The sequence below is a fragment of the Lethenteron reissneri genome, chromosome 20 (assembly GCF_015708825.2).
Source record: "Lethenteron reissneri isolate LAM-NWPU_2019-01 chromosome 20, ASM1570882v1, whole genome shotgun sequence".
Taxonomy (NCBI): domain Eukaryota; kingdom Metazoa; phylum Chordata; class Hyperoartia; order Petromyzontiformes; family Petromyzontidae; genus Lethenteron; species Lethenteron reissneri.
In genome coordinates, this window is record NC_083798.1 from 15895708 (window position 1) to 16039886 (window position 144179).

General features: G+C 45.4%; 3 protein-coding genes across 11 annotated transcripts; 2 read left to right on the forward strand and 1 right to left on the reverse strand.

Moving 5' to 3' along the window:
• Window positions 1–7888: 7888 nt before the first annotated feature.
• On the forward strand, window positions 7889–69734 carry LOC133344865 (R3H domain-containing protein 1-like). 6 transcript variants are annotated; one of them, XM_061555127.1, is made up of 28 exons: window positions 7889–8660; window positions 9675–9749; window positions 25750–25857; window positions 32513–33518; window positions 34214–34255; window positions 36717–36809; window positions 37382–37502; window positions 40515–40593; window positions 40869–40928; window positions 41665–41805; window positions 42789–42900; window positions 44288–44383; window positions 45247–45284; window positions 45440–45496; window positions 46724–46965; window positions 48044–48268; window positions 48973–49178; window positions 49572–49685; window positions 50186–50443; window positions 52206–52308; window positions 54495–54655; window positions 55437–55585; window positions 57431–57537; window positions 61829–62001; window positions 63197–63335; window positions 63461–63561; window positions 63816–63888; window positions 64048–69734. In XM_061555127.1, exons 4-28 carry the CDS (start codon window positions 32772–32774, stop codon window positions 64773–64775), a joined length of 4365 nt encoding a protein of 1454 aa, XP_061411111.1. In that variant the 5' UTR covers window positions 7889–8660; window positions 9675–9749; window positions 25750–25857; window positions 32513–32771; the 3' UTR covers window positions 64776–69734. The 6 variants fall into 6 exon arrangements, with proteins under 6 accessions (XP_061411111.1, XP_061411115.1, XP_061411116.1 ...); XM_061555131.1 differs by having other exon boundaries at window positions 64054–69734; XM_061555132.1 differs by lacking the exon at window positions 45440–45496.
• Window positions 69735–77548: 7814 nt separating this feature from the next.
• Window positions 77549–102738, forward strand: LOC133344866 (SH3 and cysteine-rich domain-containing protein-like). Of its 3 annotated transcripts, none has more exons than XM_061555133.1 (11): window positions 77549–78442; window positions 85238–85595; window positions 86365–86477; window positions 89642–89723; window positions 92194–92315; window positions 94071–94149; window positions 94552–94616; window positions 94795–95000; window positions 96043–96094; window positions 97123–97260; window positions 98464–102738. In XM_061555133.1, exons 1-11 carry the CDS (start codon window positions 78350–78352, stop codon window positions 98650–98652), a joined length of 1497 nt encoding a protein of 498 aa, XP_061411117.1. In that variant the 5' UTR covers window positions 77549–78349; the 3' UTR covers window positions 98653–102738. The 3 variants fall into 3 exon arrangements, with proteins under 3 accessions (XP_061411117.1, XP_061411119.1, XP_061411118.1); XM_061555135.1 differs by having other exon boundaries at window positions 100933–102738; XM_061555134.1 differs by having other exon boundaries at window positions 94798–95000.
• Window positions 102739–116684: 13946 nt separating this feature from the next.
• On the reverse strand, window positions 116685–132763 carry PDCD6IP (programmed cell death 6 interacting protein). Of its 2 annotated transcripts, none has more exons than XM_061555138.1 (18): window positions 132451–132763; window positions 128151–128205; window positions 127969–128038; window positions 127584–127711; window positions 126831–126984; window positions 125614–125714; window positions 124941–125057; window positions 124430–124652; window positions 123962–124085; window positions 123631–123808; window positions 123267–123378; window positions 122981–123150; window positions 121301–121549; window positions 119975–120109; window positions 119685–119779; window positions 119459–119567; window positions 118892–119049; window positions 116685–118527 (listed from the first exon to the last, which is right to left on the reverse strand). In XM_061555138.1, exons 1-18 carry the CDS (start codon window positions 132645–132647, stop codon window positions 118275–118277), a joined length of 2628 nt encoding a protein of 875 aa, XP_061411122.1. In that variant the 5' UTR covers window positions 132648–132763; the 3' UTR covers window positions 116685–118274. The 2 variants fall into 2 exon arrangements, with proteins under 2 accessions (XP_061411122.1, XP_061411121.1); XM_061555137.1 differs by having other exon boundaries at window positions 124941–125072.
• Between the last annotated feature and the right edge of the window lie 11416 nt (window positions 132764–144179).

Consider the following 144179-nt stretch of genomic DNA (forward strand, 5'->3'; position numbering starts at 1 on the left):
TTTAATTATTGCGCTCCCAAAATAGTGCCCCACCCCTCCATCCACACCCTCGCCAAAGCGCGCACACGCGAGGGTGTGGATGAGCACACACAGAGAATGCGCCGAAGCTGTCGTCTTTTGCGCACTGTTGTGTGCTGGCGAGAAAGTTCAGCGAAGCGAGTTCCGAGTGTGTGGAGGAGCTGCGGTGCGAATTAAACACCACCCATGCGAAGCCCTTGGCAGGGTCCGCACAGCGGCCACGAACACCCGCCTCTATAAACAAGTACGACGTGCAATTTAGCTGTGAATTCCAAACAGCGTTATACAAATTATAAATACGCTACGCGGTTACGGTATAATAATAACATTACTCGCGAGATAGATTGAAGCTGTTGCATAATGCGCTGGGCATTATCATAGTTAGCCTTTCACCCAGTATGAAACAAATGATATGATGATGATGATGATGGAAAGCTGCTTGACTATCAATCATCATCGTTAATAATACTGATAAAGAGCCCTTTGCCAATCTACTTCTGAACGCTCTGGGCATGCAGTTGGTGTTGTCATGGCTGGGAATCAACTCGGGTAGCCGGATGCACAGCGCGAGCGAGCTCATTAACCCCGGAATCAATGCCTTTGATGAATTTGTATCCCTCGTGGCCCCGTGATCCCTCTTGACACCGTGCGCAGAATGTAAGCAAAGAATTCACTTAAATTCTGTATCCGTGCTTGGATAAGCGACCACCGCACGTTGCAGGTGGTGTAGGTTGCGGAGTTGAGTTATTAGCAGCAGAGGGCAGTGCAGCACAAATCTCTTTGTTTTGCTGCAATTACACTCACTCTGCCTTCCAAATTCAACTTTCAAGTTTACTATGTTTAACACGATTGAAACGCAAGAGACCAGGATTAGTCGCATTTGCAAGAGTAACCTGTGGCATTAGTCTGCCGGTAATGGGAGATGTCCACAATGTATAGTCTCAATTTAGTCATACGAAGGGAATTTCGAATTTGGCAAATGTGGACACTAACGCTGGCTGACAATGGCCTACTCTTGCAAATGGCGTCACGTTATCTTTAACGTCCTTCAACTGTGGATCAGAGGGCGAATATTATCATGGTAATTACACCCGCAGTAATAACCAGGGCGGCCGCTGGAATCGAGCCGTGCACCTCTGCAACAACAGAGGCCTTCGGCCAGCAGTGTATACATACTGTAGACAGCTTATAAGTATGCCCATTATTGCAATTGACAACAGCCAGATGATGTCAAACTGAGAAACACAAACTTGGGCTTTTTGTAGGTTATGTTGTGAGACAGGAACCACCTGCCCATCAGACCCCGAAGCCACCCACATCAAAACCCTCCCACCCTCTCAGCCACACACAAAAACATATGAAAGTGGAGCTCATAATAGAATGACTCATCCGCAGGAAATGGGTGCTCGATTTGCAGCGAGCATGACTGCAGTCAATGCATTGAGCAATTAGTAGAGCTATTGCCGATATTCCAATTCGCTTCTTTGGATGAATAGCTGCAGTTTTTTTCAGTAAATAAAATCAACATTGGTTGGAAAATATATGTACGTGTATTTTGTGCCAAGTCACCGCTGGATGAGGGCCTCCCTACACCGAGCACGTCGTTGGGGTTATAGTATTTGGTTTAGTGAAGGTGGGTAGCATAGACGTTGAAGGCATGATACAGTACAACATTGCATTTTGTTGTGCTGCCCTCTCCTGACAACGTCGCCTCGCAGCAGCCCTCGAATATACGTGTCATATTCTTTGGGTCTTTCGGTAAAGTCACGTAGATAGGTTCAAAGAAAATAACAAAAAATGACGAAAAAAACTACGACGTTTCGACCACAACACAAGCGATCGTCATCAGGAAGAAAAAAGAGGGGGAAAGCTGCTGAGGCAGACTGTTTTAAATGTTTAAAATGGGTTTAACCCACGGGTCATAAACGAAGTGGGCGGTGCTAGTGATGGTAATGTGAGAAATTAGCATGTTAATGTAAGTTCGGAGGGCGACCTCCACAACGAGGGCGCGGAGGTGGCTATGTTAATGTGAGAGATTAGCATGTTAGTGGGGGATCGCAGAGCAGCAAAGTCGAGCTCGGCGAGCGAGGTGGCTGTGTGTGTGGGAAATGTAACCTGTTAATGTAAAATCAGAGAGCCGAAAATAACAACTAAGATTGGAATGTGGTAGGATGTGAACATCACAGCCAGTTATCACTTAAACTGGTTGATAACGTCCTTCCAATGATTGCTCAGTTTATACCCATCTTCTCGATTGAAGTTGTGTCTGTATATATGGATGGCTTCATGAACGAATCTTTGTTGATAGCCAGTGGGTTTGCAAAGTACCTTCGTCTTCGAAAAATCAATTTCGCGGGAGCCCACCGCATTAAAACAATGATCAGCCACGGCCGAGGTATTGGTCCTACCGTGTTTTAGATCTGCCTTATGCTAACGAACACGGTCCGAGACATGTCGCTTAGTTTCCCCAATGTAACTACTGCCGCAGACACAGCTTAGTTTGTAGATGCCGGGGTATTGCATGTCAGGGATCACATCTTTCACAGATGGGATCAGATCACGAATTTTATGTACTGAGTTGAATAGAACCTGGATCTTGTGTTTGCACATGATTTTGTAAATCTTTTTGGTGACCCCTGCTATGTATGGCAAGGTGATGGTTTTGATTAGGTCATCAGATAGTTTTTTCCCAACAGTTGGGCTGATAGCTTTACGGATTGTGTAGTCTGAATATCCATTCATCTTGAGAGCTTGGTGTACGTGTTTCAGTTCACTGCCTAGGTGATGATGGTCGGAAATACATCGTGCTCTATGGTGTAGAGTTTTGATGAAGGAATTCTTCTGGGAAGGATGGTAGTGGGTAAAAAGATGTTTAATCGGTGATATTGTTGTTTTTTGTAACGAGGCTGTTGGTGGGATCTCTTTAAATTTTTGTACAGCTACCATCATTAAGTAGGTTCTGAATTTTGTTATTATATGTGGTTTTGGCCATGATGACTGTGGCATTGCCCTTGTCGGCTGAGAGGATGACGATGTCATCTCTCTTTTTTAAATCCTTTATATTAAGTTCGATTGCTTGCTTAGGACCGTGCAAATCTTTCGGTCGTTTTTTGACCCACTTCCCGTGATCCAATCGAGCTGACATTTTGCACACAGACTCGTTGTGCGTGACAATGCATTTTCGTGAAAAAAAAATTTGTACCTTGTTTAGGGGAAAATTTTTTAATATTTAATTACCAATTGTTTAATGCTGCCAGACAATCATCTGACCCATAGGTGGCAGCCATCTCAAGCCAGAGGACGAGAATACTCTAGCCGCCCGATGCCATGCATATAAAGGATTTATAGTGAAAAACTTTGTTTTTACGGGTTTACTTGTTAATTGGGAAAGCTCAATGTGCTCATCGTTACTGATGTTTCTAATACGTGCAGTGATTTCCGATCTTGCCACGTCTGCAGTGATGTATCCCAAACCCTTAAGGGCTACGTCAACCTGGGCAATGATATCTTCAACTGGGATGTGTTTAGGGGTGACTGCAAAATTCAGCCCTTTAGCTAGAACCGATTTTAGGCTGTCAGAAATTAGACTGTTACTCTGATTGATAACAATCTTGTCAACGTCGAACTTTTTAACGTGCGGATCTGGCTTCTTCTTGGAAAGGAGGTTGAACTTGTAAATCAGGTTATCTTTGCATGTAGCTGACATTGTGTCATGTATGGTGGTTCTGCCACCTTCCACTTGCATGGTGAACTGGATGGATGGGTTTTTTGCGAATAGCGATGATTTAGAAATTCGTAAAGTGTATTTTTGCCCTGTGGCTGGATCACAAATGTGTTATCCACAAATCTAAACCACGCAGAGGGTTTTAGTGTGCTTGAAGCTATTGCTTTTGTTTCAAAATCTTCCATGTACGAATTCACTATCACAGGAGACAAAGGAGAGCCCATTGCTGCTCCATCTCTTTGTTTATTGAAGTCACCTTCACACACGAATTAGGTGTTCTTTGACAGTGTTCAGCTAGTCATGGGACATCTTTGGCTAAACCTGTGTTTGTTCACAGAGTATCGAGTAGTTTAATTGACTCGTTGACCGGAACCCTCCAACATACCAGTGTGCTGTATTAGTAACCAATTGACATGTTCTGTTTATGTGACAAACCTTACTTATTGGCTGTGTCGGGTGGTAGCGGATTTAACGACACATCTATATATTTACTCGATCTAACCCAAAAAAACCTGTATTATGGATGATAATGGTCGTGAAAGCCTACATGCTAAAATGTCAAGTATACTCTGATCAACGTGTAATGGGGGGGGGGGGCAGCTCTTTCCCACCCACTCCGCTGCAGAGTCTAATGATTGTTGCATGACAGTCAAAACCGATATTTTACATTTCAGAGCAGGAATTTAACAACATTAGATCGGACTTGATGTGGGGTTTTCATACCTGTCAACCCATATGGGTTACCCGTATCCTTGTGTAGTGACCTTAAGGGTGTCACTATGGTGTTAGCGCCAGGCACTGTCATAAGAGTGCTACTGTGCGTCTAGGACAGTGGTCGGGAACCTATGGCTCGCGAGCCATATATGGCTCTTCCAGTGACGGCATATGGCTCCCAGACAATTTTGAGTTGAAAAAAAAAATCAGTTTGGAACTGATTTTAAAATACTTGTGATATTGTTTAATACTATGGTGTCATTTTAAAGTAAACAGAAATTAGTTTTGAAGATAAATTTCACGGGTCAAGCCTGCATGAAGCTCAACCTCACCACGTATGAACCAGACTACAAGGCCATCAGCAAAACCATATAGCACCAGAAGTCGCATTAAAAGTAAGACATTTAATTTATTATACGTTAAAAATACTATATGGCTCTCAATGAAATATATTTAGAAATATTTGGCTTTTATGGCTCTCCCAGTCAAAAAGGTTCCCGACCCCTGGTCTAGGATCTCTCTCTCTGGGGCCAGAGTGAGTACGGCATGCGAACGGGACCTCGGGAGCATAGTCCTGGTGACGGCCTGAGAGAGGGCAAGTCAGGACATGGTAGTCTGGGTGAACCCGAGAGGGCACGTGACCGGGACAGGGTAGTAAAGTAGGCCCGAGGGGGGCTTGAGGGACACGTGATGCTTGGTCGAGATCCTTCGGGAAAGGTCTCGAAGGAGGCGTGGCCGAAGGCAGAACGAGGCCACGCCCAGGAGCATAAAGGGGCAGTCCCCAGAGCGTTCTTGGCTGCTCTCTGGAATCAACCCTCGGTGCTACGTCTCTTCAATCTTCGGTCTTCGCTCGGCATCATGGGTCAGTCAGAATGTTACTGACTGACCCGGTTATGTAGTTACCCTGTTAAAGTAACCTTGTTACCCTGTTGGGGTCTATTTAGCATTTGTACGTTTATGTAGTTAGCCCTGTTGGAGCTGTGTAATAAACGTGTTGCCTCCAAGCCAAGTGTGTGCCTCCATGTTCAACACTACACTTGTGTAATGGTGTTATTGGACGAACGTACACCATCTCCGGCTAGCACCCACTGCTTACCTGTAGGGGGCAATCACGATATCCCTAGCCCGGGGCGGGTGGGGGCTGTCCTGGGATCCCCCGGGGCCCCTCCCGGGGGGAGGGGGCTGTGGGGTGTTTGGATCCCCCGCGCCCCTCCCAACGGGTGGGGGCTGCGGGGTGTCCTGGGATCCCACAGAACCCCGCCCCTCGGTGGGGAGATGTATAAAAGGCAGGAGCCCGAGAGGGTCTGGGCAGTGCTGCCAGCGAAGACTGAAGAACCAGTGAAGACACAAGGCCGGCCAGCCTAGGACCCTGGACTCGTCTGACCCGCAGTCCTTGTCAGGGCTGGGCAGACTGAGCCAGTGGCATGACCCTGGAGCCTCGTAGCCCGCAGTCCTTGTCAGGGCCGGGTCCGTGTAACCAGTGGTCGAGACCTGCACCTTGGCGCGGTCAGGTCAGACTAGTCCAAGACCCTAGCTTAGGAAGAGGGCGAGTTCCGTGGGGAATTGTGTCCCCTTAGCTTGTGGGTGGAAGGGCCGTTAACCTTTCTGTTAGAAGGTGTTGTGTTAACAAGTCGGTTTTATAATAAATAAGTGTTGCCTCAACTATCCGTCTACGGCGTCTGAAGAACCCACTCCACTTGTACAGGGAAATTGAGTTTTCAGGTCCATACGGCGTACAGCCGTTTCAATACGGGCAACATATTTTTTATACTCTTTGGTTTTTTCGGTAAAGTCACGTAGGTAAAAGTTTTTATTAAATAAATGAAAACAACTAAATTAAATCACGACGTTTCGGGCGCAACACAAGCGTCCTTCTTCAGGTGGGGACAACGTAGCGAAAGCACAACCGCTTAAGTGTGTCTAGGAGATGGCTGTGACGAGGAATTATATATTTTTTGTCCGTTTGTTTGTGTTTCTCCCTTGTGATGGGGCTTTGTAGGATGAACGTTGAGATTTATAAGGCCACGGGGTGACCCATAATGTCTGAATTGGTCTCGTAAGGTAGGCGCTGATAAGGGGTTGGCAGGTGTGGGTTTTATGCAGCCATCGATGACGGCCGCGCTGGGACTATCGACTACACGGCGATTGTGAACCCATTTTGTGTGTCTGATACCCAGAATTTCAGCGACGCCGGATCACGCGAAAGCCAAGAGTAACCCAAATCCCAGTGAGCACGCCAAGGTTGGGCAAACGTTGGGCCAATTAAATGGTTTTCCAACCACATGATAACGTTGGTGCCAACGTTGACCCACACCTTGGCGTGTTTACTGGAATGCGCTTCTTCAGGAACTGCCGAGGGCATTTGACACCATTGGAACCTCATTTGCCAGTAAAAAATATGATAATTGTTTTTTTACCCTTCTATCATATTTTTTACTGGCAAATGAGGTTTCAATGGTGTAAAGGCTTACCCCGAGCTCTCATACTCTGATGGTGCATTGTCTTTGAGTTGTGCACCTTTTGGCGTCATCTGGTCCAACCCATGTGAGACTAGGCTCTCAGGAAAGCTGTCTCGGGTGTGGACCAATCAACTTCAAGGACAGTGCATACATTATCAGAGTTATGTTTTTTGTTTGCATTATGACTGCAGGTATTGTGGTTTATGCAAACATGACTCCTTGTAAAAAAAGGTGTCAGTTTTGTTGCCAGATAGAAGGGTAAAAAAACAATTATCATGGCATTTGACACCTTATTCATGGTGCGTGTTTGCTGCTGTTGTTGTTTGAAACGTATCAATTGTTATTGCTTCCTTGGATGCGACCACGATCTCATTAATTCACTGAATTGCCACGGTTGATCTGGGTCGAGAATTGAATCAATAATCGAGTCTCTTTGTGTCGTGCGCGTGCTTTCTCGTTTGTATTGTTTATCGTTTGTTCTCTCTGTCTCTCTGTCTCTCTATTATTTTAACATATTACTTCCATTCCTTTTACCCTGAATCTAAGGGAAACCCATTTTTCAATCGAGTTCAAATAAATCGTGGCAATTAAATTGTCACTCACAGCAGGGCAATCGATAATAATGGAATCGATTTCTTCACCAGAGGTCCACTCAACAGGTTTCCCCCCCCCTGTTTTTCTGGCAACAAAACAGGTGTCAAGATGTTTAAACGCCAAACTGAAACCTTTTACAAGGAATCATATCTGCGTTACATGACGTCGAAGGCGTCGCGCGCATCGCAACTATGACGTCATCGCCACACGCTAGAACGACCCCTCTCGCTGCGGTGACGTCACCGCGCCGTTCCGGAACGCCAGTCTTAACGCTCGTGACGTCAAAAACTTGTAAACGGCTCTCGCGACCGAAGCGGCGTCTGACGTCACCGCAGCGGGAGTTTGTTTGTCAATCGGCGCGGGTGACGTCACGCCGGGCCACTTGGTGCGCCGTTGCTGCCACCGCCGCCGCCGGCTGAACCGGCGACCCCACGAGCAGAGAGAGGCATTTGGGCCGCGGGTCACCACCTGGGCTGAGCAGGGCAATCGGCGGGGAGACAGCCAGGGAGGAGACCCCGTGGAGGAAGAGGAGAGGAGGGGGAAGGAGGGTGGAGGAGTGCAGGCAGCGAGCAGGAGAGAGAGAGAGCCGTGGACAGCAGGGATGGCGGGGCAATTAATGATTGGCGTTGCCGGGCTGAGCTGCGTGTAAAAGTGGTGGTGGTGGTGGTGATGGTGGGGGGGCTTATGTAACGCAGAGGCAGCAGCGAGGAGGGGATTAGTAGGTGAGTAAGGTGGGTGGGTGGTTTGTGGTGAGGTGACGGTGGGCTGGTTTATTGCTGCACAATTACTACGATGGTGATTTTGACGACGATGGTGACAGCGCCGACTGAGAGGAGGAGGAGCAGCAGAAGAAGAAGCAGCGACGCATCGGCGCCGCTGGTGTCGCGTCGTGGCCACCAACAGCACCACGACGACGCTTGACTTGCCATTGCCAGGTGTTTGGGTTGGTGGTGTCTGCGTGCAGGCTGGGCTCCTCCTCTGAAATCGACAGCCGCCGTGGTTGGGGTGGGTGAGCGCCCACGATAGCGGTGTTGGTCAACCACAACAACAGTTTCAATCGCCACAACAATTGCAGCAGCACAAACACGAGCCACGGCAGAAGGAAGCCTCAAGCGCAGCAGTAGAGCAAGACTGATTTTTTTTTTGTCCAGGTAAGCGATGCATGATTGGTGCAATTTGAGTGTCACCTTAATTTATGTGGTCTGTGACATTTCCAGTGGGTTGTGGCATCATAATTGCCACTGCCCCCCTGTGTTATCTTCATTATCATTTTGGCACATTCACTACCATGGCTTGTGACATTTTCATTGTACTGGAACGCCTTGTGAAATTTACATTGCTCCGGATTGTGGCACATTCATTGCCCAGTGGCTTTGTGGCACCACCTTTGCAATGGACTATATTTTTTGCACTGCCATTAGAATTTAAATTTCATTTACGGCACCTACATTACAGTGGGGTTTGATGATATTTTCTCCCGTGGCAAAATCAATACATCCCAACTCGTCATATCTCGAAAGCTAAGCAGAGATGAGACTGTAGAGTGATTGGATGGTGGACCACTATGTACAACTCAGGTGTTAGAGGCTGCGGCGTGGGTACACGTTGAACCTCAGAGGGGGAGTGTAGCTAAATCAATTGCACTTTTCTCTAATGCCTTTAAAGTATAGTACTATCCCTGTCTTCACAAACTGCGCTTAGCAGCATGGTGAAGTATGGTCAGTTAATATGTGCACATGTGTACATAAGCTTTTAATTGCTATGACTTGTTAAATTCAGGTGTTAGCACGGCTGGTGGAACCTTAATTGCAATGGGTTATGGCTCTTCAGTGCTATTTCAGTACGTCATTGGAACAATTTTTGCTACGTACAGTAGCGTGGGCAATATTTTGACCTGCCACCAATATTTGCACGGCCTCTTTCATCTCCATTATGGCACCTTCATTAGCATTGGTTGTGGCCACTTGTGGCATCTGCATTGTCATGGATTGTGACATGTCCAGTGCTGTGAATTGTGGCTGCATGTTTTCTTCAAATTGTTGGTTTTGTCGAACCTTTTGTGCCATTGCAAACATATTTTACACGCATGGTTGATTGCTGCATGTCACGCTGAGGTTTGGCATTTTTAAATAGCTTATTCATTACGCTTGTTTTCTTTTTCCTAGCTGGTGGTCAAGGCTTGGATGTGTTGATTTCATTTACAAGAAGGAATTCGCGCCTGTGCAGAGTTCTTGTATTCGGTAAGGATGTTTAATTCTGATTTTAACGTGAAAAAAAATCTACCCCGAAAATGTGCATCTCTGTTAAGTTAGACTGGATGAGGGCCTCACTGATCATTTATTCATGTAATTTCAAATATGCAGCGCTGTGTGTATCACAGCTCATCAGTTGTATTTTATATCCTTTGTTTGTGAAAGTGCTATGTACTTATTTCCCTATCACCTTCCATCACCTGCGCATAAATCTGATTGCAGAAAATAAAATGCATTCATTATTAATGTGAGGAAATGCCATACTTGATGTGCGTAATTAAAGGATGGGGATTTTAGACCTCACCGGTTAAACGCAGTCTTCCAGTGGTAATAATAAAAAAAAAAACATGCATGCATGCAAGTAAAAGTTTACAGGTGAATAGTACAGATTGGTTGTGAAATTGTGCGTGGCCCACACGACCTGGAGTTCAGCACTGGCTGCAGAGATACAAAAGGTTAATTCACATTTACTGTGCATTGGATGCATTTCCAGATGATGAAGCATAACCGTTGTTGCTGTTGCTGGAGGCCGTATATTTCAACACTTATTATTCAGCTTGATCGACTTGCACATTACATAGTAACAATTATGCTGAGTTATTCTAAAGATGCAATACACACGTACTGCAGGCTTAATATTGCACAGAACCTGGTCTTGGTTGAGTCTGGACTACAATGGAATTGTTGCATTCTGTGCTACACGGTTTAGAATTTACCAAAATTTTATTTGCATTTCTGAACCAGAGTGCCACAGTCATTGGTGTTTTTTACCCTACTCACTCTACTGTAAAGTGAAAAAATGCTGGAAATTCTACGCAGTGGAAAAGTTATTGAAAAAGCATTGTCATTGGAAGGATGCTGCCTTATTGAATTGTTAAAATAGCTCCCATTGACTCTAATTTGGTTTCCAAAAAATAAATATTCAGCCATGCAGACGCTGCCTATGGGCTCCATCGTGTATTGCTTTTTGTGACATCTCTTCTTGTCTACTGAGCTGGAGCCAGCGCCGGGAGGTTGCTGTGATGTTTTTTTTCTCTCTTAAAATGTACAAATATGCGAGAAATGATGTTAGGCGCCGCAAGCGCTGGCAGCTGAAGTGGCTAATTGATCTTTATTTCCAGCTTTCCGTACTCGGCTTAATGAATGGCTTGCCCACGCATCCCCATTGGATTATAGGAGCAAACTAAACAAAAATAGAAATGGTGGGAAGTCCTGTGTTCATTTACAAGAATTGCCGAGTACCGTACTTCACCAAACTATACATCAGCCTATTTTTTATTATGTTTTATTTATTATTATTTTATTATTTCCCTTCTACGTGACTTTATCGAAAGAACCAAGAATATGAATCCCTGCAGTCACGAAAGCTTGAAATCGAAATTTATTCATCCGCCTGCCAACAACTACCACCATGATGGCCCAGAGTACAAGACAGCCACCCTGGCCATCTTAAGTATCCACTACTGGGTGAGGGGCCTCCCCATACCATGTTGGTCGTGGAGGTTATTTTACCAAACTGCATCACACTGATTCAGTCCGGTTTGGTGAAGATGGGGAAGCATGGATGTGTGAATGTGGAATTGCAGACAATGGGCTTACAGCCCGCTGCTGTCCAACACGTAGATCCACAGCCCTATTAAAACCAATTTGTCCACGACAAACACATTAGTAGATTCAAACCTGCTTAACTTCCAAGATCTGACACGATTGGGTGCATCTCGCTTGATTTGTATGACACGCAAGCAATGCGTAAAAGGGCTTTTTTTGTGACTTTGTGCTGTTTTACGTCTCATTAACACTGTATTGACCTTTTTCTTTTCAAATCCTGAGTTATTTTATATGGCTCGTGCCACATTGTATGCGGTATGGTCGGAATGTGAAAATGATATCTGATAGCCCTGTGTGCAGTTGACAGTTACTAGGTACAGTGAGTCGTTAAGCTCTTGGGCTGGTATTGTGCCTTCCATTTGATGTGGTGAGGCCGCAGCTACAAATAGTCAGCTGTTTTTTTTCTTTCTAGTAAAGGTGCAATATAAGATCCTTAACCCATTGCAAGTTGTTTGAATGGAATTTGAGCACTTGGACGGATTACTTGGTAATCAACATGTGCTATGGTTTTACTGGCATGGTAAGTTCTCAGTATTTAATTTGGCGTTGTCAATTTTCATCTAGCACTCAGATTTAAACGAGGGTGTCTACTGCATAATGAGCTTTGGCAATATTGTAGAGCACCGTTTTCCTCCTATAAAGCAAGTATTTTACACAGTACGTGCGGCTGTGTGGGTTGCGTGACAACCCCATGCCTAACATCATTGGCGGGTGAGAGCTGAACTGGTCTTGCCCCCTCCCACCCTTCCCCAATTCACCAACCCGCACTGACCCACCTGTTGAAGTTTAGTCAAACAAACCTTCAAAATCAACATGGTGTGGGGAAGCATCCAGCCAGCAGTGGAATGATAAAACTAAGAGACACGCCGCTGTCCCTGAAGTGCGTTACACTGCACAAGTTACGGCAGCAGCTGACAAAATACCTAATTGTGGCACAGGGCATTAAAATAGGGTGCATCAATTGAGGCCGTTGTTCGGCGACGCAGATGCTCTTGCTATCAGCCGTCATGTCCAAACGAGTTGCACATGCACACATGCGCACTGGCTCACATGCGCACTGGCTCACATGCACACATGCACACTGGCTCACATGCACACATGCGCACTGGCTCACATGCATACTGGCTCACATACACACTTGCGCACACAAACACATGCGCACACGGACATATAACAATGAATACTTCTCTTTATTTTGGAAAGACATGCTGAGTCCAATGACTCTTTTTTTTCACGAGGGTCCTGCTGCATTGGAATTTTTCAAAGCTGTTTTCAGCCAATGAATGAGTGTTTTTGCAAGTGGCAAGTAACCTGAGTACCCAAGGAAACCCCACTTGCGAGGGAGCAGCACTCTTTCCCCATGCAGATGGAGAATAGTCCACTTGCTGTACTGGCTTCTCCTGGCAAACTAGGGGATGTTATTATGACTCCCTTGGGAAGGGAGTTTCGCAATATGTGTGCGATCCACCATCCCTTGCTGCATCCATCGTGCTGGATTGCAGGCGTGCAGCATCACCGCACAGATACGCACATACGTATACATGTTGAACTTCTTTTGCGCCCTACGAAGCCAAACGTGCTAATCGAAGGTGCGGGGGAGGACAACAAACCAAACCCATACGTGTTCACACGCATACATGCCCACACACGCACACGTGTGCACACGTGCGTGCACATGCACTCATGCACACATCCAAAGGGCAGCGTTTGGAAGCACTAGAGATTTGCTGTAGACGAGGCAGCTTCTTCGCAAAACGTGGTGGCAACAGCAACCCACGTCACTTGGTTTCCAAAACGCGAGGAGCTGACTGGATAACCACTGGTAAATGATTGACAGACAAAAGCAGTGAATTTGAGGATGTGCCAATATTGCCTAATTGGATTTTGCGTTAGCAATTTCTATGTCGTGTTACAATTTTGGTTGTGTTATGCGGCAGGGTCTGATTGGCGCTTTGAGTTCTGTTGGTTCTGTCACCGGGGGAGTGATGTCGCAATAGTTGCATTGATGTTGCTGTTGCTATGCACATCAATCTGTCTGTCAGTAACATTGCTATTTTTGGTTCATCCTCGTTCCTTGAAAAAGATTGGGTTTGTAAGTAATGCAAAAAAAGAAATCCTGTTATAATAGAAATTGGTGCAGAATTTAAATGCAAAAAGCAGAGAAGAGTATTTTGTGTTAGCTCTGGATTACTTTATTGAATATGTTACCACCAATTATGCCGGAATATAATTTAATTTAATTAGAGCTGGTTGCCATCATTTTGTTTTCAGTTTTAAGACGGACACCTTTAGGACATAATCAATACAAAATTAAATTAACGTGATTAAATATGTATTATCCATGGCAATTGTTTGATTAATAAACGGCATTATTTCTCTCTATGTGAACATTTATAAGTGTTGCTTGTTAAAAGATCTGTAGCTGATAAATTTGGATTGTAGTTACATGTTTACTTTTTTTTATGATTGTAAACTATTATTATTTGACCACACTTCACCAATTGATTGTGATGCACTGCCTTCTGCTGACAACATAAGCTTACAGCAGTCTTGACCACCTGTTTCTTGATCCTTGGTGGTCACCCATTCATGTCCTATACTTTGCTGGTTCTTTGGTCATAGGCATCTTAAAAATAACTCGTATATCATGAACTGAACAAAATACTGTATTATATTATGACCGCTTGCAGGAAAATAGAATCTAAAATATCCCTAATTATCAAGTTTGCTGAAGTACCTTTTCGAGTCTTATATTTTACAATTATAAATTAAAATGCAACACTTCCGTTGAAATCTGCTGTTTTGCTTCGAGTTTTAACCACGTAAAATTAACTCAAAATGAAATCGAGGCATAATTAAAGAGGACAAATGAAGACATTTCTACCTTCCCTGAAATATATATTCATGCAAACGAAACAGGACGATTGCAGAAGCAATGTGAAATTACAATTGCGATTGAGACATTAATCAGCCGCTGATTGATTTATTATCATTCTGCTCCCGTGTAAAGCCTTTTCTGAGTCTACTCACGGAGCGTTCCTAAAATAGAGCCAATTAGCATGGCAGCGTGCGCTGCTGCTGCACGCAGGAGAGGCGCCGTCCCAGCCTCTGTCGCCGCACCAGCGCGCGAGCACAGCTGTAGTGTGCAATCCATGAGCTATCAGGGTGCCTCCTACGAGCCGGCCCTTAATTTGAGCCGCACAGGCAGGCGATCGTGGCGTGGCGACCCCGCGATAAAAGACACGGCCGTCTTCTTTCGTATGGGGGGTGGTGGAGAGGGAGGGGACGGAGTTGATTGGCAAGGTTTATATGTGCATGTCGAGGTTTGGTGAGTGGGCCAGTGGTGGTACGGCTACTGCAGTGACCTGGTGAGTGCCCGAAAGGCGGCCAGCCACTCTCGCCGATCTCCTGGTGTTATTGGCAACGTGAACTAGAAAACGCCGTCAAGCCACGGAACGGAGCCCATCAGAAGCGTTTGTTTTTGCATCCGCAGCAAACATTACGTGCAGAATTTTCTCTAAACTTAAATCCACTCGTGCAGGAATCCTTCTACGTGATGTTTGTTACCGTAAGAACTAGATGGGGCATTCTTCTCATCTCCACCGGTCCGTTCGGTGCTGCGATGCTCCGGACCGAGCACCTCGGCGTGGCGCTGGAGGTAAGCCAGCCATTCTAGATTTGAAGCTTTCGATTGCTGTATCAAGTGAGATACAGCTATCGTGCTGTGACGGTTCCACCTGAAGACGGAAGCTTGTGTTGCCTCCGAAACGTCGTGATTTTTATTTTATTTTTATTTTACTTTTATTAATTTAAAAAAATTTTACCGGCGTGACTTTACCGAAAAAACCTAAGAATATTGTAAGCCAGCCAGCGGGCGTCCTCCTGCACGAGTTGCACGCCGCGCTCGCTGCACGTTTGGTCTGCACGCACACGGCTTCCTGGCTGCTCGAGTTATTTTTAGCCGCTCGCTTGCTGCGCGTGCCATAAAGCTGCCCAGGGGAGGCCGGTCTGCTTGCGCCCGGCACTGAGCCTGCGAGCCATGTGCCTGAGATGAGAGGATGAGTGAAGGCGCTTGCAGGAGCTGCTGGTGATTGCCGGGTTTTTATTTTATTTATTTCATATTTTGAGTGAAATTTATTCGAAAAAATACGTTCCGTTTCTGGACTATGATCATTGCTTTGAAGTGGGCTTGGTGTTGTTTAAGCAATGAAATAAATTAGGTTGGAAAATGTTCACAGGTTTGCAATTGTGTGGTGGTATCATTCTGTAATTGGTCTTGAATTTAATATATTGCCCCATTTATCTTGATATGGCTGAGATATCATTGTGCGTGCACATTTTTTTTATGCAGCATGGAAAGTTTATTTATGCTTTGTATGAATTGCATTGTTATAACAGTGGTCACATTAATCTGGGCAGTTTAAGCCATTTAGACATCTGCACAGAAGTAAGTGGCCAAAAGGAAAATGGATCAATTATTTACTGCTCCCAGAGGCAGTATGCTTCTTGTGAGAATACTGTCCTTTCCCTTACCCTTTGTTGCTATCATAGCTACAATTTTAGTATCGCCCCTTCTGTTTTTAATGGGGGCTCAGGGAGTCTTCCAGTTACGGTGTTCATTTACCGTGTTATAGGTTGTTGATACGAACCTAAAATGACTTCTGGAAACTCTCTGACACATGTGATGAGGTGGCCGGGTGGCTCGGAGGTCAGAGCGCTGGCACTGCTGCGATTCGGGGTTTAAATCTTGGCAGCATCCCATAATTACATCGGGTTCTTAAGTGTTTCGACTTCATGGTCGCAGCCCTGCCACCAATGTTTGCAGTAAAATACGATCACATGAAATCAGTTGTTTTTTGCACTCAGTTTACCTAAATACCAGCTCTGACCAAATAAAATAATCTGTTTGTTTGTCATGTGGCCGAACATTTTTTTACCATGGCAGGGTCACGTGGGGGAAGTGCTTTCTTCCAGTGTGGATAGAAGGTTTCTTGAAGAGGTAACCCCTCTCAAAAACTGTTTTCTGACGTGGGATTATGCACTGCTCTGAGAGACTTCTGAATGTATTCTTTGTCTCGTGATGAGATGCTGATAGCACAATCGGGCATACATTTGCAGGGAAAAAACAAAGTAAATCAGAAAAAAAGTATTGCAAAATTAGGTTATGTTAATAACTTAACAGTGTATAAGGTTATATATTACACATGGTGTTTATTACAATTCGAAAAACATTGTCAAATTAAGACATACTGCGTTAATTAATATTGTATTTACACTGATTGTTCAAACCACAAATAATAAAAAAAAACTATCCTTAATTCTCCAAGTTATTGCTTTTGTATTGCTCATGTTGAGAACTTTAATTGGGACCATCTACAATTTAACCAGGATTAAACACATTCCTGTGGAGGGAGCTGGTAGGAACGTTGGGTTGCTCAGTCATTGGCCAGGGTCAACGGCAGCGTGGTGTATTCCGCAAATATGTCCGACTGTGAGGGCGGGCACAAGCCGGCGTGAGTAGGTTAAACGTTGAGTTTTATAAGGGCACCACGGGGTGACCAGCCCCTCCCCACCCAGCCCCACCCCTCCCACCCCCCACCCAGCCCCACCCTCCCCACCCAGCCGCTCCCCACCCAGCCCCTCCCCACCCTCCCCGCCCAGCCCCTCCCCACCCAGCCCCACCCTCCCCACCCAGCCCCTCCCCACCCAGCCCCACCCTCCCCACCCAGCCCCTCCCCACCCTCCCCACCCAGACCCTCCCTCCCCACCCAGCCCCTTCCCACCCTCCCCTCTCCACCCAGCCCCACCCCTCCCATTTTTTGATGCACGATGGACGGACACAATAATCCCCTGTGGGCTGGTGGAACCTGGAGGTTCCTACCAGTACAAGATGTGCCAATGCCACGCTTGCTGTCCAAGGGTTATACCATGAAAGAAATGCGTGTTTTTTTTCTTGAAAGATACATATTTTTCCAATATTCCATTGTAAGAGGTTACTGGTGTTGCCCCGACCCCACAGTAACATTTTGCAGTCAATTTCCTTCGCCAAAAGTGTTCGCCAGAACAGGAGCTATTTTCTTTGTGCGAAAGCTGCTTTTTTGCATTTTGACAAAGTCAGCTGATGCCCTTTCCAATGTCCTCGTGATGTAATGATTCGTAATTATATCTACAGTGAAATTCAGAATACAAGTTATGTCCATAGTAAGTTAACCAAGCAATGTGTTTAGTACATTAGCATTGCATGAAGACACGATTCAAATAAACAAATATCAGTCAACCAAGAAATATGTTAACTGGTCTTCTTGGTTCTTTCGGTAAAGTCACGTAGAAGGGAAGTCAGACTCTGTCGCCTCGACGGACCTGGTTTTCACCTGAGGACGGCTGCTTACGTTGTGGCCGAAACGTCGTGAGAATTATTTTATTATGTTTTATTTTTATTATTTTATTACTTCCCTTCTACGTGACTTTACCGAAAGAACCAAGAAGATGAATCCCTGCAGTCACGAAAGCTTTAAATCGATATGTTAACTGGATTTAATTTTCACACGGAGAGATTGATTTAATCTGCGAATTTTTTTTGGTCATTAGTGTTGAAAACTTTACTCCCAATGTCAATGTATTGTCGCTATCTTTTTCTATGCAATACGCGTGGCATATGGTAGCACCTCCAGTGGCTGAAAGGTTGGCATGAACATATTTATAGGCAACGTATGCAAATCTAAAAAAATGAATTCTGACATGCATGAAATTGAATGCATGTAATTTGAGCTTAATAATCAATATTAGTCGATGCATAAATGCATACCCATGATCCGATGCAATGCAACAAAATGACTTTTTTACATTATTGTCTGTCCTCATTTGGCCAATCTGAGTTTGGAAATTCGTTCATGCGAACAAAAAAAATAGGTTTTATGGCCAAACTTGGCATTTTAACACCCGAATGACATTTCTGTGATGCCACTCCAGTACACTGCGATGAGTTGTCAATCAAAGAAATGTCATGCCCGCACTTTGGTGGTATGTCTTTCCATAACTTTCAAGTCTTTTTTCTCATGAAGAAGTTTCAAACTTGTATCAGACAGTTTGATGCACGACCTATGTATGTATTTACAAGTGTAGATCTACATGTTTTTGAAGGGACCCTTCTTTACCTATTGTGATGTTTGATCTACTTGCACAGATATATATGTCATTCACAGAACTCACAGATTTGTATGAAAATTCCAGGACTGCAAGTAAAAAAAAAACTCATGATATTTGCACTGACTCTGACTCAAATTTGGCTGTGGGAATGTGCTGTATACTGATTTATTTATTTTGTGAATTTCTTCTCCTCGCACTGTTGTTTCTATGAATAAATGATGCTCTTGCAGCATGATTAATGATAAGAATAATAAATAAATGTGACTTTTTCTTTCGACATACATACAGCTCTTTGTCAAGCCACTATCGGATGAAGGCATCTCTGCACTGTGATGGCCATGCGGGTTGTTTGACCATAATTACCGCTGCTGGTTAGTACGAGCTGGTGAAGGTGACTCCCAGAACCGGTTAACATCTCACTGGCCACTTACGCTAGCCGTGGCTGGAAATAAAACGGAGGTCACCGGGTTCACAGTGCATAGCTTTAACTACTTCAATCTTAATTTGGAGCTTTCGTGACTGCAGGAATTACTCTTTGGTTCTTTCGGTAAAGTCACGTATAAAGATAAAATAATAAATTAAATAATAGTGTACGACGTTTCGATTGCAACACAAGAAATCATCATCAGGTATAAATGAAATAGCAACAAAAATCTAAACAAAAAACTATAGACAGACATATAAGCAGACAGATATCACCAAGATACATAGAGAGAGAGCAACACATAGGCACACAGAGAGAGATCGTCTCTGTGACGAGGCCTTAAATAGAGAGAGGGGGCGGGGGCGTACTTTATCACGCGTCGTCTTACTCATTGACATGCTAATTTTTTTCTCTAACCCCTCCCTCTCTCCGCCCCTGCCACCTCTCTCTATTTAAGGCCTCGTCACAGAGACGCTCTCTCTCTCTCTCTGTGCCTATGTGTTGCTCTCTCTCTTATGTATCTTGGTGATATCTGTCTGCTTATATGTCTGTCTATAGTTTTCTGTTTAGATTTTTGTTGCTATTTCATTTATACCTGATGATGATTGCTTGTGTTGCAATTGAAACGTCGTATACTATTATTTAATGTATTACTTTAACTACTTCCCTACTTCTAATCCCCACAGCATGATTATTCGTAACTCAGGACTCTTTATATATTTTAAGAAGTTAAATCTTTTTTTATCATCATCTCTATTTATAATGCAGACTTTTTTCGAAAGTCGGCTTTGCTATATATTGCAGCATCAAATAGGAAGGACACTGTATACATCATATATCCCCCCCCTCTGTCTAGCATACAACACATTCCGTTTGGGCAGCCAGTGCCAATACACATTTGATTGAGAGGTTGATGGTAGAGTGGGGGGCGCCATCATATTCAGAGCTGGAATACATCACTGTCGCTCAGCCAAGGCAGCCCAGGCTGCCTTTCCGTTTCCTTCGCATGGCTGCTGAGAGGATCGCTCTTTCGGCAGACAATGTGATAGTCTCGCCGTGAGTGGGTGGAGGCCTCTAACCTCCTGCTTATGTATACCGCTGCTGCCACGTGCATCACCAGGAGAGCGTTTTGTCACTGATAAGGTGGCAGGTAGAAAGAGGTGGTCTTGTCGCTTCAAATGCAGCTGCTGTGAGCTTAAATGTGTACACTGCAACTGTTTGGTGTGATGCATTCCAGCTCGTCAATATGTTCACCAAGTGAGCAATATGCAATGCAGGGAGTCGTGGTTAAGTGGCTGGTGTAAATCTAATATTTTTGAAGAAGGGCACGAAAGCATAATTGTTGTACGTATACTGGCGAGGCCATGCCTATGTAGAAAGCGGCAAACGAATAAATTAATGCTTGTTTTTTTTATTTGGGCCCCCATAAATTACAGTGAACAGATTGATTGTTTCACTCAAATTGTAAATTGGTTTCGTAATTTGCCTCCCATGGAGTATGACACTTATGCCGCTAGAATGTGAGGAAAGCCCGCCCGATGGTTACTAGTTAACGACAATTATCCATGGGTGGATTATCCGGGTGGCTAATTAACCAATTAATTAAATATATACATGAGAATATGCTTCATTATTAGTTGCTCCTTACTGTTGACTCCGTGTCCACATGACCACAAACATGTCCACACAAACACAGGGGAACAATGAATATGGGTTTCAATTATCGTATGTTTTCCATTATCCGTGTTTTTGTTAAATCTGGGCTGCTCCTCCCTCCCATTTACCCCTGACAGAGAGTTGACTGTACATGCGATTTCCAATAACTTCTAACAAATGATACCGTTTACAGTGAAATATCTTACATTTTAATGAACGCTGCGGTTTAATTCCACTTAATGGTACTTCGATGAAGAGGTATTTTTCATAAATCCACTGCTGAGTGTAGCACAGATTGCCTTCACCCTGCGCCTCTGTTGCAAAGCATTCAGAGTTGAATATGATGTCTGTGCAACAGGCCATTGAGATCAAATTGCACTGATTAGACAAATGCTGGGCATTTTTCAATATCAGTGGTGGAGTGGCTCAGAGCTTAAACCATCATCTCGCTTGTCGGGTTGTCAACGTTTATGAAACTAGTGGTCTCTGGGGGGGAGCTGATTCTGGCTATCATCATTTAGCCACTTTCAACGGGATGGGCCATGAATATGGCTTTGTTGCAAGGGTCCCTTTCAATATCAATGCCCCTTGAGAAACCTCCTACAGATGAACGCATCTACAGATTTGATCTGACTTAATAAAAATTAACCCGTAAAAACAAAGTTTTTCACTATAAATCCTTTATATGCGTGGTGGCTAGAGTCCTCTCGTCCTCTGGCTTGAGATGGCTGCCACCTATGGGTCAGATGATTTTCTGCCAGCATTAAACAATTGGTAATTAAATATTTAAAAAAATTCCCCTAAACAGTGTAAAATTTTGGAAAAAAAATTTCACGAAAATTAATTGTCACGCACAACGAGTCTGTGTGGAAAATGTCAGCTCGATTGGATCACGGGCAGTGGGTTAAAAAACGACCGAAAGATTTGCACGGTCGTAAGCACGCAAGCAAGCACGCAAGCACGCAAGCAAGCGAACTTAATATAAAGGATTTAAAAATGGCACTGAACTTCACTTCACCTCAAGCGAAGACAGCATTATTACCTCACTTGAGTAAGTGCCACAAGTGCGACTAGCCCACATAACCTCCCAAACCATGGACCGTTTAATGAACTAATGTAGCGTTCTCTCCTTCAGTGGAGGAATAGCAAAATGACACAAATTCTTTCTTCAAGCCCTTTCGTCGCGAGCAGACCTCGACATCAGCATCTAGCTCTTGAATATATTGCTGTCATACACAATTATTAAATAGGTGCTGTATGCTCATACAGCAATTTGTGACTGTAACAGTGAACTAAAATTTTCATATTAACGAATCTTCAAAGGCATGTAACTTTGGTACATATCTCAAAATATGAGATGTTTGAGTATTGGGTTGCATTTTCTTCGAACCCTGCCAGCACCCCAATGTTCAACAAACTTCACATAAATGTTAAACACTCAAGAGAATGAGTAAACAATGCGATCTGCTTTTGTCCATCTTGAATTCTGCACTCACAGCATGACTAATAATAATGATGAGTATGTACAGCCCTTTGCCGATACGCTGCTGAAGGCCTTCCCATGCCAGCACAGTCAAATGGCGGTTGTTTGACCATACCCCACGCTCGTTGGTGAAGCAGACCTTAGAATTGGGTGCCACGGTGGTGAGATGTTAACTACCTCGCCTGGTATACAGGAGGTCGTCGGTTCGATCCTGACCCTGTGACACCTGTATACTTAGAGTTTGGATTTTCTCCCCGTGGTCACGTGAATTGTTCTCCCGGTCCTCCAGTTTTCCCCTCCACATTTAGAAACAAGCGTTCTGAGTATTTAGCTGCAATACATTTCCACGTGATAAGCCACTTCTTGTTGAGCTATCATTTGTGGCAAGGTCGATTCTAAAAAAGAGCTACATATCTCAGTGGGCCTTACCTGGTAGTTTAGTAGAGACCAGTTCAGGGATATCACTCTACCTTTCACCGCAATGTATGGGAAAAGGCCGCAACTCTCATTACTTCATTGTACTAATTTTGTATTGTTCCAACATTTTCTGACTCGACTATAGAAGAATATAAAATGTGTGGGGGGCTAGGAGGAGGAGGGGGGGGGGTGCGCCCCTTCCAGCCACTTCCCCTCCCATATTGAGGTGTTGGGATCACCGTCTTGCCGTTCTTGTATTAATGACAAAGGGCATAAGAATCGGCGGGTTCCGGTGGCAAGCGCTGACCCCAGTGACGGTGGTTGTCGCTTCCCGTTGCTGGGTGATGCGCTCCCCGCGATGCTGTCGACAGATCCTGGGCGTGCGGAGGAGTGCGGGCGCGAGTGGGCGTGCGTGAGTCATCGCTCCCACCTCCCATGCTAACACAATCAAATAGGAACGTGTACGTTCCCCCAATATGAGACCATTCATCACGGCGAAAATATCGAGTGGCTTTTCTACTCTTTTGCTTGCTTGCAAGTCTACCTGCGTGCACCCCTGCCCCCTCCATCACCACCACCACCTTTGAAATAATGATTTGATAACAGCAGTTTGTAAATACGATCGCTAAATTATGGTTCATTATTTCGGATAGGTTATTGATGAAAATTTGTGTTCCCGCGAATTGCATTGTAGAAGCATAATTGTGCGGGGACGTGCAGCTGTTGGTAGCAAGCCGCGCGTTTAAGTGGCGAATTAATCAGATGCGGCATCAGTGAGCAGCGATGATTTAATTGAAATAAATTAAACCGTTTTTACTTGGTGGCTTTTTTTTTTGTACGACGACTGGCTGCTGTTGTTCACTGTTGTACATTTTTAAAGACTTGGATACATTGGTCGTCTGGTAAATAACATCCTGAAGCGAGCATGTTTACATAGATTGGTTTTCTGCTTGCCATTACATCACTAAGCCTTAACAGGATACAGTGGTGGACATTTCCTGTATTTGCATTCAACGTTTTTTTTTCACTGTACATCATCCATTCCTTTTGTAGGTGTCGTTGTTAAAACAATCCTATCTGACACGTATGTGGAAGCAAATCTCAGCTGTACAAAACACAGCTTGAACCGGATACATCTTCCTATCGTAGACCTTGTTGTGTATACAATTGTACAACTTAAAACGCGAAACAATAAAACAAATGTAGTCATGACTCTGAGCTGCCATGGATGCAGTAAAATGCACACTTGTAAGCACGCCGACAGCGTTGGGGAGGGAGGGAGAGTGGGGAGGGAGGGGAAGGGGGATTTAATTTTATAGCAAATCTCCGGCATGGGATGCTCTGTAATTTTGTAGGAAGCAAGATCATGGCAGGGATTCAAATGGTGGCAAAATTGTGTGTGGGACTGCTGTGTGCGTGAACGAAACGAGCACACACGTGCGCACATAAGGCACGCAGCTCCACGCAGGCATCCGCAGGATAAGTGCCCTTCTATATATTTTTTTGCCGCTTGAAATAATAATAGTAGCAGTAATAATAAAAATAAAAGCGCCGCATCCTCTCGGCATGCAAATGGGAAGCGGAGAGAGCCCCGTGATACATGCCGGCGGTGTGTGATGCGGTCTTGTTCATTCATGGGCCATCTTCCATTCAGTAAAAAAAAGCCCCCACACCGTTCACGCGCAGGCTCCATTCATAGCTTGAGATTTGTAGTCCGGGTCGCTTGCCTCTGCGCATCCAGAATGTAGCCACCACCTTCCGCCTCGGAAGCTCCAACGCGCATTCACTTGTGTATGTGGCAGCGTGTTTTTTAATTTTAGTTGTGCCACCGTCATTTGTCTATTTTTTTTATCAATTTCTCATTTCCTATTTTTTTATTGGGAAGGTATTCTGAAAAAATATGGCCGGGTAAGTGGTATTTTTTACATTTTACGATCTGTATATTCAGGCATGGATATGTGTGCATATATGTATGCGTGTGTTTATAGAATTATTTTTAAAATGATGGGGGGTGGGGGGGGGGGGGAATCTGTTTATATTGGAGAGAGAATCTCTGTGTTACATTAACATTTTAAATATATTTATTTCACTTACACACGGCATCTTATTTTGCATTATATAGCGTGTCAATTTATAATATATATTTTTATGCATGAATTAGGTGAATGGTTCATTATAAATAAAATGCGCATGTGTGTGTGTGTCCGCAGCGTGCATGAGCATGTAATTAATTGTCGGACGGCTTCAATGTTCTCGAGTCTGTCCTGTCAATGTGAATGGCTCCCTCAAGTGGAGGTGACGCCGCTCAGAGCCTCCGATAGCTGACGGCAGATCGGGTGCCTGTGTCTGACAGCCGCACGCACTCGCCGACAGCTGTCTCCAAGAGAGCAGAGGAATGGTGAGGGAGGAGAGGGTGGGTAGGGGGAGCAAAGAAGAGGGGATTACAGGGAGGAGAGGAAAGGGAAGAGAGAGGGAGGACAGGAATGAGGAGGAGGGAGGACAGAGAGGAGAGGAAAGGAAGGGGTTAGGACAAGGAGGAGAGGGATGGAAGACAGGATAGGGATGGGAAAGAGAGAGGAGATGAAGGAAGGAGAGGATAGGGATGATGAGGATGAGAGAAGAGAAGGGGACAGAGAAGACGATAGAAGGGAGGACAGGGAGGAGGGCTGGATGAGGAGAAGGGAGGGGAGAGGGAGGAGCGAGCGAGGGAGGGAGGGAGGACGGAGAACAGGAAGGAGGGAGAGGGCTGTCGGCGTGCGTGCATGTGTCGACACTGCTGTTTTGATCCCCCGCCACTTGTGCGCTGTGTTCACCGCCGGCTCTTCTCTGCTGTTACCTTTACTCTCAGAGGCGCGGACTGCGCTCTTTGAAGAATTAGAATATTAAAATAAATAGGATTTGGTTATTTTTTTCGAATGCCAATTATTTTGAGAAGCCATTACTGGCAGGATGATGTTTTGTTAAATCTTTTTTTTTCCAGCTGTATTTTAAAAAAATTTTTGCTATTATCTTGGAATTTGCTCCGTTCCGTAAGACTGAGAGCCAGTCTAGAATTAAAAAAAAACATGTTTCGTTGTAATATTTTATGCTCACCTAACCTTCATGACCCACACCTCATTTGTTTATTTTCCGTTGCTGCCTACTCCCCCTGCTGCGTTGTGGCTGTATCGGTGACCTCTGTGGGACCGCCTCTGTAAAATGTGCCACGTGGTGTGGGATTTGTGCATTTGCCCGGCGCGGCGTTGCCTCTGCAGGTGTCGCACACAACTGGGAACGTTGTCTCGGCGCCATCGTCTCTAAGCCACGACGAACCTCACGCCTCCGGCACTGCTGCCGCTGCAACCGCACCTTGCCCCGACCAGGTAGGCGAATAGCGAGTGACCTTCGTGTGCGCCGGCCGAGTTTTGAACGATGACTGAAAATGCTACCGTCGGCAGTGCAGGTGTGAACGACGTGTGGTTGATGCGTTTGCTGCAGGTCAGTCATGTGCAACCACGGTGGGAAAGGACGCGCGTCAAGACAAATCTTGCGGAAATGCATTCGTTGATGCGCGTGCGCCTGCTTTGTGATTTTTTATTTTGAAGCGTAGGTCGTCGGTTTGTTGGGAGCGACTTAATATTTGCCACTGATGTGCCCGTCATGGCTGTCTTGTGAATAGGTTTCCACTGGAGTCGGTTTGTCTGTGATGTGAGGGATATTTTGCATCCAGAATTTGTTTTTTTATATATATAATCGGCCCAGCAAGCCTTAGCTGGCATGCCAATCTGTGCAAAGCCAGGGAGTGTGGTTTCCTACCAGTACACAATTCTGTTGGATTCAGACTTGTGCAGTAACCTCATCACATCACAAAACAAACACTGTAACTGGGTAAGAAGGGTTTGCAACAACAACAAAATCCTAACTTAATTGGGTTTTTTTTCCGCTGTGCAACATCGCTTGAAATTATTTACATTTCAAAGATGTAAAACATCAGGCAAGCTGTGGTTAAACATCAGTAATCATCATTACCACATCAGCCTACCCAGTGGTCAGTTAAAATATTTAGAAAATTCACTAGATATTTTTTTATGGCGATCACCATATTACAGGACAAACTTGGCCCAATGTGGCTTTATTGAAAGCGTCTTCCGGCTGTTCACATTTTACCTCATGAGGTCTGTTTTCTGGAACACAAGGGGCGATGTTTTGGCAATATTCGGTTTGACGCTAACATTTTCATCTCCCCGTCGAAAATTAGTGCCGGGAGTGCTGCAGCCATTGGAAGGTGTTAATTAATCAACTTTGAAAACTCTTTACGACGTGTTTTTGTGTGTTCTTTTGCATATTTTTTTTATGTTATAATGTAACAAACTCAACACGCACAATGCAAATGTTCACACCTTGCAGCATGCATCTAGCCGTCAACTTGTTGAGGCCGTTCGTCATATGGACGCCTCGGTGGCGAATCATTAACGTTCAGGTGACAAGTGTTAGGGGCGGGCGTCAGGCTGGGAATTCAGTGTCAGGGGCCGTCATTGGCCGTGAGTGCCAAGTTGTGGGACGAGTAATGGAGATGGGGGGGTGGGGGTGAAGAATAAGCGTGTACACACAGGAAATTTACAATAACAAGGGTGGAAATGATGTAGAATTAGTTCAACAATAGGGGGGGGGGGTAGTAATTTTGGACCCAGGTATGCAATCCTGTTATTCCCATAAGGTGTATTATTTGTCGAATGCGGTTTTGCCAAACATGCCATTTTTTAGGAATGCAACCCCCCACATTCGGCGAGGTCTGCCTGTACAGTGCCATTCTGGTTTATTTGGCGTCTCTATACATCTCAAGACGCTGTGCAAAAACAGTGTGGCACGCATATCGTACAGATGGTAGTCTCCATACAGTATACGAACTAAATATAATCTCGAGGGGAAGAGATGGGCATAGGCAGGAGAGAACCGAGCCGCGGTTGGCTTGGGGCTTGGACCAGGAGGCCTTGGGCTGAGGAGAGATCGGAAAGAACGTGAAGGCGATTCAGTAAAGCGAGATGGGAAGGGAAGAGGTAGGTTGTGAGCGAGCCTATAGAGAATCTAGATCTGAAGTTTTCGTGACTGCAATGATCCATACTCTTTGGTTCTTTCGGTAAAGTCACATAGGTATAAAATAACAAATTAATTAAATCGCGACGTTTCGGAAGCAACACAAGCGTCCGTCATCATATTAATAAATGGTGAGAGCAATCTTGAATTTGATGTGAAACTGGATTGGGAGCCGATGGAGGGATTGGGAGTATTGGGGGTTATGGGAACGGCCTTGAGGTCTGGCAATGTGTTTTTTTTTCTGTGATGTTACAATGTTTATTACATAAATGGGTTCGGAAATAAGCTCAGGCTTAGGCTGGGACAACTTTTTTTTCATCGCATCTGCCTCAAAAAAATGTTGCCCATCCCTCTGGAATGCGTCCGTACGTTTCATCATTCGGTGACACTGCAGCGTGGTTCACACACTCACGTGTCGCAGCTACGCTGGTTAAACCCGCCTTGAAGCCGACTCCACGTATTGTGTGTCACGCTTATAGATAAGAACAGCGGCTGGATATTTGGAGCTGGTGTCAGCCGGCATGTCCCTGCGTTGTTGCACGCCGTGATGTGGTTTGGCTCGGACGTGGTCCGTTTTTCGTTGAGAGGGCTTTGGATTTGCGGGGAGCGAGCGTGCGGGCGTGCGTCGATGCCGTGCGCCTGACATTTCCCGGACTGTCGTGCTGCTTGCCGGCACAACGATGAGGCGACACCAACACTGTGCTTCTGACGTTGGTGGAAAAACACCAGCGCTAAAGAGGAGAGAGGCTCTCGTTTCGTGGTAATTTAGTCACGGTGAGCGAGGGCAATCGCCGCGGTGCTGCGGGCGAATGAAATATTTTTTGTGCGCCGCAAAATGTGTTGTGCAAGTCACGTGAATATTTGGTAACCTCTTTGATGGTCTTATATTCGCGTGGGGCGTTGATGAGGTAATTTTACTTTTGAAGTCTGTAATGTAAATTACTTGTTGGCAAATGTTTCCCCTCTGTGTTGCCGAATTTGTATTTGTTATTAAATCTGAATTGCGTTTACATTCGTTTTGCATCGCCCAACTGCTTGCAAATGCATTTTACAGCGAGAGCATTGCTGAACACCCCTATTCTATTTTCAGATGGTTGACTGTCAGAAATAATTACAGTTTTGTCAGTTCTTGTTTAATTAAAATCGAAATGCGTGTTTACAGTGAATAAATTGTGCCGTTCAGCGGCTGCAACATGGGGCGAAGGCTGGGCACGCTTCAGACACGCGGGTGCCTCTTGTGCTCTACAGAGAAGTACACAGCGGGTGCATTCACACTGCAATGTACACGCGGCATGCGGCACATTGATTCTGATATATTTAACATCACACGCGAATGGACATTAATAGAAGGAAGCACTGCAAAATAGCGCGAGCAGCTGCGCATGCATATCCTCCTCAGCTCGAGGTTTAAGAATGAATGATGGACTGTCCCTACAATCTGGATATGTTTTATCTTGGTGGTGGGGGAGAGGTGCATTAACCCAGAACAGTTTACAAAAAAGAAAATGTGTTTCCAGCATTGCACGTGTTTTGTTGTTATAACATGGATCAGTGGAAATGATAAAATAATTTTCAGCCTTTGGTTAATCCATTTCTGGATGAAGGCCACCCCATGCTGTGTCAGTCATGCTGCTTGTTTGACCATACTTCATGCTTGTCAGTGTTTAGATACCATTCGCCACTGATGTTAATTGTGACCGGTAATTTAACTCGGATCACCAGGTCCATGACGCAGTTTTTCTTACCACTGCACCACTGCTCCTCCCACCAGTGAAAATTACGTCAGTTTTGAAATGCCTTATTATCAGCACCTGTGCAAGACATGGCTCAAACTCACAGGTTTCTGGTTACCCCAGCAAAAAACAGCCAATACTTGCCCATGTACCTACGTGTACCCATGTGTATGACACATAGGCCTCACCGGATGGGCTCATGACTGTGTGTGCCAGTGTGCTGTGTGCACTGCAGATCTATGGCCAATACGTGAGCGCATGGGCACGCATAAATGGCAGTTACACGAGCTGTCCTATTAGAGTTTGTGGATAACGTCGATAAGCGGGTAGCAGGATAATGCTTCCATGTTGTGGTGCTGCGCGTATGTGCTCAGATATGGGATTTATTTTAGAAAAGGGGACCGCGTTGTACGGGCATTACATAACGTGGCCACCATGGCAAAAGCAATGCTGCGGAATCGCGCTTGCTTACTGTGTTTACCACAATGCTATTCCTGTTCTGCGTAGCATTGTGGAGGAGCATGACAAAGAGTGTCGAACCGACATGGCCGACAATATCATGTCTTATTTTTGTAACAGTAGTCATGCCGTGGTGCCAGCAGGTATATCGAGTTGCAGGTCGGAGGTCGTGAAAGCTGGCATCTACTTGAATGCAGCCAGACACGCATGTCCTCATTGTTGGCGTGTAGTAATACGCAGGCTTTGCTGATGTAAGTGCCTTATTGTGGTTTTCAGTTTCCCCGCCGAAAGAGGATACCTCATTCTCAGTCCCTTATCTTGGTGTGTACCCAAGTGTTGTAGCATATAATAAAGCACTGAAGCTTTAAACAAGTGGTTAATAAGCTGAGGCTTAGCGTCCCAAGATATCGAGTAAAAGTGCATATGCGGGGCTTATTATGTTATTTTTTGATTGCTAAAATCGTGGGATGTGAAACTGTAGAAAAAAAGAGTGCGAATCAAATTTGAAACCATTAAACTTAATTTAAATGAGATTAATATAGATGTTTTACAATTAAACACAACCATAGATATTGTTATTTATAGATAAGATACGTGTGTTTTAATTATATTTAATGAGACGATGTTGTGATAAAAGACTTTGCAATAACTTTTAATCATCATACATTGTATTAATCTGGATGTTATGGATCGTGTTGTACAAATCATAACAATAACTCTGGAGTGAAAAATGTAATTTAAATAAGAAGGGTCATGAAAAAAATTTCCAGGAAAATTATTTTCCAATAGTAATGGATCAATTCAGAACTGCTGAACTACAAAACAATTTGGGGTGACCCTCATGTTCTAGTGTGCAGTGTTTTGGGTATTTTGTGCTCAAATTTATGTTCTCCAGATATTTGCAATATTAAAGACTTTAATCCCAAAATCTGTTGCCTCATATATGTTGCAACTCGACGGGTGCCAGTGCGATTGCAAGCAAATCGGCTTTTGATTTTTTGATGGAGTGGAGGGTGGAACAAATCGAGCCTTTTACTGGAATTTCAGAGTTTGTTTAAATCAATCAATTTGCTTTGGCCTCACTTGTGGTTACTGCTGTGCATATGGATTGCAATGGGATTTAACTAAGTATGCATACAGTCTGAATCATCATTTGCCTTCACAAAACCAGCTTAATTCTGGAAAATCAAATGCACTGCATTTTTTTTTTCTGTTGCTATAAACTGGACCCAATCCCTTATGGGGGACCTTGGCGAGTGTTCAATAGTGATTTATATTTTAGGCCTCCGGCTGTTCCTGTGGTTCTTGGTTTTGTGCCGACGGCCGACAGCACTGCCCCCCCCCCCCCCCCATGTGTCGCTCTGTCCATGGCGTGTACCCCACAGCCACTCTGAGAAAGAGGATACTCACGCTTTTGAGAGGCTGATGCAAAATTAAGACGGCACCATGAAACAAAGTTGAATTTCTCTCTATTATGTGATGTGTTTCCGGGTTGTCCCATTTGTTGTGCGGAATGATGTCAGACGTTACGCAAACGTTGAATATTGTTTTGTAATGGCATAATGAAAATGCTGTGCTGACGCTGGGATGCGCCGTTCTGTTTACATTCATTTGTATGCAAAATCGTCAGACGTGCTCACGAGTAACCGCAACATCAAGAGGGAGCGCGTTTCTGAGCAGATGCCCTGAAATTGCGCAATTAAATTATTCAATACGCGGCGACGCAATGTCCACCCACGTTTGCAGTCGGATCTACAGCGAGCAGGGACGTACAATATTTATCCTCGCTTAAGTACCTTCGCGGGTTTACGCCTTCCCGGCTGAAATGTATGGATGAAGGTTTCTCTTTCCGTGCGTCCATTGGCATTTGCAAGGCGTAGCCTCGTTGCCTTTAAGAGAGGCCCAGAGATTCCGGGCGGTAATTGTGCACGTCGCTAATGATGTCGTCGTTCGTGTTGGTCCTAATATTGTTCAGCTGACGCCTGGGGCTTTTGTAGGCGTCTTGAGTCATTGCAAAACAAAGGGCACCCCATTCATACTACGTTGTTATTGTTAAATTCATTGGCAACGCGCTTATCTATGGGAATGTACGTGTATATATGTGTGTGGGTTCTTGAAGGATGATATTCTCGTACGTTTTAAACCGGTATTTTGTGTGATCATCTCCTCCAGTGGGGTTTGTTTTGCACCACATTTTAGAACATCATTGCAGTTCATCCTGCATAGTCCGTTTTCTACCAAGCACCTCCGATTAGCACGGTTGGCTTCATACGGTGCTAAATAAGTTAAACATACATACATAATATTTGTGCATAAAGTCACTATTTGGAGCACCTGATTGCGTTCGTAGACCGCGTTGGTTAGGTGACATTTTCACTCGCGTAACTGTTGTGGCATCGTTGCACAGGAACCTGCTCTCCAAAGCAGAGATTAATTTCTCCTGGGAAAAACAACTCTCCACCAGCTTTCATTGCTGCCTTGGTTTTTTTTAATTGTTTATTTTACAAGCTTCCGTGGCTTTTTTCATGGGTTACTCATAAAAAGGTTTAATCCCAGACACCTGCTGTTGTTAAAGCATATACAGTCAGCACCAGAAGGTAATGATGAATATTCATCGGAACAACAATTCCGTTTTTTATAGTCAGAGAATGTTAAATACAATACTTGTTGGGTTGTTTTAAGCCCTTTATGTATGTTTCGTTATTTAATCTATTTCATTAACCAATTGTTTGTACTCTCTTGTATTTTTCAGTTTCGTGAATCCATGCGAAAAACAAGTGTTTGAGGTCTCATACAAATCATCTTGGACATAGCGCAGCTCCACTGTGTCTTGTAACGATGGAAGGCCTCTTTGCATGCTCAAGATTCTATTTCTGGATGTGTAGAAATGTGTCACATTTAAGCACAGTGTGAAGCAGGGTGTCTGCAAATAATACATTCTGAAAAACTGTCAGGATATCATTTTTTTAATTTGACAATGACTCCGTTGGAGGTTGTGCACCAAGGGATCAATGCAAATGAACCGAGTACAGTTTGAGAAATTGGGAAAATCAATTGAGACAGACATGGAGAGGCCGTTTACCGGCAACAAACTAGAAAAACCTGAATTGCACCTGGCAGACACCAATGACATCCCGATAATCCACAAGGCCAGAATTAGTGCTGCCAAATCTGAGCAAGGGGCCACAGTGGTTGCGGCTGGAGTGGAACAGAGAAGCCTGACGAATGCTGCTCGGACTCCGCACAGAGAGCAGCCGCCGGGTGCCATGGTGCAGTCTAAGTCTGCGCAGAACTCGCTGAGCGACAATACCACATCCAGTGACCCGACCATCGCGGAGTTCAGCATGCAACCCAGCAGGGTGGAGGCAGCCACGACGGTGGCGGCGCGGGAGCAGCAGGAGATGGAGATGCCGAGCATCGTGATTGAGCTGGACACCACCGGCACGGAGGAGGGCGAATTATCAGCGGCAGCGCTGGGCTGCGTCAGCGACGGTGCAGAAGTTGTGGCCACGGCGGGAGCTGAGAGGCTTGGAATAGCTCACGAGCACAACGGGCCACGTGGTGACGCACCCAGCATCGTCTTCGTCCATGGCGACGTGCCCGGCTTCGCGAAGGGACGAGCCGGGGCAGGCAGTGGGGAGCGGGAGCATGGGTTGGAGCAGCCTCCCGGACTGTCTGTTCTGCTGGTGCACGATAGCCGGGGCGAAGATGACAGGGAGGCAACCCGAGCGGAGCCGGATCCTGCGACCGACCAGCAGGCACGAATTGCAGTTTTATTTCAAAATGAGCTGTTGATGTGCACGTGAATTAAAGTTGTTCATTTTAATACCAAAAATCTGATAAACTTCAGCCATATATATATTTGACGTAAATGGTTTAAGATTGGCGCCTGTGACTATATTATCCGGAGAGTGCCCGGTCTCGCATATCTCAGAAGTCAAGCAGAGTTGGAGTCTCGGTAGTGCTTTGATGGGTAACCACCATGCAAGTCAGGTTGTTGAAGGTGGCTGTGGAGCTGTGCTATGTAATGGTCAGCTGAGCAGTGCAGCAAAATCTGTTGTACTGTACTTCTATGATCCCTTGTCTATGCTCCCTGCCTTCAATAACCAGTGCTGATCAGCATGGTGACGTATGGTCAAATAACACCCAGGACACATGGCATTGGCAGGCCCTCATTCAACAGTGGGTTGTACATATGAGATTGTTGCTGCTTGAGTGATCTTATGTGATATATCATGAAATATTAAACCTTTTTGTTCCCATGCTGAAAAGCAAATAATATCTTTTTTTGGCTCGCTGTCTTTTTTGCTAAACATTTTCATATCCTGTTATTGTTTCAATGAATAGGCTCATTATTTCCTTCATTGGCTGCTTTTTGAAAACTGCACCTAACAAAGCCTGTTATATTTTGATAACGAGTTTAATTAAATACGTTCTTTGTTCTTTGCCACAGAGACGACCACAAAACCAAGGAGCAACGCGGAAAAGAACCAAGGTAAGTTGAACCCTACCGCACACTCCCGTGTCTGTTTCAAATTGCCTCTTAAAACATTTAGGGTGCTTGAACCAGCTTTTGTGGGTACCCCCCCCCACCCCCCGATCTGAACCAGTGGGTGGTACACAGTGGCTGAGATATGGGGAACTCCGCAAGAGTGGGAGCTCATAAAATATTGGGGTGATTGTTTTCAGCGTTGGCTTGGGAGTGCTTCATGGGCGAGAAGGGCAAGGAACCAGCGTAGCCCCCTGGCCCAAGCAGAAAAAAACACCCGAAACGCAATCCTTGCTATAAATAAATGAATAGCAGGGATAGATGTGGAGACACATAGATGTGTAGATGGATTTATTGGGGGATGGATGTATGGCTGGATAAGTAAAATATTTGTTTTCACGAGAAGAGAGTGTGGAAATGTCAATGCCATTTTTCTTTTTTAACCGCCATAATCACCGGCATCCATGTAGGACATCAATACTAATCTAATCAACGCTGACAAACGTGCACTCTCAGAATGCCGCACCTCGAGGTAAACATCATTTAGTGTGCGAATGAATTCTCTACCCTTCGGAGCTCAAACGGGTTTTAATCGCGGCATTTTAAAGAAAAAAACACAGCAGAGTGATATTTGATATTTTGCAGTGCGACAATCTGCAAGCGGTCAGACCCATGTGTATCTGTTTACATTCTAATTAAACCATTCGTCAGGCGGGATTCAATCTCTCCACGTATTGACTCTGCTCGTGGTGGAATGCGAACCGGTCCTCTCCAGCGAATTGCTTTGAGAGCGCAGGTGGCAGACAATGGCAGGATCAATCTTGTTTATCTTCAGCAGCGATGGCTTGCAGCGGAATCTTCAAGTTATCGCTCACTGTGATGCCTAAAAATAAAGCACGCATGGGTAAGGAGTACAATATATAATTCTGCTTAATTCTTCGGTCAGAGGTGGAAGTTTTTTCACCATTTAGTATTATTTTGGATGAATTTTTTTGTATGCAAATTTCTGTCGCTGTTGAACAGAACTGCTGCAGGAGCAGATAACAGATCGATGCAGATTTACAAATGTACATAATTTTATTACCCATGAATGCAAAGGTATATGTTCAAACAGCATGTACACTACATAGACGCATACAGAAGCATATACTTGCTTACTCTTTGGTTCTTTCGGTAAAGTCACGTAGATAGAAAATGAATAGATCACAGAGGTTTCGATCGCAACACAAGCAACCGTCATCAGGTGAGACAGGAGAACTGCTGATGCTGACGCAGCAGTCCTCCTGCTGTGTTTGTTTTACCTGATGACGGTTGCTTGTGTTGCGATCGAAACGTCGTGATCTATGAATTTTTTACCTACATGACTTTACTGAAAGAACCAAAGAGTGGATTCCTGCAGTCACGAAAGCTTCAAATCAACATATACTTTTTGTTGCTATATGGAGCAATTTTTAATTATTTTCTGCGTGATAATAAGAATTTGAGAACAGCCAACACCATAACTGGTGTCAATGATACCTAAATTGTTGTTTTATATGGCACCAATGGTTCTTGCAAATGGAGGGTTAAAATCGAGGTTTATTCCCGTACCTTACTTCCATTAAGACATTACGGCGTTTTTTTTCTCTTCCCAGAACATTCTGTACTTTGCAATGCAGGGTGTGCATTCGGCCTCCTGCCAAATGGCATTCTTTGTCCACATGCCTTTGTGTATATCATTGTAAATCGGTGCTTATAAGTGAAACTCATGAAACAATATATGTTTGATGTGTATATTAATTATGTTCAGCTAAGGTTTGCATTCACGGTAAATTCTGGTAGTGCTATGAACTCAAACATTTTTTTATTTGGAGCCCATGTATGTTAAAAGCGTCTGACCAATTCATTGAGGAATCTGCCCAATCTCATCAGATGTCAAGCTAAGCAGGGCAATGAGCCTGGCCAGTCGTCTGAATGGGTGACAACCATGCTCAACACGGCCCACAACACAGGTGTTGTTGCCTGCGGTGGGGCAAGTCTAGTACCATGCTCCCCAACCTATGCTCCCCACCCTGACCAACCCACGATGACCAACGTGATGAGGTATTGGTCAAATAACCCTCACATTCCACGTGACATGTGGAGGCCCTCATCCAGCAGTGGATTAACAAATGGGCTGTACTTGCAAGTTAACGGAAGTAAGCGTATAAAATTAGCGCATGTGTTTTTGTGGAGCATTTTGCCTGGCACGTCTCCACCTTGGTGTCTCCTGCGCATCGTACACAGCAGCCGCCGTTGCACATTGTTAGACACCTCGGGTCATTCTCACACTCCTCTCCCGCATGTTGGCTTCCCGTTCAGCCCGTTAGCTCTGCCTAAGCTAATCTGTTCACGCATCACCTTAATCTGATTCTCTGCGCCTGTGACAACTTGAGAACCAAGAAATGTTCTCCCAGATGCCAAGCATTCCATCGTTTCTCTCCTCCAGTCGAATGCCAAGATGAAGTTGGTGCGAAGCCTGGCTGTGTGCGATGATCCTTCCCCGCCTCCGGCTTCAGATGCTGGTGTTCAGGACAACCAGGTTTTTTTCCTTTTTATTCTTATGCTTAAATTGAAGTGGTTCGGAGCCACACTCTGTTGGAACAGTGGGAAACGGTTCCTGTGGTCACACCGCTTTGAATAGAGTGGCTTAGCAGCGCATAAGATAATATTGAGATAAAGGTAAGAAATTATAATCCGTCACAGCCTGCTCATTTCAATCTTTGGCCAACGCGGTTCACACTAAAAATATTACAATATTTAATGGTCCTTTGTAATTAATTGTTGGATTAAGGCCTTCCCATGCCATGTCGGTCATGGAGGTTGACCTTTCTTCACCATGCTGATCAGTGCGGGCTTGTGAAGGTGGGTGACTAAAGATCATATTGCTTTTCATGTTATCATCGGGAATCAAAACTCGGATCGATGTGTTCACAGAGCAAGTATTTTGGCCAACAACAAAACAAGATCATGACAGCCCATGCTCCTTAATTTCTCTACAAATTGAGATTGCTCCGTTTCCCCATGAGTCATTAGGACGGATACTGCCCCTATTTTGCGGGAAGTCGGATTCCCACATGGGTGTTCACGGCTTTGCCTCTTCCTGCATCCAAGGAACCCCACGCTGGGGGCAGAGAGGAGGAAAGTGTTTTGCGCGACAAGGACAGGGGCAGCGAGAGGGCGACTGCTGAGCGACAAGAGAAGATGCCCAAGGTGCCCAGGATCTTGTCGCGGGGTGAGTGGAAAATGCCCTTCTGTGGTTTGCTTGGTATTTCTTCCTGCATAAACCCGTGTTGTGGACAGAATACAACTCAATAAGGAACAGAGCTGTCGGAAAGACAGCGTCCCTTTCCGACAGCTCTGTTTCTTCACCTGAGGACGGCTGCTTGTGTTGTGGCCGAAATTTCGTGAGAAATTCGTTATTTTATTATGTTAAAAATGTTTTATTTTATTATTTCCCTTCTACGTGACTTTACCGAAAGAACCAAGAAGATGAATCCCTGCAGTCACGAAAGCTTTAAATCGAAATTTAACTCAATAAGGTTTCATTTATAGCATCAGTACGTTTGATTTAGTCAACATCAAGTTTTGGCAATGAATACATTTTTAAAGGAACGATAGCTTTACACAACTTGATTGTGGTTGTCTAAATAGCTGCCCAGAGGTTAGAGTGCATGAGTCACAAGTGGAAGTTTGCGAGTTCAAATCCCGATCAGGGGTTGACTCAGCCATCAGTCCCTGAAATGAAAATGAAATGGGAGAGGTCAGCAGTGATTGTTCTGTGGAGTGATATTCCCACCAAAGGAATGAGGAATTTCCACCACTGGCTTTGGGCTTTGAGCAGCAATGAGCATTGCCACCGTGTTTCTTTGAGCTGTAAGATGCATTGACTTTGAAACGACAGACCATCTGTAACATAGAACAATGGCTCTCATTAAATATTTGGCCAGTATTTAGATACATAAAAAAAACGAGTGTTTGTACATAACGACATCCGATTTTACTTAATGAAATACAAATTTCCACCAGTAAAACACAAAGCTGGAACATAAGTGATCTGGTAAAGGTGAGAGCACGAATGAGATGTCTTTCAATGATTCTGTATTCATAGGATTCTAAAAGTCAAAAGGCATGACCATCTATCAAACCACAGGGCTGGTATAATACATCACAGTGGACACGGCTTAGTGCAATAATTCAGAAGGATTGACTCTGTTGGCTTGGTCACGTCTTCAGAATGCACGATGGGGAGGGCCTTTTAGTGCCACATTAGTCACGAAATGAGAGCAAAGAAACAAAGGCAGAGAAGACGATTGTGTGACGATAGCTACTATGTTGGCGAGGTACACTTTAAGAAATCTAAATTCGTCTCGGTTGTGCCCTAAAAAATGTGTTTCATTAAACAATAACAAAATAAGCCACTTAGTGAGATTAGGATAAGGCACTGGCTGCAGGCGAGTCAGTAGGATATAATGAGTTGATAATTATGATGTCGGCGCTTTTCAAAAGTGTTGCCGAGCAATATGTTCACTGCAAATAACCAGGAGATTGCTGTTCTACAGCTCTGCGGTGCGTTATGCATTTAGTAGCCACCGCTGACCAGAAAACTGCGTAGTGTTTTCTCGACCGCTAATGCTCCATTGGGTAAACGTTATGAATGTATAATGATTGAGGGTACACATGGAGGTGACGAGTCCGTGCCTCCGCACGGTGCGCGATGTCTCTTCTGCTGTTCTCACGCTGCTACCTTGGCCTTGTAGTAGCTGCCCTGTCTCTCCACATTGCTGAGAGATGGCAGTGTTTGTTAATAAGCTTTGTAAAATGCGAACGTGTCTTTTTCAATTCTGATGTGTCAAATGCGGTGATGCTGCAACGATGTAAGGGAAGCACGTTGCTGCTGTTTGTGTGGCGTTATGAAGGCTGCCGGAACCATGGTAGTTTTTTCTCCAGCTGAAAATTTCAGACTTGCATGAGAGGCACAAACACTTTAACGGAGAACCCCGACTTCTAATGCTCTTGTCATTTATACCATGAATTGTAAATTCACTCGTAAAGTTTTTGAGTTAATGCTTTTTTTACATTTTCAGTACTCGTTCTGTACCCTTGGTATATAGGTACATTGTGTTCGGCTTTGAGGTACACACTTGTCTGAGTTTGCAATGTCCAATTCCCGTGTCAGATTTTGGGAATGCAGTGTTTACCACGCAGCTAAGCATTTAGGGTTGGGTAAATTCACACACGTGAAATAATTATCGTGAGTGAAATAATTACAAAGAACATAAAGTCAGAGGCCTGAAATTAATCTTCCTAACTTCTGTTTGAAGTATATATTGTATGCAGATGCTTAAAAATAACTGGCACTGGTTTCATGCTAACACCGCATCAGCCAGCGAGCAAAAATGAAAACGTTAATATCTAGATAACATTGAAGAGAGCACAATGTTCCAATACCCCAACCAGGGATAAAATGCCAATTATGTTCCGACCATTTCTTTTTTGGTACTGCTGCCGCTGTGTGTGTGTGTGTGGTCCACGTGCGCAGGTTGCTGTAAATTAGCTTTGTGCTGGCGCACTTCCACACCGCCGCATTGTTATTGCCTCTCTCTGCGTGCCTTCTAGAACAGGAATTCACAGCTCATCTCCGCTAACGATACCGCATCGCGGTTGCGGGCTTAAGTGAGAGAGAGAAAAAAGAAACCCAGTGACCTCAAATGTCCCTCTGAATCTTTTCCCTTTCTATTTTTTTTGTTGCCTTGATTTTTTTTTGTATTCTTAGATGTTGCACTCAGGGAGTGGGTTTTAATTGCCCACAGCTGCCTCACATCCATGGGCCATTTTAATTATCATGAATAACACCAACACGTATTGGGAATTTATTTTTATAAAGCAGGGCTTTAACCTTTGAATAATAGCAGAAAATGTTATACTTTGGAGATCAGTGCCAAAATATGGTATTTATAACTTGAAGTGCACTCACTCTTTGGATGCGGTATAATACTGTATTTTAAAAGAAAAATAACAGAACTGGTTTTGAGCATTGGAGCAATTTTTTGCCTACTACAATATCAACATGGCAACCTGAGTTCGATTTTCGGCCATTGCTAACATCAGTGGTGAGTGACCTCTTAACTGCTCCTGGGCTCATCCCATTCACCAACCTGTGCTAACCAGGATAGTGAAATATGGTCAAACAAGTCCCCATGGCTTATATGAAAAAGAGCTGTAAATGCGTCTCATGTGTGTGCAGATTCCAGTCAGGAGTACACGGACTCCACGGGTGTTGATGTGCACGAGTTTCTTGTAAACACTCTAAAAAATAATCCCAGGTAAGGTGCATTTGTATTCTCCTTGCTAGCCTGATGATTCAAGCTTAATGTTTACATTTTTAAAGCATTTCCCGATATACATTTATACAATAATTGGTCCACTAGAGAATGTAGACCTCTGTTGCATTGTGTTAATAGTGGAGGTTGTTTTACCATACTTCACCATGCTGGTCAGTTCGGGTTGGTGAAGATTACGACCTGGCAAAATGTGAGTCGCGCCGATTGCTTGTGTGAGAATGATGATAGCATGTGTGCCTGCCATGGCTGGTTTGCAGAGACCGCATGATGTTGCTGAAGATGGAGCAGGAGCTGATGGAGTTTGTCCAGGACAACAAGTGAGTGCCGTGGCTGGGAACCGCACTGGATCATCACGTGCCCCAGCATAACAGTGTCTGTCAGGAGTATTCCTGTTAGTGTCCACTACACAGTATAGCAAGCGATAGGCAGTCCAATTTGATTGCACAGAAATGGAACGTAGTCCATCAGTCACTCCTACCCATCACAATTCCACAATGGTTGGTTGCTTTTATGTTTATTTTTTTTATAGTGTCCATCTCTTTCTGGCGACCTCTCGCCATTTTTGCATGGTTGCTGTCTTGGCATGGCTTCCATGGCGAGCTGTCAAATCACTTCCTGGCAATCAGGCTCTTTGTGTATTCACACTTGTCAGCAGTGGAACACATCCTGACAAGCAGTGCTTACTCAGCACGTGACAATATGAATGGGCACTCACTTGCCTCAAATTGATATATACTTATCTGTCTAGCTATCCACACAAATGCCTTCGTGTGTGCCGAGGTTTAAAAATAGAGAGCGTCCCCCGCCTGATATGCCATTACAGTGTGGGGAAATAAATGGAAGCTGTGCAATGTGTGGACATGGTGCCAATGAGTTTATCTGTTTGGATGTCAACGTGCACAGTAAAAGCTACAGTTTAAGTTAAAAAAAATAGAGCGCAGAGGAGAAAACTAGGGGAAAAGAGGCAGCTGAGAGTGCACTCGCTGTGCCTGTAGCTTGGTAACTGCCATGTGTTTCCCCCTGCGTGCTGTGTCACACCACGCTGTCCTACAGGCAGCACTACAGGAAGTTCCCACCAATGACGTCGTACCACCGGATGCTCGTGCACCGCGTGGCCGCCTACTTTGGCATGGACCACAACGTGGACCAGACGGGCAAGGCCGTGGTGGTGAACAAGACGCCCGGCACTCGCATGTGGGTTGCGCCTTTCGATGCCACGTTTTGTCGTTGATGTTTTTTTTGTATTTTATGAAGAAAAGTGAGTGAGGTTCGACAGGGTACATTGCTAGAATGGAAGGTGGCCGTTGATTGAGAAGAACTATTGAGTGGGAACACAAAGGAGGGAATGCGCCCTAGAGGATGTCCACTGTGAAGAGAGAGTAATGAGATCGGTTCATGTGCAGGTGCTGGGTGTATTGTTGTTGGCACAGTAGGGGGCACAGGTGGTGCATCTGCCAGTAATCTCAGTCAACCCATGGCACCTGGGTCTGTCCCATGACCTCCTGCCAACGGGTGTTCGACACTTCACGTGGCCTTAAAGTGCACATAGCCTGGCACAAGCTATCGTTTTTCCATTGCTCGTTCCGTGTTCTGTTTTTATACACCTGCGAGAATGTTTACGGTTGTGCTTTGCATCTGCTCGTCTCCTTGGTGAACGAGGAGCCGGGTCCCGCTGGGCTCTCGCGCGGCACTGAGTCAAAGAATCGATTGATGATTGATTGTCCTGTCATCCGCATCCCCGGGTCACGGCTGTGCACATGCGCGCTCAGTGGGGGAGGTCTGTGGCCCCATGCACGTACGGAGCTGGAGAGAGAGAGGGAGCGCTGTCAACATGTCCGGCACATGTTTTCATCACCTTTTATTTGCTCGTTAATTAAATTGATTGGTGGAAACGTGCTCATTCATTGCGTGCTCACTTGCTTTGTGATATGTAAATAAATAAGCATTGTTAAACTAATTTACAAAGTTTTTCATTTTGGTCAAAATAATGTTATATAAACAAATTTAATTGTTTGCTTGTATGCCTTCCAATCCCCTCCACCCATCCGGTGCTCTATCTCTGGCTTGAAAGACACCAGCAATTATGTTTTTTCTCGCCTTAATAGATTGAAAGCTAGAAAGCAGTGAGCACGATGTGTGGGATATGAAACTCCACCCCGTTTCTATCCACTCCCCAGCCCAGAGCAGAGGTTCTCAGTCCATCTGAAAGATGAGGCGAGGGCTGAGGAGTCACAGAAGCGCTTCATCCTCAAGAGGGATAACTCTAGCATGGACAGGGATGACATGCAGGTGAGCGTAACTTTAATTTTTTTTTTCATTCCCAAGTTGTATCCCCATTGGCTGTATCAGCATCGTGCCATGAGGCAAAGTATCCATTCATATTATTTGCGGAGCAGCGCAACCCTTCATGTTAGAGAAACCAATGGAAGTGGCCATTCTAGCGTCACCTCTGAAATACCTTCGAGTGGCCCTTGTTCCACACAATACTGGGGCAGCGCTCACCTCACTCGCTTTTGCCATGAAGAGTAATGTTTGTCACACGACATCAACTCGCTATACTTTTGAATCCTGTTCAATCACTGGCAGCTACATGCAATTTGAACCCAAGATCTCAGTGGTCCCAACTCATCACTCTGACCTCTAAGTCACTTGGCCATCTCTGAATAATAATTATCGGACAGATATGCTCCTCGGCTGTATGCCTCTGAAAATGTGTATTCTTTCCCGGATTGGTTGCTGGAAGCTTGATGGCCCAATCCCTGTTCTCTCTTGCAAAAGGGACATGTTACCGATTGACTTCTTCACAAAGAGGCTGAGACAAAGGCTCCATGTAATTTATTCTAATAATTTCTTATGGCACAGAAGGTCTCTGCTCTGTATGTGTGTCCTATTGTATTCACAGTAGGCCGAAAATAATTTAAAACTTCGCATGCCAAACGACCAAAGTTCCCGCTTATGAAAGCCCCTTTTAGACCAAGTAGAGACTCTTTATATTGAGTCCATTTCTGTTTGGACCTCGAACAAGGACCACAAAGGTGCAGATTTAGCACCTTTATGGGGGAAATATAACCCTTGATCTAAAATTTCAGCCAATATGTCACACTTACCCTGTGAATCACCAATATAGTAATACATTTATTTTTTGTAAAGAAGTAGGTGGTACAATGGATATGCATCCCACCTGTCAAATTCTGGGGTGACCCACATGTATGGCCCCACATCCTGGGAGCTTCTTCATGAACCTAATCTGTTCACGTTGAGTCCAAATTTGTCATTAATTAAGTTCAGTGATTCTCTTTAAATGGTCAAGTTACATTCCAAGAATTCCTTTTTGTATCAGAATAAGTTCGGTAACCTCTGTTTTAGTTTGTAGAGCCTGCGTAATAGTAATCGATTTCGTAACGATGGCTCCTTGTTTCCCAAGTGATGTCAGTTTTTCTTTGCCAAACTGGCCACGGTTTTAAAGTTCACATAATTATGGTATCGATCGCCATATTTTGACATTATATTTTTCAAATGCCACGCTTAAAATACACAACAAATAGCGGCTCTGGTAGTGAGTGCACGGGTACTCGAGTGATCATGCACACACGCACGGATTCACATGAGAGCATGCTAACGGACTCATGAGCGTGTCTGTTTTTACTCGATCGACCCCTTTCTGCCACCTGCACAGCGCATCCGTCCGCTGCAAGACGAGCGGCGGAGTAAGTCGTTTGAGGAACGCGAGGAGGAATACCAGCGAGTGCGCGACAGGATATTTGCACAAGACGTGAGTGTGGGATGTAGGATGTGCTATAAGGATAACTTAATAAAAGGATTGTTGCCTTGGCGGAAGCTGTCGAATGTGCAGGCAGTGCAACTCCACTGGAGCTTTTGCCCCTGCAGCTTGATAATGTAACATTGGGCACCATGGACTTTGTTTAATTCCTTGCACCAGGGCTCATGACAACAGTGCTATGGTACTGGCATGGTGTAATTATTGGAGAGCGCTGTAATTCAGAGTAATTTTTCATATAGAGGATTGTACTTGAGCTGAGATCTTGGTGCTGATGCTAATGCAAAGCGACGTGCAAATTAAAATCTGCCTCGCTTATTGGAAACAAAACTCACATCGTTTGAAATTCTATTTTGAACAAAAAACAGTTATAGACTTGACAAATGGAAACACTGTGCTGAGTTTGAGACATTCATAATATGCAGAGCAAATACTTTTGAAAGAGTAATTGAATGTGTTAAAAGTATAAGATGGGGAATAAATGTGCTTCATCGTGTGGTAGAAGGTTACAAATCGCAAAACTTCAGTCAAAGGTAATTTTTTACTGTCAAAAATGCAAACATCAGACCACAGTGTATCCTGTCGTGTCAAAAGAATATTGTTTCACAACCATGTTCCTTAAATTAATAAGTAACCTTGAGCGCTGATTGATGTTTAATTTAAAATCCAATATAATGTTTCCATTTATCAAAAAGCTGCTCATAAAGGTACCATGAGCACCACTACGAGTTTGGGACTATGGGTGTATGGCACAATTTGTAGACAGACACTCAAATATTTAACTTTGTTTTCAAAACTATGCCAGAGATGATTCTTTTTACTCATTGGAAATTCCAATTTTTCATGTCAAATTTCAGTCCTTATCTTCTCAAGAACTTCCTCAAATCGAGATCAGGTGAGTTTGCTACCGACTTGAACACAGCCTCATCGGGGACACCTTAATGTTGTTTGTAACAACATTACTAAATATCAAACATTTTCCCGACTCGTTAATTAATTATGCTCTAACAAAGTGAATTTGTTTCCTTGTATAATGACTGATATCTACAGAATCCAGGAAGATGGCTGTTCCTCAAATAATACTCTCAAACGACGGCAGATATTTAGGTACTAGCTCCGCCTCCCCGTTTCCTCTGCTGGACGGCGCTGTTCTTGCAGCTGATCCACGCACCATCTTGTCTGTGCACGTGTAGCATGTGCATGGCGTGTGTGTGTGCTGTGTGCCGCGCATGCTGTGCAATTGCCATCTGTTGAGCCAGCTATTGCAATGTAAATGTCGCGTTTGGCTAAATGTAGTGTTGCCTCATGGGGGGATTGGGTTAACTACTGGGGATGATTGTATGGTTGGCAGATGCTTACGCTTTGCTCCTCACTTGGTCCTGACATTGGCGGCCGTCACAGTCGCCCCACTGCCATACCTGACAAAATCCGCTGAACCCTAAACAAAAAAACACCTGGCACTGAAAGGGCACAAAGTGGTGCACTGTAATGTTGTAACGTTATTAATAGTCGTAATAATTTTGTACATTTAGTATTCGCACCATTCTAAATTAAGATTCTGTTGTTGTGTTTCACAGATGTGTATAGTCTTCCAATAGGGGAGGCATGCAGTTTTACCCAATTAACTCATTTTCAAGCGGATATTCAAATTCGAACCATTACGCTGGCACACACGGCCTACTACTTTTCGTATAACATTACTTGATCATTAACCCTCAAATTTTTGGCTACACCTACAGTGTTAACCATGTAGGCTGCTAGGCTTACACCATGAACCTCTTCAACAAGCGGCAAATGCTCTATCGCTTGGCATCTTAATACTGGTGCTAGCCCACCTCTATTTTTAAAAAATGGTAAGCTTCTCAGACTCTTTTCATGTCAGTCTTCATCACTCTGCATGTCATTGCTTGCTGTATGTTGTGAAGATTGCAAGCTCAACCTATTTTACTCAATGAAAAAGGAGCGAGGGTTGTTAATTGGCTAGACAGGTATTGATTCACCCCCTCCACGATTCACAACGCAATTCAAGAATCGATTCTATTCTTCTGGTGTAGGTAACAATTATCGTGGCTGCAGGAGTTCAATGTGCCTGTAGGATTGTCATGAACCAATCATATATAATATGAATAAAAATTAATAGACTCCTGCACGCATGGTTCAGTGCATCAGTTTACTTTTCTGAATTTATTCATCATTGCTTGCCTAGCAATTAGTCGCCAAATGGTAATGACGATTTCATGCAGAGTTTGAAAATTCTAAGTGGTATGTACGATCGTCGAACCAACTGGCACCCACTACCCAACCTGCTTGCCCTACTACAATCCACGTGCACAGTAGGGGCAAGAAGGACAGCGGGCGTCTGACGAATGGCAGCGGGCAAGGGGGCAGCGGCGAGTCGGAGCTGAGGCCCGCCGAGCCGCGGCCGTGGAGCAGCACCGACCTGGAGAGCTCCGGCTTCCGACTGGCACGACCGGCCATCACAAAGGCCAGCAGCTTTGGTGGCATCTCCGTTCTGGCGCGTGGGGACAGCTGTTCCGGAGGGGGCAAGAGCAACGCTGGAAGGCTCAGCAAGACGGGTGGGTGGACGCACACTGCACCCCAGACCTGTGAGGATTTGGCCGGGAGGTGGCTGTGGAGCAGAATCCACATCCTCACTTTGCTGGCCAGCTCCACCTTCACCTTGTGCTGCACAGGGACATCTTCCACTGGGCAAGCGGTCCCCCCTGGTTTTACCACCGCAAGATGTACTGCATGTGAGGCACAATATAAATGTTAAGTGATGATAGAAGTCATGATCCTCCTACCCCCCTCACCCCCTTTTTATTGTCACCAATTTTGGGGACCAAGAGGGAGCTGCGTAAAGATAAAGCAAAAAACACCTCTGGAGCTGCCACCACATTCACTTGCAATTGCCGTGGCAAGGATTGCCACTCTAATTGGCCTACTAAGTCATTCTAGGTGCTGCAAACCTCACAGCTGACCTCGTAAGGTGCAAAAGAATTGTCTCCAGAGACACAGAGGCCTATATTTATATTATTTTTAACCAATAAGTATGAGGCTTTTCCTTGAAGAAGCTGACCTGACTGACAGCTGTGTTTTTTTATTGAATGTTTACTCCATGTCTATTGGCAGTATGGGTCCTTCAGCATGTGAGAAAATATCCATGGAGTTAGTAGGATACTCATGAAAATTAATTGAGACAAATGGGGACTCTTTTACCCAACAATTTACATTTTGACACTTCAATTTAGCTCAGCATGGTTAATCCTGGATAGTGCTTGGATAGCTAGTCAACCACCAAAAGGTTGTCAAAGGGCTTACGAGACTACACGGTGGGCAACAGAGAGACAGTGCAGCAATATCCATTGTTGTGCTGTACTATGTCCCCTTGTCTATGCTTCCCGCTTTCACCAACTGACACTGACCAGCATGGTGATGTATGATAAAATAACCCCCTTGACCCGCATGGCTTGGGGAGGCCCTCATCCAGCAGGAGATTTACAAAAGATGGCTGACCAATGAGTAATTTCTCAATGCAAAGCCTCCCTGGGGCTGCGTGAGACTTCAATGCACTGTGGGCATCAGAGCACTCAGAAGCCCCTGGCATCGACTCTTCCCCCCCCCCACCCCCCATCTTCATTCCGTGTGATCCAGGCTCAGAGACGTCCAGCAGTGGAGGTTCCCTTTCCGGCTCCCAGGCCCGGCCGCCGCACCCCTCCTCCTCGGGCGGACCACAGGGCCCACACAGCAGCGGCGGCACCGGTGGTGGCGGTTCCCTGGGGGCCCCAGTTGGCGCCCCAGGAGGGCCCAACTATTACCTGCTGTCGCTAGACAACGCGGGCATCCCACCGGGTAGCGTGCTCATCAACCCACAAACAGGTGAGCCGCGAGTTGCGGCACAGGACCCATGTAAAATAGTATAAGGAAGATGCGATTGCCTCTGTTGTTACTCATGTTGTTTGTTTAATACCACAACAGTCTATAACACCCGTTGCACCCTTGATGGTCGCCTATTAAAACACTGTGCAGGTACAAACCAGCTCGGGTCAAAGAAAAAACAACCCTGCCGGGCTGTTTTGTCAATGCAGGGCAGTGCGGCAGTATACTGTGTGGTACTGTACTATGCCTCAATGTCTATGAGACACCACCAACCCACAATAATCATCTACGTGAAGTATGGTTAACTAACCGCTAATAATCACCCTGACTACCGACATGGCACGGTGAGTCCTTCATCAAGCAGCGGATTGACAAAATACTGCATGATTGAAGAAAATACTTATTTTGGTCTTGTGGATGATGTTGCAAATAGGTGTTCTAAGGTCATTTGGTTGGCTTAGTTATTGATTTCTGTACATATGTACGAGCAGTATCTGAACATAACCTAGTTGCTACCCTAGGTTGACTGCGCCTAAAATAACTACCCTGTACAGCGTTTGAAAATCAGCACCGGGGAGATAAGGCTCGCTGGCATATGTGGGCCTGGCCACAACAGCCACTCGTCTGTTGTTCACGAACAGCACTTACCCCTATGTTCTATGAGGCTAAACATCTCTGTATGGTGTGTGTGTGTGTGTGCACAGGGCAGCCACTGCTGAACACGGACGGTACACTGGCCGTGTACAACCCGCCGAACGGGGGGCAGCAACACCAGCACCAGCAGCCAATGGGCAACCACTTGGGGGGTCCGCCGCCTTCCCACCAGCCAATGGGAGGCCACATGGTGGCCCCACCTAACCAGCAGCCACCACAGCAGCAGGCCCACAGCTCAGGTGGCATGATGACACAGGTGTGGCTGCTGTTCTTTCAGAGTTTTTACATTTTATTTTATAACAATCGTGTAGTGGTTAGCGTGCTGCACTATGAATCCTGCGACCCAAATTCGATTCCGGCTTACGGAAAACACAAGTGATGATTGTCTGAACCAGTCCTGGGTCTCCCCGAGGTTGACTCAGCCTTAAATAAGTACCTGATGTCATGTGTAAACATTGCCACTAGGGAAACAAAGGCGGCCGGGCGTGGTGCTGGCCACCCCCCACCCCCTGGTGTGCCGTACCAGCCTTCATAGGTGCTCGCTCACAGTACTTGCCCCGAGAGTCTATTAAGGCTATATGGGGCATCTTTGTCTTGGTTGACCGTGAACCCTGTCTTTGCCTTGGACCCCAATGTGCCTTCTTACCAGCCTGGCCAGTACTCGGTGGTCTCCTACCCTCCTCCTGCCGCTGCTCCTACCCACCTGCCGACCTCTCCTCAGTCCCTCATGCCCGTCCTGTCTGCCCAGCAGTCCTACCCTGTGGTACGCAGCAACTCACGCACGCGTGTGCGTACACAAGGCCGTGTGCTAAGTGATTGTATGCATTTTTGAAGCGTGATGCATTGATTGGCATATTATAGCGCGATGGCGTCGTATAATGTACATCTGCAGGTAAATGGTAACAGCGCATGGAAACAAATTCTAAATAATGGTAAAAATGTGTCTATATTAATAATTGCCTTGTATTGAAAAGCATTGCAATGCATTGTTTCATATGCAGAAGTCATTTTATGGTTGCTTTACAAATGTACACATACAATTATTTAAATTTCTTGAAAATGGTGAAAAATTCCATGGACAAGGTCTGATGGTGGCAAAGGAATCAGCCGCACCCTTTCTAATTGCTCGCTCATCTTAAGTAGGAAAAAACAGATTGGCAATGGACATCATACAAAGGGCTCCGCTGTATTTCCTTGTGAGCTGCTGGTGCAGAGTTTGGACTAACTCCTCCTCCCCGTGCTCCCCCTTTAACCCCCATACAGCCCGAGGAACTGGGGCCTCACTTCAGCCAGCTGAGCCTGGGTCAGCCCACGGCAGGCGATGCCTCCGAACCGTCGCACGCCCACGTCTACCACGCCATTGTGCCCCAGAACTCGGCTCAACCGCCCACGTACCTGGGGCAGCACCTGCAGCCCGGCGGCTTCCCGCCTCCTTCGGCTGCAGCTAACAGTGCCACGCAGCAGCATCAGCAACAGCAGCAGCAGCAGCAGGCGTATGGGCAATCACAGCCGCATGGCCAGGTACAGGGGGTCCTTGTTTTTCTTTTTTAGTTAGGCGCACAGCAGGTCTATGCTACAGTGATGTAATGGTTTATCACACAGGACTTACAATCCGGAGTTCACTAAGTAATTCTAACGACGTGGCATTTAAAACAATGCGTACGTTTCTTAACCCCCACCACCACCTCTATCCACTCAGTACTATTGATGGGTATACCACAGTTGATTGGCAGGTTACGTGCTGTAGGGTACAGTGTGGGTACTACCATTTCTCCGGGAGATCAGGCCAGAGTGGAAGATTAGACTAAATACCCTCTAGAGAGGCTCTCCAGAGCAGTGGCATGAGTAAACAATTGCAGGGCTGCACCTTTTCCTACCTACAACCTCTTACAATGTATATTAATTGGGTGCATGATCTGGCTTAACACACTCACTGCGGTGCTGTTGTTATTGTTGCAATGTGTGTGTTTAATCCTAGGGATGTGGAGCATGGTGGTCAAATTACTCAATGGAAATTATGCATAGCAATCATGACCCACCATTTGCAGATTAATTCCCGTTTGAGTCCTGGTGCTGAAACACCTTGTGTGCACTGGGACAGCTGCCACTGGGGGTGCCCTTTTATATATTTGAGGTGACGTGATGTAAAACGCTTTGAGACATCCCGGTGTATAGGGTGCTATATCAACAATGCATCGTTATAATTTGCTACCGTGCAGTTGATGCCTCTTAAATGTGCTCTGAAATGCTGTCTTTGAAAGTTTAATGATGGGAAAATTACCAGTCTGTGTTTGCAAAGGAAACTAATGGGTTATTTTATTTTACAAGTAATGACCTCGGGGACACGAACCTGCTCCCTAACTAAAGAACAAGTAAGAAAGTAACAAAGTCTCAAAGAACAGAGCGGAAAGGAAGATTTTTTACGTGATGGCGATGTTCAAAATTAGAAATGAAAAATTTTGCTTAAAATTAAGAAAGCCGATGTCATTTACAATGTAAATATAACCGAAATTGAGCTGGGCAGGACCTCTAACTGAGAAAATCAAATCACAGTTGGGCCAAATTAACAACAGAGTGAAGGCCCATAGACGAAAGGAGGTATACAGATAATGAGATGGCGGGACAAGATTATAACATGTAACAATAGTAATTTCAACTTGTAACGCTCACCTCCGATTAGCATGGTTGGTTACCTACATTGCGAGGGAAATTCAACATACATTCAGTATTCACTTGCTCTTGAAAAGAGAGAATGACTCGGAGGCGTTAAGAACTGCAGACAAGCGGGAGAAAGGCAGCAGCAAGGTGGTGAGCTGGCGCCAAATTCCCCCAACCCTGCTCACCCAAGCTCTGCGGTCCCCTATATATTCAGGTGTTATCGGACAAATTATGAGTTTACATGGGGGAGAAAATCGGAGCACGCGCAGAAAATCCACACATGCTGAGGGGCAGCATTCTATCCTATACAGAAGGAACCGATGGAGTCCACATTTTGCTGCACCAGCTTATCCTGACAAGGCAGGGTATGACATCTCGACGCCCACGGGAAGGGAGTTTCACAGCATTTGTGTGGTACACCAACCCTCGCCTCCACAATGCTGGATTATACAGAGGAGCACACTGAATGTCCAACAGTGGGATATTTATAGCTGAGAACAAAACAAAGGAATGTGCTACGTCAATGTGCGGTGCCTTCAGCAACATTAGCCGTCATGACCACATGTGCTAAATATGCTGTGGCCATGACCCTTATGACTGCCATCCCGGAATGTGTCTGTGAAAGATGCCCATTTACTTCTGCCCACCGGCGCAGTACCAGCCATCTAGCCAGCAATACCGGGCAGTCGCCCCAGTTCAATACGGCACTCCTCGTGGTCAACAGCCTGGTAAGAAAACGCACACACACCTCTCATACAAAGAGTGGCAGTTCTGTGTATGTATCATGTATGCTTCGTCAATGACTCCCAGCAGGTCTACTCAACTTTGATAAAATAATAAACGTGTTTGGGTGTGATCCTGGCCCCCACTCGTCCCTTTGATTGTCAAGCCAAGACACAGAGGACACAAACCCTCTGAAGTTCAGATAGGTGAAGGAAACCGATTGCATTTTTCTCTGTCTGCTGCATTGAAATGAAACTATTGCAGGCCCGGTTGACAGTAGCCACAGGTATCCTTTGGAAAATATTCTCTTTACAAATCAATTGTGACGTTTCCACTGCTGGCTTAGGACCAGGATTGGTTATTATTGCTCTTTCTCGATGCTGGCTGGAATGTAGAAATACACCTTGCCTGTAATTTAACAAGGCACGGATGAGACCTTTGTTGGGATCAAATTTGGACTGAAATTGTTTGAAGGTTTTTGACTCCGAGGGTGAGGTTTATGTTATAATTTCCCCCCAGCTTTATCCTAACTGTGCTATCATTGTCATTGCTTGAAATGAATTGTTCATTTGTATCTTTAGTAGAGCAGTGCAACCCATTTCGTTAGAGAATGGCCCACAGAAAATAAAATCACAGAACTACTTCTGAGGTCATTTCAAGCAACCACTAGTCCACACTGTAGAGAGGAGATTTGGTTCACCAAATGAAAGTGATGTTCATCGCATGACAGTCAACCCGATATTTTGATTCTCAGAGCTGGAATTTAGCTAAATTAAATGCTAAACTAAATTTAATTTGTTGGTTTTGTTGCACAGTCATTGGTGACTGGGCTTAGACAATCGACTCGCTACACATGTGGCTACCTGGATTCAAACCAAAACATAGGATCTCAGCGGTGGCAGCTTGGTGCTCTGATCTCTGAGCCTAGCCATCCACTTGCATGGGTGGGTTTAATTCAGCAGGATGGAGACTCGAGACGTCGTGGTGTGCTGTGCAACACCTTGCAACCACACAGTGACGGACGACGTGGGTGTCCGGGCTGGAGGCCGTCACACTGCCCGAGAGCAATGGCCCTGGCTGTCTCACAGTGAACCGGTCTCTTTCCCTGGCAACCCCCCTGTCCTCGCAGACGCCAACAACAACAACAACAGCGTCTTCAAGATGGGATGTAGAAACATTACATGTAAATATAAAACAAACAAGATGAGAGAACGTATGCAGGTTAAAGACATAATTCTCACCTTTTAGAAAAGTGGACTTGCTTGGGCAGGACGCGTCACTAGATGGTCGATAATGGTGATGGAAGTGGCACCCAATGGGGAGGAGCGTATCCGGGTTTTTTAACGTCCACTGTGGAGATGGAGTGATAAAATCAGTTGGTAGGTGGATTTGTGCATCGCAGCACCATGAGAGATAGCGATGGCTTGGAGAAACCTTCATCGATCAGTGGATTAATAATGTCTGATGATGATCATGATGAAAGATAATAAATTAATTATATGATTTATAAATGAAGCAATATGTTTTATTTAATATTTTCTCGTATAAGTTCTGGTAAATTGAATTTCCCCCCCTAAATCATTGCAATGCCTCTTAAACAAATATAAAACCCTCTTCTTTATTCCTGTGTGTGTGATTGTGTGGAGAGTTGGTTCAGTAGTTAATGTAATGCGCTTTCAAAGTAGCGACCAGCATATGATTTCTGGTGCAGGCTGACACCAGTTTAACAAATCTGGCTGTCGCCTGATGAAGCTAGTTGTAATTACTGCCGAAATGTCGTACTCTGATTGTAAATGTTGTGGCTTGGCTCTCCAACACACCGGTGTGCTGTACTAGTAACAAATTGGCATGTTCTGTTTACGTGACAAACGTTACTAATTGGCTGTGTCGGGTGGTGGCGGGTTTAATGACACATTTATATATTTACGCAATTTAACCAAAAAAAACCCTATATTATGGATGACACCATTGTCAAGTGGTCACTGAACCTATCCTTGGTCTTCCATAGGGTGACTCCATCCTACATGAGTCTGTATTCTAATGTCTATTCGTCAGCACTGGAGAATCAAAGGTGGTCAATCACGGTGCTGGCGCCATCCACGCCTTATAGGGTGCTCGCTAACAACACTTGCCCCAACAGTCTGTATGCCTATACAGGGATCTTTTTCTTTGTGTGTGTGTATGTGCGCAGGGTATCAGCCTGTTGGCCCAAGCTATGGACCCATTCAGCCACCCCACTCCCAGGGGCTGATGGGAGGGCAGCAAGGCACAGTGGGAAGTCCGGCCCAGGGGCCGATGGGAAATACCATGCAGGGCGTGATGGTGCAGTACACGCCGATGACTTCGTATCACGTAAGGAGACACCAGAAGCTTCTTGGTGCTGTTTGTGTGACTGCTGCTCCCTGAGCGCTCTGACATCGCTCGTAACCACCAGATGGCAGAGTTTGGTTTCAGCAGTACGATTTGTACCCAGCTCATGGTTGCTGCTTAAGTAGGACACGTTACATTTCTATATAGCCTGTGCAGTGTTTATCACAGTTCATACCATTAAATGTATGTAATCACATAGATACATCTTATTCAAAGCATTCAAATGGTTTTAAGGGGCAGTTATTTACATTGCTGTATATTACTGAACAAAAGCTTTTGGCCAGATTACTCTGAATGTACCCAATCTCATCAGATCTCAAGCTAAGCATGGTTGAGCCTGGATAGTTTGGATGGGTGGCCACCATCAACAAGCAGGTTATCATTGGGCTCGCAGGGCGACGTGCATCAAATCCATTGTTATCCTGTATTTCTATGCTTCCACAACTTTGATGAATGAATTCACCAACCCGCAACTGACCAGTTTCTCAAAAGAGCCATGCATCTAAATGTAAAGAAACCAGTTCAATTATGACGTGTTTTTTCCATTAACAAGCGTAAAGAACGATCAAAGCCCATTATAATTATCGAGTATGGATGATATATTATCTTTATTCTGAATATTTATTCAGAGCCTAAAGCCCATTGCAAACATTTATCCGTTCTTTAATGAGACACCGCCCACATTTGGACAGGAGCCACCCCAAATGTGCAGGTACATGTGATCTGACTAACATCCCCGGAGCGTCGCCTTTCCTCTTCTCAGATGTCCCAGAGTGGTCCCCAGGCGCCGCCACCACCCGCGCCGCCCCCCCAGCAGTCGTACCAGCCGCCCGTGCTCATGGGGGGTGGGCAGCAACTGTACTGCAACGTGGGGCCCCCACCGCCTCCGCCGCCACCTCCGAACAGCATGAGGTGTGGACGCGCGACTCGCACAATCCCACCGCACGTCACGTGGTGAATGTGGCAAACGTGCGTTGTTTGCGTGCACTCCGCACCGCGTGTGCACGCTTGTGTAAGTTGCACGTGCTAGACGCATGCATAGCGTGTCGGCAGGGCCCTTGCGTGCATATATGTATGTTAAACTTTTTTCGCACTGTACATAGCCAACCCTGCTAATCGGAGGTGCGGGGGAAGGACAACCAACTAAACGCAAAAAGCAGTTGTAAAGAAATTCTTTTCAATCTCGATGATTTAAAAGTGCATAGCTCCAGTGGCTTCCTAATAGCGGAAGGAAGAGCGTTTTAGACGGCCGCAGAAGCGCATCTGAAAGCGCCACGATGCAGTAACCATCTTTGTTCGATGGCCAGCCAAAAGCCGCTGTGAGGATGACCGCAGTTTGCATGATAGTTTATGCTCCTTGACGAGATCAGCAAGTTGCAGATGCGCAACTGTAATCTAACCAATAACCAGCAGAAACCATTCCCTAATAGGACACCCGCAAATACTTTCAAATGAATGAGAGCACGGAGTGGAGGGATGGCGTTTAAATGAGCAGCTTGTCATTTTTGCTGGCTCTCGGCCACTACGATAGTAAATGCTTACATCGTACTTTGTGGTTTGTGCTGCGGTGCGGCCTGCCCTAACCTTTGTGGACACAAAGGTACATAATCCACATATTTAATCGATGCAAATGTAATGCAGGCTGATTGAATAGAGTTTGAAATTTAGCCTTGATAATTGATGATAAATTGTGACATTTGTCAACATTATAATAACTGAAATATCAAGAATATTGGGATATTTGAACTGCTCAAATAATTATCTGATTAAACCTATTTATGGAAACTTGCATGTTTAATTGTTTTTAAGTTAAACAACTGCAAAGACAAGTGCAAATGGTATTCAAAGTGGTATGACTTTGTTATTAAAATATTTAATAAATAATGTATTGCAATGTATAGAAGATGCACACAAGGAATACAATATTAAACAACCCGAATTCTCTTTGATCAAATGTCACCGCAATAAATATAACTGCTGACAAGCTTATCCCTTAACATCCATAGTGATGATGTCATGAAATAAATCACAATCATGTATGGAAGAAATGACTGGGAAGATACAAGAAATGAAAACTTTTATAGCCTTTTTGATCAAATGTCATCTCAATAAATATCATATCTAGATGCACTGAGCCATTACCATTCATTATACATCAAAGACATTGCAGGTGAAATCAAATTTCCGATTTGCTATTACATTTATTGCCATCCGAGATGGCAAACCTTGAGTGGTACCAAATATTTTTGATGACTAAAAAACATTAATTCTGCCATAAATTTTTCAATTCATGTCTTGGATATCCAAGCTTTGAAATTATATCTTTTAAACTGCCCTGCTTCCACCAAAGTTTTGCCACCTCACTACCTGCAAGTGAGATGTCTGGATTGGGCCCATTACTAGCCGAACATTGACACGCACGTCTGTAATCCAGCACTTTGGAGCTCGTACATTTGTGAAACTCCCAAACCCACGAGGCTACAAGGTGCTTGCCTAAAGAGGCTTGTTGTGGCCTTATGTGATGAGCACATTGTAGCAGAGGGTGTCTGCTTGGAGAAATATTCTATTTGTCACGTTGGTGATAAAAAATGTTCTCTGTAGAGATAACACGCAGCTCTTTACTCATTGAAACACTGATGTTACGGAACATCGAATAAATACGTGAGCGCTGCTCGACCCGAACAAGCTTTGGGTCAGTGATCGCTGCTGTCGATCTCTATGCTGATGGTTGTGGGTTTGCGATCGATTCTTCTGCAGTGGCTCTGGGGTGAGTTACCTGCACCCGCCCAGCATGGAACAGCTTCAGTTCCGCACGCCCTCCCCCGCCGGTTCACAGCCCACACAGGGTCAGCACTACGCCACTGGTGAGACGCACATAGCTGCACCCTCGTGATCCCAACACGTGTAAACATTTGTCTATATATATATATGCACACAGCTACAGCAGCGCAGTCAACAAACAACTCGGCTTGGGGAGTAGCAATGGCACTGCAGGCATGAGATTGTGAGTTTAAATCCTGACCAAGGCTGACTCAGTTCCCTTTGTTCCTACTTGGTCAGTGTTATGTGTGACTTGTCCTGCTGAGTGGAAAGTCACAGGTGGTTTTGGTAAGCAGAGACGAGTCCTAGTTTGCCCACCCCCACCGAGGGTTACAAACAACACTGTTCATATGACCATGGGTAAACAGTGTCTTTGATGTAAACGACAATAAATCCGCTGGAATTTGATATTTTACGGTACTGTTCTCTCATTCATAATGTTTTGTCCCTTAGAGCCACCTTCATTCGATGGAACTGTGAAATCATTTAAATGCTGTACATACACTTCCTTGCTGAAAACTTTATTTAATAATGAATACGTGGACTTTTTAAGAAAACACCATGTTTGCTTTGCAACATTCAATGGAAAAACACATGGGAAAAATACTAACTATGGACAGAGGCAAAATAGCAGGCCCTTCGTTTTTGACTTGGGAATTGGTCAAATGTCCCAAGCTCTGTTGACCTTAAATTCCACTACAGAGTTTGCATGATTCATGTGGCTCAGGGACGGCCAGGGGAGGGGGGGACGTTTTGCTGGCAGCTGTACAAAATGTCATTGCGCGTTCCTTAAGGAACGCACCGCTTTATGCAGCACCGCTATCTCATAGGACCTGTGCAAAGAAGAGCGCCGGCTTGTTCTATAAAGGATATTACACGAGGAGCCTTACGTTGCATTGCCTTTCATGAGTGTGCTCCCTGGTGCGCTGCCGTTTGTTTTGCCAACGTTACGTGTGCATTGTGGTATTAAGCAAATACCATTGCTTTCGCCGTGTCCTGGTTGAAAGCGTCAGCTCTGTTGAACCAAGTGTTCCCAAATGAAATTGCCATTTTATTAGACTGTCACGCATGGATATATATGTATATCAGAGATATATATCAGATGCTTATTTAATTATGGTTTTCATCCACTCGACATGGTCGCCCAGCTGGGCTGTGGAAGAAATGGCGACAGCGTGGGGATACGAACCATAAGCGATGCTAAATGTCGCAATTCATATTGCACGCGATCTGTGAGCATGCATGAGCTTCTCGTTTTATTAAGTATGAATCACACAGGTGCTTAAGCGCTTGTGGTACGTCAACAATGCTATTTTTGGTAGCAGGTAGAATTCACGCTTTTGCAAAAAATGCTGATAATTTGGCCATTTCTTACTTGTTACCCTTCAAATGTGATGATGCACAAACAGGTTGTCTTAGGGCTGCAGCACTATGTCGTGGGCAGCAGAGGGCAGTACATCAATATAAATTACCGTACGGTACTGTACTTCTATGGTCCCACACTCTGCTCTCTATCTTCACCATCCTGCACTGACCAGCGTTGTCAAGTGTGGTCAAATAATTTCCATTATTCCGCACGGTGTAAGGAGGTCATCATCATTCATCTGTGGATTGACAAAAAAAGTGGCTATACCCTGCATATTTCTAGGCTTCAGCAGAACAAACTTTTTCATCCATTCCTGATGCTGCATCCTGAGTGACACGAGTGGCCCATGGTCATTCCCCATCTTGGCCTCATCCCACACTCCCCTCTCTCCCTCCCTCCCTCATTAAAACTGTGTCCGCCAAGAATTCGCTCCGCTGCCGTGTAACGATATCCCACCTTCCTGGCAGGAGAAGTGTGAATGCAATTAGACCCCAGTGCCATTTACTCCAGCCCGTGGGTATTTTTGGTGGTGCGGAAGAGTCATCGTTTGAGAGCGTCGCTGACATAACCCGACCTCGCATGCTCTCCCGGCTAACTTGACATTTCCTTGAGCAACTTTAAATAATGTTGGTCCTGGTTTTGATTTTTTACTTCAGCTGAATCGTCGCTTTGCTTTTTTAATTTAGCTCGATTTTGGCTCGTGATCAAAGCTGGCGGTTTTCTGTGGACACTAACGATGTTCTGTCACTCAGAAGTTACTTCCAGCAGTCTGCACTCAGCCCAATGCTACTCTCTTCCTCGACACCTCCCTTGACATCCTACATCAAAAAAGTATCCTACTAATATAACATCCAGCCAGAAATGGGAGTAATGATTGGCACATGCCACGTTACCATCTATCACAGTCGGACTGCCACAGTTTTAACCATCAGCTACACACAATGTGCATGTTCACACTTAGCATTGAGCTGTCTCTTGACCATTGAGGGTGCTAATCGAGGAATGACATTTGAATCGGGTAGCGTGTGACGTGTTAAATCAGACAGTATTAATTCAAACATAGCAGCAGAAATACGAACAATTAAACGTGATATTGATGTTGCATTCCCTTTTTTCTTCTTGGTTAATTGGAAACATAAATTTGGCAATCATGAATCCCAGCCCAGATTGTGTTTGTGCTGCCAAGTTAAATTAAAATGGCTGTTCCTAATTTTTAATACCATTTAATTTTAGTCTGTGCTAATTAATTTATTGTTTAGTTTAATTGCAGCTGCAAACAAATGCATTTTTTCTTTTTTAATTCCAATAATATTCTCGTGTCTTGTGCTGTGGTGTTCATATATAAATGACCCTCTCAGGGCATTCACTTCTGCCAGAGTTGTGCAATGACCCAAGTTGCTAAATTAGCATATTTTTGAAGATGAAAATAGCTCTCTCGTGCCTCGCCTGAGAGGATATTACCAGAGGCCAAATAATTTCAGTGACATAATCGGTGAAAATTGCAGAATGGTGGGAATAACGTGGTTGCCCCTGATGGTCCACTGCTATTTTGGGGATCTGCTTTTGAACAAAACACTCTGTTCTACTCCTATCCATTTTTCAAAGAACACAGCAGTGTGGCACTGCTTAGGGGTTAACCCCTTCAAATGTGAAATTATTTTTGCTCCGCTGACTCAACCCGCACCAAATCGTTTGGGTATTTTTAGAAAGTGCGTGCATATACTATTTTTGGAATGGCTATTTTAGCTTTCATCACAGATACGCAGCAGCCCTTGATTTCACATGCTAAAACCTCAGGTTTCTTAAAAAAAACAAAATGTTTTGCCGTCCGAAGGCTGTAGGCATAAGTTAGGTCTTGGAAAATGTAAACACTATTGCTCTCACAAGAAAACACTGTAAATAACCGGGCCCGACTGGTCACATATACAGGAAGAATTATGGTAATATGCTGAGGTATTTTTCTTTCATTAATAACCAGCAGATGGGTCCCAATTGATGATCTCGTTAATATGCTGAAGACCCATCAAAGGTGGCTGATGAAGCGTGCAGCTGTGAATTTGTTCTGCAGACAAAGATTGTTTCCTCGCCACGCAGCTCAAAACAGCGACAAAAACGTATTTGCGCTGCGATGTCACAACCCTAATTACTATCCTTAGGCATTTCCTGTGCGGTGAATGTTGTCGGCAAGTGAATCATCAAATTTTAACAATGTTAATGCAATTATATGGACAATGACGTAGGTCAGCTCGCATCCCTCCTTGCTCGTGTTTCACCTTCTTCCTGGCATTATCTCTCCCTCCTGCAAAGCATGGCAGGGAACTAAATTTAGATGCTCATCATTGTCATCACCAGGTTGCTATGTGCGTTTCCGCACGTGCCGTCAACATGAGTTCCCTCCACTGATCTCTCGCCGCCTTCTCTGCTGCTGTCATTGTTAGATCACATTGTGCCTCGGCTCCGACTGCTGTCTCTTCCTATATGGCCCTAGGTCTGCCCTGTTTCCAGCTTCCGTGTGTCGGTTTCCATTGCATCCGTTTTTGTGTAAACCTCTTTCCAGTTTTTTCAGTAGATCTCCAAGCCATTGTAAACTTCTTCTTTATAATAAGACTGACTGTCTCTTGTTATGCCCTTTTTCTGGCATATTTGTTGCCTACTTTAAATTTGCCAGTTAATTCACAGGATTTTATGCAGGCATCGCTGATCAAATGTGCCAAAGCTTTGTGAAGCAGCCTTTGTGAGAATCCACAATTCACTTCCATGTATGACATCAGCACGCAAACAACCGTTGCCCTGTATAATCTTAGCTCTATCAACAGAGCAATTTATACTGCAATTGTAGTTGTGTTTTGCACAATAGGTAACGAATCATAGCCATTTTTTTACTTTGTTCGTGTGCGTAAGAGACGGCTGTGTTGTTGTAGTCAAGCTTCTGACGCTCGATCTTCGGGTTGTCTCCTGGTGCCGGCCAGGCCTGTCCCCCAGCGGCCACGGTGTGTTCGTGATGCAGCTGAGCCTGCCCAGCAGCCCTCATCCCCCGCGCACCGCCGCGTCGCCCACACGCTGGGGCCAGCGCCGAGGCCTCAGCCTCGACCAGCGGCTGCCCAGGACCTCGGAACACGGCGGCACAGAAGGCATCAACCAGGTGGAGTGGCATATGCGCACACCGCCTCTCACCGCGACAATAGGTACCCCTTTTCCCATTAGCACATCTGAGCTGAGCCAGTGGGAGGCCCTCACGGTACGGATGAATTTCTACTGGCCATGTGCCTTGCAAAGCCGTACACTCACAAGACTTCTGAATCGGGGCCAATCAAGCCCAGGGGCGAGACTAATGGCGTGAGAGCAGTGAGTACACTGTGAGCATACAGAATCTTGTCATCTACAGGCATCTCGACTCTTTCATTGTGCATGACGTCACCGGTATTGTGTGGCTTCTGCAGTGGAAAAACAAACTGGCACTTACTCAGCCCTGCTGGCCCTGGTGTGGCTCGCTTTTGCCAGTGGAAAAGAGGCTTTCATTTGAAAGGGCTGTATTGTTGGTCATGGAGACGTGTATAAGTCCTCAGTTCGGACCTAGGATTGGAGCTGAATTCAATATATATTGATTCTTAAATCGACATTTGTGAGTTAATAGAGAAATACAGAGAGCCCCTCTCGCAGTTAATCCCAGTGGAATTTCATATCATGCGCATTATATCAGGCATCTCAAAATCTGAAAGTGATGGTTGACGAAAACCTATCAACGCCTGCCTTCACAAGACTTATGAAAACTGGATGGGATTTTCACATGTTATAACCATCCGAATGATAGAGACATACTCTGTCACACCTTAAGCATGTAACCCCGGAAAATCAATGTTTGTGTGCAGGATGGTATTTTGAATTGAAGGCACTTGAGTGTGGTGCTAATGAATGCGACGGGTTGTATCGAGGTAACGGCGGCTCGTATGGAAGCTTGTGTATGGTGATGCATGTTAGAGTATATCAGGGGTGAGGAACCTCTTACTTCCCGAGGGCCAAAGAGGACTTTCAATTACCTTTGTGGGCTCGCACATAAACACACAACACAGTTGGGTTATTCCATCATAATAAGTAGTGTTTACTTTTACTGAGCGCACAAAAACAATGCTGCCATGCTGTAAATATTCCCCTTGAGTACTCGATTAATGCAGCCAAAATGCTTGCAATGATGGGTACATATCATTTGCAGGCTATTTCAATGTGGTAGGCCTCATGTGGCTTCGCCCCATTATTAAATGAAGTCGGTGGCTGTATATTCCCCGCCATAGACATGTATAAACCTGTGTGTTTGCATCTGTGGATGTGTCTATGAGCAGGTCAGTCCCCGGCTCTCCAGTCCCATGGCTTCCCCGGTGCAGTCTCCCAACTCGAGTCCCATGGCCGCTCTGGGCTCCATCCGTCCAGGACTTCTACCTCTGCCCCTCGTGCAGTCTCGTCCCATCGCTCCCAATCAGGGTGAGTGGCCCACACAAGCTTTTGTTGTTGTTGTTATGTCAATCTATCATGGCATACCAAGTTGGCAACAGCTGATGGTGAATATAATCCATATACTTGTTTTAATGAAATGTGTATTTGTTCAGGGGATGGCAGGTACCCACTGGCAGGCCCTGCAGTGCAGTACGGCCCACAGACGTGCGGCTTGCAGCCTCCACACCCGCATATGGCGGTCTCCTTACAACAGGTGGGTGATGGCACTCTGACCCACAGATGCGAGTGGTATTTAGTTGTTTTCTAAGGAATTTGGTAATTACTGCTTTAAAAAATAATGCTCATTAACCTGTTTGTTGAAGTCAAGAAAATGGTCTTCCATATATCTGCTTCAAAGTGACAAAAGCCTATTTGAATCCCTGATTGCTCACAAATGTCTGATTGTTTCTGAACAATTTGGTTTTAAGACGACAGGAGGTTTATTCCTGATTTCCCATTCGCTGTTAGGTGAAAACCGGAGGGCGAGGAAAGAGACATCCTCGCAAAGCGCTGTCCGAGGACACCAGCTCGGTCGAGCAAGGTGATGTGAAATTCTAGAACTTTGAACAATCAGCTGCCAACCATTACACTTCAATTAAAATTAACTCCTTACACCTCTACAGTACTCAGTACAGAATCTCCAGTGGCTAAAACCACTGTTTTACCAAAACCTGGCCACCTGTCACCCCCCCCACGCAAGGTGCAGTATCGGACATGTGCAGTCCCGGGGACCGGGGCTACCCTCGGCCGGACCTAATTCCTCCTGCGAGTGCCACGCTGGAGGTGCTGGATCTGCCCCACGGCATCTCCCGCGTGGAGGCGGACGCTCTCCTGGGCAAGCTGGCGGCGGCGGGTGGCGAGATCCACTGGCTGCAAGACGCCAGAATGGAGCAGGGTCAGGCCGCTGCGGCCTCCTCCTTGGCAGGCTGCAGCGCAGGCAGGTACAACGCCAAGCTCGGCTCCACTGTAGACACTGAGAAGCACACCCCGGGATCTAATGGGGAGCAGAAGTCGCACTGGGATGTGCGACGAGAGATACCGGTGGTGGCGACATCACGGATCGATGTGGCCTCCGGACCCAAAGCCCACTTGGAGGTGAGCTGCCCATCGGACGGTGGTCACGCGGAAGCGAAAACACAACTCAGGGACTTCAGCCCCACCGTGGGTACAAACCCCCGAGGACTCCCAGAGTGCGACGGCGGCAGTGGCGCCGCCTTCCCCAACCCAGCCTCGGAGCGTGGCAATGGTTCATCAGCGCTGCGGCAAGACTTGGCCTCCCACTACAAGGTGGTGGCGGTGTTCCCCACCCGGCAGCTGGCACAGTCTGCCCTGGCCAAGCTCGGGCATGGCACCGGCAGCGGGTTCCGCCTGAGACCTATTCGACGCCGGTATGAGGCGCACACGCTGGAGAGGGCGAGCTCTCACTAGCGGAGGAGAGGAGGGGAGGTGGGGTTTGGGTTGAAGGTCGTGTGGAAGAGGGGAAGGGAGAATCTGGTGAAATGGGTGCAGTTAAAGAAAATTCAATGGCCCAGACTTGGGCCTTGCTCATATAATTGCACCGGGGCGCACACCGAGAAACACCAACACACTTGCGCTGTCAAGTGTGACTTGGGTAGATTACCTTCTCTCTTTGAGGGTTCATCCATTAAAAAAGATCGTCTGGAAATAAAGAAACAATCTTTGTCTCCTGGATATGTATAATCTTGAAGTGACAAAGCTCGCTTATTTATTTTTGTCTGATAGAAGCTGACTGTCTATGTTTTTGTAGCAAAAGCACATGCATATAAAAAAAAAATTTGACAGATTTCATCTAGTATTGTTGTTATGGACAAATTGGGTTTCAGAAACGGTCTGCATTCCTCCAGCGAGCTAGATTTTTTTTTGTCACGAAGATTATTCTCTGGAGATTTTCTACCGACGCAGCCACATTGCCGCTCTCCAATCATAGCTGGGCAAAATCACATTGAAGGTGCTTTGGCACGATAAATATTTGAAGCTATACACAATGTGTGCATAAAAGTCAACGTTATTCTTTTTAACGCGTTGGGCTGAGAATTTTTCCATTTCCACACACACAAGCTCGTTTCCACATTCAATAGAGCACAGAGCAGTCGGTGATAAAGCCCCCGTGTGGTAATACCCATATCTGCCTTCATCCTCCTGCCTTGGCTTTCTGGCTAATCAGATCATTTCCCTTGGCAACTTTAAGATGCATTGCTTCTAGGCTACAAATGAGCCATCCTCAAGGCCGTCACTAGTTATATTGCTCTTTTTATTCTCTCTTTCACCTCGCAAAGATTTAGCCGTAAACATTTGATACAAGCACCTGTTGTGACAAGCTAATTTTGCCTGCCCCCCTCAAAGTTTTTATTTAAAACTACCCATCCACTGCCAACGAACGCGCACACTTTCTCCCGCAATACCTGCAAACGTGAAGGTTTAAATATTTGAATAAATCTCGCTGACGCCGCATACACGCTACACCCATCCCCCGGAATGGAGGACGAGGGCTGGGGCGCTCTGCTATTCAGCCGCACCTGATTTAGCTGCTGCCGCTGCATCTCGTGCGCCAGCAGTTTCCCTCATTAGTCGGGATTTCCTGGAACGTGTGCGTTGGACTGTGACTGCCGTGTCACAACAGCAGCAAGCGGTAACGGAGCGAGGTGTCTCCCGGCCGTGCGCCGCGGTTTACTCCGCACGTGCCATCTGATTTGCGTCCAACTCATGAGCATGCAGTGTGCGTCAACTCAGCCTTGCTTGGGTTGCACATGGCACAGTCTTCTCAAATTCACAAACTCACGTTTCTCTGCTGCTACCTTTCGTCACGCACGTGGAGGAGCTGTTTAGGTCCATGCTGCTGCTTTACAATTATGATTTCATCATCGTCGGTCATGATCAATCCACTGCTGGGTAACGGCCTCCGTTCTCTTCATTTGTCCTCCCCATGCAAATGACTAATGACTCCAAATGATTATCAAATTTGTTTCTTTGAAATCCAACTGTCACTCCTCTCTGATAGTAATTATATTCATCAACCAGTCATATCACACTCAAACAACATTGCTCAATATTTCTAAAACACTATTTTTGTAATTGTGTAGCATTGAAAGGTGATAATTTCATATCGGGATAAAATATATATAAATACAGGTATCCCTAGATTTACAAAAGGGACACGTTCTTCCAAAAACACGAAAAACTAAATTTTGGAATTTGGAATGGCTTTTCCCATTAATTTCATTAAAAAATTTAGGACTGTGTTTCGGACAGTCATTCAAATTCTACTCCTCGCCTAAAGAATACACACAACCTGTATCACTTTTTACAATACAAAAATAATAATAACGGCCACGAATATTATTATTATTTTTTTAATAATTTTAAACAAAAATAATTAAAATTTGCAGGGAACTCGCCAAAATATCAGCATGTTGGAGCGACGGGAAAGGTGATGTGGATGCGTTGCTATTGCACTGTGGGATGCCGTGACGCTGTCGTGGGTGGGTGACGTAGCCTCCCACGTGGTTCTTATTTGAACTCATCGCGTGTGCCATTTAGAATTTAGTTCACGCAGAAATTCGATTTCGTTAATTAAAAAGTGTCTGTAATTTGTCAATTGTGTTTAAGCGACATTTCATAAACCTGTGTTGATGAAAGTGTTAAGAACACCCAGTGAAGTCACCTATCAACACAATAGCTTTCCATTCCCAGTGCTTTAGTTGTCATTTGCACCAGAAGTACTGTGCAGCTGGCTCTAATTTAGAAATAAATTGAAGGTTCAAGTGTCCCCATGCCACCCATTCACCTTTGAAATGATCTGTCATCCCTTGCTCTAAATGGGAACACACAAGTTGGTAAGCATATTCCTTGACCACTGCTCTGCAGTTGATGCATCAGAATTTTTGTCACCCTCTGTGGCAGAATTACTTTTGGCACATACACTAAAACATCCCTTCAAATTTCAAATATTTCAGAATTAGAATCTTTTATCCTGGAGAAATATGCTTACAGCATGTACATTAAAGTACTTTAGTACAGCGTATAAAAGGCATTTCCATTATAATGCTCCCCATTCAAGCACATGACACCGAAAATCCAACTAAAAAAGTATTGCATTTCTCGAAAATGGTTTATGGGGGCTAGGGTATTGATAAGGTCAAGGCAAGCCACCGTGCCGTGGCGACTCCTGGCAAATACAGATAAGACGGGTCTGTGAAATTAGACCCTTCCATGGTGCTTCCATGCTGCCCTTTTGGCTGCAGGTAAAAAAAAACAATTGACATATCCGCGAGGCTCACGGACCTGGCAGGTGTGACCGTCACCTTGCATATACCGCGAGTGTCCAAAGCACTCCAGCGCAGTCTTGCAGCGAGCAGCAAAGTGCAAGACAACACACCGGGACATCAACATATACGCTTATACACCAATGTACTGTGCACAATGTTGAAATGTTTTGACGGTTGACGGGTGATGTTTATGCAGTGCTGTTGATTTTTAAGAAGACAAAAAAAAAAACACGTACATAAAATGGTTGACTAGTTGGGAATTAATGCTTTACTCTGCATTTGTGAGTTTTTGTGAGACCCCCCCCGCCTCCCTTCCTTCCCTGTACAGGAAACAAAAAAAAATGGGACATCCAGCCCATTTTGAATAAACTCCTCGCCAGTGTCATTACTTGATTGCTTGGTGTTATGTTTTAGAGTGAATTTCCAGTTTTAGATGATGTAATTCTTGGCTGTGTCATGAACAGTGGGTATTTTTTGTGTTTTTTTACAAGGATTTCGTTTTTTATTCCTTTCCATCGACTGCTCTGTAAATTGAGAAAATTCAGCACCATTTGAGTGCAGGACAAATGACCACACCCTGCTTTTTGACATTCAATTGTGCCACATTTAATGCTACACATAAGTGTACAGGTGAAATTATTTTCTGTTCACTTTTTGTTCTTTTATGAAAACGTGCAGCTAATATAGTTGAGTGAGATGGAGGAAGGGTGTGGTTTGTAGCTTCCGTCCAAGTGTATAGCTGCATAGTACACTTCAAAGATGCAAGGCCCCATATGTATCTCTCGGTATGTGGGGCAACCAATAGACCTTTCTGCCTTTGGCTTCAATCCTTCACATGCCCAGCCTGCAGCACAAACCATTCTCTTGTTTGTTGCATTAGTCAATACACCTTGACGGATCGTGCCCTTTGCTCGCTCTAACCATCGGACAGTGGGTTCACACCTAACAATGTGAACCACGGCGCATAGGGCTCCGTCATATTGTCTGAGTTGACGAGAAAAGATGAACCTATACAACGACTGCATAGCTGCAAGAATCGTCAGAGCTCCAAATTCCCCCTCATGCCTCAAGACCTCGAATGGACATGAGCTCTCTCCCGTTTGCATCCATTGTGTCCATTAGATATGCTGTACTGACAGCGCAGTGGTGTTACGTGGTTGGCATGGGTCCTGGTCCAATGTCTAATTTGACCAGTCTCCATCACTCGGTGCCTGGGTCTTTCTGGCCTATAGGCCCTGGTGGTGCAGTTGTTCCGGCTGTACACTAAATAGTCACTGACACGGCAAGATTATAAATATTTTTCTTTGGTGTGGCCCTTTTGATACACGTTTCGGCAAGTGTAATTTTTTCAAACCCATACGTACCTTGTCTCGGCCGGCATTACCAAGACCTGGCAAGAGAGTTGTGTACAGGTCTTCATGATTCAAGAAGACAGCTTCAAGAATACGGCACGAAATAAATAACATCGGTGGGTTTCGGCCTGGTTAAATAATGTACGCACACCACTCAATCATGCACACCGCAGATGTGTAAACAGAGCGAGAGCTTTATGTTCCAATAGGTCTGGTAGAAGGTTTGGGGTTTAGTTATGGCATGGACTTTGTGTCGGGCATGAATAGCTCTTTATTCGGACATCTACGTGAGCTTTTGAGTCTTGGACATTCAAAAATAAGGGCCACATTCAAACACAATTGTAATACACCATAGAGCGGTTGTTACAAGTTATTTATTTTTCAGCAGTTTTTTTTATTTCAATGATTGTTTTCGTTTTTCGAGAAAAAAAACAGTATATTATATCGCACTTTAAAATATCCTATCACTGTTGAAGGTGTTTGAAAAATCTGGCCATATACTATAGTCGCGTTTTCTATTAACTTGTATCGAGTTTGTTCGCTACTGGGGACGTGGGTTATGTTCTTTCTCCCTTTTTGCTGATGTATATTGTATATTGCGAGTCGTGTATAGAGCTGACGTGCGTTGTGAGAGCTTGTAGCTGTTTTCATTTCACTCCTTAGTCAACGGTGTCGTTTGTTTGTACAGTATTTAATTGCTATTACAACCAAACTTAAATTATACAATGGAATAAAAATTAAAAAACCGACATGTCCGATTCAATGTTTCTGCTCGTATTATTAAAGGGAATGACCACCACATGCTACGGGTAGCCTGCTATTGTCCTACTTGCTGTACTGTCGCGTGTGTATTTCATGCCGATCAACCAATTCTGCTTGTATTACCATGCGAGTAATAAGCAGCGGGTTTTGTCTACTTTCAGTCAGCTTTGGCGTCGCCACACTCAACGGGAGCAAGATTACTTGGCTAACTGAAGGCGGGGTTGGTGTATATTTGTAAGTGTTTTTCACGGGGCTACTTGGACAGGATCAGGGCAGGATTAGCCTAAATTTCGAAATTTAGGCTAATCCTGCCCTATGCGGAAAAGCAATCAATTTCAAGACTAACCTTTTTTAGGGGGGAGGGCATCTTTTTAAAAGGGCCCAAATTCTAAAGTGTTTTTTTTGATTTACAAATAGAGTATTGAGCATATGTGCCACATCACCTTTCTAGACCTTCAGATTGTTTTGTTATTTACACTGGTCAATCGGTCACTGCATTACTAAGCCATTATTAGCCACCACCAGGCTACTGTCTGACGAATGTCTTCCCGTTCAGACTTCACCGCCAAGTATAGGGGAGGTCCATCTGAAAATGAATCCATTGCCTCGACTTCGAGAGGCGATGTTCTTCCCCTGGTTCAAGTTCCGACTCTTTGGCCGCCCCCTTGTGACCATTTCACGTGCTGACGTTTTCTCTCCTGGTTTTCGATTGCGGTACGGGTGCCTGGAAATCCCTCCAATTCCACGAAACCGATACATTATCCATCATTTAATTGTAGAATAATAGCATTTGCTTTGTCAATCCACTGCTGGATGAAAGCCTCCCCACACTCGGTTATGGTGGGTTCGTTTGACCATACTTCACCGCGATGTTCAGAACGGGTTGGTAAAAGGGGGTGGTGGCGGGTGGGGTAAAACCCGTTTCGGATGTCACTGCCCAGTGATGTTGTCGGGTTCAGAGCGCAGTGCACGAACCGCTTCTCCAATACATTTATAAATCAAACAAAAGATCGTCACACAAATGTAGAGCTCTGCCAATGGGCTGTTAGATGAAGGCCACCCAGCATTGTTATGAAATAAAAAAAATCGGGGCATACATGTCATGGCCTTGAGATGGGAACATTTTCTAAAGGCATTTCTTTCATCCGTTTAGATATGTATTTCTCTAAACCATATAGTTCAAATAGGCATCACTTATCCGAGCAAGAGACCAAACTGCTAATCAAGTTCCTCTCCATGAGCTGTTGATTATGACAAACCCTTCTATCATCAGTTTCACATTTCTGTAATATTTAGGATTGTGGCATCACGGGTTATTGAATGATCTGATCCATATCTCACGGATAACGCGTACAAAAACGGAGTAGAATAGGTGCCGACTCCGTAAATCAGGATTTAGCTGACGCCTTCATGTGTTCAGGGCGAGAAATAAAACGTACTGCGCACATGTCACGGGAGAGATATCGTTTGTGTTGTGTAGAACAATCATCCCGGGCGAGCGCCAGAGCATCTGCCATGCACAGTGCGGGCGACTCGCTGCGCATTCCAATTAGGCGCCGGATTACAGCGGTGCCACAACACCACAGTCCGTGCTCCCGTGTGGAGGGGGGGGGGGGCTGCATGCATTAAGGAGGCATATATACAATGTATATGTATGCATGTTGAACTTCTCTCGTACCGTACGTGGCCAACCGTGCTAATCGGAGGGGCGGGAGAAGGACAACAAACTAAACAACAAAAAGCAGTTCTAATAAATGAATTTTCAACATAGATTTAAAAGTGCATAGCACCAGTGGCTTCCCATTATCAGGAAGGAAGAGCCGTTCCAGACGTCCGCAGAAGCGCATCTGAAAGCGCCACGCGATACAGTGGCCGCCGTCTTTGTTCCATGGTTCGCTAAAAGCCGCTACAGCGAGGATGACCGGAGTTCACGTGATGGTTTACAATCATTGACGAGATCAACAGGCTATCGTGATTCATTAGTGTCAAGCACTTGTGTGTGTGTGTGTGGTAATGAGTGCGACCTCAATGTATTCGTTCGGCAACTAAGCTGGTACAGCTCGGCTAGCACTGGATGGACACGGTCGGATCGATAACCACATCACTCAAATCAGCATCACTTATCCGAGCAAGAGACCAAACTGCTAATCAAGTTCCTCTCCGTGAGCTATCGATTATGACAAACCCTTCTATCATCAGTTTCACATTTCTGTGTAATATTTAGGATTGTGGCATCACGGGTTATTGAATGATCTGATCCATATCTCACGGATGACGCGTACAAAAACGGAGTAGAATAGGTGCCGACTCCGTAAATCAGGATTTTGCCAGAGCGGCTCACTGGACTTGCAAGCCAGAGGACGCCGATTCGATTCCCTCTCCCGGTACGGCAGCTGAAACATTGGGAACCTTTGTATTGATACAGCTCCCCTCCACACCACCGTCTATCCAACTCGGCAGTATAAATGGGTACACCACAGACGAACTGCAGGTCAATTGTGTGTACTCAACTCCTCTTTAAAGATGCCTGGCCTGCAGTGGAAGAGTAGGCCAAAGCACCTTCCTATGGGGCTCTAGAGAGCTTCATCTAGTGTCGAGGCCATTCTGCCAACAAGAGAGTGAGCAAGCATGGCGATCCATTTACAGATACCCCATCAGGTTCTAATGGCCTTAATTTTTTCTCAACATGTGCTCGAGTTTTGTGAAAGCGATGGCTCAATTTCGTGCAGAGGAGGGCGTGAAAATGTGTGAATACGCACACTGAGATATGTATGAGATGCGTAGAGGCTTTGAAATAAATGTATTTTTTTCTATATATGTTCCAAATTAATTTCTTACAGTAGCTATAAATGGATCACCGTCTACATATATGCCTCTGTAAGTCAGGCCAATTGATATTGGTCTCCCTCACAGCTGCTTGGTCTGAATTTCTCATCTGAACTTTGCATTGCTTTGCGTGGGCCGATGGGCAGCTACCTGGCTCCTTATAGAATCGTTTCCTTCGCAGATGGACCACCTCGTTAGGGTCTCTGTCCGGCCAATGTACATCTGTAGATCTGTAGCGAATGCACATCTGTAGATGAGGATCTGTTTATGTGCATGCGCTCATACCGCGGGGCATGTTCCCGCGTAAAAGTAGAGTTTTATAAATGTGTTTATGAGACGGAGTGGGACTGTAAGCGGTGCCACGCGGGACTCGAGTCGTTTTGTGGCCTACAAATGGGGAGTCGTGGGGAGGGGGGGCACTCGGCCATGAATACAGTCACCGCAATCGTTTACTTACCGAGTAAAGCCTCACTGCGTCTCCCTCCAGACGATACCAGGAGGGCCTTGCCTGCGACCTTTGGTAAAGAGTCATCGCAGGAGCGGTGGTGAAGTGGTTCTTGCAATTCGCCTGTAAAACGCGGCAATGTCGAGTTCGATTCCTGGCCACGGCTAACATCAGTGGCGAGCGTTATTAATCCCTCTCCCCTTTCACCAACCCACACTGAGGTGGGGAAGTATGGTCAAACGACCCCGACACGGCACGGCACATTATTCAGCAGTGGATTGACAAAGGACTGTCTGAATACTAACACTGTGCATACTGAAGCGTTATTAGATGTCTTGTTTGTCCTTTGAGTTTTCAATTAGGCTTTGAAGCCTAATTTATGCTGGTAACAAGTATACATTGTTGTACATATTTTATGAAGACCATTGTCAACGGTGTTAGTTTGAATTATATTTTCGTTTCATCGAGCAATCAGTAAATCGATTTATCTAAAAGACATTTACACACGCGCGCGCGTGCGTGTTGGAGAGTAAATCCACAACATTTACAATTTGAGTAGTACGACGTTTCGTTGGTAATTACATCCAGCATCATCGGGCGATTTTCCAGAATAGTGAAGCCAGCCACCTGCTTCTGGTCTTAAATAGAGCCAGATGACGTCATCACCGAACCCATCAGGTGCAGAGATCAGAGGCGGAGGAGGGGTATTGTAATTATCCAATACATTAGTAATCAGTTAATTAGTATGTGTTTCCTCTATAAGTAGTAACTAATTGGCGTTTCGTTTACGTGACAAATCCCTTACTAATTGGCTGTGTCGGGTGGTGGAGTGTTACGACACATTTATACTTAAGCGATGTAACCCAAAAATCTTTATTATGAATAATATTGGTCGCGAAAGCCTACGTGTTAGACGGACACACGCGGTGTTTCCCTGTTGAGGAACCCGCATTTCTACATCTCTCGTGCACCACCAAACACCACCAACAGCAGCAGCCATCATCAATCCACTGCTGGATAAAGGCTTCCCCCAAGCCGCCGTCATCTCTCGCGACCCTGTGATGTAGTAACCAATGATCCACCTCAATGCGCATCTCATTAAACACCACGGAACGCGTCCACCCTCCCAGTACCCCCCCACCCCACTCGCCGACCGACCGAGATATTAAACATTGTTTGACGATACCGCTGCGTCGTAGTGGTGCCCAAGCACAACTAACATTGAACGCGACGTAGTCGTCAATCACACCTTAAAAGGAAAACAAATACAGCGTGCTTCAAAAAAACGTTAACACTTATATGAGACTATTTTTTTTAGGGAAAAAGAACGGATAATACACTGTAGCATGATAACAAATGGATGTTAATGGCTTCAAAAAGTCAAAGAGTCTCCACTTAAATTTCGATTTAAAGCTTTCGTGACTGCAGGGAGTCACGTAGAAGGGAAATAATAAAAAAATAAACCAATAAAATTATTCTCACGACGTTTTGGCCACAACGCAAGCAGCCGTCCTCAGGTGAAGACCAGGTCTGTCGGGGAGACAGCGTCCTCAGGTCTTCACCTGAGGACGGCTGCTTGCGTTGTGGCCGAAACGTCGTGAGAATTATTTTATTATGTTGTATTATTGTATTATTTCCCTTCTACGTGACTTTACCGAAAGAACCAAGAATAGGAGTCTCCACTTGTTCGCCATCATTGTCAACGCGCGCCTGGGATCTTCTCCAGGTGGTCTCCAGAGCTCGGAGGCACATTTCTTGTGGTATCGTTGCAAATTCTCGGAAGTGTTCACGTTTTTTTGAAGCGCCCTGTATATGAGTTGACGTTTCTGGCAATGGCTTTTCTTCATAGAAAAAAAATACACATATACTTGGTGACTCTTCGTGGAATGGCTCCCCTTCATTTCACATTCCACTACTGACACTCGCCAATCAGCGTGGTGAAGGTCTAATAGCCCCACGTGAACCGACACGGCGTGAGAAGGAGGAGGCCTTCAGGCAGAAAGACATTGGCAAATTGGCCGATTATGATCAATTTACTCACGTACAAACGATCGTGAATGACAGTGCGTTCATTGCGATGATGTTATATGCCCGTGTTCTTCATTGCAAGGCCCCAAAGGCCACTGACTGACCCTGGTGGCCTTTAGTGCGGCCCCTGGCATGCGGCCCCCGACAATACACAACGCGTGAAAACACCCCCCCCCCCCCCCACCATCATCATCGTGCTGTCAAACCCCCGATGGTTTCAAATGTGTCAAAAGTCCGACCCCACCACCACCGCTATGAAAATTAGCAAAGGCCACTGTTGTCGGTCTACAAATAATATTCTGACAACTCTTAACTTCCACAAAATATATTCTCTTCTTCGAATTTGGGCCCCAGAAATGGCAGCCCACGGTCTTGGTCCTCCACTCACGGGGCAGGGGCAGCTGACGATGCCCTGCATCGGTGAACCAAGTCAATCTGACTCCCGTTGAGTGTGACACTGAAGCTAAAGAACAACTGGCACTGCCCTCTACCGGTTACGAGTATCAAATATGCAAAGCGCATTCCCGTTATATGCGCATCTTGCCATTGTTTTGTCAATTTAAAGCTTTCGTGACTGCAGGGATTCATCTTCTTGGTTCTTTCGGTAAAGTCACGTAGAAGGAAAGTAATAAAATAATATACAAATATTTTATATTATTGTATTATGTTTTATTTTTATTATTGTATTACTTCCCTTCTACGTGACTTTACCGAAAGAACCAAGAAGATTGTTTTGTCAGTTCATGGGGTTTCAGCCCGTGTGCAGGAAGCTACGTGTGGATCGTTCTACATCGTAGCGCCGTGATAGATGGTTGCCGGCTTTTGGGAGGCCTTCATCCAGCAGTGGGTTGATCGTGGCTGACGACGTTGATGACGATGTTCCATTGACGATGACATCTTAAGTACGATTTGTTTATCCCCGCAAGGGTTGCGACTCGTGCCTCACAAAGAGCATAGCCATCGGTGAAATACATCCATTTACAAATATTGTCCAGCTTAGTTTACGCAAAGTTGCAGGACACATTGCAGGTGTGCAGCGGTATGGCCCAGCGGTCGCGCGGTTCGAATCCAGCAGCCGCCCTGACTAGTTATTACTACGGGTGCAATAGCCTTAATAAGACGCGCCACGCATGACGTTAAATACCTCCTCTGTTGTCATTCGCAAGAGTTAGGCCATTGGATGCTGACGTCAGAGTCCAGATTTGTAGAGTCGAAAATTACACCGCAAATTCGTCAATTGGGACGTGCACACACAGCTACAATCATCGCCACCTACTGGCAGACTAATTCCCCGGGTCACTCTTGCAAATGAGACTAACTTTAAACTTTATACTTTTTTCATCGGTACGTAAATTGCCATTTCACGAGGGTATGATTATAAGTATTACTATATTATATTATATTTCATCAATAAAACATGGTAATATATTTATATAACATGGTTAAATATTATATATGCCGTATATTATTTATAACATGCGTGTTCAGGACAGTTTTGTATGCCTGCGAGACTTGGACATTGAAAAAGACTGACAGAAACAAGATATTGGCATTCGAAATGTATTGCTACAGAAGGGTACTGGATCTAAACTGGACCCAAAGGGTGATCAACGTGGAAATAAGAAGAAGGTTGCACGTGATGATGCAGACAGTGATGAGAAGGAAACTGGCACTATTTAGACACACATGTAAGATGGACAACAGGGAAATTTAAAAGTGGCGTTGTTCGGAAAAATGAAAGGAACTGGAAAGAGAGGAAGACCTAAGAGAGAATGACTTGACGACGACGACGACACTTATGAGATTGGTGCCAGAACAAAACGTGTCACGACTTGAGCATATTGGCACAAGACAGGAGGAGAGTGGAAACAAATGACGAAACGTGCAGTGGACACGTGTGGGGCTATCTGTACATGGATCGGGATGACGATGAGATTATTTATAACTATGTTATATAATCACGTTTGCATATGCACATAAGTTGTATATATAAAAACACCCCCCCCCCCTCCCCCAATAGGCATGGCATACGACAAGGTAGAGTGGGCCAGCACCACTCCTGGTCGCCTTTGTTCGCCTCGTGCTGTACCGATGTCCACACCCCATTAGGTACCCATTTAAGTCCGAGTCGACCAAGGGGAGACCCAGGGCACACCACTTGCAAATAATTAAACAAATTCGCCACTCGTCTTATACAGCGTTGCCACTAATGTTACAACGTGACCGTGAATCGAACGTAAGGTCACTCGGGAGCGGTGGCGCAGTGCGCTAAGCGCTGCGCCACCACTCTCCCAAACACATTAAATACCACGATGTGTTGCGCGCACACGCGGGTTGCGCTTGCGTGGAGCAGCGGAGACGGGGGGGGACGTGGAGAAGGCGGATTCTTTTGTGCATGGCGAGTAGGGATGGCGAAGAGGAGGGGGGTGATAAAGAGGAGAACGGGGTAGGGTGGAGGGGAGGAGGTGCGACAGTGGGATAGGGAGACACGCACATATAAAGCACAAGCGGATTCCGAAGTGAGGACTGTAAAAAAATAAGCGTCTCGTCCCAGCTGCCAACACTCTGCTCAAGGAGCACGATCTGTATTCACGCTCTGTTCCTGGCTCGGCATCCCTCCTCACCCTCCTCATTCTTGCTCATCCTCACCCTAATCCTCCACCCGCCGGTCGTTCCACGCCGCGCTCCGCCGCTTCTCAAACTGACAGCCTCCTGGGATTTCCACCCAACAAGTTATTCCGGATCACCTCGTTGCCAATGTGCGAGCGCGTCTGGCGGAGCGCGCTGGTCGGCTGAAGCGTGCACTGAGCGGCGACCCGAGTTCGATGCCTGGCTACGACTACTGGCGGCTGATATCGGGACCTGTTGCTGCGACTTCGACTAGATCGACTCAGCCTTAATACACGAGCGCCTGTTGCGGTATGTAAGCATAAGCACAAGCGGGGAGACAAAGGCGGCTGGACGTGGTGGTGGTGGTGGTGGTCACACCACAGCATCTCCTCGTGCGCCTTACCGGACTATAATAGGTGCTCGCTAACAACACTTTGCTCCAACAGTTTGTTAAAGACTGTACGGGAACCTTTGTGGTGTGTGTATGGACAATTCATTTACATAACACGCATGCCAACGGCATTTTAAGCAGCTACCGCGCGCGTTGAAGAGAGGCGAGGAGGGCAACGGAGGAACAGAGACGAGGTGGAGGAGGAGAAAGAGGAGGTAGACGGAAGAACAGCAACAGCGGGTGGTGGGGGGGGCATCGGCAGCATCATCAACCGACGGTGTCTCCTCGCCTGCACCACCGACATGAGCGCTCTGCGCGAGAAAGAGAACGAGCCCCTGAGCCCGGGGGGCCCTGTGCCCCTCGCCATGAGCGAGCCCAGCCACGCGGAGTCCCCGGTAAGGGTCACGCCGTGGCCGCGAGCTGGGAAGAGCGGTGAGGGCGGTTGTTGGCAGTTTTCGCATATACACATAAAAAAAATGTGTTTTTGTAATTTTAAGATTTACGTGACGCGCGTTAAAAATATATTTTGGTATAAATATTCACATCTATTATACTATGAAACTATATTATGCGAAAGGATTAATTTCCAACGCAGCTGTTCCCGTGGGCTGAGCTCCGGACGTAATTCCATGAGAAATGTATCCCCGGATTATGCTCTGTAAAATGTGGTACTGTAATTATTATTCCTTATCGTAGAGCTCTGTGATAAATACGACTGTTACATGGTGTGGATTTCTCTTCCAACACACCCGGTGTGCTGAAGCAGTAATGGGCACGTTTGTTCATCGCGTGACAACTTTATTCATCGGCTGTGGTTGTGTGGAGGAGGACATGTGACACACATTTTTCTTACGCGATCTGGCCAAAGTGATTATTGTGATTGGAATGACAAAACGAATGCATAAATGTAGTGATGAGATCCGTTCATGTCCAGGAGTGAGATGGATTTCTAGCAGCACTGGATCGCTAGGGATGGCGACGACATGGGGAGACCAGTGGCCGATGTGCGTTATGTATGCTGACCTTTCGCACGGTACGTGGCCAACCGTGCTAATCGGAGGTGCCAAATAATGCTGAATGCCAATGATATTGACGATGACTGTGAAGTTCACGTTAAGGTGTTTTATACAACCAAATACGCAGTGTGGGTGGGTGGCCGCAGCGTGGCTGGTGGCATGGGCCACAGGGATTGCATGCGGCCCCCTGTCTAATTTCATCTCCTCCTTGGTAACCCAGTATTTAGGCCCCTCCAGTGCAGTTGTGCCACCTGTGCACTCCCTAGATACGCCACTGCAGACGCGCAGGGTATTGCGCGTGTTAAATGGGAAGGTTGTCACAGCGAGGCCGTAGCTATGGAGTCAACATTGGGGGGACCAAATCTTACAGGGTGTCTGGGGATACCAACCCAGAAAAAGATCTAAATTTGAAAACTCATTTCCTGCCTAAAATATTAAAACATTCATATACACATGGGATGGACTTTTCATTTATTTTTTTACAATAATGTCTAATAGTGTATTGTATTACATTGCTCTGTTTTTACTTTTTTTTTACCATTTCTTGTTTTATTGTATGTAATGGCAGAGTTTAGGGATTAATAAAGTACAACCATAACCACAATCATATAAACAGAAATCTATGCATTGATATATATGAAGACAAGTCCAGATATTGTGGCCAAGGTTTAACAAATTGTTGTTTTTATTAACATAGCATAGCAATTTTTTTATAGCGATATATTGGGGGGACATTTTGAGCATATTTAAATATGGGGGGGGGGGGGTTTGTCCCCGTTCATGTTCCCCCCCCCCCCCCCCAATATATATTATAATTACGGCCTTGTGTCTCAGTATTCACTCTCACCAGCCAGGAACATACACGATGGTGGTACAACTCAGGTTGAAAACATGCAAACTGGAAACCCAATATAAATAATTTATCTCATCATGATCCATCGGCCACTGTCGATCCACTGCTGGATGAGGGCTCCCTCGTCCCATCCCCATCATGGTCCTGTTTACCAGACTAAGACATTAACAATGTCATCTTGGCATGACTTACATTTTTGAATAACTGATTATTTATTTAGAACTCTGTTTAGTTTCCCCGCAATTCCGATTAGTTCGGCTGGCTATGTACGGTGCGAAAGACGTTCAACATACATACATAACGGGTAGGCTTTCAGGACCAAAATCAAGATTCATAATTGATTGTTGGGTCCGTTGAAATGTCCATATCAGCGTAACGTCCATAACCAATTATTAAATGTGAACCCCTAAGTGACGTTACCCGCAAAATAACATCCTCTATACATTATTATTGCACATTTGACTTTGTGATTGCCTATCCTCTGGAAGTGCCCACACCGTATTTGAATAGCACGTATTAACATGCCTTCATATGTTTGATACGTGTTAATATATATATTTTTTTAGGTAAAAAAAACACAAAAACAAACGTAACACAATTCTTGCGCGCGTAGCGAAAACAAAACTCCTACAAACGGAGATCAGTTAAGAACATTTGGGTCCATGACCCCTGCCGCAGTAGGAACGGCAATCGGGAGCAGCAGATTCACGGGGAAGCGAAATGAAGGGAAGAGTGGGAGGAGAATGATGCAGCCAAACAAAACGAAAATAAAATGTCTCTTGTTATCTCTATAACCGTAGCTTCAACCATTATGCACTCATATAAAATGAATAGTTGAAAGCGTGCGATTACAATACAGCGCGTTGAGCAGAGCATTGAGCCCTGCGTCAGATTGAACACCCACGCACGTGTCCCAAAGGGCTTAATTTCTCACCGGTTGACTGAAATATTTGACACGTGATGAGTAATCACAGACAAAGCCAGAGGGTTATACTTGATGTGGCGTGCCGAGTGCAGGGAATATTTTGGAGGAACTCGCCTACCGGGACAGACCCGTGATGAGGTTCCACGACGGGGTCCCACCATGTAGTTCCACGTGCTTCGCTGTGACCAGGAACAGCAGCTTTTGTTGCTTTATTTGCGTGTGACTGCGTGCGTGACTTCATCGGTAGTTGTTGCTTAGGTCGCCCTCCTTGCGACCCGGTCTTCGTAGACCGCCACGGCAAACAATCGCATTATTTACGAATTGGTATGTAACAAGATGGTGAATTTACACTATGAGACCTCCTTTACCAGTGGCAAAATATAGTAATAGGTTTTTACCCTTTCAACTGGTACAAAAACTGACACCTTTATACAAGGCATCATGTTTGCAATAACCACAACACAAGCAGTCAAAATGCAAACAAAAAGAAACAATTCTGATGATGATAATGATATGTACTGTCCTTGAAGTTGATTGGTCCACCCCCGAGACAGCTTTTCTTAGAGCCCAGTCTCCATCGGTGTTGGACCAGATGACGCCGAAAGGCGTACAACTCAAAGACAGCTCACTATCAGAGTATTGAGAGCTCGGGGTAAGCATTTACACTATGAGACCTCCTTTACCAGTGACAACATATAGTAGTAGGTTTTTACCCTTTTAAACTGGTACAAAAACTGACACCTTTATACAGGGCATCATGTTTGCAATAACCACAACACAAGCAGTCAAAATGCAAACAAAAAGAAACAACTTTGATTGTGCGCCTTTTGGCGTCATCTGGTCCAACACCAATGGAGACTAGGCTCTAAGAAAAGCTGTCTCGGGTGTGGACCAATAAACTTCAAGGACAATGCAAATCATTATCATCATCAGAGTTGTTTCTTTTTGTTTGCATTTTAACTGCTTGTGTTGTGGTTATTGCAAACATGATGCCTTGTATAAAGGTGTCAGTTTTTGTACTAGTTGAAAGGGTAAAAACCTATTACTATAAGATGGTGAATGTTACCATTGGTCTACGGAGACACGGTGGAAGGAGACCGACTTCAGCAACAACTGGTGATGAGCCACAAATGCAGTCATACCCGAATAAAGTAGGAATATTACATGTAATCAAAGTTGCGGACACCGCCATCTTAACAAATGATGGTAACACGTGAACGAAAAAGAAGACCACATCCAGCAAAGTCTATCGACCAATGAGCCTGCTGCAGCAGTGTGCCTCCAAGTGTTTGTTTGAACGAGTAGACGGTGAACTGTCTTTCACTTCTCTGAGTCTCATCATCGGTGTGGCCCGTAAAAGAAAAGCAGCATAATTTGCTACCGGTGTCAAAGTCCGCCATTATCACCAGAAGGGTCCGTTCAGAGCAACGCATGCCAGTTGATCTTCAGATGTAGCTGTCAAGGTTTCACGTGGTAGGGAATTAGGGAAGGGAGACCACGAGTGAGATGGAAGAACGTGCTGGAATGCAATACGAGGGTAGTAGATGCGACAAAGGAAGAGGCAAAATATTGAAGCACGTGGATATCTAAAGTATGACTGAGTTTTCACAGCGTTGCAAACATAGGCGGAGTTTGACTTCTATATTTTGCATGCATGGAATTAATTAATTTATTTTTCATCTTAATTGTAAACTACTAACAATGATCTTCTTGGTTCTTTCGGTAAAGTCACGTAGAATGGAAATAATAAAATTATAAAAAATAAAACATAATAAAATAATTCTCAGGTCTGTCGAGAAGACAGACTCTATCTTCTCGACAGACCTGTTCTCCACCTGAGGACGGCTGCTTGCGTTGTGGCTGAACGTCGTAAGAATTATTTTATTATGTTTTATTTTTATTATTTCCATTCTACGTGACTTTACCGAAAGAACCAAGAAGATGAATCCCTGCAGTCACGAAAGCTTTAAATCGAAAAATACTAACAATGAATTAATAAAGATGTCCAGTTTGGGGGGACGTTGCCCCCCCCCGTGCCCCCCCCCCAAACTCCGCCCATGAATGTGTATATGCACGTTGAATTTCTTTCGCACAGTACGTAGCCAACCGCGCTAATCAGAGGCAATGTCACTTATCCAGGAGAGTGTCACTCGAGTCTGAAGACTTCATTCCAGGAGGGTCCTGCATTGCGATGTTTGGCCGCTTTAAATTGCTGTTAGTTGAGTCTCAGTGCTGCAGGTGCGGGAGGAAACTGGCGAACCTGCAACAAATTCCACCCCTACAAGGGGGGGGGGGGGGGGTGGCAAAACACTCACAGGTCCAAACAGTCGGTGACGTCACGCACCCGCGTCCCGTTTCTCTGCCATCGACGGCACCAGCTCTTGGTGCAGAAGCTTGTGGAGTTTCACAAATCTCTCTAAATCCGCCAAACCCTTGCATCCTCCGCCTCCCCCCCAACCAATTTGGCTGATTGCAGACACACGCGACGCTTGCCATCCACAGTCAGTCACATCGCTGATTCGTGTTGCGCGCTGACTTCACACCTTTACGCCCACGTTAAGGGGCGACGCGAGGTATTTCATTGGCGTTATCTTGAAATGATTTGACAACGCGGTTAAGCGCCAGGGCATCTCACCCTGGTAGCAATTTATAGAGGGACGGTTGAGCAAGGGGGGGGGGGGGCCTATGTGTTTTATTTAACCTTCATTCCCTCTTGCAGTTAATGGGCACTTTTATCGACCGCAGCCTTACCGGTTTTTAATGAGATTGAAAGCATATCTTAACAATGCCCTTTATTTACCTCAGGATAGCCTCGACGAGTCCAATGATTTTCTGTCAGAAGAGTACTGCATTGGGCTGCTTGGCCAGTTCTATTTCACGAGTGTTTCACTTGTGGAAGAAAATCTGGAGTGCCCGGAGAAAGCCAACACAAATGAGGAGATAATACTCGAAGCTCTGCACACACGGATCCAATCATCAATTGCTGCACTGCCATCTTCTGGCCTCCTTGCGCCTATTCGTTTGTACTTTGTATTGGGGGATTTTTTGTACATCGACTACTGTTCCCGTATGCACAGGTTTTCATATTTAAACATCCTTTGACTGAAATCTAATTTTATATTTGTATTCTTGTGTCTACACTCCATTGTTGAGTGAAGCAAAAATCCACCCACCAGTATCTCTGGGGATCCATATTTACATTCGTATCGAACGAGCAGTGTACGTGATTCACTAAAAGCGACGCGTGCACAGGTGCACGCCTGTGCCGTCACCTGGCCTTGTTATAAGGGATTCATTGTGTCCGGAGACCTCAAGCAATAGCATTCCACCTGTCGATGACAACTACAGCCTGGTGTTATCTCAGCAGGTCATGTATGCCGTCGACTACTCTTCTTCTATACCAGAGCAACAGGAAACTGGGTGGCTATGATTATGCAACGTCAGTAGGGGGGATATTTATGGAAATTATATTTTGTGAACTTCACTATGGGGCGTGCGGTGGTGCAGTGGTCAACACAGCTGCACTATAAATCCATTGAGCCAAGTTGAATTCCTGGCTTTGGCTAACGTCGGTGGCAAGTGATATGTAAATCGGTGTTTGTATGCCTTTAAACAAACTCAGGCTACGGGCAATGGATTTTCAGGTAGGGGGGGGCAACCCCTCCAGCAATGAAACATGATAGAGGAGTTGTTGGTAAGTAAGGACTTGTCCCTTGCTTTTTATTCGACGCGTGTGCGGCGATGGCGCAGCCAGCGATCGAGGGTCGAATTCGAACCGCGTTGTGTGATCGGCATCGCGCTCGCTGAAGGTGTTGATGCCTTCAGGGAAGTCGTGTACTGTATACGCAACTGCGCACAATTCTGAGTCACTTATAACCGCTTTGCCGTCATTTATTGCCAATTATGGACTCAGACTATTGTCCTATCATCTCGTAGAGTCACTGGCACGTAATAATATGCTACACAGTGGCAGTGCGGGTTGCAAAATGCCGATTTATTACTAATAAACCCCAATGATCCGATCGAAATTAGGGATTTCGATTGAATCATTGGGGGGGCACGTGCCACCCCACCCACCCCCACATGCTCCACCAGTGGCTACAGGGCTGTCTATGTGTGTGTGTGTATATATAGGTGTGGGGAGCGGTTGTGAAGCGATACCCTATGTCGACTCGGCCTCAAATGAGTACCTGGTGCAGTGTGTAAAATCATCACCACTGGGGAGACAAAGGTGGCCGGGTGTGGTGCTGGCCACCCACCCCCCTCGTTTACCGTGCCAGCCTTCATTGGTGCTCGCTCTACAGCACTTGCCCCAAAAGTCTGTTAAGGCCATTCGGAGGCTCTCTGTGTGTACGTGCCTGCGTACGTGTGCCGTTTCACGTTCGGGACCGTGCAGCTGGCCAGGCTGAGGAAGACGCTGTCCTTCAAGTCGAAGGCGCTGCAGAGACGCAGCCAGAGCGACCACAACGTGCTCCAGCGCTCGGCGGTGCTGAGCCCCGCCCTTGGGATTCCGCCGCCGCTGCTGCCCGACTCGGTCGTGCGGACCCGGCGGCCGGGCCGGGCCCGCAGCGAGCCCGGCAGGGAGGGCAGCTCGCAAGGGGCAGGCGATTACGGGGATGACGACGAGCCGCGACGCCGCTGCCCTCCGACCTCGCCGCGGATCCAGCCGGGGTGCCCCGAGCGCAGGCACTCGTTCCAGGACCACAGCTTCAAGAAGCCGACCTTCTGCGACGTCTGCAACCGCATGATCGTCGGTGAGCTTCGTTATTCACTGACGGCGGTCTAGACCAGGGCCGAAGTAGTTCACCCCGGACGGTTCTCTAGTGAGGGGTGGCGTCACTGCTTTTGTGACTGCTGGGGAAAAGGCAAAGAAAGCTCTTCTTCTTGGTTCTTTTGGTAAAGTCACGTAGAATGGAAATAATAAAATAATAAAAATAAAACATAATAAAATAATTCTCACGACGTTTCGGCCACAACGCAAGCAGCCGTCCTCAGGTGGAGAACATGTCTGTCGAGAAAACAGAGTCTGTCTTCTCGACAGACCTGAGATTTATTTTATTATGTTAAATTTTTATTATTTTATTATTTCCATTATACGTGACTTTACCGAAAGAACCAAGAAGATGAATCCCTGCAGTCACGAAAGCTTTAAATCGAAAGCAAAGAAAGCTATTTGAAAGTACCTTATTCTGCACTTCACTAAATATCATATTTTACTGACAAACATTACACTCGTATGGAAAATGGGTGGGCACGTGGTAAGTGCTATGCTCTACTTTGTGGATCAGAGGTCACTTGAAGAGATCTTAGAGCTAGCTCTGCAATACCCACTTCCGGTGCCATTCCCCAGCACCGTTCCCTACCTGCGCTGTTACGCGAGAGGTCCCGTATGCATATTTCACTTCTTGACATGACGCCTTTGGGAGCGCAATCGAGATACAAATTGGGAAAAAGACAAACGTCATTTTTAAGAAAGACTAGGCGTGTCTCCCTTTCTCTCTTCTCGCTGTTGCTGCCCCACAGGCACGGACGTGCAGCCGGTCAGCAAACTGGGCATCCGCTGCAAGACTTGCAAGATGAGCGTGCACCAGCGGTGCCAGGCATGCGTCAACCAGCAACGCTGCGTTGGGAAGATGGTAAGAGAGCACTTGCTCGTGCCCACGCCACGCCTACACTGCTGCAACAGATCCCCTCACACTCACACTTTGGTAAGATGGGAATCTAGTGTGACTGTTCACGATGATTTGGGTAATGAAACGTTTACCAAAAACATCACGTGGAGGGTATGAGAACACATTGAATCTTTTACATTGTCCTCCACCTACAGCCCTTTTGTTAGTCCACTGCTGGATCGGCGCCACCCGCTGCTACCCGTGGTGGGTGTTGGACCATTCTTCACACCACTGGTCAATGTGGGTTGCAGGCAGGGAACAGACGAGGAAACAGAAGCAACAGAATTCATGTGCACCGCCCTCTCCTGGCCAGTCTTTCCCCACCACCTAAGACGCCTGCACTGCACGGTGGTTGCGCATCCAAGCACTTATTCAGCCAAAATCATGCTGAGCTTTTGAGAATTGGGCACACTCCTGAAGAATTGGTCAGAGGCGCCCGTTCCTTGCACGGGCGGCTTGCTCGTCCGTCATGGCTGGTGGAGCGTGCGACGTGCCACCGCCCACCTCACTCCTGCACGCGGACCAGAGGTCGCAATCGGGTACCCGATACCCGTACCCTACCCGATACCCAGCTACCCGTACCCGGCCGGGTATCGGGTAGGGTACGGGTACCCGTTTGCGACCCTGGTGCGGCCGGGTACGGGTTAGGGTAAGGAATCAAAACCCGTTTGCGACCTCTGACGCGAACCAATCTCGCCGCTCCATCTCCAGGGCGGTCACCAATTTGCTTGCGTTTTCCTTCCTTTTGCTGCCATTCCGTCGTCAGACTTCATCCATCATGGGCCTTCATCCCATGATGGATGGCGCTAGTGTGAGGAGGCCATCATCCAGCCGTGGATTAATCACGGATGATGATAACGATTCGTGTACAGCGCTTTTGTCAATCCACTGCTGAATGAGGGCCTCCCCACATGAGGTGCTTCATCACACTGATTGCTGCCAGGTTGGTAAAGGCCAGGAGCATATATGCAGAAGCATAGAAGTACAGTACAACAACTGATTTTCGTGCACTGCCCTCTGCTGCCCACAGCATAGCCGCAACAGCATATTCGCACAGCCGCCTGCGGAGATCACCCATCCAAGTGCTATCCAGGCTCATCTAACGTTTAGCTTTGAGATCTGAAGGAATTGGGTGCATCCCAGGTGAAACGCTGCAGTCCAACGCAATTTGTATCTGCAAAGTCACTGAATTTGACGGCAACTGCGAGAGGGCATGTGCACCGAGACAACTTGTGAAAGGGCAACGTTTATTTTTGGAGGGGAGCGAGTGAGGGTTAAGAGGCTGCATGGCAGAGCGGCAGAGGTGACGAGAGTATGGTAATGCGGTGAGAATGAAAATGCCTCAAACAGAAGAGACAGGCGGTCATGCGCGGAGAAGGGAAAGGTCTCAAGCCCCGACTTGAAGTGGGGGAGGGAGAGTTCATAGTCCTGACGACATCCGGAAGAGGATTTTAGACATGGAGGAAGCAGCAGAGAAAGAGCGGAGATTGAAGTTTCGACTGGAGCTATTGGTCACTGGGGCTAAAACAACACGAAGTGTATTATATTGAGATCAGATTGAAGATGAACGTGAGATATTTAGTGTGCCTACCTGGAGCTGTGGACCTTGGAAGATAATGGAGTGTGTGTACGGGGTCCTTGGGATGTAGCATTCAAGTTACTTTTTCTTAGAAGAGGTTTCCAAATGTTGGTCAACATGTGTCGTACTGCACATGTCTGTTGCTTGGCCAGTTTGAAAGAATGGAAGGTATGACAACTACAGTCCCATAACTCCAATACATAAGTGGTGTTGTCAGATTGTTAATATACAGATGATTCCTGTCTTACACGTATTTCTACCATGGTGGGTGGTCAGGTCAAAAGGTCATCAGAGGCAAGATCACTGATGCTGCCTGGCTTCAAGTGATATATTTCTCACTGAGCCTCAAGGATCTTTTGCAGCAGGGTCCGGCATTGGGATGTTTGGCCAATTCCATTATCGAGTATTTGGCATGTGGCAGAAAATCAGAGCACCTAGAGATAGCCCATGCATACGAAAGGATAACACTAAAAGATTTGCACAGATAGATTCAAGTATCCATTGCTGTACTGCCATCTCCTCGCGAGTGAGACTACATTCCTTCAAGTATTACATATGATGTATAATCCACAACGTGCAAGCGCATGTGTGTGTATTGCATTTTATTTTTCACAACGGAAACAACTTATTCTGTCCGCTTGTTGCGGACAACTATGCTGGGTTGAAATTCAGTTTTTTCCCCAGGATTGAATGCTGATTCACAGCCTTTTGTCAAACTGCACTTGCACCGTATGGTTTTTGCATTAATCAAAATTCTGACATTGGTATTTCACGTATATAGCTACGTACTCATCCCTTTTGTCAAATCACTGCTGAATGAAGGCTTCCTGATGCCCTGTCAATCATGAGGGTTTGTTTAACCATACTTCACCAAGTTGGTCAGTGCGGGTTGTCGAAGGGGGGCCTCTTGGGCTGTGGTTCAAATGTAATTCGCCACTGACCGAGATCACAGCACAGTGCGGTAACCACTGCACCAACGCACCACCGTTTAATGCTAATTCTCAATATTAAACAACTCTAACATACATTATTATATTACAAAAAATTGTACAATGTAAAGGGTACAGCCCTGAAATTACCCCCTCTTCAGGGAGCTCTAACGAGCCTTTTAGAGGGCATTTGGCCTACTCTGCCACTTTCGCAAAATTTCTCGGAAGAGGTGGTAGTGACCAACACTTTACCCCACCACACGGGACCCGCTTATCGGCTATTTGCGACGAACCCATCTACGCTGCTGAGTGGCGGACAGACGGCATTTCCACCACGGCGGTGAACGCATTCTGTAAGTGCTCGTTCCAAACGCTATGGAGACACGGCGTGGTGCTATCGAGCTGTCCACGTGTCAGCAGTGTAACCTGACCAGCAGCTGGCAAACATTATAAGCTCGGACAGCCGAATTGTCAGCCGCTCAAATGTAACGACGGCGGCGGTGGCAGGTGGCCAGCAGCGCCTGTATTTATCAAGACCTCCTTGGAGGCGATCGCGTGAGTAGTGTGGGCTCTTGACGCAAGACGCTATATCGTTGTACGCGTTTGTGTTTGTGCCCCAGCCGAAAGGGTTCAGGAGGCAGTCCAGCTCTCCATTGCTTCTGAACGGGCAGTTTGCCTGCATCAAAGAAGTCATGCCCCTCGGTGAGTCTACGATTTCCGACGGGAAGTTTTGGGAATTGAGTTGTTGGGCCCTCTTGTTGTGATGATTTCAGAATTCTAAAAGCCAAGTTGGGGCACGTATGTTGCTTTGTTTGTCAGTCAGTTTGTGCACTTATTGTCATTCCTCTTGCCTGGAAATGGAAATGTACTGCACGGTTCTTTAATGACGATTATAACGATAAATACAGACAAAAATGCGCAGTAACATTTAAAAACACCTCCAATTTCCATGTTGGAAATGCAGCCCATTCCATCAGAATGTTGATGAAATGACCCAGGAATTGTTTGTTGTATTAAGCGAGTGTGTACATAAATATACCCACCAAATGCAGCTGTTTTCATGCATATCACCTTAGCTTTTAATTGTAATACACGCGAATGCCCGGCTCCAAGTTTAAACAGTCCACTTATTTAAGCTCATGCATGATGACACATGGGTTGCCTATTAAAAGCGGTAAGGCACTGATGTATGAAATTCACTAATTCAATTTACGGCGCTTGAATTATTAATTGCACACGAATGCGGGACAGGAACACGGCTGCTTCGCATAAACCATGACGCAGTCATCCTAGTCCTCTCATAAAACACATTCCCTCATTCTAACCACCCACATCCAATTCCTCTCACTCGCGCTCTCACTCACTCGCGCTCTCACTCTCTCGCGCTCTCTCGCGCTCTCTCGCGCTCTCACTCTGGCTTACCTGCCACCTACTCCGACCCCCAGCCCATTAAATCAACACCGCAACCCGACTGCATCTCCTGCGTCTCACTGCCCCCATGTACTCTCTCGATGCCCCCCCACCCGCCCCCCGCCTCCAATGCTCTGTGTACTCTGGAGTGCTCTGGTGTGTCGTGGTGTGATCCTCTGGTGTGCTCTGGTGTGCTTCTCTGGTGTATTATTGTGTGCTCTGATGTGCCGTGGTGTACTATGGTGTGCCGTGATGGACTCTGGTGTGTTGTGGAGTGCTCTGTATGTACGTACGTTGAACTTCTTTCGCACCGTACATAGCCAATCGTGCGAATCGGAAGTGTGGGGTGTGTCGTGGTGCAACTCTGGCTTGTTGTGGTGTGCACTTGGTGTTGTGGTGTGTTCTTTCTCTGGTGTACTCTGGTATGTCTTGGTGTACTCTGGCATGTTGCTGTGTACTCTCGCGTATCGTGGTGTACTCTGGAATACTGTTGTATGCTGCGTTGTTTATTTTCGCATGCTCCGTGGGGTGTTGATGGTGTACTCTGGTGTGCTGTGTACTCTGGCGAGCTCTGGTGTGATGCTGTGTGCTGTGATGTACTCCGGTGTGCTCTGGTGTGACGCGGTGTGCTCTGGTGTTCCGCGGCGTGCTGTGATGTTACTCCGGTGTGCTCTGGTGTGACGCGGCGTGCTGTGATGTACTCCGGTGTGCTCTGGTGTGACGCGGCGTGCTGTGATGTACTCCGGTGTGCTCTGGTGTGCCCCAGCATGCTGTGATGCACTCCGGCGTGCTCTGGTGTGACGCGGCGTGCTGTGATGTACTCCGGCGTGCTCTGGTGTGACACGGTGTGCTGTGGTGTACTCCGGTGTGCTCTGGTGTGACGCGGTGTGCTGTGATGTACTCCGGTGTGCTCTGGTGTGACGCGGCGTGCTGTGATGTACTCCGGTGTGCTCTGGTGTGACGCGGTGTGCTGTGATGTACTCCGGTGTGCTCTGGTGTGACGCGGTGTGCTCTGGTGTGACGCGGTGTGCTCTGGTGTGACACGGTGTGCTGTGGTGTACTCCGGCGTGCTCTGGTGTGACACGGTGTGCTGTGGTGTACTCCGGTGTGCTCTGGTGTGACGCAGCGTGCTGTGATGTACTCCGGTGTGCTCTGGTGTGACGCAGCGTGCTGTGATGTACTTCGGTGTGCTCTGGTGTGACGCGGTGTGCTGTGATGTACTTCGGTGTGCTCTGGTGTGACGCGGTGTGCTGTGATGTACTCCGGTGTGATCTGGTGTGACGCGGTGTGCTGTGATGTACTCCGGTGTGCTCTGGTGTGACATGGTGTGCTGTGATGTGCTCCGGTGTGCTCTGGTGTGACGCGGTGTGCTGTGATGTACTCTGGTGTGCTCTGGTGTGACGTGGCGTGCTGTGATGTACTCCGGTGTGCTCTGGTGTGACGTGGCGTGCTGTGATGTACTCCCGTGTGCTCTGGTGTGACGTGGCGTACTGTGATGTACTCCGGTGTGCTCTGGTGTGACGTGGCGTGCTGTGATGTACTCCGGTGTGCTCTGGTGTGACGCGGTGTGCTCTGGTGTGACGCGGTGTGCTGTGATGTACTCCCGTGTGCTCTGGTGTGACGTGGCGTGCTGTGATGTACTCCGGTGTGCTCTGGTGTGACGCGGTGTGCTCTGGTGTGACGTGGCGTGCTGTGATGTACTCCGGTGTGCTCTGGTGTGACGTGGCGTGCTGTGATGTACTCCCGTGTGCTCTGGACACAGCGTCTGGGAACAAGCTGGACCCGGTGTACGAGGCGCTGCGCTATGGAACCTCCCTGGCCCAGCAGAGACGCGCGCAGGCGGCGGCGGGGGAGGCGCCCTGCAGCCCGCGCGAAGACAGCGCGGTGCGGACCGGGGGGGGGGCACGGGGTGCGATGGGAGGGGGGGCACCCTGGGGGGGGGGGGGCACGGGGTGCGATGGGAGGGGGGCACTGGGGGGGGGGGGCACGGGGGTGCGATGGGAGGGGGGCAACCTGGGGGGAGGGGCACCTTGACGGGGTGCACAGTCCGAGCTGTGGAGGGGAAATGTGAGGCTCTGTCACGGTGGAGCTCGGGTTAGAGTTAGGCTCGGTATTGCAGAGAAGGGATGATACCTGGGCGGTAGTTATCTAGTTATGCGCTAGTTTGTTAGGGGTGGCATGTGGTTGACTGTTTTGGGGTTATGGGTAAGGCTTGTTAGGGTAGGAGTATGGCTGGTGTTTTTGGCCTGCTCGACTCGTTTATACCAGAGTTTGAGTAAAGCCTTGTTTTTATCAGCTGGTGGGATAGTTTTGGGGTCGGATGTTATTTGACTAGGGTCCTCTAGCTCTAGCAGGTTGCCCCCAAACCCTCTTACGAAGTAGTATGGCCTTTTCCCTTCGTGTTCGCTCTTCACTTTGCTATTTTCATCACGTCCTCACTGCCTTGTTAAATGAATAGCAGACTTTCATCACATTCATTTTAATAAAATAAAATAAAAACATTTTTACGCCTTTTTTACTTTCTGCCAGCATAGAATGGCAAGGCGTTAGTTGGCGATAAATATGCACAGTGATCATGTCGCTGACTGTGCTTGCAACGAGGAGCTTGTGTTTAACATAATAAAACAATGCGCCAGCAGACCTCCACTCTCTGAACTAAGCGAGGTTGACATTGCCGTCGGACTGGTTTATTTTCATCTCTGCGTGCCCTTTCGGAGTTTTCGTGGTGTACAGAGAGCACGTACTGAGTCACAATAACCACCCCCCCCCCCAACAAGATGAAATTAATTGTCACGATCCAGGGACACAATCCAATTCTGTAATCGATGCCTTCTCTCGTTCTTACCGTCTCCTTTGTATCGATTCTCGTGTTTTCTCCTTCCTGGCTCGTTCTGCCTCGTTCCGTCTCATTTGTTCCACGAGTCTAAATGTAACATGAGCATTTGCTTAAACACTAAATAATCGATTAACACACGCACATTTCGGGGCACGAGTTTCGCCACTGATCCATATTGCATGAATTTGCCGTTGGCTTAAAGCGGACATTGAAGATCCCTGTGGTATAATTCGCAAGAGTTAGGCAGTCGTGGTCTGGTATCATGTCTAAGATCAAACATTTAAAAGCTTTCAATAGTTTTTACTAAATATGATTTATTGAAGCTACAGTTACTATTATTCTGTGGTTGAATACATTGCATTGGTAGTTCTCCTGGGTAAGGGACATTACTAATTACTAATTAGTAATGTCCCTTACCCAGGAGAACCTCGCTGAGTCTCAAAACTCTTCTCCACGGGTTTTTTTTGTACATTTCTCTTTTCACGAGCCTTTATTGTGCAGGAGGAGATTGTAGAACTCGTGATAGAACCCCCCCCCCCTCCCCACACACACGCACACACGTGATGAGCAAACCTCCACACGGAGACAGGAGCGTGATCTTCCTGTTGCTGTCTCTTAGCAAACCCTGCAGGTTCTGGGAATCTTACAAAAACGTACGTGATATAATATCAACCTTCGCCCCCAAGAGGCTGGAACACAGACATAGGGGGGGGGGGGGGGCATGCTCGCGACGCGGTTGGGTTAACACGTTGTGTCCGCTCTGTGCATTTTGCTCGTGCCGACCGCTACCCATGGGCCTGAAGGATTTGTGCGAAACTGAGGAAGAGGACGAGGACACCAACGGAGAGGGCCCCGAGGGTCGGAGGAGTTGGGCCCGGGGCGGTGAGTGACTCTCCTCCGATCCACTCGATTATGGTGCTTTTTCCCCCGCCTGAATCTTACAAACAAAAAGAATAATCTCACAATCTCATCGCGACCGTGCCATCGGTAGCGTGTCATGAGATGAAGTACCCATTCCCATCTCTTGTGGAGCAATGTGGGGAAAAGTATTTAAAGTCGCATGTGCAATGCAGAATGGCCATTGTCTGAAACGTCGCCGATTGTATGTTTTTTATGAAGGCAGTGTTGTTGATGTGTGTTGAGTTTATTTAAAAGTCACATTAAGTGGTGCTCCAATGATGTGACTGTGGCATGACTCACACACTTTTTAACACTATCTTAACCTATGGTGGAAGTGAATATTTAATGCACAGTGTTACTGTCTTTGTTGTCAATGTGTTGCAGTGTGCCACACAGCAGAGGGACGACTAAGAAAGCTGAGTCTCGATGACAAGAGGGTAGTCTTCTCAGTAGGTATCAGACGTAGCTTGCACGCTCATGATTATGCTCTAAAATTAATGTGCCTGCGTCTGTGTACGCGAGTATGGTATATGCGTTCACACGCGTGGGGAACGGCAGCCCGGTGGTTACCGTACCGCGCTGCAAATCCAGCGCCCTGACGGCCGTCGGTCCCATCTCTCCTGCCAGCAGGGAGGCACGCTGGCAACGGAACGCCACCATAACGCCGACCTCGCCCTCGCTGCGTGCCCCCAAGCCGGCGAGCGGGACCGCTGGCAGCGCCGAGCGTCGGTGCCGGCGTCGGCCGCGGCCGCCCGCCGCGACTTCAGCCAGCTGTACACGTTCGTGGCGCTGCACCGGTTCGGCACGCGCGAGAAAGACGACCTCGCTCTGGAGTGAGTGGCCGTCGTCCCCCCGCCCAGGAGCCCCCATCCCGTGCTCGGTGCTCGTGTCGACGCCGCCACCGTCATGATGCCAAAACAAAACAAAAATGGGCCAAAAATGGGCCCCATTGAAACAAGGTGGGGTTCAGGTGCAGGTTATGGTATGTTATGGTCAGTGAAAGGGGGCCAGTCTTCGCGGCTGGTGGTCTGTTGGATTGGTGTTCGGGGTGACGATAGTATTTTGGTTGGCTCGAGAGCTCAAGCCCCAAAATTCTTTGCTTCTCCCCATCGCAACATGTCACCCCTTCCATTTTTGGCCAATTTTTGCATCTGGTTCACGAGGCAGCAGCTTCGGCATCCGATGTTCAGCCACGCGCAGTCTTGCGTTACGCGTGATGGAATATATATGGGATGGGTGGGGTGAATGGAGGGGGGGTGGGGTGAATGGAGGGGGGGGCGGGGACAGCTGCCCTGTCAAACTACTGGACAGCAAAAAGGGCAGGCACCATGCTGGCATGGACCCCTTGAATACTCGACCTGGTCCCCCATGGGTTTTCCCCCCCACAACTTGGTCCTATCATGCATCGGACACTCTGCTTTCAACCATACGACACCAGCGTCGGTTAACCCTGGCCTGTAAGTGCCATTAGGTTTCTGTTTAGCTGTACGGTACTCTGTGTATCAATTGCCATGCATCTATAGCACACAATAGCACATTTACCCCTACCCAAAAGTGAGCAAAAAGGTGGCGCTCACCTCCACTGCCAATCCTGAACCAGCGGTGGAAATTACACATTCCTATGGCAAGGGCAAAGCTGTTTGAAGCCCAACTTTACGTTCATTCCCCCAGGCGTTCTTATTTCCACCGCCCCTCCCCCGCACTGTGCAACTGCAGGTTCAAGATCTGCCTTCTCTCTCTCTCTCTGCCTGTGACTGACCGCCTCTTTCTGTAAAGTAAATGTGTCCACTGTTTATGCGCAGCGTTCCAAGACGTGGTCGCATTTAGACGCTGCGTAAACAAACACCGCGTATAAATCCTCGCTGTTGTTCGCAGGCCGGGGGACAGACTGAGCATCCTGGACGACTCCAATGAGGAGTGGTGGAAGGTACCGGGCACAAGCGCGATCCGTTTATAGATACCCCACTGATAAATTGCAAGGGAGAAATTATGTTTTTACAAAAAAAAACAGAACTGCATTTTATTTTAGTACCTCGAGTTGTCTCCCGCCGGTCTCATGAGCTCACTCGTAAAATCACTCTCCTTCTGTTAGCTATCGAGCCATCACTTTCACACTGTGCAATCACTTGCGGAATATAAATCTATGAGGTTTCATTTGAAATCGGTGGCTTATCTATAGATGGATCCACCCTGTAGTTGTCTCCACCCACAAACTATAATGTGGCACCACCGACCAACTGCCACGTGCGTTCCATATACAATATCAATGTTGGTGCATTTATAAATGCCGGTGCATTAATAGATGTGAGCCCGCGTATGCGTGAGTGCACATGTCTTCGCGTGCATGCCTGGGGCTGGTGCACGGATGGGCGCGTGTGCTGATATGTGTCCACGCGTACTTGCATGAATGCGTGTGTTATTGTGGGTGCACTCTTGTGCGTACATGTGTGTACGCGTCTCTGCATTTATGACGTTTCCGTGCATCTGGGTCTGTTACCGTGACCACTTGCCAGCAGGTCTTCGACACTTCACGTGGCCTAAAAGTGCACCTAGCATGGCACAAGCACCGCGGTGACGTCACCACCACTTAATGGTGAACGGCGTTTGTTGTTGTTGATGTTGTTGTTGTTGTCTAGCCGTGATCCGGTGGTGAGCAACGCTGCACTACGAGCCCCCGGTGACCGCAAGTTCGATTCCCGCTCACGAGCAGTGACAGTGTCAAATATTTTCATCGGACCTGAGCCCTCCCCTAGGTTGACTGCCTTAAATGCGTACCTGGTGCGATGCGTAATCATCGCCACTGGGTAGACAAAGGCGGCTGGGTGTGGCGCCGACCATCCAGCCCCTCGTGCGCCGTGTCCATCCTCACAGGTGCTCACCAACAGCTTGTTGAAGGCCACACGGGAAATGTTCGTCTTTGCGCTGTACATGCACGGCATGCCCCCTTCCCTCCAGGGCAAGCTCGGGGACAGGGTGGGATACTTCCCCGCGAACTTCGTGGTGCGCGTCCGTCCCGGGGAGCGAGTCTTCCAGGCGCTGCGCACCTTTGTGGGCAACAAGCAGCTGGGGCAGCTCACGCTCAAGCAGGAGCAGGTGAGGGGGCCAGCAGCGCACCAGAGGCCCACCAGAGGCCCACCAGAGGCCCACCAGAGGCCCACCAGAGGCCCACCAGAGGCACACCAGAGGCCCACCAGAGGCCCACCAGAGGCCCACCAGAGGCCCACCAGAGGCCCACCAGAGGCCCACCAGAGGCCCATCAGAGGCCCATCAGAGACCCATCAGAGGCCCATCAGAGGCCCACCAGAGGCCCACCAGAGGCCCACCAGAGGCCCACCAGAGGCCCATCAGAGGCCCATCAGAGACCCATCAGAGGCCCACCAGAGGCCCACCAGAGGCCCACCAGAGGCCCACCAGAGGCCCACCAGAGGCCCACCAGAGGCCCACCAGAGGCCCACCAGAGGCGAGAGCGCATGCCCCGGGCCTGGTTTAGCGAGCACGGAGCAAATGGGATGCTCGGCCAGGGTGGCTCGGCAATAGAGCGAGGGGGGGGGAGGCGCAATAGAATGAGGAAGTCAGCAGTGTAGTTCTATGGATAGACTTGGCCCTGCCATATGAATGTGGCATTTCCACCACTGGCCAAGGGAGATGAACACCGCCTCAATGCTCATATGGGCATGACATCACTTCCACTTTTGAAGACTCCAATGGGGCCCACCACAAAAAATTTAATTTGAATTAAGAAAAGTAAGACCGTTTATTCATAGCTTCATTGTAATACAAATGATGTAAACAATGTTGTGGCTTTTAAATGCTGTTTCACTCGTCTGCTTTAATTGCAGCATTCCCCATTTGATACAGATCAACCCCTACCATATCGTGCTTGGACCGAACTAAAGAATGGGCAAAACTCCATTCACTCATCTCCACAATACGTTTATCCTATTCCGTCCCACGATTATCTGTGCCTGGCGTGAAAACCCTGATTACGGTGGGGATGGTGCTTATATTATCATTATTATTCAAATTGAAAATGCTGGCAGAGATGACTCGGCGGGGACAATCTGTCACCGGGCACGCGGCTCTGCCGTCGCGCGGTGTCGAGTTCGCACGTGGCTCGGACGAGTTCCCTCGCCACGTCCGAGGGCCTCCGTCACGCCGGCAAGAGCTCGGCCGCGGCGGCCGTGGTGACAAATCGCTTTCGTCGCGCGAGCCGGGAGGAATGCGGCGCTGCCACCCTTTGTGCCGTCGCCGCTTGCGCCCCCGAAGTGGATTTGCCCTCTTTTTTTCATGCTGCAGTGGGCGAGCGTGGTGGGAGGAGGAGGGGGTTATCGGATCGCCGCTCCGCGTCTCTCGTCACGTCGGCACCGTCGGCGTGTGTTCTCCTCCCCACGGGCGCCGCCGTCCGCGCTGAGAGATTGGAATGGAACGCTGCCGTTGGTCACGCGAAGCGCCGAGGAGGCAGCACCTGATGTTGGGCACAGTTGATCCGGCCGATGTGCTGCTGTAAATGCGACGGATGGGATCTCCTTCGTCTTTAAGCCGGGAATAAACGTTAGGCCTTTGCAGCGGCTGCAGCAGCATGGGATTGTCCTAAGGCGTTGTTGTCAAGCTCCAGCCTGATTGCATTCGAATGAAGACTCCAAATAAATTAGCAGACTTTGCCCTGAGCACAACTGTAGTTTCTCACGCTTGATGGCTGTAAAGGGTGAAGAGTTTGAACCTGCAGATGCGAGAAATGTGGATTTAGCCTAACTGGATGTTACTGTTAAGCACTGTATTCTAATATACCAACACATTCTCATTTTTGAAGTATTAATTTAATAGGAGGATGAAATGAAAACCATTTTATAATTGGTTGTGTGGGTTATTTGACTATTTGCCAAATGTATAAAAATTTGCTATTCCAAAAAAAACACAATCGTCCTAGTATAGTTTTTGCTGCCCTTAATTATGGGCTCAAAAGAAGCCTTAATAATAGCACCCAAACCTCGACACGTGTTATAAAGTGACACTAATACAATGTTGGGGAGGAGTAGCAGCATAGTGGTTAAAGTTAATGCATTAACGACTGCGAACGTCACCTGAAGTAAATGTTCGGCAACAGCTGACATCACTGGAAATTGATATCTGAACTCAGCTCCCCCCTTCACCAACCCGCACTGACCAGCATGGTGAAGTATGGTCAAACAAACCTTCACAACCGACACAGTACGGAAGAGGCCTTCCAACCGGCAGGCTATTAACAAAGGGCATGAAATGACTAAACTGTTTGTGACATTCAACTTCAACTGTGGTCAGATCCAATCCAACAGTGGCCTCCGCGTGTAGTGATTTAGAGCTGCACAAGTAGCGATGTCCAGTAGAGGTAAAGAAAATTGCTACAAAACACGGCCACGTTTGCATCATTGGCCCACACTCGGTGAGCAGGTGACAGTGTTGGCTGGTGTCACGCGAGTCGGCTTGGGCACGCCACGATGCTCGAACGGTGGATGGTCAAACATAATTACGGAATGGCAGCCAAGGAATGGAACGCATCCAAGAGTCTGTCCACTAAGTGGCGACTGAGCGACAAAATCAGCTTGGTGTGCGGGTGCGAGGTGGATTGTTGCAAACGGGCATTTGGGAGCCCTTCATCCAGCAGTGGATTTACCATGGCTAACGATGATAATGGTCAGCGATGTGTACAGCGGCGTTAAAGAAACGGCTGGCGTGGCTACATTAGCATTTTCGCTTCATTAGCTCAGTCACAGTTAACAGCAGAGGTGGGACAAAGTCATTGTTATGCAAGTCCAAGTCGAGTCTGAAGTCATCAAATTCATGACTCGAGTCTGACTCGAGTCCAAGTCACATGACTCGAGTCCACACCTCTGGTTAACAGCATTGGCTGATTGTCCCAGCTCTGGAATCTGGAACATGAAACCATCACGAGGCAGCGGGAGACTTGCGTTTGTAAATTTGAGTGAGCGGGACCAGCGAGTGAGCAAGTGTGGACGTTGGCTACGCGACGCGTGCACAAGTCGATAAAAAAAAAATCCAAATGCCGGGAGGCAAGCACGACCAACGAGATGACAGTGCCGTTGCAAGTGAGCACCAGCAAGTCGCTTCGTTCTGATGCTTCCACTGAATGCTTGTGTCTCGTTCGGCCAAGCACATAATTAGGATAAATTAAAAGTGAGTTTGCAAATGCATAATGAATCAAATAAAATGTGCATCGGCTTCATGTTCAGCCCGGCAAGATACTTCATAACTTCAAACCAACAAAACGCACGCATTCATCAAAGGGGTGTTTTTCGTGGTTCCCCATTGCACTCCAAACTATTCCCTGGAGCATGGTCAATATTGATTGGTACGTTGGCCCCCAACATTCCGGATGGCTGTGAGTTCTGCAAGACCCTTTTAAGAGTAAGAATTTGCACTTTGTATTCGAGAGACGATGTGTGGTGCAGCATCGGCGATGGAAATTTCCGGTTGTAAAAAAGTATCTTCTCTTTCAAGAAGGTATTTTTAACGACAGCCATGTGGCGTTGAGATGCTCGTTAATCTTAATTACTGTTATCAAGAAAATAGCCCTGAAAGATTACGAATTAACTTTGCCATGCCATAAAATTAATCATTTGCTAATTAGCAATCCGTTCCTCCCATTGTGATAACAGCAATTAACTTGCAATGTTATCGGCTGTCTGCTGTGTATATCGGGTATGACTCGCATAATGAATGTCTGGACGGCCACATTGGTCGTGCCCGATTTCTCAATTACCTCCACAGGTGTGCGTGGAGAAAGGTGGAGAATCAAGTGGCTTCATCAAGGTGTCCAATGGGCGCAAAGTTGGCCTGGTGCCTCAAGAGTTCCTGGAGGAGATCTAACACTACCGCTCCTGATCATCGCAGCCAGAGTCAAATTCCCGGTCACACCTATTGCGTGCGTCTGCCACCATTCCGCATGGCTTCTCGAGCCCCCAAACTCAGCTACACCAACGCAATCCACCTCCGCGCCAACCCAGCCTGACATTCCTTCCTGTGAGCTGACGCTCTGTCGTGGATGAGTAAAACTCTCTCGTCACCTTCGAAGCCGGAGAGCGAATGGCCGCGTTGTGGGTGTGGGAGCTGCTTTTGATGAGAACAACTTTCCAAACGGATGTCTCCATCATCGGTGACAAATTGAGAAGGTGGTTGAGAAACAACAGCGTCACTTTGCATCGTCGGAGACAGCGGCTGTGGTTGGCACATCTGAGGTACAAATAAAACTGGGATCAAAGATGGAAAGAAATATATATATCTCAATATGGGAAGAGGGGAGCACTGCACGAGTATTATTATTATTATTACGCATCTGACAAAATCCGCGACTATTAAGGTCTCGGGAAAATGATTCATTTCCCAGGATGGCCATCTCATAAAGAGGACGCCCCTGGGGGAGGGGGGGGGGCGAACAACCCCAGCAGAGGCGTCTTTCGTGGCATAGTTTGTGACGCTCACCAGACCTCTAAGACTTCAGAAATTCGGCTGAGGAACATCGCCAAAACGAGCCGAGCAGAGCTGACGACTCGTGAAGCAGAGGCGGCGCAGCGTTTGTCGTGTGCATCGTTGTCATCGTCGACTGGAGGGGTGTTATTTTACAACCCTCGACTTGAACTCTTTTGCGATAACTTACTGATACTCTGATGTAGCACCGACAGTCGTCTTCAGAACAGCAGGTGAGCGGGTTCAGCCTGTCAGAGCATATATTATTGTTTAGTTTTGGTCAGAGTTGACTTGTAACTTTGTCCCCTCTAAATTATTCCACGTTTAAAGATCAGGGTATGTATGCAAAGCAGTCGATTTTCACTGTAGGAGATGACACACACTTTTCCAGTCACAACCAAAAACATGTTGCACTATTAATGTTGGATTGATGTGTTTAAATTGAGACCAGCCTTCAAAGGTAAAAGTAAGAGTAAATGTTAAAGTATTTGCGGTTAACACGTATCGAATTAACATATAATTGGTTTAATGTGTACGGTAACAATAATTGTGGCCCTGATTTCGAATCCAGTAAAGGAGAGAGGCCGCCTATCTTGGTGACAGCAGCCATGCAATAACATACCTCAATACGAAAGAGAACACAAAAACAGACTGGGTATAAATAGTTATGTTTTTTTTCCCCTCCCATGCAAAGTGTTCGGAAAATGTAGCTGTTGAATAATTTGTTGGATGCTTCTTAATTAGCACAAAATGTTCCTCGCTGCCTCCGTAACGCATTGAAATTCTTCCTTTATGTTGCGTGGAATGACCACCTAAAGGCCACGCTGGCTTGGAATTTTACTTTAATTTCCTCTTGAAAATGTATTAATTTTTCATTTTCTCAGCTTGTGGTCTCAGAAATTACTTTGTGCAGTCACCACACAATATCTTTGGCACGCGTTTTGATGGCACTTTCTCAACGTATCGCATTAGATGCGTAAACATTTTATTTCGTGCACATTTATAAATGCATTTTGTGTGTCTCCTGTAGCTTATTTCAGTATCCCTTATGTCAATATCTTGAGCAATCTTTTGGAATGTAATTTTTCTTGCAAGCCAGTGGAGTTTTTTTTAATGTACAAATCCTGTCATCCACAATCAGTTCAGTCGCTTGTCATCCACCAATTCATTGACACATGCAGCGCATATGCAGTGTATTTGAATTCGAAAATTACCACCCATCTTCGCAATTTAATGTAGAAGCGTGGTCGAAATGGTAATGTGAACTTGCGGTTGGCGGTGATGTTTCCGCTCGATATCTGTGCCCTTTATCATCGAAGCCTGCGCGTGCTCTATTGTACTAATGACAGTGCACCAGAGGAATTCCAGAACACGAACATGTCATTGTCAGGGCCAATAATTAGGCCGAGATGTGTCGGTGCAGAAAAAATGTAAAGGTGCAGCCCGACACTATTCTGCTCACACCTCTGCTCCAGAGAGCCCTTTGGGAGGTTATTTTTGCCGACTATTCCATACTGCCCAGACGTCATGGAAAATGTGGGAGTACCCACACTTCCCACCACGTGACCTGTCTATCGTCAAACTGTGTAGACATTTATACCACCAGGTACACAAAGGTTGGAGGATTTGAGAAACTTGCCGATTGGGATGGCTCTCATGCCAGGACGTCGAACCAGCAACATCTGGATTGCAAGTCCAGCGTGATAACCTTTACGCCATGATAGAATCCATCTGTGCTAATTATATGTCCAAGTAGATGACCTGAGTGTATTTTATTCCCACCCACCACCAGGCAATTCTGCCTTCCAATTGCCCGAACACAAGTGGGCATTGCGTTACAAGATCAGTTGACAGAGCACCCCACTTAGCCACCCAAGCCATCGCACCTTCTCTGATGTCGCTGTGAGCTGATTAACTGCCCATATGTCTCAATTCCAACTCTGCGCTTAACCCCCATGCACCCTCAACACCTGCAAGAAGGGGGCTGCCCTCAAAGGGTTCAGCGATATTCACATCATCACCGCATTATAAAAGCGCACATTACAGGCATGTTGTGCCGACTCGAGCAGAGCAGTGTTAACAGACTCGTCTTGAACAACCGTGCTCAGTGTCGTCCACAAGATCCAAAGGGCTGATCCTGCCACCGGAGCAACCACTCCCCTCTTACATGTGGCTACGCGGATGTGCTGTGACCTACGCACAATGGCCCATCAATAACACAGCGCTGTGACCAACGCAGCCTGCGTGGGATGTGGACTTGTGCCATCTCATGGGCCATTTCTGATCGGTGCGTCGTTGTGCAAAAACTCCCACCGCACTACCTATGTGTTGGTATTATTCAAAATTGTTTCTGAGCTGATGGTGAGACAGGGTGTAAACTGTGGCTGCTCTGCCACATTTTCCGTGACTTGTCTTTTACGTCTTCAGAAAATGTTATTCAATTGTCGTTTTCGTGATGTGGCCTGCTTGTCGTGCGTATATTTGTTGTGAAGTCTTGACTGCAGACAGCAGGCTTCGAGTAAGCCCTGTTAGAGATTTACCGGTAGATCGAGACGATTTGCCTTATTATTGTTTAATTTATTGCTGTAGTGTATTAACTCACGTTTATTCTGTCTAGTTTGAACTTGCATCCGGTTTGTGGTCTAGATGTGTTGTGTTAACATAATTGTCAGGGCTTCGTATCTCACTGAATATTTTCTGTGTTACTGGTAGGACAGGAGGAGTGACTAGTACGAGCCACAGCTATAGCGAGAGTTATACGTGCTGGACATGGTGTGCAGGGCCTGTCTGACCCGCACCGACCCGGTTGAAATTAAGCCCATGGTTATTACCTACGGGGGCAGGGCACGACGGGTACCTCACACGATGCGGTTCTGACACGGGCCACTGACGGGCCCTGCATTTAACATGAGCTAACGTGTTGTCGCTCCTCATGAATTATTCCCAAGCATCGTCGTTTTAAAATTTTAAACCCAGCCGGTGACATCTCTGTCTCATTCCGCTGTATTGACTCGCCCCCAAATGTCATCGCATGTACATTCACGTGCAGCTTGCAAAGATTGGACTGCAAATGTGAGTTGATCTGTTTATTCGTGCCAATGTCTCTCAAAATTAATAACAATGCAGCGATGACTGACATCATTCAAACTCTTAAGATTAGTAAAGGGGGGTTGGACAGGACACGTCACTGGAAAGAGACGGTGGCCGATGGTCAGAAATAATGATGGAGTGGCAGCCAATAAATTTGACGTCCATCGAGGAGATGGAGTGATGAAAGCAACTCCAGTAAGGATGCTACGTGAACTGTTACATCACAAAACTGTGAGAGTTAGTGGTGGCTTGGGGATACCTTCAATGTAAATTGGCATAAAACAAAATCATCGGCGCAGTGTAACACATGCCTTCTGTTAATTCTCCACAAAGGCCATTTTGTTCATCACTTTGTACAGCACTGTGGGTATCCCTTGCCTCATTTGCATAAAACACCTTTAAATTGGTACCAGTTCCATGGCGTGACACAGCTGCGTTGCATGTCTGTGAGCGAGCACATTGCTCCCAGCTCACTTGTGAAACGTAAATCGGGTGGATCATGTGCGCGGAGCTGAGGTAGGAGCTCAGCTGTCAATCAAATCCACCTTGGGAAGGGGGTGGGGTGGGCGGTTATTGAGAAGTAAGTTGGGATGCACTCTGGCACGTGGCTCCGTGCACAGGCATCACTGTGAAGATTCGCGCCAATAAAATAAAACGGCCGATGTTTGAAACAAATGGCAAAATCACCGCCGTGTGTTTGTTGACTCTTGTATGTGTTTTGATGTGTACTTTGAAGAGGGGGGGGGGGGGGGAGGTTGGTGAGACCCATCCAGGACCTCGAGGATATTTTCTCAGCTCCCGATCTTGGCCTTGACCTCAAGGGTGTGGCATTGGACCGACGATTTGACTAAAAGGCACCTTGACAATGGCCTTTAGCCTCGAGGGCCAGGCCTCAACCAAAAAGGCTCTCGGACCATGACCTTGTGACCTTGTTGCTTGCCTTGAAGCAGAGACTTACTGAAGTCCTCTCTTGTGCAAAGTCCATTGTTAAAAAAAAAGTTACTTCAAAACTTAGGACTGTATTTGTAAGGTAGAGTGATGGAGATGTATATGACATCATTCAATCCTTTAAAAAAAACATACGGGGGAAGCAATAACATTGTGAATACTTAAAGCTAGAGGACGCCATTTCATGTTCCCTAAACAGCAACCCATTATGTCCCACGTGTGACTGAGTGTAGGTAGAAAATCACTTGTCCACTTTAAGATGTGGGCTTCGTGTTTATCAAGCGTATGAATCATGGACATGCACGGATTAAAAATGCATGTATATTTTAATGTATTTCGTGGCATGAGTAATGTCTGATTTCGTGCATAGCCCAACACCTAATTATCAAAATGTTTCCTCGGCTCGACGCCTTACCGCTCAATTAAGCAGATTCATTTATTGTATGTTAATGGCCCAATTATGTGATGCTAATGGAAATCTCATTAAATCGTATTTTATAACCATTTTTTCCCATAGCTATATCCATTAGAGAATGTGATTTTTCTAATCTGCAATTTAATTCCATATTAGCATATTACCCCACTGTAAATTTGATATAAATCCCGTCCACCGGACGGAATTTTTGTCTCGGCTTAAACAAAAATCCTTACGTTTTGAAGTATTGTTATTTTAAAAAATCCAACAGTAATAGATTTGAGGAATAATTGTCAAGATACCATTGATCCTGGTGGCGCATACATTTTCCTCCTTCTCTGGGAAATGACAGGAATCGATTTTTTTCCTCGTGTCGGAAAAGATTAATAGGTGGAAACATTTGCAGTGCAGTCTGGGCAAATATAGCGAAAGGAAAAAAATAAGATAATACGCTTTTCGAATTTTAACGTGGGCCCAGTGGGCCACTGATGCTTGCATTATTCATCGCTCAGTCATTGTCTTTCAGCGATGAGCAAGGTGAGGTGCCACGTATTTTATACAGTACTAGCTGTACTACCCGGCTTCGCCCGGGACTTGTATCCACCACGGCCGGCCGCCTTTGTCTCCCCAGTGGCGATGTTAATACGCTACAGCAGTTACTCGTTTGAGGCAGAGTCGACCTAGGGGAGGTTCAAATAATCGTCACCGGTGGTGGTCGTGAGCGGGAATGGAACTGGGTTCGCCGGGTTGGTAGCGCAGCGTAGCGTTAAGCACTACACCCACCGCTCCGCACACACCACACACGCACAGACACACACACAGACACACACACAGACACACGCAGACACACACAGACAGAGACACACACACACACAGACAGCACGCTAACCACTACACTACCGCTCCCCACACACCACACACGCACACACACAGACACACACACAGACACACACACAGACACACACACACAGACACACACACAGACACACACACAGACACAGGCAGCACGCTAAGCACTACACTACCGTTCCCCATACACAACACACGCGCGCGCGTCCATAGGTATACATAGACGCGCTTGCTGCAGACACACACGACTTTCAGGGTGCGTACGGCAGTAAACGACTGAAATAATAAAGCGGCAATGCTGCGCAAGGAACTCCTTAGACCTGCAACACATTTGTGTAATGCGAGCGTAAACACACAAACACATACACAATACACACACACATACATGCAGACACACAGACAGACACATAACACACATACATACACACACATACATACACAGAAACACATACACACACATACATAGACACACACATACATACACACAAACACATGCACACACGTACATACACAGAAACACATACACACACATACATAGACACACACATACATACACACAAACACATGCACACACGTACATACATACATACAGACACGCAGACATACACATAAAGACATAGAAAAAAACCCACATACATGCACACACACACAAACACATACACACACATACATACACACATACATACAGACACACAGACATACACATAAACACATACACACATACAGATGACCCGGCTTCGCCCGGGACTTGGATCCACGATGGCCGGCCGCCTTTGTCTCCCCAGTGACGATGTTCACACACGACAGCAGTTACGCGTTTGAGGCTGAGTGGACCTAGGGGAGGGCCAGGTCCGTTTCAAATAATCGTCAGCGGTGGTGGGCGTGATTTGGAATCGAACTGGGGTCGCTCAACCAGCTTAATGACTATTTGTATAAAGAACATATAAAGAATCGATTATAATAACCAGGCTACAGTCCACATTATAGACTGCCAGTACACGCAGTCAGCTTCATAAGCAGGCTAGAGTGTACATGATAGAGTGGCAGTACGCTCACCGAGCTTAATAAGCAGGCAACAGTCTACATGATAGACTGGCAGTACGCTGACCCAGCTTAATGACTATTTGTACAGTGAACATTTAAGTAATCGATTGTTGGCGCGTTGGGTTTAAAAGCAATATTAATTGCACACATTGTGGCGGGGGTGGAGTGAAGAGTAGGAAAAACTTTGATCAATTTACCTCAGAGTGGCGTGGTGGGTGTCGAGGCCTAGTAGCGTGCAGAGCCTGCGGCCTCGCCAAAATTGTCCAGCCGGCAGAGGCAGGGTACGGGTGGCGTGCCTTCCCCCCCCCCGAGCGCTCGAACAACACTGTGTAATGGCTATTATTTAATTATTTACGGAGCCTATGAAAGTGGCGAAGGCGTGGCTAGCCGTTGGCAGGGGCAACCGCCGTCCAATGAAACTGCAGCCCTTGGCGAAGGCGTCGCTTGCCGTTGCCAGGTCCAATGAAAGCGGCGAAGGCGTCGCTAGCCGTTGCCAGGGGCAACCGCCGTCCAATGAAAGTGCGTATGGTCCGAAATCCACACACACACACACAGACGGACAGACAGACATGCACGATTTTATATATATAGATGCCCCAGTGCTCACTCATCCTCCAAATATAGAAACGACAAGAACACGTTACCTCGAGAACCTGCCAGCAGGTGCGGAGCACACGCAAGCATAGAGATAAACACAGGTCCTGGTACAGTATTGTATTTACTGTCCAAGTAAAGGATGGGACAAAAAAACATTCATACATCGGTTTTGGTTCCGATACTAATAATAATCGATTTTTTTCTAATCCAGGAAAGTCACCCTGATTCCAATTACTCTTTTGTCATGAGGGTCCTGCACAGTTTTTTTTTAGATGTTTTCAGCCAATGTGTGCGCATTTTTACATGTGGGTAGTAACCAGAGTACCCGGAGAAACCCCACGCGCGCGACGGGGCAACACTCGATCCCCGTACAGATGGAAATGAGTCAACTTGCTGTACCGCCTGCTCCTGGCGTGCCAGGGGTATGGCAGGGTATGGCACCTCCTGGACGCCCGCGGGAAATTTCACAACAACATTTGTGTGATCCGCCAAACCTCGCTGCTTCCAGCGCTCGATTACAAACCACATGTGGAGTAGCCACGAGCATCCAGCAGCTTTGACATCGATCACTCTCGGATAACGTCGGAACAACATTGATCTTCTTTCAATGTTGTGTTTCACGCTGAAATAAAAGCCTAATTATACGATATATGCCTCCGCCCAGTCACACACATTAATTTTAATGTCATTGACAGGTGCAGTATGCTCAAAAATTGTAAATGTTGTGGTTTCACGCTTCAACACACCGGTGGGCTAATGCAGTGAACTATTTGTCTTGTCAACGTGACACTTTTTTACTGATTGGCCGTGTCGGGTGGTGGAGGGTTACGACACATTTATAAATAACGCGATCTAAACCCAAAAACTTTGATTATGAATAATATTGGTCGTGAAAGCCTACGTGTTAAGCAGTATGCTCTGTCGGTAGGTTTAAACTGAATATGCTGTTAGCAACATGAGTCTTGTACCGCTGTAGTCTATAAAAATGGTCATTGTTCTTACGACGTTTCTATAAATGTCCTGGAAAGTAACACAAGTTTGTGGTGAGCGTTGACCCCGCAATAAAACAACCTTCTGCCTTTTTTTAAATAATATAATTAGATGTTTTAAAAAATGGCATTTTTTCCAATTGCTCGTTCTTGTAAATTTGGTCATAAAAATCATTGGTGTTTCCGTTCCGATCTTTTAGTATCCATCGATGTTTAAATAAAATATATCGAGTGTTCGATATATCGATTTTTTTAAATTAAAATACATGTGTTACACACCCTCCCTTCTGGCAAACGCGATTAAATCGCCCGCAGGGCTCAATATTATCATCATTAAATATTATCCGGCGGTTCGACGATTCACCAAGGTTGACTCATCCTTAAATGAGTACCTTGGTGATGTGTGTGGGGGGGGGGGGGGGAGACACCCCGAACCGCACTCACCAGCGTGTATCGTCAACCGAAAGACCTAAAGTATCGTCAAAATAAATCTTGACAAAGCTTTCGTGACTGCAGGAATTCGTATCATTTGGGTCTTTCGGTAAAGTCACGTAGATAGGTGCAAAGAAAATAACAAAAAACAAAAACTACGACGTTTCGATCGCAACACAAGCGGTCGTCTTCAGGAAAAGGGGCCCCTTTTAACCTATCTACGTGACTTTACCGAAATATCTTCTTGGTTCTTTCGGTAAAGTCATCACGTAGAAGGGAAGTAATACAATAATAAAAAATAAAACATAATAAAATAATTCTCACGACGTTTCGGCCACAACGCAAGCAGACGTCCTCAGGTGAAGAATTATTCACCTGAGAATTCTTCACCTGAGGACGGCTGCTTGCGCTGTGGCCGAAACGTCGTGAGAATTATTTTATTATGTTTTATTTTTATTATTTTATTATTTCCCTTCTACGTGACTTTACCGAAAGAGCCAAGAAGATTAATCCCTGCAGTCACGAAAGCGTTAAATCGAAATTTACCGAAAGACCCAAAGAATATCGACTTGGACCCATACGGCACGGGGAAAAAAAATCTTTAATCCAGTCGCAGATTTATAAAAGCCTCCGTAAATGATTATTAAAGGATGCAAGTGAGACATATAATCTTTCAATTTCTCAACCTCGAGCTGAATATGCCAAACTAAAAAAGAAGTGTCCACATTGTGCGCACGCCCCCCGTCCGCTTCCTGTCAAACGCCCCGAGGATTGAAGCGACTCGAAGTGCAGCGCTGCCTCGTGTGACAACTTTCCACGTTCAATTTCGATTTAAAGCTTTCGTGACTGCAGGGGTTCATCTTCTTGGTTCTTTCGGTAAAGTCACGTAGAAGGGAAATAATAAAATAATACATATTTTTTTTACTTTATTATTTCCCTTCTACGTGACTTTACCGAAAGAACCAAGAAGATGATTTCCACATTCAGTTTAACACCTAACCATATCATCCATAATACAGGGTTTTTGTTGGGCTTGGTTAGATCGCTATCTCATGCCTTGTGATGGATCGCGATCTAAATTTCTACACTACACGACCAACACTGGTGCCCATCATCATCATCAGCATCATCCGAATCAGCCACGACCTAGCCACTGCTGGATTGAAGTTCTCCCTCTCAAGCCATCGGCATTCTTCTCACGGCCATGTGACAAATTGCAAGACCGTGGAGCCGATTTCCTCGCTCCATCTCCATGGTGGACGTCGTCTCGGGCGTCGACCAACGAACCTCTATCCATCCCTTCTAGCGATGAGTGCCGCCCATGCTCCATCCCTCACTTTTATGGGCGTGCGGTCGATGTCGCGGTGAGCGCTACGCTGCGCTACGAACCCGGCCACCCAAGTTCGACTCCCGTTCACGGCCAACACCGAGTGACGATTATAATCTGAAGCGGTCCCGCGCCTCCGCTAGGTCGACTCAGCCTCAAATGAGTACCTGGTGCCGTGTGTACAGATTGTCACTAGGGAGACAAAGGCAACCGGGGGTGGTGTTGGCCACCCACCCCCCTCGTGTGCTACAGTGCCGGCCCTAATAGTTGCTACTCGCTAACAGCACTTGCCCCAAGTCTGTTAAAGGCTACACAGGGGATCTTTGTCTTTGTTGTGTGTGTAATACAGGTGTGTTGTGATACAGGTGTGTTGTGCGTGTAATACTGATGTGTGTGATGCAGATGCGTGTGTGATAAAGGTGTGTGTAACGCATCTCTATATACAAACACACACGTGGGTGTGTTTATCACACGCATGTGGCCCTACCATGCACATGCAGTGAACCGGCAAGACCAGCCAGGTGAGCTCTCTCAACACAGGTGACGGCGTCACCACACGGGGTGGACCTGACTCAATGCGCTGGGGTCTTGGTTCAGACTCAGGTGAGAGATTACAGAGGTGATGGGAAGTTCCCCGGACTACAGAGTGTCCGCAACCCAATTCGACTCTGGCTTGTGTCACCTCTGGGACCTGTACAGGTGAAGGTGACGCAGGCAAGTGAATATTAGAACAGTCCCTGCAAAGCGGAGGGCCACTGACACGTGAGACATAAATACAAATGGTGCGGGGTAGCCAAGAATTAAATGAAGAGAAACAACCATGGCCACGTAGCTGTGTGCCTACGACGCCTCGAGTTCCTGCACCTGGACCTTAGGGATCCATCCCCCGGAGCCTGCAGACCCTGCATCTGGAGCATGGAGACCCTGCAGATGGAGCCTGGAGACCCTGTACCTGGAGACCCTGCACTTGGTGACCCTGCACATGGAGCCTGGAGACCCCGCACTTGGAGACCCTGCACTTGGTGACCCTGCACATGGAGCCTGGAGACCCTGCACTTGGAGACCCTGCACATGGAGCCTGGAGACCCTGCACATGCAGCCTGGAGACCCCACACTTGGAGACCCTGCACATGGAGCCTGGAGACCCTGCACATGCAGCCTGGAGACCCCACACTTGGTGACCCTGCACATGGAGCCTGGAGACCCTGCACTTGGAGACCCTGCACATGGAGCCTGGAGACCCCGCACTTGGAGACCCCGCACTTGGAGACTCTGCACATGGAGCCTGGAGACCCTGCACATGGAGCCTGGAGACCCCACACTTGGAGACCCTGCACATGGAGCCTGGAGACCCCACACTTGGAGACCCTGCACATGGAGCCTGGAGACCCTGCACATGGAGTCTGGAGACCCCACACTTGGAGACCCTGCACATGGAGCCTGGAGACCCTGCACATGGAGACCCTGCACATGGAGTCTGGAGACCCCACACTTGGAGTCCCTGCACATGGAGCCTGGAGACCCGCACTTGGAGACCCCGCACTTGGAGACTCTGCACATGGAGCCTGGAGACCCTGCACATGGAGCCTGGAGACCCCACACTTGGAGACCCTGCACATGGAGCCTGGAGACCCCACACTTGGAGACCCTGCACATGGAGCCTGGAGACCCTGCACATGGAGACCCTGCACATGGAGTCTGGAGACCCCACACTTGGAGTCCCTGCACATGGAGCCTGGAGACCCCACACTTGGAGACCCTGCACATGAAGTCTGGAGACCCCACACTTGGAGTCCCTGCACATGGAGGCGGGACGCTGCAATTGGCGCTCGGAGCCGTCAAGGGTGAGTTGCGTGACGGCGGATGTCTTGTGATGGATCCATGTTGAGTGACGCTCTGCTGCCGACATGCGAGTGAATGAGGGATTAGGGGAGGTGGTTGCGAAGCTTGGTTGCAAGTTTTCTTGTTGATTCAGGCAGATTTAAAACTCCGGACAGCCTTCAAGTCAAGTTGATGTGCTCTGTATCCGGTGAAACTAATTAACATTCAGGGTACGTGAATGTAGTTAAGCCCAGTGAATATCAAGTATATGTGTACTGGGTCTATGTTTAGATACGTATGAGAACTTCCTATATTCTATACGTTAAGTGCCGTCGTACAATGACACAGTTACAAACAGTAATGATGAACACGAAAATCGGAGTTGCATTCATAATACGTACATCCTCTTCTTGGTTCTTTCGGTAAAGTCACACAGAAGGGAAATAATAATAAAATAATAAAAATAAAACATAATAAAATAATTCTCACGACGTTTCGGCCACAACGCAAGCAGCCGTCCTCAGGTGAAGAACAGGTCTGTCGGAAAGACAGCGTCTGAATCAAGAAGATAAATCCCTGCAGTCACGAAAGCTTTAAATCGAAACGTACATCCTCTGTACCCGTACAGATGAGTGGCACCCGTAGCGAGAGAATGTTTGATTTAAAACCGAGCGAGTGCATTGAACAGACTCCAGTGACTCAGGTGATTATAGTCGGTGTGCATTTCCAGCGAGGCGACCTCAGGCTCTCAAGGCAGGCAGCCACAGGTGCATTTGTCACTGTGCAACGCCACTTTTATGGATCCAACCATTCTTTCGCAACTCAGGAGCTTGCGTCTCCCTGCGCCGCTAGAGGGCGACTCACAGTAAAATCCTGAGCGCAGCACATGTTGAGTTTATGAAGCATTTTCGTGTGACTGGATCTCCAGTGTACAAACGCAGAGCCGCGTAATTATTCTGGGAGCAAGAGACATATAAGGGCTGGCCTTGAACAGGGGAAGGGGACTTTGCAGTGCCGACGATCAGTGAGAGGAAGTGCCAGAGTAATAGGAGTGACCTCCCATTGACTGGAGCTTGACCAGGGTTTTTGACAGGATGACTCAGCTGGTGGAACGGAGAGCAATGGGGAGAGGGAGCGAGGTGGAAGTGAAGAGATAGGAGAGCACAGGGAGTGGAGAGATGAGAGGGGAGAGATAATAGAGAAATGTTTCTTCATGGTTACTGAGGTTGTTTGCTCACTGCGATTACCATTATAGGATGTCATATTTAAAGTTAAGTGTTACGTTTTAGAAACCTTGTTTTTGGTGATAAATCATGGGTTGGCGTTTTTTGTTTTTCTTTAAACCCATGATCGTGAACTTTGAACAATTTTAAAGACATACTGTGCCTATACAACTGTATATTGTTAGTTTGGCAATGTTTCACTCAGATGCAACTCTTTTACTGGTTGTTGTTTGTGCACATGGATTCATTTTGTTGATCCACTGCTGAATGAAGAGGTTTTCAATTTGTGCGCTTGTCACAGTGGTTACTTAACCGTACTATGGGTAATAAAGATTTAAACAGCTGTAATTAGTTGGTTTGGTAATTGTTTTTTGGCGGGTATGTTGTTAAAAAACATATTGGTCATGAACACAGCAGTTTAATGGCAAGTTTTAGCAAAGTATTGCCCAGCAGTAGTGGGACATTACTTTGCCGTTTGTTATTTGTGAGATGCAGTGACAGATTTCCCTGTGATTTTTCTGTAAAAGCATAGCATACCGCTTCTGTGTGTTTAAAAAAACGGTTTAAATGCGCGTAATTGCAAAACAAACGGCACTTTCAATAGGGCCCCCTAGTGGCAAAGCAGCGCCCGCTCGGGGTTGAAATAAAGTGGCCTAAAAAACACAATATTTTCTGTCTCATCCAGGTCCACGCGTCTCTCCCCCAGTTTGGTTCCATCTCCTCTTTCACCGAAACCTGGAGTACTGACAGACGATGGTGTCCAATTCTCCACCATCACACACACGCCATTTGCGTGCACATATTTACTTCCCTGTAGGGCATCACGTTCATCTTCTCCTGGAGCAGTGCACGTTGCTATTGATACACACACGTTAGTGTCCACTTGCACGTCTCGTTTATGCCTCACATAAAGACATGGGGATCCAGGCGGTGTAGTGATTGCACTGTGTACAAATGGCTGTGTAAAGGTAAGGAATTACGTCGTTGCGTCTGTCGTAATGTTTAAATGAGCAAAATATTTATCTGGGATTTGAACCCGGGCTGCTCAAAGTCATAGGAAGCCGTGCTATCCGTTATACCAATTTAACTTTGGGACGTGTTCTGGTAATCAAATCATCGTCGTTTTCAATATTTTTACTTCAGATGTATTGATTTGTAAGTAAAACAAACCCTGAAGTGTTAGAAATTGCTCTGTTATAATTTAATTACCATAACAAATTGCGTGAAAAAAAGTTGGATTTGAACCCAGAATTTCCACTATTTCCACCTCGCCAAGCTCCCCGCTCGATTACAAACTGGTGACGTCACAGTAGTCCACGTCTTCTTGGTTCTTTCGGTAAAGTCATGTAGAAGGGAAATAATAAAATAATAAAAATAAAACATAATAAAACACAATTCTCACGACGTTTCGGCCACAACGCAAGCAGCCGTCCTCAGGTGAAGAACAGGTCTGTCGGAAAGACAGCGTCAGAAATGTAGGGTAGTATTTGCTTGCTATATAGCTAATGCTTTAAGGCGGCATACAAATTGATATCCTGATATTTTCTTTTTAAAGTGGACCAGGCAGATTATATATTTGAATTAAGGACTGAATAACAATCCATTAAATGAATATCAATACATTTAAGGCTCATTATTGTTGGTTTTTTTTAAATGTGGGTTTATCGGATGCCTGTGACGAAGCAATAACCAGGTTTTTTCCTAAGAATTCTATCGTTGAGATATTTCTGGGAATCTCGACATTCGGTCTAATAAAGAGTTTAGAATGTATATTTTTGGGTATTTCGGTAAAAGTCACGTAGATGGTTCAAAGAAAATAAAAAAACTACGACGTTTCGATCGCAACACAAGTGATCGCCATTCCTGATGACGTCGTAGTTTTGTTATTTTCTTTGAACCATCTACGTGACTTTATCGAAACACCCAAAAATATGAATTCCTGCAGTCACGAAAGCTTTAAGTCAAGTTTAGGAAAGTTTTAAAAATATATATATTTGGGCATGCAGACTCAAGAAGTTAATTAAAACAAAAGAATAATGACTAATGTATTTAACATGCATGGAGTAGGGTATTCATTGCCAATTTAAATCGCCAAGGAGAATCAATTGAGAAGATGAAAATGGAATTAAAGAGGTCACAGATTTCCTGGATGGCTGTAATTGGTGCCCTCGAATGGTAGCATACTGCTCAGATACGAATACGCCTTTGACGATAGCTGGACCTTATTATTAACCAGAATTCTTTTTTAAGAGATAAAGAGTTTTATCGTTTTAATTACATGTCAAGTTGGGGTGCACAGCAATGACTACACAATTCAGGAATACTAATAATTCTGTTTTTATTCTACCACGCCAATGTAGAAAAATTCAGATGTTTTATTATATTATGCAAATATACAGATAGCACATACAACAGAAGCAAGCATTAAACTATATTCAAATTGAGTGATGGTTTCAGAAGGGAAAAATGATTACGCCCCAATTGCCAATATTTACCATTCCTGCATGGTGAGACATGTGACATCTTAAAGTGCGATGTTGGTTATCATGGATTGTTTTGCATTTGTTCACGCATGCCTCTATGTGAATGCTTTGCAACAATTATTACATGTCACCACATCCTTTTTTTATTTTCAAGCTTATACACACCAGCGCAAGCATTATTTGCGATCATAAAATACCTCGGTCGACTTGCTTTTGGGCTGAGCTATGAATTCCAAAAGCAATTCAGCAAAATGGAATCTAAAGGATTCCCTCGAGATGCATTACCATGGGCGCACATTACTAACCCCATGCATTTTGGCTTAGAATGACTGTACATACGTTATCCACATATTGAACTGTACACGTTTTAGAGTGCAACTCCATGCAGACCTCTGTGGTCACCGATTATCAATATTTTGAAAAAGTGAAATTAAATATTCAGCACTCTCATGTGCTCCGAGGTGTTTCCAGCATGTGGAACTAAATGTCAGATATGATGCCAAACAAATGCGTTAACAATTTGAACACGTCAGAAAGCTATACAACACATCAGTAAAAACCTATACGGTAGTAATTATTCAAATCAATTAGGAAAATTAGTCTTACCATAGAAACAATAACTTGTATTACTTATGCACTACTGTTTGTACGGAATCATAACAAATTCAAAGCAAAATAATAAACTAAAACATTTACACTCAATGTAGATTCGATAACTTCAATTTTAATATGACCGAAAACTAAGATAGGATGAAACCAGTTCTTTTTTTACCTGCAAAATTACAAAACTTTTAAAATGTATTTTCTCATGAACAAATGCCTAGTGTCGTCCAATTATAATCTCGTATCTGAACTTGCACAAAGCTTAAGATATCTTAACCCATGTTACCCTCAGAGGAAAGAGATGTATTGTTTGAGACAATTGTTACGACAGCTTTAATAGTTCAAGTTCTTCCAAAGGCATGTGGGAAATTAACAGGGCCCTGCCATGACTTTTCTTTTGGTACTAGCCTATAGGAAATGTGTATATATATATACTTAATAAAATTACATAACTATAATGAAGAGTACAAATGCTACATTTTGCAAGCTTGCCAAGTCATACAGTATCCCAGCATCTCTTGATCGTAACATCCAAAGTATATTCTCCTAAACAAACTTTACTAATAACGTGTAATAAGGTCACTTATAAACACAGTTTCATAACACCAAAACAATAGCAGGAGTCAATGCTTTCTACTGTATACTCTTGCGTAATAAACCTATCAGGTACAACTGAATGTTCCAAAGAAAACTCAGCTTGCTTTAAAACAAAAAAATCTAATTAACGTCAAACACAAACAAGGAAACCGTTATTGGTTCTATATTTACGTAGGCACACCAAAGCCTTTGGAGCAACCTTTCCTGTGCCAATGTGGATTTATGAGCTCACTGTTGGCTGTAAGGATTTGGGTTATTGGGATTGTATGCCTGCTGGTAAGGGTAGGGCTGCTGGGGGTATCCATATGGATGAGTGTATGTGGGCATCTGGCCCTGCGGATAGCCAGGCATTTGGGGCTGTACGTACTGTGGCTGTCCCTGGGGATATGCCTGGCCTGGCTGAGGTTGGGCACCGTAGGGTGGCATTGCGTATTGGGTGTAGGTTGTATAAGGATTAAATCCCATTGGCATGGGCACAGCACTGCAGGGCAAGAAGAGAGAAACACAAGCAGAAAGAGAGGTTAACATTCGTTACACATGTGCAACTGTAAAGATTGGTTTTAGGACTGGCTCAAATACAGTCAATTATTTGCCAGCAGTGTTATTCTTACCAGTGTGTAACAAAGTATTAATTCATTTACAAAACCTGATTCTTAGCACTGCTGATATGTGCATAGCATCATGCATGTAAAATTGCTTACATTTATGCAAATTATATGATAAAGCTATACTTTTACATTCGGACTAATGCACACCTCGCTATATGCTTTTGCATTCTGCAAACGAAGCATGCAATTTGGCAAGGGCTATCTGCCGAAATGGTCAAAATAAGCAGGTGCACACACCCTGGGTAGCCGGGGTAGGATGCGAACGGGGGTCCCTGTGCCATGGAGACTGTGGAGGGTGTACTCGCTGCAGCGACTGGAGCAGGAGCTGGGGCCGCACTGGGAGTCGGTTGAAGAACCGGAGGGGGTGGACGTGGCGGTGCCTGAGGCTTGCTTGGCTGCAATAAAAAAAAACACAACAAGAATAGCGCATTGAAAAATTGGATAGGATGTTGAAAATGTAGCCAGTTCTGTACACGTACAGACCTTTTGTCAATCCACCACTGGATGTGGGCCTCCCCACGCCATGCGGGGTTGTCGAGGTTATACGACCATACTTCACACCGCCGCTTGTCAGTGCAGGCAACATAGATTGGGGTGCACAGCACAGAGCCACGATGGATATTGCTGCACTGCCATCTTCTGACAACGAAGCAAAGCTTCATCCTCACAATGTAATGCAAGTGAGAGTTATGGGGAAAAATGTGCTTATAAGCAAATATGCATTAAATTATTAAAATACGAGGCCTTAAGCACACATTTTCGGTTTCATACCAACAAATGCATTGTTTTAAGAGCTATGCGCACCGCAGTAGTGCGGGGTAGAGGCTGGGGGGGCATCTCAGTTGATTGCTGATAGGCTGGCACACCCAGGACTGGGGCAGATGGCTCTTTGGCAATCTTCTGCTGGATATCTCTACAAGAGCAAAAATGAAAGAAAAAAACATTATACAACAGATGCCAACATGGCTCATGATGGTTGGTTATAAAAAAGAGATATATCGTCAAACAAAAGTCAAGTTTTTGAACTCACTTGAGCAGTTCATCCCTCTCAGTTTTGCGAGCAAATACTATGTCATTACATTTGCTCTGGAATTTAAGCAATATCTCCGTCAGGTCACCGTAAAACTGCAAATATAAGGAGAGAAAAGTCATATTAGTTCCTTGCGAATGAACATTTTACTTTAATTTTAAAAGTACATGTGTGAGAAAAGATAAAAAAAAATCCTTTCATTTTTTGAAAGTACATTTGTGAGAAATAAAATTCCATTTCCAAAGTAATTGTTTCTAAACAGAAATATAAATGCACTTATTTATCCACACCTTGTTTCCTTCCTCCAGGTTTCCCAGGAGCTGCATGAAGCCGTCATGGGCAGCAGCCAGCTTCCGGAGGACTTCATCCCGCAAGTTTGACTCTGTGCTCGCCTGTTTCTGCTGAGCGAACTCCTGGTGGCGCACCTACAGTGCATAAGCAAACACGAAAATATATCAGCCGTGGCACAGACTGTGAGGGAAAGTGCTGTTTCACAAGCACTTATGGGTCATTATGCCATTTGAAAGCACATTACCAAGGTGACACAAGGTTACTGCTTTTTTCTTGCCACTACAGGTGAACGTACAATATACAAGGGAAGGCTACACGCCGGCTTGTAAAAATACAAAATGGTATACTCTTCAATATGACAATGTTTGAAAACGAAAAATATGTGCAGAAGCCGGAGTGGTACAGGGGCATCCACCCTGGCAGCGGAACCAGACATCAGTGCTCCGGCATATTTGTAAATTCAAAACTCCAGAGTCAACCAGCCCCACAAAATGTGTAAAGTTGTGAGTTTCTTTTTACGAATCGGAGGTGTGGGAAATTTCCACTGGAACAACCCACACCAGACAGATATGACTCATCGTGCACGACCATGTCATAGCTGAGAATAAAATAGAATTGTAATGAAGAATGCTAACCACTGCCAATGAACAAAACCTTGCACCAGGCAGGGTGTTTTGTTGTGGAAACATGGTAAATATATTTCAGTGTGAACAATGGCTTGGACTTTGGTCCAATACTGTACAGGCTGACACCATTTTGAATTTTTAACCCGACTCAGGTGAGAGACCCCACGCAAATATTATCAACAAAAAATGCAACTCAGTAAGAGGCAGCATGAGAATGTGAATTATGTATAATAATTTAAAAGTCATAGAATGCATGTATTTAAGTTGATCATTTCCATTGTAAAATACGGAAAATGCAACATTAACTAACTTTTTACAGCTGTCCACTGCAACTATATCTTATGATAATCACAAACAAAAGAAACGATTTAAAATACCCAATCTATTATTGGTTTACCAACCTGCACCGATCAACGTAATCAAACATCGTCAAACAAGCCTCATTACCTGTGGCGAGGCCTCTATTCTGCACTGGATGCAAGTTTTTTTTATATTTTGTAATAATGGTTTCACCCCATGACCAATAATATTCACATTTACCATGCAATTAAACGTTCCCCTGCAATATCAATCAGTTCGACCATAACTAAAATTAAACTGGATTCTACATTCGATTCCATGAAGGATTTTTTAAAGAAAAAAATCGACGATCCATTGTTAACGCCCAAGTAGTTCTCGCCACCACTTCAGCTGCTGCACCTGCAGGTCCCTGAGTAGCTCCTCCTGACGCCGAATGCTCTCGGTGACGCGCTGCGTGTACGGCCCGTACAGCCGCTCCAGCTCAGTGCGCGACAGGTCCTCCTCGTTGAGGGCCCCGTCCTGAGCCAGTGCCCCCAGGAAGCGACCCGTCATGTCCGAGTCGACGGCGCGCAGCTCACCCTCCAGGGCCTCTCGTTCACCCTTCACGGTGTCCAGGTCGGACAGCAGCGAGCGCAAAATCTGCACTGTCTGCACAGAGGATGACACATGAGACAACGCACTTGGCCTTGAAGAGGTACTCTATTGACATACAGTGAGGGAAAAAAGTATTTGATCCCCTTCTGATTTTGTACGTTTGCCCACTGACAAAGAAGAGATCAGTCTATAATTTTAATGATAGGTTTATTTGAACAGTGAGAGACAGAATGACAACAAAATCCAGAAAAACGCATGCCAAAAATTGTATAAATTGATTTGCATTTTAATGAGGGAAATACGTATTTGACCCCCTCTCAATCAGAAAGATTTCTGGCTCCCAGGTGTCTTTTATACAGGTAACGAACTGAGATTATGAGCACACATAACATAACATTGTATTTTATTATGCTTTATTTTTATTATTTTATTATTTCCCTTCTACGTGACTTTACCGAAAGAACCAAGAAGATAAATCCCTGCAGTCACGAAAGCTTTAAATCGATACCATCCCCACCGTCAAACATGGAGGTGGAAACATTATATGCTTTGGGGGTGTTTTTCTGCTAAGGAGACAGGACAACTTCACCGCATCAAAGGGACGATGGACGGGGCCATGTACCATCAAATCTTGGGTGAGAACCTCCTTCCCTCAGCCAGGGCATTGAAAATGGGTCGTGGATGGGTATTCCAGTATGACAATGACCCAAAACACACGGCCAAGGCAACAAAGGAGTGGCTCAAGAAGAAGCACATTAAAGGTCCTGGAGTGGCTAAGCCAGTCTCCAGACCTTAATCCCATAGAAAGTCTGTGGAGGGAACTGAAGGTTCGAGTTACCAAACGTCAGCCTCAAAACCTTAATGATTTGGAGAAGATCTGCAAAGAGGAGTGGGACAAAATCCCTCCTGAGATGTGTGCAAACCTTGTTGGCCAACTACAAGAAACGTCTGACCTCTGTGATTGCCAACAAGGGTTTTGCCACCAAGTACTAAGTCATGTTTTGCAGAGGGGTCAAATACTTATTTCCCTCATTAAAATGCTAATCAATTTATAACATTTTTGACATGCGTTTTTCTGGATTTTTGTTGTTGTTATTCTGTCTCTCACTGTTCAAATAAACCTACTATTAAAATTATAGACTGATCATTTCTTTGTCGGTGGGCAAACATACAAAATCAGCAGGGGATCAAATACTTCTTCCCCTCACTGTACACACCAACCGGCGGGAGAGCATGGTTGCATCGGCACTGGAGCAAGGACTGAAATGGCCTTCCCCGACCCCTTCCCCCCCCTCTCTTCGTCACCTCTTGCCTAAGCCCACGGGCCCCGGTGCAGTTGCACTGGCTGCACACTAGATAGCTCTGCCACTGGCACTGCTTGTTATCAACATTTACAGGGAGCCTTATCTTAAATAATTATCACCAGGGGCAGAGGGCACAACAAATGTATCGTAATTGACAGTGACACGACCATCACTGTCTTACCTCGCTGCCTGCGAGAGAAGCTGCCGGATTGGCAGATGGAATGGCAGAGTTGAGCTCCTGTTGTGGTTGACTGAGCATCGCGATGTAGTCCCGGTGCTCGTTATACTTCTGCTTGACGACCCCATCCGCGTTCACGGCATTGTCAATAAGCTGACGGTACTTGTCACCCTCTGGAAGAAAAAAAAAAGGATTCCAGATGAAAATGTTTCATTGTAATATGCAGATTATTTTCCATTGCTAATTTTCACAATGTTTAGAAGAAAAATAGCAACAGTGCAGCGTCAACCTGCACGCAGCGGCTTGTAGAGGTCATTCGAGGGTGTGCGCTGCCACTTCTGCTGAAACTTAGTTCTTAGGTCATTGTCTGTGACCTCCTCCTCACTCAGCATCTTCATAGCCTGGGCAAGCAAAGTGAAATTATTCATTGGAGGAAATGACAGCAGTTTTTCATATGATGTAGACTAAGTGATGGAACAATGCCTAGCATATACCCCTACTTTGCACTGTCAAACTGATGTTAAGTTTGTAAATAGGATTAATATGAACTGATCAAAAACTATATCACAGATGATTAATCTGTAGTGGAGGAACCATTAGTATCGTATGTATAATCTAACTCTAAAAGCATCAACTAAATAAATGGCCATTACCTCATTTAGAATCTCACGATTACGTTGCAGAAACTCAGGAAGGTTCTTCATCCAGTAGTCAATTTTATCCAGCCCCCCTTTTTCGACGATAGCCACGGACTTCTCCAGAATGGAAGGTGGTACTGTGTCACCTGACAAGTCTTCTAAGGCAGCTGGCAGGTTCAGCGATGCTAAGATTCTGTGAGTGTAAAGTCCAGTCAAACATTAACCAACCATTAATTTGCATATGCGAAATACATATAATCCAGCCATGGAAATAAATGTAATTAAACCGTAACTTTATAAATGTGATGCTTAAGAAAAATGTTGTTGCAAAAATGTGAGCTGTTACCCATTGAGAAGAGTGGTTGCCTCCCTCATTTGCATTACAGATCTGTTGACAAGATCAGCCTTCCTTTGGTTGTATGCAGTGACCGCATTGTTCACAGCCAGTGGTACCATCTTTTCAAACAGGTCTGACAAAACAAAAATTACAAAAACGAATTTAACAACAAGCAATGCTAGGAATGTATACCAGTTAAGTCATTCAAAATTGTGTTAATCATTGTGCCCGATGCCAGTAAGAAACAAAGTTATTGTTCATCAATCGCAAAAAGAATGACAAGAGAAAAAAAAAACTGACAAAACAAAAATTACAAAAACGAATTTAACAACAAGCAATGCTAGGAATGTATACCAGTTAAGTCATTCAAAATTGTGTTAATCATTGTGCCCGATGCCAGTAAGAAACATAAAGTTATTGTTGATCAACTGGAAAAAGAATGACAAGAGGAAAAAAAAACTGCTTTGTTTGACTTACCAACAAATCGGGGGCTCATGGGGCTGGTGAGCTGCAGGGGCTTCACAAGGGTGGCCTTGCCAATAGCTTCCAGGTCCTTAATGTCTGGCACCCGATCGTGGTAGATGAAGTCATTGTCCTTCTTGGCTGCAGTTAGCGCCCGGCTAATCTTGTCAGACAGATCTTTGACGCTAATGTACTCATCGTAACGCGACGTGACCGTTTTCACAAGGTCCGTTGCGTGCTGCGTAGAAAGGTCACTCTCATTTGACATTCAGAAACTCATAAGCAGACTATATCTGCTTGCAGCATCATGTGTTCCTTAAACTTGTGGCAATGACTATTTGATTTGATCCAGAAACACATCTTATAGTAAATAGATTAATGAATTTGTATTCATTATATAAATTTATAATCAGAGTTTAATAGAATAAAAGTAAATAGTGATTAGACTCGCATATGCTTCTTACATATTTACACATTCATTAAATATGTTGTGCCAAACTACCAATGTTGCCGTGTTAGAATATACCTGGAGTCTTGCGATCTCCTCTCCAAATTTCTTTTGCTGTTTGGCCACGTTAGACTGGTGTAGCTGGGCTGTGGCCTGGTAGATGCAGTGCTTGGCAGCCAGAAGAGGAAGCACCTCCTGGAAATAAAAATACTGGCACCCAGGCACGACCACCCCACGCGCCGCACACCGTACACAAGGCAGAACCACAGTGCATGCAAAATCGACAAGCGCATGCAAGTTCACATACATAAAATCCCAGTGAAAGTGAAGGCGCGGCATTGTCAAGTAGCACGTGACAAAGCGCAGTGATATGGGACATGGAGAAAAACATGTAAAACAGAAAAGAGCATCAGGACAGCGAGCAGGAAGGGAAGGGGAGACAAAAGTGGGGAAAAAAGTTACTGGTTAGGCTGAAAAAAAGTTTTAAAAGGAACGTCAAGAAATGTTAGTATTTAGCAAAGTTCTTGTTAAAAAGTTAAAAATTTCAATAATTTCTGAAATGTACCATTTGCTGCCTCCAGAAATAAATGAAGTAAATATGGAGGACCATTTTGGAAAAAATGTAAAGGTGCTGCCTTTGGAAGAGGATTTGGAGGTTTATGAGTTTTCACTACATTAGATTTCAAGTGCAAGTCAGTGCAAGATGTGATTAACATATCCTTTAAAGTAAACATAACCCCAGAGTGATTACCTTAGGCAGCTGCTCCTTGTATTGACACTGCTTGAAGGCATCTCCATAATAGTCAGCTGCTTGATTACCCAGTTTTGCAACAATCACGTCCTTCATTTTGTCTGCAATCATGCATATCAGTGGTACCACACAGACCAACCATTTATAACAGATCTACTTCATGTGTTCACCTCAACAAACCAAATGTTCACATTTCCAGTACAGTATTGTACATGGATAGCCCTTTTGTCAATCCAATGCTGGATGAGGGACTTCCCATGGTGTGCATGTCATTGGGGGTTATTTGACCATACTTCACCATGATGCTCAGTCAGAGCCGGCCCAGCCACTAAGCGACCCTTGCAATTGCAAAGGGCCCCATGGCCAGCAGAGGGCCCCCTAGAGTCACTGCTAGCTAGTGGGTGAAAAAAATCATACATCAAAGGGGCCTCCAACCAAATTTTGCTTAGGGCCCCCAAAGGTCTAGGGCCGGTTCTGTGCTCAGTATAGGTTGAGGGTGGGGAGCAGACAAAAAAGCATAGCATCATAGTACGGACTTTGCCGCACTGCCCTCTGCTGCATATGACGTAGCAATGATCCCAAAGTTACCTGTGAAAACATGGTGTCCATGGTGCTTTGACTAGGTCATAGACATCCCAATGTTAGGTGTAATAAAATTAACAAATGTATGCCAACCGTATATTTTAATACGTCAAGTGATTAAACACAACAGCCATTACATGCAATGACTTGTCGTTATTATGTAACGCGAGTGATGCACACTGGATATGGTAAGCAGCTTTGGGCAGTTTTCAATATCAGTCGAAATCTGTTTTATCACAGCTGCAGTTTACTCAAGCATTCAAAAGCCGTTATCCGCATCAAATTGACTACATCCACTGCTGGATGAGGGCTTCCCTCCACTGTGGGTAGTAAGGATTATTTTACAATAGACCACCACACTGGTCAATGCAGGTTGAAGGGGAGCACAGATGTGAGAGCATATAAATACAGTACCCCAATTGATGTTGCTGCAATGCCCTCTGCTGTCCATTAAGCAGCCCCACAGCCCTATAACACCTGCTATGCATGGTGGTTGCCCATCCAAGAAGTATCTAGGCTCAACCCTGCAGAGCTTTTGAGATCAGGACCATTCGAGGATGATTTGATTTTAAGTATTAAAATACACTCCAACTGAAATTACATACATCTGCAATGCAAAATAACGCAGGACTCACCAGCGCTGGCCTTCATGTAGAACACCTCTTGGGCCTGTGCCAGCATGATAACACTGAGCGCTCCAACTGTGTCAGGGGAGATGTCCACCGTTGGCTCTCGGTTCAGCGCACTCAGCACAGACTCCTTGATTTGCAAAAAGCAGCCGCTCGCTTGCTAATGGGTGACGATAAGGCAGGGGCAGGAATTTAGAAAGAGATACTCATTTTACAATAAACACATTTAACAAAGTGTTTCAGGCATGTAAATGTAACCATTATACATTTGTACACTTTAATAAGCATTTAACACTTTGGCTAAATGTGGCCAATTCAAACTTGTATCATGCCCCTCTTTTCCTTCTAAAACAATATTCCTGCCAAAACAACACAAACACTGGCTGTATACTGCAGCATTTTTGATATGCTAGAGTAGCGGTTCTTAAACTGGGGTGCACACACCCCCCGGGGATGCGAGACATGCCATATATTTTAGAAGATAAATCATCGAAAACACAAATTAAGCACGGGCACATAAGTACAACCACTTTGTTTCATTAAACCTATGTATTTATTAAGATTAATGTTTTTTAGGATTGAGAACCAAAGGGGTGCAATGCTGCAGTAAAGGTTAAGAACCACTGTGCTAGAACAACCATATAACTTGGAATACGAAGAAGAGAATGAACAGCATTTCCACTAATCATAGTTATAGCTGACATAGCAATGAAATACAATGAGGAATACAGTGTTTGCAAAACTGAATGAGATACCTACCTGGTAGTACTTGGCAGCAGTTTTCATGCCATCATCACTGTCTAGGTTGAGCTCACCAGCGATCTGGCTCATGAGAGCACCAATATTGAACAGCACACAAATCTTCTCATAGCTGGCCCGAGGGATGGCTGAGAAAGATTTAGAGATTTAGAAACCAAACTTATTTGTGTGTGCATCGAGTTACCGCATTTTCTTTGCTACAAATATAATAAAGGCACCACTTTTTAAAAGTACCATAATGAAATGTACCATGCTGTCAATAAACATCACAATCACAAAATAGAATGTTAATGATGTTACTGAAATGTACAATATACTGGATACTTAGTATTTCTGAAATTATTTTCAGACATCTGTACTACAATTATGACGCCATTGAACTTACTAAGTTTTGCTGAGCCCCCAAACAGTGATCCTTTGTCAAAGGCATCCCTCCATGTGAAATTAATTGGGTTCTGGAACAAATGAAATGGTTGCATTACTGGTTATCATAAAAGCACACGTGGGTAGTGTTTGTGACACACAATATAGGCATAGAAAAGGGCTTAGAGTTTCGCGTTTATTTACCTGGCCTTCATTAATGGGCAACTTTGGCTCAATGGCACACAGCTGATCATAATACCTGGCAAAAAGAAAAAAAAACAGACAAAGTCAATTGAACAAAGAATGTACATGGATAGTGCTTTTGTAAATCCACTGCTAGGCGAGGGCCTTCCTCAGTGTGGGCTTGTCAGTGTGGGTTGGTGAAGGCGAAGACAACAGATGAGGGAGTACAGCTCAGTATAACAAAGGATTTTTCAGTAATGCCCTCTGGTTCCCACTGCATAGCCATTGCTAGTCATTGCTATCAGAGCTCAAAAGGCTTTAACCTGGATAGTGATCGGATGGGAAGCAACTCTGCATAAAACCTTAATAATTAGAATACAATAATGTTGCACAAGGCCACCTCATAACATTAAACTTATTAATTAATGACAGAGCTCTAAATAAACAGCCCTGCATACACAAGGCTTGACATAGCAACGGCTATGGCCACTCTGTTTTATGACTCAGCTCCAAGTTGTTAAGATGAAGTGTTGGTTAATGAGTAATTGGGCAGTGGTTTGCCCAGAAGAGCACATTATTTATTAATGTGCAGCATATACATTGACCATAGTAATTCGCAGTATATTGTTGTACAATTCATATTTTTATGCTGCGGAAAAATTGACATTTGCCAACAATTACAATTACTTTTAGTACAAAATGTTTGGACTATGGGCTTGCGATGAATCAATTCTGGTTTAAACAATCTCAAACCACAAATTACTTCATACAGTGTACACCAGGGCATGCTATCCACTGCTGGATGAAGCCCTTCCCACTACAAGACATACTCATGGCACATTATGACAACATATCTCATCAAGTTTGCCTTGTCTTAAAATGTCAACTTTAAATACGAATTCGACCGCAATGGCAAGTGCACTGTGTAGTGTTTAAGAACACAGTATATGCGAGTCAGTGTATTCAGAGCCTTGGACCACATCACCTGGAATGCGGCCGATCACCACATCTCAGAAACTAAGCAAGATTTTTTTTCCTGGATAGTGCTTGGATCGGCGACAACCATGCATACACATCAGGTCTAGTAGCCTAATGAGGGGGGGCTACATTGTCAGCGAACCGCAGTGCGGAAAAAGCAGCCTACACTCCCTGCCTTGGACAAACCCGCAGTGCCCGGTGTGGTGAAGTATGGTCAAATAACCACCACGACCTGCACACTACGGGGTGGGGGGATAGGATCTAATAATGCAGTAAATTGTCTTCAGCTTTACTGTCCCAACACCTAAAATACATTATATAAAGCCTCCACTTTAATGTGAACACGCAGGCTGTTACCACAACCTGTGCTTTTAACTATTCCAACTAAATTCCATCAACACTCTTATTTAAACTCGACTAAGAACTATGCCGACAGTAAAGTTGAACACAACTCATCCAATTAATCTCATCCGCGTCTTAATATGTGCAACAATAGACTGCACAACGTCAGAAACAAAGATCGATTTCAGAGTTGGACAAATTCACTGCTGGATGAAGGCCTCCCCGCAAGTCACCGTCTCTAAAAAAAAACCTGCAATGCAGTATAACCACCGCAAAGTCACACACCTGCTTTCACAAATTAAAGTTAACTTTCGTGTTTTTGTTGTCGTCTATTTGATCAAATCAATGCAAGTATTGAACACCGCGCCGTCGAGAAACCACACACCGTAACTCGCCACCCTCCCGCGGTGTCGCCTGCTCGGGTCTACCGCCTCTCCGCTCTTATTTACCCGGAAGCCGCTCAGGCAAGACAGGCTTCAATCGTCGGTGTTCGGTCTCCCACGTATCGCACGATCGCAAACCGTCCAATTAGGGATTTTAATTTAGCGTTTGGACAAAATAACTCGTGGAACAATAGCGGAGCGGTAAAAGAAGGTTTCGTCCGTGCGGGGAAGGACTTTAAGTCACCGCTCGGGTGCTCTCTCCACTGTCATCACCTACACTGTAGACGTTTAGCTATCTTTAACTACTTACTATAGAGTACAGTATTCTCCACAACAACATTCTATTATTATGTGCGTGTGTTTGTTATGCATTGAACAATTTTACGCCGAACTAGGACCCATATCGCAATGTGAGAATCCCCCTTTGATACAAGAACGTTGTGACTGCTGATGAGACACTTCATGTCAAAACCGTAGGCACGTGTTGACCAAATTTGCATCTCTTATTTTCGTTTATTCATACATCCACGTCCTCCCCCATTGCGGTCTCCTATCGTATGTTGTCGGTGTCCATGTAACTATGCCACGGATTGCATATTGTGGAGCACCTTCACCGGTAACCATCTGTACGTTTGCTTACACACGCAGGGCACCCGGGGGCAAGGTGGGGCCCCATCACCACGCCCGGCTTGCCCATGACTCCCCTTCATTGGTATGAAGTCAAGGCTAGCCACGTATGGATGAACACCACCTCCTACCTTGCCATGTACACACCTGCACGTGTGTACATGGGTCAGTAACACTCGAATCCACCAGACCAGAACACATTGCCACACAGCTAGGGATGAACACCTACCTTGCCATGTACACACCTGCACGTGTGAACATGGGTCAGCAACATTCGAATCCACCAGACCAGAACACATTGCCACACAGCTAGGGATGAACACCTACCTTGCCATGTACACACCTGCACGTGTGGCATGGGTCAGCAACACTCGAATCCACCAGACCAGAACACATTGCCACACAGCTAGGGATGAACACCTACCTTGCCATGTACACACCTGCACGTGTGGCATGGGTCAGCAACACTCGAATCCACCAGACCAGAACACATTGCCACACAGCCATGGATGAACACCTACCTTGCCATGTACACACCTGCACGTGTGAACATGGGTCAGCAACATTCGAATCCACCAGACCAGAACACATTGCCACACAGCTAGGGATGAACACCTACCTTGCCATGTACACACCTGCACGTGTGGCATGGGTCAGCAACACTCGAATCCACCAGACCAGAACACATTGCCACACAGCTAGGGATGAACACCTACCTTGCCATGTACACACCTGCACGTGTGGCATGGGTCAGCAACACTCGAATCCACCAGACCAGAACACATTGCCACACAGCCATGGATGAACACCTACCTTGCCATGTACACACCTGCACATGTGTACATGGGTCAGCAGGACTTGAATCCACCAGACCAGAACACATTGCCACACAGCCAGGGATGAACACCTACCTTGCCATGTACACACCTGCACGTGTGGCAACGGCTGGAGAGGTGGAGGAATCTGTTATCCACTAGTGAACATTCATTGGAATGTTGATTATTGTATTTCTGACGATCGGAGGATCTTTTATCGATTTAAAGCTTTCGTGACTGCAGGGATTCATCTTCTAAACTCCCAGTTGCATGCTAATTTCTGACTTTAACATCCTGCTAATTCTCTCACATTAACACAGCTTATTCAATGCTAAATTATTATGTTGCTATGTAAACTCATTTGTCAAGGCGCTCTTCTCCTCCCACCCAGCTTAAAATACGCTGCCAAGCTTAGCAGTGTTCATTAGGACGCTGTCTTTCAGACAGACCTGTTCTTCACCTGAGGACGGCTGCTTGTGTTGTGGCCGAAACGTCGTAAACATTTTAATTTGTTAAATTTATTTTATTATTTCCCTTCTACGTGACTTTACCGAAAGAACCAAGAAGATGGATCGGAGGATCATCCAGCGGTGGATAGACGAGGACTACTGAGATGGGGAGTTCTTCATCCAGTCGTGGATACAACGAATGGAATGTAAGGCCGTCATCCAACAAGGACTATACATGACGGTCCTATCGGGGAGCCCTTAATACAATGGTAAATACACAATTAAATACACGGTGTCTTTTAAAAGTATACCAAAGTAGAGTATATCGAAAAACACGTCACTTGTGTACACTTTTAAGACAACCCTTGTACATTACGACGATTCCTTCATCCAGCTGTTAATACAATACACTATTGAGGCCTTCACGATTGAGGCTTTCATTTTTACCAGTGAATAAATACACTTCACGATTATTAACGGCACCTTCATCCCCCTGTGAATCACCTCTTCTACGATACGACTATTATAAATCTGCCTCAATTCCAGCGAAGGGGACACGCGTGCTCCTGGCAGACTGCCGACGACGCACGCCGCCGTCACCAACAAGCGAACACTTTTCCTAAGCGCGACCAAGGCCCTGCGGCAAATTCGCGCTCATTATAAAGAGACATTTTCATCCAGCAGTGGACAGACCCTGTATATAGACACAGACAACACACACACACACCTCTCTAGGAGGTCGAGCGAGGCCTCGTGCTTGTCCAGGGGCCGGCACGCCGCGCTCCTACGCAGCGCGTTCAGCTCCTCCAGGCTCTTGGCGAAGTCGTGGCCCGGGCCGTACGTGTCCAGGATGAAGCGAGACAACGGCTTGGCCACGTCAAGCTCGTACGACTTCTTCAGCGGCACCGTCACGAACGTGGCCATGGCTTCTTGCTGCTGTTCTTGCTGTTGTTAGAGACGAAGAGACGACGCGTACGTTTAGCGAGAGCGTAGCTACGATGGTGAGCGAGCGTTCATCTAACACGCGGAAGTGGCAGGAAGAGGAGTGGGGGGGGCCTTGGGGCGTATGTGACAAGCTGGGCAAGCCAGTGGGCCACTGCCCCAAGTGAGCCTCGCCTCTCTCACCACCGTGTGTGAGACAAACAATACGAATATTTACATGAACTCTCATGGAGGAATACGATGAACTTCAAAGATTTTTTTTTTGCAGATGTTAAGTATTCACAGACAACGATTTCCCCCCCCCCCTCCCTGTACATCCTGAATAGACTGCATACCTGTCAACCCCTTATACGTGCCTGACTTATTACAGACCAATTCAGACATTGCTCACCCAGTGCCTTTAGAAATCTCAACGTTCATCCTACAAAGTCCCATCACAAGGGAGAAACACAAACAAATACATTTTTGTTTGCCTGTATTGAAACGGCTGTACGTCGTATGGACCTGAAAACTCAATTTCCCTGTATAAGAATAAGAGTAAACCTACACTATGGGGACCTCATTTGCCAGTAAAAATATGATAATTGGTTATTTACCCTTCTATCTGGCAACAAAACTGACACCTTTTTACAAGGAGTCATGTTTGCATAGACCACAATACCTGCAGTCATAAATACAAACAAAAGACATAACTCTGATAATGTGCACTGTCCTTGAAGTAAAAAGGTGTCAGTTTTGTTGCCAGATAGAAGGGTAAAGAACCAATTATCATATTTTTACTGGCAATTGAGGTCCCCATAGTGTAGATGTTTGCCCCGAGCTCTCATACTCTGATGGTGCATTGTCTTTGAGTTGTGCGCCTTTTGGCGTCTTCTGGTCCAACCCATGTGAGACTAGGCTCTAAGGAAAGCTGTCTCGGGTGTGGACCAATCAACTTCAAGGACAGTGCACATTATCAGAGTTATGTCTTTTGTTTGTATTTATGACTGCAGGTATTGTGGTCTATGCAAACATGACTCCTTGTAGGGTAAAGAACCAATTATCATATTTTTACTGGCAAATGAGGTCCCCATAGTGTAGATGTTTGCCACGAGCTCTCATACTCTGATGGTGCATTGTCTTTGAGTTGTGCGCCTTTTGGCGTCTTCTGGTCCAACCCATGTGAGACTAGGCTCTAAGGAAAGCTGTCTTGGGTGTGGACCAATCAACTTCAAGGACAGTGCACATTATCAGAGTTATGTCTTTTGTTTGTATTTATGACTGCAGGTATTGTGGTCTATGCAAACATGACTCCTTGTAAAAAGGTGTCAGTTTTGTTGCCAGATAGAAGGGTAAAGAACCAATTATCAGAGTAAACCTAGTTTTTAAGCTTTCGTGACTGCAAGGATTCATATTCTTAGGTTTTTTCGGTAAAGTCACGTAGGTAAAAAATTGATACAGCAATTGTGCTGTGACGGTTCCACCTGAAGACGGAAGCTTGTGTTGCCTCCGAAACGTCGTGATTTTTATTTAATTTGTATTTTACTTTTATTAATTTTAATTTTTTACCTACGTGACTTTAACGAAAAAACCTAAGAATAAGGGTAAACCGTATGGGTTGACAGGCATGCTATAGGGTACATAGTGCCTGCACACCGTAGTACTGTAAAGTCGAATATCCAACTCGATGAGAGGTTTGGGTAATGACTTGGTATGGTTTATGGGTGGATATGACAACAAAAAGGTTGGAAAATGTGAGAAACAATGACGAGTTACACAATCATCATGCACAAATAGGTTACCAGAAAACAAATAAAAAAATACAGTGGCTTTAAACACGGAGAAATAATTTTACTGTGTTCATACTCTTAGTTCTTTCGGTAAAGTCACGTAGGTGAAAAATGAAATTAAAATTAATAAAATAATAAAATCTATAATTATTTTACTGTGCTTTAGATTTAATTGAATGTACGCCAGGTCGGATTACTAAACACCTATTTATAATTATAGTTGCGCCGTGGACAAATACTGTCCAGTTTTGGGTGTGGGCGGTTCATTGGTCAGGGCGGATAATGTGGCGGTCGTTTTATGCGTCGATATGAATCGAAAGAGGCGGTTCTAAGTGGTGAACCAAGATATGAAGAACTTTGGAGTGGATGTTGAAATGGCCCAGGCAAGGAATTCGTCGAGAAAAAGAGCAGGTAGCCAGAGACCCCGCATGAATGGGTAATATCAGGAAGATGGCACATGGTGTTTCAGCAAACGTGTATAACAGGGTTGGTGTTTTAATGCCATAGAAGAAACAGGTATCGTCAGGGTTATGGGCAGCAGTGAGCAGTGCATCTAAACCGAGTGTTGTCCTGTACTTCTATGCTCCGCGCCTTTACAAACCCGCCGCACTGACTAGCGTGATGTAATCTGGTCAAATATACAATCCTCAACAGGCGTGTGGGTGTACCTCATCCAGCAGTAGATTGGCAATAGGGCTGCACATGTACGTACACGTATGCGCAATGAAATACAGTCCGCATAAAGTGAATACAGTCTACCCGAATTCTATCCGTGTATTGTACGGTACTCCCATGGCACCGTTACGATATCCAGAGACGTCGTGGCACCGTGATGGAGTTAGCCCCCGAGCGCGTTGACATTTGCATGGTGACGTCTCGAAGCACGTGTTTGCGGTGCCCACGCCTGTGACCTCACTCCACAAGACATGTGACTCTTGCTCAACGCCCAGAGGAGAGATGCACGTCACCTCTTTGTTACACAACAGCCCAATGAGTTGATAACAACAAGAAAGAGACACGGCTAAGAAAATCCTAAAGTGCGGATTTCGCAATAGATATTTCAAAACACGTTCACGGGTTCATTCGGAAATGAAACGCGTCCGTTTTCACGCGTGGTAAACGTGTAACCTGCAGTGACGTGTTGTATTTAACAGTTTTACACACTCTTGTTTAAAATGCCATCTTATTGCAATTGTTAGGGTGTAATGTTACGTTTTAATTAAATCATATTATGATCATATACTAGTATTCGAATGCTGTATGGTATCCCTGCAATTATATATAACTACATTACTTTCATAATTTATATACATAGTATTGGTTTTTTTCGGTAAAGTAACGTTGAAGGGAAACAATAAAATAATTAAAATATAAAACAATAAAATTCTCTCATCGAAAGAACCAATAATACGAATCCCTGCAGTCAAGAAAGCTTTAAATCAAAATTTATATACACTTATTATTTACAGGACTGTAATATACTTTTTTCCGTTTGTCAATTCACTGCTGGACAAAGTCCTTCAAAAGCCGTGCCAGTCTTCAGGTTGTTTCACCTTAAGTCGGCGAAAAGAACGGACCCAGAGCCATTTTAAGATAACGCTCATCACTGATTTTCCTTGACCTAAAAACGTAATTTCTTCGTGGTTTTGGACCTATGACTGGATGTTGTTTCGCTAGATTTTGATTTCACGAGGACCACTTATGTATAAACAAATACACAGAACGGACCAACTCCCATAGCGTACCGACAGTTCCATGACTCACTCCAAAATGACACGACAGTATTGTCACAGAGGGAAACTAGTTTGCCAAATGGGGTTGACATTTTTGGAGCTCGCTTTGGTAACCCAGACCAACGGCTTCAGAACAGTGCCAGCTACTCAAGTAACATTATTTACATACTACAGTATTACTGTCTCCTCTGTGCAGGCCATTTCAGAATTCACTATTCGGGCGATAACCACACTCGAAGTTAACAAAGAGCGCTTATTTTGTTATTTATCGGAATTGAATTGAATCAGACAAAACCATTTCCATTCAACAAGAATATTTCACTATTGAATCTTAGTATTTGTAAAGGCTTTTGTCAATCCACTGAAAACTTCCCCATGCTATGTCGGTCATGTATTGATCGTTTGACCGTAAGTTGATCAGAGTGGGTTGTTAAAAACGGGGATGACTCAGAACCGGTTCAGATATTGCTTGCCAATGATGTTAGCTGTGGCCGGGTTTCCAGCTCAAGTGTGTTAATCACTGTGCCACCACTCCACCCGTGGTATATTTATAATGAATGTCTTGATATGCATGTAATTTTTAGTTTTTAAGTACGGTATGTTTTCTATGTAATAACAAAAATTTTACAATTCTTAAACACCAATGTTGGGAAGTATATGCATATGCACCATAATAGTTGTAATAACGAGCGAAACATCGTACTCAGATTGTAAATGTTGTGGCTTTGCTCTCCAACACACCGGTGTGCTGTACTAATAACTAATTGGCGTGTTCTGTTTACGTGACAAACCTTACTAATTGGTTGTGTCGGGTGGTGTCGGGTTTAACGACACATTTATATATTTACGCGATCTAACCCAAAAAAAACCTGCCTACGTGTTGTATGCAAATCTTTCCACAAGTACCTCCACGTCGATTTGGATCACAGCATCTAAATGAAATATTTTAACAGATTCATGAGCTTTATAATTTTCACATACATTTAGCTTATTACGAGAGACAGGCAAGGAAATGTCAATCAATATATCAACCAATAAATCACAAATAGAGCATGAATTACAGTATTGAGTACACTATTCAAGTATAAAGCTAACATATTTCTGGGAGGCTCAACCAGGAAAACCCCACTGAGTGTCGATGTTTTTGCGGGCGGGTCCTGGCCACGTTTTCTCAGTAAGGGGATATACTGTAGTTGCTATATATAATCTCATATCAGTAATTTACAAGTCATTTTTAAATCCTTTATATTAAGTTCACTTGCTTGCTTGCTTACGACCGTGCAAATTTTTCGGTCGTTCTTTAACCCACTTCCCGTGATCCAATCGAGCTGACATTTTGCACACAGACTCGTTGTGAGTGACAATTTATTTTCGTGAAATTTTTTCTCCAAAATTTTCCACTATTTAGGAAAAAAAATTTCATATTTAATTTATAATACCAATGTGATAAAAATGAAACTCTTACTCAAGAAAAACAGAAATGATTAATAAAATGAAACCGATGCCACGCATATAAAGGATTTATAGTGAAAAACTTTGTTTTTACGGGTTAATTTTTTCTCATTTGGACACTGACGCAGGCAAACAATGGGGGGATGTAACAAGTGCCGACGTGAGGAATGCATCCCTTTTATTACATGAATTATGATTTTAAAAAATTGCTTTGATTTACGTCGTTTAGATATTCGACGCACCTTTCAGGAACGCATCCCCGATGTAGATCGGGAAATTACTGTAATTAATTATGTCATGTTATTATCGAATTTTTTTTTTACTTTGACAATTTAACTTTTAGAATTTTATCTATAACCTTTACCGACAAATATTTTCTTGACCCATTCTTACGCCATTTATATAATTGAGTAAGTCGTCTTGTACCCTGTTCTCCAGGGCCCCAGGACATTTGGTGAATTTACTCAAGTTCGGTATGTACTGTTTCACCGATAGATTGCAAGTCACTGCAGCGTGGGGTGAACCTGGCAACGACTTCACACAAGTGATGATGACCATATCCATCCACCAGAGGGCTCTTGAGAACCTGCCAAAGACAGACGAACCGCTCGGGGTGCCAGGACGTCTGGCGAAGACTTCATGAATTGCAGTGAATAAGGGTCAATATCCCCTTCAATAAATATAATCGATTATTACGTTTCAATTTTCCCGTCTCCTTCGTATTTCATTATTTTCCTTTTCGCTCGATATCGTTTGTACGGTTGCATTATTCTCTCCACTATCCCAAATTGTCATATTATCTACTATAAACATGTACAGTCCTATTGTCAATCCACTGCTGGATGACGGCCTCCTCACGCCGTGTCGGTCGAGGAGGTTATTTCGCTGGTCAGTGCGGGTTGGTGGGCAATAGATTTTTCTGCACTGCCCTCTACTGGCAAAGTAGCCCCGCAGCAGCCCAGAATTACCATAAACAGCGGTGTTTAACTCAAAATAATTCTGAGCGTTGTGGAATTTTTTTACTAAACAGATAACAAAAATAAAATTGTAAAAATATGCACTTCTAGAAGGCCGTACGGCCGATGGGTTAAGTAAGAAATACTTTTGTTTATATGGAGAGACAGACATATGAAGGCAAAATATTGTCTGCTTATTTATTTCATCATGTAAGTTGGGCACGTTTAAAATGTAATTCTTGAGAAATATATTTCATGCATTCATTGTGAACCTAAGGAATTTACATTACTTGATGTATCTCTCGACCCCAAATCACCACTACAAGCTACAGTAACAATGTCTCTTTCTCTCGACAGTAGCTATTTCTGATCGAGGGTAGGCAAGAGGATTTGACAAATTATGAATGTAAAACGGAGTCATTACCAGGCCTTAATTTCAGCAGGAACAGCCCTATTTGGGAGGTGGTGGGGGTCTAGAGAGTTAGTGTATAACATATTGCAAGGTCTTATTTTTTTACTACAGTTATCACAATGATTATTACATCATGTAAATGAGGCTGCTGATTCAGTAATCGTACAGGAGTTGGTGCAATAAGCAATATTTGATTAAAATAGCATCATTTGTAAATACTCTAGTTTGTGCGTTGATGAAGTAATACAGACTCACATTTTCACCAACTTGGCTAGAAGAATTTGGTGTCTGGATTATTAGGCCTAAGTCTCAATGAGTTAAATCCAAACTACATCCTGAAGGCTTCACGACTAATTTGATAAGTATCTTCTTTGTCTTTGACGAATACATGTAATATATTGTACAGCATATACCACAAACTCCAGTTGTAATAGGTTAAAAATGCAGAATATCACATCTTTAAATCTATTATAATCGCTTATGAACTAAATGCGTAATTTTATTGGTTTCAATTCTTAACGTAACTGATGATGGGATGGCACTAGAACTTGGGAAGCAGTAACTGCTAAATCAAAACAAACAGTATTATGTTGTAGCCAGGACTTAATTCACTGGTAGACTGAAGTAGGCATGTGACATTACAACCATGGTGTTGGGTATACTGCTTGTGGTGTGCCGAGTGTGGAAATATTTTCTGGGTCACTCACCCGAACAGACCCAGCTGATGTTAATCCCTTGTTGTGGCACATGCATACCTTTTAGAATAAACCGTTCCATTTTTGGTGAGATGACACGGATGAAGAAATCAATTTTTCTGCTGACTGCCACTGGCACCAGAGTTACAGGAGAGTTCCCGAGGCCCAACACTCAGAGTTAGGCTGCAACCATTCCTTAACGTTTAGCACAAATTAAAATATAGGTGTTTCTTTTCCTTACTTAAAAGTTAAAAGTCACACAGGCTGGAATTCTGGTTGTGAGACAGATTTTTTTCACAAAGCGAATTACAGTATAACTGGAAGTATTATGCAAATCCTCACGTCAAATTCACAATATTGTGTGTGTCAGTAACTCTGTTAGATTGTCGTTCGGGATAATGATTTGTATTTCTTGGGTGCGTAAATGTGTTGGCATCTCGAATTGCCTTACAAAAAAAACAAAAAGGGGGAAAGCTACAAGAGAAAAATATGTACTGTCTTGCAATAGGCATGAACACTTATTGAAGGTTTCATTGTGTTTTACATTGTTCACAAAAAATAACTCCTGCATTTTTAACAATCGTTTCAGCACCCTGCATTCAACAAATGCACAGATTCGGCAGAATTCTGTACTGCCGTTCCTCCTGGTGACATCCAAAATACCAAAGAGTGTTAAAGCACATGCTGAAAAAAACCTTGGCAACATGAGTGTCAAAATAGTGTGCTTTTTTTGCCTGACTGAAACTACTCAGAGCTTGACAGAATGTCTTTAAGCAATGTGAATCCAAAGCACAAAAGTGAAATGTCTGGTTTTTCTTATACGTGAGTCTCTTTTACTCACTTAGGATCATCCCATGACAAGTCATGATAAATCAGCTCCTCTGGGCACATGAAAACTGCATTCTAACTCAGCACCTGGAGAGATGACAACTCACCTGAAGTAACCTAATCATGACTATGCAAAAACATGCATTAAAATATGACGTCGTGAACATTTCAGTTTTTGTCAAATTGTATGTTTTTAGGCCGTGATATTTTTAAAAAATGGTTTGTTGTTGAAAAATAACTCAATGCTCCATCACATGAAACTTGTTTTATGCATATACTGCTTTTGATATGTTTGACAATGCAATCAATATTTACTGTTGCTACTGTCAATCGCACCTTGTAATGGCAATAGAGACAATTGTTTAATACACACACAGTTGCTATTTTGGTCGATGTGCATTTGTGTGTTCCATCTGCCAAACTTGTCCCTCCATTCCCGCCTGCCGTATGGAATTGCAGTTTCAATCTTGTTTCCATAAGCAAGTTAACCTGCACAGTCATATTCAGGATGACAGGTACTGATTTTAAGTAGGCAAAGTACATGCGGAGGCAATTGCCATCCCTAATGCTCTGCATACTCGCAATAAAAATTGTTACGGTATATACGAGTAGAGGTCAATAAGTGTGCAGGACCTTTCTGCATCACCGTACATAAGTTAAGATTAGCAGAGGTGCAGTCACTGTGGGTGTCATGGGTGTCTGGATACCCACAAATGTTAGACACCCACAAAACATTGGATAAAAAGCATGCTTTTTAAGTTGCTTCTTTCTCTTTTCAACAAGGTGACATGAATGCTGATTACACACCAAAGCGCGCAAACAGAAGGCCCAAATGGTAACGCAGTAGACAATGGTCGCATAGATTTCATGAAATAATATAAAAGTAGAACTCCTCTTCTTGGTTCTTTCGGTAAAGTCACGTAGAATAGAAATAATAAAATAATAAAAATAAAACATAATAAAATAATAAAAATAAAACGTAATAAAATAATTCTCACGACGTTTCGGCCACAACGCAAGCAGCCGTCCTCAGGTGGAGAGCAGGTAGACAGAGTCAGACTGTCTACTCGACAGACCTGCTCTCCACCTGAGGACGGCTGCTTGCGTTGTGGCCGAAACGTCGTGATAATTATTTTATTATGTTTTATTTTTATTATTTTATTATGTTTTATTTTTATTATTTTATTATTTCCATTCTACGTGACTTTACCGAAAGAACCAAGAAGATGAATCCCTGCAGTCACGAAAGCTTAAAATCGAAATATAACTCCTCTTTTCCGTGACAAACTTGGGAGCCAATTTTGTGGACCATATACAATGTTCGGCAAGCATATGTAGACAAAATACTGCAATGCAGATCAACTCGGTACTGGATCATTCATCCAAAGTGTCAATTCTGGTGGAGAGATGGTGCGATAAGGAGAAATTCCAAGTGTGAAACCTGAAATTCCAGAAGAAAAGAATAGGCCTGTCTTGGTAATGAAGATAAATTGCAGACATCGGCTGAATCTGTCTTCACAAAATCCAGGCAACATATGTCCGACTTTAAAAGCTGTCAGCTGAAGGGATCTGAGTGCATGTTACAGTATCCACATACTAAAGCTGTTGGCTTTGTGCACTGTGACATCTAAAATGCAATCACACGCGATAATCCAAAACATGCCAGCATGTCAGCGCACGGTGAGAGCTGTGCTGCTCTGTTAGTGTAGGCCACCCCGTGTCATCAGAAGGAGCGGCACACGTGGTTGACGCTTGCAACTTGGTGCCCCTGCTGACAGAGTTCCCAGTGCCAGCAACTCACCCCACCTCCACAAAATCGCCCCGACCGAGCGTATTTAAACGCTTAAATGATGATTATCGCTCTGCCAAAGCAAGGGCGGCCTTTCACATAACAGCACACGTAAGGACATGACACGTACATTGTGCTTATGTGGAGGGCTTAATTTCACCCGGGTCTGTCCAGGTGGGCAAGCCAGAGAGGGTGCCGCCGTGGCGAGGTCGTGGGTTCGATCTCGACCCTGACGCCTGTTGTATATTTGGAGTTTGCACGTTCTCCCCGTAATTACGTGGATTTTTCTCCGGGTGCTCTGCTTTTTCCCTCCACATTTAGAAACATGCGTTTAGAGTATTTGGCTACAATAAATTTCCACGTAATAAGCATCTTCATTGGGCTATCGTTTTTGACCAGGTCGCTTCTGAAAAAAGAGCTATATAGCTCAGTGGGCCTTACCTGGAAAAATTTAAAGTGTATAATTTAGTTTAGTTTCCACACCACGTCCAGTTTACCTCGCGCTATGGCTGTAGCTACTAGTCCGGGGGTGCCACCTGTCTGCCAGTCTACCAGTGATCCAGAAAAAAAATCAGTGAGATATGAATCCCTGCATTGCGTGTATGATGTTTGCTGTTCGTGAGGGTGTTTGCCTATACCAGGGGTCGGCAACCTGCGGCTCCGGAGCCGCATGCGGCTCTTTACGGGCTGCTTCTTGACGATGAGTACGTATGTACTCAGATGCATTGCGGCTCTTGAAATACTGAATTTTGTACCGAATTGGAAAGAAATGGCTCTTCTTGTTATTTTGGTTGCCGACCCCTGGCCTATACGAATGTGCCAAGGGTATATCTATATGCCACTGTGTTTACATTATGAAAACTATGCACAATTTTCACAAACTCGTCACTAACTTCAATTGGTTTTGTAAAATAAAATCTTGTAATTCAATTGCGTATTTGCAGATACAATCCAAGGGACCGTGTTTAATGCGAGGTTGGAGTGGTGGTGCAGCATTTGGCGCACTGCGCTCTGAAAAACAGTGATCTGAGTTTGATTCCTGGCCATGGATAACATCAATTGCAAATTATAATTTAACTGGTCCTGGGCACTTTCACCAACCTGCACTGACCATTGTGGTGAAGTATGGTTAAACAACCTCAATGACCAACACGGCATGGCGAAGTCTTCGTGCACGAGTGGCTTAACAATTCCTGGGCCAGAGCAAAATTGGGTCCAATTAGAGGTGGCACATATTTAGTGATACCAGTTGCCGTATATTGCTAATAAAAAGTATATTATGTGAGAACATACCGATTCAGTAATTCTATTTATAATTTCAACATAAATGGCAATTAAAAAAAAACTTGCCATGTAAGGTGATTGCAACATGAACTAAAAGGGTTGTACATTTGAAAAACACACGTAATTTGGCCTTCTTTATGATTAGCATTCGTGAATCCAGACCCAGCTTTTCTTAGCAAGTACTTGCTTATATTTGTTCCACACCTCACATCTGTTGGCACAGTGTGTATTTAAAAAAAGCAGTAAGACAACACAGGTGGAGCCTAACCATTCTAACAAATCACCTGCAGTGGGAATACTGTTTCAACACACGTAACCGGCACACGCTGACAACTTCAACAACACAGCCTAAGAAAAAAAGCCCAATTGTTTAAGAGAATGGGTTGCATTCAGAATGGCGTGTGATTATAGCTCTCATGGTATACATTAACTCGTCTTTCACTTAAATAAACAGCACACTATTTGATTGCTAAACGAAACAATGGACTAAATAATGTCATTACAAAAAACACTCGTTGGCACTGGCTAACAGAGGCGTGTGCACAAGTGTTGAAGGGGTCACAGGGGCATGGGCTGGCAGCGACTCCCGGCGGAAG

Coding starts and splice junctions, on each gene's coding strand:
- LOC133344865 (XM_061555127.1), top strand. CDS start 32,772: ATGCAAATGAACCGAGTACAGTTTGAGAAATTGGGAAAATCAATTGAG. Junction 42,901..44,287: donor TGGACAGGGATGACATGCAG/GTGAGCGTAACT, acceptor CCACCTGCACAG/CGCATCCGTCCGCTGCAAGA. Junction 54,656..55,436: donor CGCCGATGACTTCGTATCAC/GTAAGGAGACAC, acceptor TCCTCTTCTCAG/ATGTCCCAGAGTGGTCCCCA.
- LOC133344866 (XM_061555133.1), top strand. CDS start 78,350: ATGAGCGCTCTGCGCGAGAAAGAGAACGAGCCCCTGAGCCCGGGGGGC. Junction 86,478..89,641: donor AACGCTGCGTTGGGAAGATG/GTAAGAGAGCAC, acceptor TTTGTGCCCCAG/CCGAAAGGGTTCAGGAGGCA. Junction 89,724..92,193: donor CAAAGAAGTCATGCCCCTCG/GTGAGTCTACGA, acceptor CTCTGGACACAG/CGTCTGGGAACAAGCTGGAC.
- PDCD6IP (XM_061555137.1), bottom strand. CDS start 132,647: ATGGCCACGTTCGTGACGGTGCCGCTGAAGAAGTCGTACGAGCTTGAC. Junction 126,985..127,583: donor CTGCTGCCAAGTACTACCAG/GTAGGTATCTCA, acceptor GTCACCCATTAG/CAAGCGAGCGGCTGCTTTTT. Junction 120,110..121,300: donor AGCTACTCAGGGACCTGCAG/GTGCAGCAGCTG, acceptor TATGCACTGTAG/GTGCGCCACCAGGAGTTCGC.